Source organism: Oncorhynchus mykiss, chromosome 6, assembly GCF_057628025.1.
Source record: "Oncorhynchus mykiss isolate SJ-2025 chromosome 6, ASM5762802v1, whole genome shotgun sequence".
NCBI lineage: Eukaryota > Metazoa > Chordata > Actinopteri > Salmoniformes > Salmonidae > Oncorhynchus > Oncorhynchus mykiss.
Genome location: NC_143027.1, coordinates 56,979,322 through 57,120,014, shown reverse-complemented (window position 1 = coordinate 57,120,014; position 140,693 = coordinate 56,979,322). Strand labels below are relative to the sequence as shown.

General features: G+C 42.5%; 1 protein-coding gene and 1 long non-coding RNA gene across 4 annotated transcripts; one reads left to right on the top strand and one right to left on the bottom strand.

Moving 5' to 3' along the window:
- Positions 1-23,269: 23,269 nt before the first annotated feature.
- Positions 23,270-129,310, bottom strand: LOC110526195 (activating molecule in BECN1-regulated autophagy protein 1A). 3 transcript variants are annotated; one of them, XM_021606946.3, is made up of 19 exons: positions 128,831-129,310; positions 127,968-128,165; positions 127,803-127,861; positions 127,508-127,691; positions 125,469-125,641; positions 125,256-125,322; positions 123,657-125,173; positions 118,551-118,637; positions 107,983-108,165; positions 104,227-104,307; positions 103,432-103,535; positions 85,754-85,864; positions 67,914-68,102; positions 64,230-64,384; positions 57,775-57,914; positions 42,597-42,707; positions 42,082-42,278; positions 32,722-32,856; positions 23,270-30,606 (listed from the first exon to the last, which is right to left on the bottom strand). In XM_021606946.3, the coding sequence occupies exons 2-19, from the start codon at positions 128,097-128,099 to the stop codon at positions 29,972-29,974; spliced, it is 4,260 nt and encodes a 1,419-aa protein (XP_021462621.3). In that variant the 5' UTR covers positions 128,100-128,165; positions 128,831-129,310; the 3' UTR covers positions 23,270-29,971. The 3 variants fall into 3 exon arrangements, with proteins under 3 accessions (XP_021462621.3, XP_021462623.3, XP_090094478.1); XM_021606948.3 differs by having other exon boundaries at positions 123,657-125,170; positions 128,831-129,078; XM_090238352.1 differs by lacking the exons at positions 23,270-30,606; positions 32,722-32,856; positions 42,082-42,278; ... (6 more) ...; positions 104,227-104,307; positions 107,983-108,165 and adding an exon at positions 117,524-118,187.
- Positions 129,311-131,171: 1,861 nt separating this feature from the next.
- On the top strand, positions 131,172-133,895 carry LOC110526194 (uncharacterized). The gene is made up of 3 exons (XR_002473900.3): positions 131,172-131,978; positions 132,062-132,223; positions 132,382-133,895. It is a non-coding gene; the product is annotated as an uncharacterized LOC110526194 (long non-coding RNA).
- Positions 133,896-140,693: the final 6,798 nt, after the last annotated feature.

Here is a 140,693-nt window from a genome sequence, read left to right as displayed (position 1 = left end):
ACAGAGAGATAAGCACTGTGATGACAGGCGAGAATTTAGGGATATCACAGACAGCAGCGTTCTGAATGATTGGATAAATTGACTCAGTGATTTCAAGAGAAATGATACTGTAAACATATGTGCTTTCTCTAACGAACTGTTCTTGATGTTGAAAATGAAATGTTGATGCCGGTTCAGGATCTTTTTTCCCGTCCCAGAAATAACTGAGCAAATTGTACCGGAGTACATTCAAACACCAAAGAAATCCCAGTAGCTTGAAAGAAGGAACAAAATGAACCAGTACGTCAACAACTTAAAATACCTTGCACTGACAAAGTGTGAGCCATTTTTTAAATATTTTCTTTTACATTTTTACCCCTTTTTTCTCCCCAATTTCATGGTATCCAATTGTTGTAGTAGCTACTATCTTGTCTCATCGCTACAACTCCCGTATGGGCTCGGGAGAGACGAAGGTTGAATGTCATGCGTCCTCCGATACACAACCCAACCAGCCGCACTGCTTCTTAACACAGCGCGGCATCCAACCCAGAAGCCAGCCGCACCAATGTGTTGGAGGCTACACCGTGCACCTGGCAACCTTGGTTAGCGCGCACTGCGCCCAGCCCGCCACAGGAGTCGCTGGTGCGCGATGAGACAAGGACATCCCTACCGACCAAGCCCTCCCTAACCCGGACGATGCTAGGCCAATTGTGCGTCGCCCCACGAACCTCCCGGTCGCGGCCGGTTACGACAGAGCCTGGGCGCGAACCCAGGGACTCTAATGGCACAGCTGGCGCTGCAGTACAGCGCCCTTAACCACTGCGCCACCCGGGAGGCCGAGCCATTTATTTTTGAAGAATTAGTTTTCTTGCCAATGGTTGTAGTAAAGTACTGTAAAATAATAGTACCTTAAAAGCATTAGGGGCATCATCTATAACTAAAATACTGAGATAAACTAAATATCGTCAAATCAGTGCTATTCGCGTCCATCGGTATGAATGAAGGGTAGTAAAAAATAAAAAGAACCCTGTCAAAGTCCTTGATATGAAGACATGAGTGCCTTGACATTTCCTTACAAAAAAAAAATCAGCTGGTGTCAGTGTGAAAAGGTAAAAAACACTTCTCTGAAAGGTCTATGAAGCCATAACCACACTCCATAAAGCACGATATTTACTGAACATTTTGATGGTGTTGCAGAAAAGGCCACCAGTATTTCAGCGCCCTTTATAACCTATAACTTTATATATCTGCCCTTTAGGTCTTATATCTCTACCTTTTACCACTTTCTCACCCTCACAATCCCTTTCTCACCTCCCATGTGTCCTGCACTTAGAAAAAAGGCTTCAAATATGACAGAAGAAGAACCCTTTATGGTTCTAGGGGTAGCACCTGTTTTCTAGTAAGTACTGTATGTAGGTGTACTGTATATGAAGTACAAACAAATAATTATAATTACCAGCAATTATATATATGGTGTCAAAAGGTTTTAGTTCAGTTTCATTTAAATGAGAATGACGTTATCAAGGACTTCTTGTTGAGTTGACCTTTACGTGTTGTATGTGGGACTTTGTAACAGTGGGTATCATAAGTATTGGATTTCGTTGGATTTTGTTGTGTCACAAAGTGTGATTAAAAGTAATAAAAAACCTTGATTAGATTCAAAAAATTCCTTTTTAGATATGTATTCACCCCCCTGTGTCAATACATGTTAGAAACACCTTTGGCAGTGATTACAGCTGTCAGTCTTCTTGGGTTAGTCTCTAACCCACATATTTTCTAACTATCTGTCTAATAGAATTCAGTGCACTCAATTTGATGGGCTTATGTTTATTTTTATTTTTTTTATTTCACCTTTATTTAACCAGGTAGGCAAGTTGAGAACAAGTTCTCATTTACAATTGCGACCTGGCCAAGATAAAGCAAAGCAGTTCGACACATACAACGACACAGAGTTACACATGGAGTAAAACAAACATACAGTCAATAATACAGTATAAACAAGTCTATATACGATGTGAGCAAATGAGGTGAGATAAGGGAGGTAAAGGCAAAAAGGCCATGGTGGCAAAGTATATACAATATAGCAAGTAAAACACTGGAATGGTAGATTTGCAATGGGAGAATGTGCAAAGTAGAAATAAAAATAATGGGGTGCAAAGGAGCAAAATAAATAAATAAATAAAATACAGTAGGGAAAGAGGTAGTTGTTTGGGCTAAATTATAGGTGGGCTATGTACAGGTGCAGTAATCTGTGAGCTGCTCTGACAGTTGGTGCTTAAAGCTAGTGAGGGAGATAAGTGTTTCCAGTTTCAGAGATTTTTGTAGTTCGTTCCAGTCATTGGCAGCAGAGAACTGGAAGGAGAGGCGGCCAAAGAAAGAATTGGTTTTGGGGGTGACTAGAGAGATATACCTGCTGGAGCGTGTGCTACAGGTGGGAGATGCAATGGTGACCAGCGAGCTGAGATAAGGGGGGACTTTACCTAGCAGGGTCTTGTAGATGACATGGAGCCAGTGGGTTTGGCGACGAGTATGAAGCGAGGGCCAGCCAACGAGAGCGTACAGGTCACAATGGTGGGTAGTATATGGGGCTTTGGTGACAAAACGGATTGCACTGTGATAGACTGCATCCAATTTGTTGAGTAGGGTATTGGAGGCCATTTTGTAAATGACATCGCCAAAGTCGAGGATTGGTAGGATGGTCAGTTTTACAAGGGTATGTTTGGCAGCATGAGTGAAGGATGCTTTGTTGCGAAATAGGAAGCCAATTCTAGATTTAACTTTGGATTGGAGATGTTTGATATGGGTCTGGAAGGAGAGTTTACAGTCTAACCAGACACCTAAGTATTTGTAGTTGTCCACGTATTCTAAGTCAGAGCCGTCCAGAGTAGTAATGTTGGACAGGCGGGTAGGTACAGGTAGCGATCGGTTGAAGAGCATGCATTTAGTTTTACTTGTATTTAAGAGCAATTGGAGGCCACGGAAGGAGAGTTGTATGGCATTGAAGCTTGTCTGGAGGGTTGTTAACACAGTGTCCAAAGAAGGGCCAGAAGTATACAGAATGGTGTCGTCTGCGTAGAGGTGGATCAGATCCACACCAGCAGCAAGAGCGACCTCATTAATGTATACAGAGAAGAGAGTCGGTCCAAGAATTGAACCCTGTGGCACCCCCATAGAGACTGCCAGAGGTCCGGACAGCAGACCCTCCGATTTGACACACTGAACTCTATCAGAGAAGTAGTTGGTGAACCAGGCGAGGCAATCATTTGAGAAACCAAGGCTGTCGAGTCTGCCGATGAGGATGTGGTGATTGACAGAGTTGAAAGCCTTGGCCAGATCAATGAATACGGCTGCACAGTAATGTTTCTTATCGATGGTGGTTAAGATATCATTTAGGACCTTGAGCGTGGCTGAGGTGCACCCATGACCAGCTCTGAAACCAGATTGCATAGCAGAGAAGGTATGGTGAGATTCGAAATGGTCGGTAATCTGTTTGTTGACTTGGCTTTCGAAGACCATAGAAAGGCATGGTAGGATAGATATAGGTCTGTAGCAGTTTGGGTCAAGAGTGTCACCCCCTTTGAAGAGGGGGATGACCGCAGCTGCTTTCCAATCTTTGGGAATCTCAGACGACACGAAAGAGAGGTTGAACAGGCTAGTAATAGGGGTGGCAACAATTTTGGCAGATAATTTTAGAAAGAAAGGGTCCAGATTGTCTAGCCCGGCTGATTTGTAGGGGTCCAGATTTTGCAGCTCATTCAGAACATCAGCTGAGCAGATTTGGGAGAAGGATAAATGGGGAAGGCTTGGGCGAGTTGTTGTGGGGGGTGCAGTGCTGTTGACCGGGGTAGGAGTAGCCAGGTGGAAAGCATGGCCAGCCGTAGAAAAATGCTTATTGAAATTCTCAATTATGGTGGATTTATCAGTGGTGACAGTGTTTCCTATCTTCAGTGCAGTGGGCAGCTGGGAGGAGGTGTTATTATTCTCCATGGACTTTACAGTGTCCCAGAACTTTTTTGAGTTAGTGTTGCAGGAAGCAAATTTCTGCTTGAAAAAGCTAGCCTTGGCTTTTCTAACTGCCTGTGTATAATGGTTTCTAGCTTCCCTGAACAGCTGCATATCACGGGGGCTGTTCGATGCTAATGCAGAACGCCATAGGATGTTTTTGTGTTGGTTAAGGGCAGTCAGGTCTGGGGAGAACCATATCTGTTCCTGGTTCTAAATTTCTTGAATGGGGCATGTTTATTTAAGATGGTTAGGAAGGCATTTAAAAAAAATATCCAGGCATCCTCTACTGACGGGATGAGATCAATATCCTTCCAGGATACCCCGGCCAGGTCGATTAGAAAGGCCTGCTCGCTGAAGTGTTTCAGGGAGCGTTTTACAGTGATGAGTGGAGGTCGTTTGACCGCTGACCCATTACGGATGCAGGCAATGAGGCAGTGATCGCTGAGATCTTGGTTGAAAACAGCAGAGGTGTATTTAGAGGGCAAGTTGGTTAGGATGATATCTATGAGGGTGCCCGTGTTTAAGGCTTTGGGGAGGTACCTGGTAGGTTCATTGATAATTTGTGTGAGGTTGAGGGCATCAAGTTTAGATTGTAGGATGGCTGGGGTGTTAAGCATGTTCCAGTTTAGGTCGCCTAGCAGCACAAGCTCTGAAGATAGATGGGGGGCAATCAGTTCACATATGGTGTCCAGAGCACAGCTGGGGGCAGAGGGTGGTCTATAGCAGGCGGCAACGGTGAGAGACTTGTTTTTAGAGAGGTGGATTTTTAAAAGTAGAAGTTCAAATTGTTTGGGTACAGACCTGGATAGTAGGACAGAACTCTGCAGGCTATCTTTGCAGTAGATTGCAACACCGCCCCCTTTGGCAGTTCTATCTTGTCTGAAAATGTTGTAGTTTGGAATTAAAATGTCTGAATTTTTGGTGGTCTTCCTAAGCCAGGATTCAGACACAGCTAGAACATCCGGGTTGGCAGAGTGTGCTAAAGCAGTGAATAGAACAAACTTAGGGAGGAGGCTTCTAATGTTAACATGCATGAAACCAAGGCTATTACGGTTACAGAAGTCGTCAAAAGAGAGCGCCTGGGGAATAGGAGTGGAGCTAGGCACTGCAGGGCCTGGATTCACCTCTACATCGCCAGAGGAACAGAGTAGGAGTAGAATAAGGGTGCGGCTAAAAGCAATAAGAATTGGTCGTTTAGAACGTCTGGAACAGAGAGTAAAAGGAGGTTTCTGGGGGCGATAAAATAGCATCAAGGTATAATGTACAGACAAAGGTAAGGTAGGATGTGAATACAGTGGAGGTAAACATAGGTATTGAGTGATGAAGAGAGAGATATTGTCTCTAGAAACATCATTGAAACCAGGAGATGTCATTGCATGTGTGGGTGGTGGAACTAATAGGTTGGATAAGGTATAATGAGCAGGACTAGAGGCTCTACAGTGAAATAAGCCAATAAACACTAACCAGAACAGCAATGGACAAGGCATATTGACATTAAGGAGAGGCATGCTCAGTCGAGTGATCAAAAGGGTCCAGTGAGTGGAGAGGTTGGTTGGGGCTCACGGCGATTTAGACAGCTAAATCGGTAGCAAGCTAGCATAGGAGCAAGCTAGCATAGAATGGAGGTCTGTTATTAGCCAACTCTTGCGTTCCATCAGTAGATTAGTGGGTTTCCGTGTGGTAGAGGGGATTAATCAAAATCACACAACAACAACAAAAATAAAAACAACAGATATAGTTATAGAGGCCCAAGAAGAAAAATAAATAAATAAATAAAAATAAAATAAAAATTGTCCGATTGTCTATTCAGATAGCAGCCGATAAGATAGCCAACGGCTAGCAGGCCGCAGATGGGCGCCCAGGCAACGTTGCGCCGGAGGAGCCAGCAGGACAATTCCCTCGGGTTGACAACGTCGGCAGTCCAACTGTGAAGGCCCGGTGGGGCTCCGCGTAGGCAGCAAAATGGGTCCGGATAGGTGACTGCAACCCAGGAGTGATTGATGGAACTCTTCAGCTGGCTAGCTCCAGAACAAGTGATGTTAGCTCCGGAATCGACGAAAGCCGATAGTCACACGGATAGCAGCTAGCTAGCTGTGAGATCCAGGTATGGATGTCCAGAGCCAGCGGCCGAAATCCGGTATGTTCCGTTCCGAGCCGCGGTGCGCTGCACCGCGCCGTACAAAACTGGCGATAGATTCTCGAGCCAAAGGACAGCCGATGACCCCAAACCGTGGTTAGCTGAGTACTAACGATTAGCCAGTAAATAAGCTAACTAGCTTCTGAACCAGCTTCAGAGTAGCTTCTGGACCAGCTTCTGGCTAGCTCCCGGCTAGCTTCTGGCTAATTTCTGGCTAGCCTCTCGGAGGATTACAGATCTGAGGTAAATAATACTTTTTTATATAAATATAAATTGGTGAACCGGATTGCAGGAGTGTTTTGAAGATGAGTTTTTGGAAAATTAAAAATGTATGTGAAAAAAAAGTTGTAAATATATCTATATATTTATATACACGACAGGACGAGGACAAAAATACGTCTGAATTGTGCCATCTTGGGAAGAATGAATGTGTGTTAAATTGGCTGTCTGTAATGGTGTGCCCCAGGGCTCTGTACTTGGTCCCCTTTTATTCACTATTTATATAAATAATTTAGACAAAAAAGTGCAAAATGCGTAACTTCATTTTTATGCTGATGATACTGTTATTTATGGTTGTGCCTTATCTCGAACAAAAGCTTTCCAGAACTTGTAAATTGCTTTTATGCTGTTCAACATACCTGTCAATTGAAGCTCATCCTCAATGTTGACAAAACTAAAGTAATTGTGTTTTCTAAAGCAAGAAATAGACCTCTGAACCTTTCACCTATTACAACCTGTCCGGGCAATGACATTGAGGCTGTAACCTCCTATAAATATCTTGGACTTTTAATTGATGACGGCCTCTCTTTAAATTGTATATTCAACAACTTACAAAAAATTGAAGCTGAAGTTGGGATTTTATTTTAGGAATACAGCCTGTTTTTCTTTTGAAGCCAGAAGGAAGCTAGTATCAGCTACATTTATGCCGATACTAGACTATGGTGATATTTTATATATAAATGCTTCCGCTTAGTGTTTGAGATCAATTGACACCCTTTACCAGGGAGCATTGAGATTTATTTTAAACTGCAAAACGCTTATGCACCATTGCACTTTATATACTAGGGATGGCTGGCCTTCTCCAGTTAATTGTAGGCTCAGTCACTGGTATACTTTTATTTACAAAGTCATTTTGGGTTTACTACCATTTTACTTGGGCATATTTATTGTTCAGAAATGTGGTGGGTACTCTCTTCGTTCGCAGGACTTTATCCTGCTAACTGTTCCAAATGTCCAAACTGAATTTGGTAAAAGGGCTTTTATGTACTCTGCGCCATCGGCTTGGAACACCTTACAAAATACCTTTAAACTGGAAGAATGTCACACCCTGATCTGTTTCACCTGTCTGTGCTTGTCTCCACCCCCCTCCAGGTGTCGCCCATCTTCCCCATTATCCCCTGTGTATTTATACCTGTGCTCTCTGTCTGTTGCCAGTTCGTTTTGTTTCGTGAAACCTACCAGCGTTTGTTTTCCTGCTCCTGTCTGTTCTTGCTCCTGTTTACTAGTCCTTGACTGGTGTTGACCGTTCTGCCTGCCCTGACCCTGAGCCTGCCTGCCGTTCTATACCTTGCCCCACCTCACAGGATTATTGACCCCTGCCTGCCCTGACCCTGAGATTGCCTGCCCTGACCTTCTGGACCTTTTTGCACCGCCGTCTCTGGATTACTGACCTCTGCCTTTGATATGTTGTTTGCCTGCCCCTGTAATAGAAATAAATGTTTGTTTCTTCAACACTGTCTGCATCTGGGTCATACCTGAAACCCGATAAAGAATGTGTTCCAATTGTTGTTTTTAAATCATTGATGAAGAATTTTGAGACTGATTCCTTGACCTGTCAATGTTTTTAATTTGCTGTTTTTATGATTTGTTATACTCCTGTGAATTATATGTTTTTTTACTAGATCACCTGTCGTTTTTCATGTTGTCTGTCTGTAATTGTGTCATTTTTCTATTTGACCTTTATTTAACGAGGCAAGTCAGTTAAGAAAAAAATATTATTTTCAATGACGGCCTAGGAACAGTGGGTTAATTGGCTTGTTCAGGAGCAGAATGACAGATTTTTACCTTGTCAGCTCGGAGATTTGATCTTGCAACCTTTCAGTTACTAGTCTAACACACTAACCACTAGGCTACCTGCCATACTGACTTGGTGCTGCCTATCTTGGCCGTTGAAAAAGAGATTTCAAATCTCTGAGGCCTTTCTGGTTAAATAAAGGTTAAATAAAAATAAATGGTGCAATATTTGCCCATTCTTTTTTGAATTCTAATGCTCTGTCAAGGTATTGGGGGTCATTGATACACAGCAATTTTCAAGTCTTGCAATAGATTTTCAGATTTACTCCTCAGCACAAGCTGCACCTAATGATCATGCTGTTTAATCAGCTTATTGATATTCCACACCTGTCAGGTGGATGGATTATCTTGGCAAAGGAGAAACGCTAAATAACAGAGACGTAAACACATTTCTGGACAAAATAAGCTTCTAACCGGCCCAGGATCTACACATCCGGCTTAGTCACCTGCGGGATCATCTGAGACCAACCACCCGGACAGCTGATGAAATTGAGGAGAATAAATAAAGCACTTTTGTGGGTAAAACTCATTCTGATTTGCTGGGCCTGGCTCCCCAGTCATGTGAAATCCATAGTTTAGGGCCTAATTTAATATTTCAATTGACTGATTTCCTTATATGAACTGTAACTCAGTAAAATCATTGAAATTGTTGCATGTTGCATTTAGATTTTTGTTAAGTGTGTTCATATCTGTGCTTGAAATTAAATACTTGAAAGAGGGACCTTACATATGTTGTATGGATGGGGGAAAGACGAAGGGGGAAGTCATTTAAAATGAATGTCAAGCCTTATTATTTCACACAGTGAGCCCATGTAATTTATTATGTGATTTGTTAAGCCAAATTTAATCCTGAACTACAGTAATTTAGGCTTGCCTAAACATAGTGGGATAATCACTTTAAGGGAGAAATTAAGGTTATCTGACACCGAAAGTTTGACTCAGAGACACAATGCTGTTCTGTGAAAGTTGTGTTGTGAAAAACATGCATATATTCACATGATACAATTGCTTCACATCAATATAAGTCTTGGAGTTTGCCACTAAAATGGCTAAACTGCATCATTATGGTCGGTATCCTTCAAAGTTATGACAAAATATTGCATTCCCATATGTCTTATTATATTACAGGCTACAGATTGAGGAGGTTTGACAGAAGCTTGAAGAGGCTAAATGGGATGTTGTCTGTTCTCATTCAATAAATCATTCCTTGAAAAAATTATACCTTCATTTATTAGTGAGGTTAAACACCCAAAATATTTTTCTGAGTCATTTTGCACAGCCTTCTATACTGTATACAGCTAAAGTCGGAAGTGTACATACACCTTAGCCAAATACATTTAAACTCAGTTTTTCACAATTACTGACATTTAATCCTAGCCAAATTCCCTGTTTTAGATTACTGTTAGGCCAGTTAGGATCACCAGTTTATTTTAAGAATGTGAAATGTCAGAATAATAGTAGAGAGAATGATTTATTTCATCTTTTATTTCTTTCATCACATTCCCAGTGGGTCCGAAGTTTACATACACTCAATTAATATTTAGTAGAATTGCCTTTAAATTGTCTAACTTGGGTCAAACGTTTCAGGTAGCCTTCCACAAGCTTCCCAAAAATAAGTTGGGTGAATTTTGGCCCATTCCTCCTGACAGAGCTGGTGTAACTGAGTCAGGTTTGTAGGCCTCCTTGCTCGCACACGCTTTTCAGTTCTGCCCACAAATGTTCTATATGATTGAGGTCAGGGCTTTGTGATGGCCACTCTAATACCTTGACTTTGTTGTCCTTAAGCCATTTTGCCACAACTTTGGAAGTATGCTTGGGGTCATTGTCCATTTGGATGACACATTTGCGACCAAGCTTTAACTTCCTGACTGATGTCTTGAGATGTTGCTTCAAAATATACGCATAATTTTCATTCCTCATGATGCCATCTATTTTGTGAAGTGCACCAGTCCGTCCAACAGCAAAGCACCCCCACAACATGATGCTGCCACCCCTGTGCTTCACGGTTGGGATGGTGTTCTTCGGCTTGCAAGCCTCCCCGTTTTTTCCTCCAAACATAACGATGGTCATTATGTCCAAACAGTTCTATTTTTGTTTCAACAGACCAGAGGACATTTCTCCAAAAAGTATGATCGTTGTCCCCATGTGCAGTTGCAAACCGTAGTATGGCTTTTTTATGGCGGTTTTGGAGCAGTGGCTTCTTCCTTGCTGAGCGGCCTTTCAGGTTATGTTGATGTAGGACGCGTTTTACTGTGGATATAGATACTTTTGTACCTGTTTCCTCCAGCATCTTCACAAGGTCCTTTGCTGTTGTTCTGAGATTGATTTGCACTTTTCACACCAAAATACGTTAATCTCTAGGAGACAGAAAGCATCTCCTTCCTGAGCGGTATGACGGCTGCGTGGTCCATTGGTGTTTATACTTGCGTACTATTGTTTGTACAGATGAACATGGTACCTTCAGGTATTTGGAAATTGCTCACAGACTTGGAGGTCTACAATTTTTTTTCTGACGTCTTGGCTGATTTCTTTTGATTTTCCCATGATGTCGAGCAAATAGGCACCGAGTTTGAAGGTAGGCCTTGAAATACACCCACAGGTACACCTCCAATTGACACAAATTATGTCAATTAGCCTATCCGAAGCTTCTAAAGCCATGCCATCATTTTCTGGAATTTTCCAAGCTGTTTAAAGGCACAGTCAACTTAGTGTATGTAAACTTCTGTTCCACTGGAATTGTGATACAGTGAATTATAAGTGAAATAATCAGTCTGTAAACAATTGTTGGAAAAAGTACTTGTGTCATGCACAAAGTAAATGTCCTAACCGACTTGCCAAAACTATAGTTTTGTGGAGAAAGACATTTGTGGAGTGGTTAAAAAATGAGTTTTAATGACTCCAACCTAAGTGTATGTAAACTTCCGACTTCAACTGTATGTCTGCTAATAGCTGACCATACTGATTGCCATTTCACTCTTCACTGATGCTCACCACCGCCATGGCACCATAACATAAGACAGGTTAGTAGAACTTGATTGGCTCTACACATGTGCTGATGAAATCTGATTTTAATTCCCAATGAATAACCATTAGACATGACTCACTAAAGCAGAATCTGACTGCACACACATCAAAAAGTCATACACAGGATGCAAATCTGTTAATGTCCACTATGTGCGAATGCATTGACATTGGTGAAGATAAATAAATACTAGCTGCGGCAGATACAAGACATTCCTTATGACTTTTTGCAAGGTCCTTTGCGGACTGGTTTTCATTAGACCATGCCTCTGATGCATTACGTTGTTATTTGGAATGCAAAAAAAAACCATTAAAAAACACGCAGCTTAATAGGATTGAGACGGTCTTCAAGTTCCGTGTCCTGTGCCTCGCAGCTTTAAATCCTCTCATCCTTCCCATAAGCATACACAGGTACACACACAAATACACACACACACAGAGGGAATTTATTCTCTCCTCCATGTAAGCACATGGCTTATACATTATGGTTTCTGGCTGATAATACTAAAATATTTTGTAAATGTATCGTGATAAAACATAAGCTAATCAACCCAAGTGGAATTTCTACATTACTACATGTTCTGCAATATTACATAGCCCTATGACAACTAAATAGAACATCTGATAAAATCAGGTTATCCGGAAAATCCAAAAATGGCCTGGATTGTTCATTAAAGAGCCTTTGAAAGCAGGTTAAAGATAATTAATTATGTATTGATTAAAGCATCATAATTATGTCAGAATTCCACTGATGGAGGTTGACCGCATGGGGTGTTATGGATGAAGACGAACACCCCGGTGTTAAGCCTGTAAGGAATTGGCGTAAAGATTTCTAAGGTAATTCACCCAGATATGAGAGAACCATGGCTCAGTTATCTCAGCATGGGGAGATTTCCTGCATCAGGACACAGGTCAACAAATACATAAAGATACCACATGGATCAAGGTGGAAACTATGTGAGATGAGCTAGTTAATGTAGCCTGGAGGTCAGTGCCTTTTGTTCATCCATTCTTCAACTACCACTCACCCCTCTGCCTCAGTCCATTTTCTTTCTCTACCTCCCTCTCCTCCTCCACTCCTCTCTGTGAACCTGCCCTAGAGCTGTCCTGTCATAGGCTATGTGGGTGAGTGGCAGTGTGGTAGACATGCTACATCTACCCAATAAAATCAATTTGCAGGTTTATATCTTTGTGTAAATGTTGGAGTAACATCTCTTTAATGCTCAGTTACTGACAAAGGATAGCTAGTCATATTTCAATGCATATTAAATGGGCTTAATCTTTATTCCCACCTTTAGAATTTTATTTATTCATGTTCCTCCTTTCGCAATCCCTTGCAACATAGTGATGTGCCACAACACTGTCATTTTCCTATTCTCTCGTGTTCCACCCAATGTTATATCAAATGCACCTTTCATGAGAGAAGGTCCCCTACTCCCCAGACATTGTGAGACCCACCCACCTGCTCTGTTACACTTCAGTACACAGCAGTAGAGGCTCCTCAGAGGAGGAAGGGGAGGACCAATCTCCTCAGTGAAATGTAATTAAAAAAGAAAATAGTGAAACATTAAAAAAGTCATTCTTTTCAGATAAAACTATAATAAATATATTCACATGTCACCAAATAATTGTTTGTCACTGTTTTGCAATGAAGGTCTACAGTAATTTCAACAGCACTGTCTGGGGTAGCACCATGGTGTAGCTAGAGGACAGCTAGCTTCCGTCCTCCTCTGACTACATTGACTTCAATACAAAACTGAGGAGGCTCGTAGGCCTCACCCCCTTCCATAGCAATACATGGTAATGCAGTATGAATTGACATGTTGTCCATCCAATCATATAATTAGGATCAGAGAAATAACTTATGTTGTGCCACAGAGCATTATGGGGGTTCTATGTGTTGAGAACCTTGGTGACATTGTTGGATAGAGATTAAGAGTGAAGTATGGTAGTTGAGAATTTTTTAGGGATATTATTAAATTCAAATTTGTTTTTTTCAAATTACAGGGGACAGAGGAGGTATATTATAAATAGTTTTATTGGTTTTATAACTTTATTTGTGTCCAGTTAGTGCAATGTACTTAAATTTGCCTTGCTAACTTCAGTAGCAAGCTAGCTACCAGCGCGAGTGTGCAGTTCTCTCAGCCAGAATGGTAGAATCAAATTAAATCAAATGTTATTGGTCACATACCCATGGTTAGCAGATGTTAATGCGAGTGTTGCGAAATGCTTGTGCTTCTAGTTCCGACCGTGAACATCTAACAAGTAGTCTAACAATTTCACAACTACTACCTAATATACACAAGTGTAAAGGAATGAATAAGAATATGTACATATAAATATATGGATGAGCAATGGTCGAACGGCAGAAGATGAGTAATGTAGGGTATGTAAACATTATATAAAGTGGCATTGTTTAAAGTGACTAGTGATACATGTATTACATCCAATTTTTTATTATTAAAGTGGCTAGAGATTTGAGTCAGTGTGCTGGCAGCAGCCACTCAATGTTAGTAATGGCTGTTTAACAGTCTGATGGCCTTGAGATAGAAGCTGTTTTTCAGTCTCTCGGTCCCTGCTTTGATGCACCTGTACTGACCTCGTCTTTTGGATGATAGTGGGGTGAACAGGCAGTGGCTCGGGTGGTTGTTGTCCTTGATGATCTTTTTGGCCTTCCTGTGACATCGGGTGGTGTAGGTGTCCTGGAGGGCAGGTAGTTTGCACCAGGTGATGCGTTGTGCAGACCTCACTACCCTCAGGAGAGGCTTACGGTTGTGGGCGGAGCATTTGCCATACCAGGCGGTGATACAGCCCGACAGGATGCTCTCGATTGTGCATCTGCAAAAGTTTGTGAGTGTTTTTGGTGACAAGCCAAATTTCTTCAGCCTCCTGAGGTTGAAGAGGAGCTGTTGCGCCTTCTTCACCACGCTGTCTGTGTGAGTGGACCATTTCAGTTTGTCTGTGATGTGTACGCCGAGGAACTTAAAACTTTCCACCTTCTCCACTACTGTCCCGTCGATTTGGATAGGGGGGTGCTCCCTCTGCTGTTTCCTGAAGTCCATGATCATCTCCTTTGTTTTGTTGCGGGTACTATGGTGTTAAATGCTGAGCTGTAATCGATGAACAGCATTCTTACATAGGTATTCCTCTTGTCCAAATGAGTTAGGGCAGTGTGCAGTGTGATTGCGAATGCATCGTCTGTGGACCTATTGGGGCGGTAAGCAAATTGTTGTTGGTCTAGGGTGTCAGGTAGGGTGGAGGTGATATGATCTTTGACTAGTCTCTCAAAGCACTTCATGATGATGAAAGTGAGTGCTACTGAGTGAAAGTCGTTTAGCTCAGTTACCTTAGCTTTCTTGGGAACAGGAACAATGGTGGCCCTCTTGAAGCATGTGGGAACAGCAGACTGGCATAGAGATTGATTGAATATGTCCATAAACACACCAGCCAGCTGGTCTGCACATGCTCTTAGGATGCGGCTAGGGATGCCGTCTGGGCCAGCAGCCTTGCGAGGGTTAACACGTTTAAAAGTTTTACTCGCAGGTTTTGGTAGCAGGCCGTGTCGGTGGCACTGTATTAGCCTCAAAGCGAGCAAAGAAGTTGTTTAGTTTGTCTGGGAGCAAGACATCGGTGTACGCGAGGGGGTTGCCACATACATCTCGTGTCTGAGCCATTGAATTGCGACTCTACTTTGCTTGTTTGATTGCCTTGTGGAGGGAATAGCTACACTGTTTGTATTCGGTCATGTTTCCGGTCGCCTTACCATGAATAAAAGCAGTGGTTCGCGCTTTCAGTTCTGCGCGAATGCTGCCATCAATCCACGGTTTCTGGTTGGGGAAGGTTTTAATGGTCACAGTGGGTACAACATCACCACTGCACTTGCTAATAAACTCGCCCACCGAATCAGCGTATACATCAATGTTGTTGTCTGAGGCTATCCGGAACATATCCCAGTCCACGTGATCGAAGCAATCTTGAAGCGTGGAATCAGATTGGTTGGGACAGTGTTGAACAGACCTGAACATGGGCGTTTCCTGTTTTAGTTTCTGTCTATAGGCTGGGAGCAACAAAATGGAGTCGTGGTCAGATTTGCCGAAAGGAGGGCGAGGGAGGGCTTTGTATCCGTCGCAGAAGTTAGAGTAGCAATGATCTGAATTTTGCCAGCCCAGCATTCGATATGCTGATGAAATTTAGGGAGCCTTAATTTCAGATTAGCCTTGTTAAAATCCCCAGCTACAATAAATGCAGACTCAGGATATGTGGTTTCCAGTTTACATAGAGTCCAATGAAGTTCTTTCAGGGCCATGGAGGTGTCTGCTTGGGGGGGATAAACACGGCTGTGATTATAATTGAAGAGAATTCTCTTGGTAGATAATGCGGTCGGCATTGGATTGCAAGGAATTCTAGGTCAGGTGAACAAAAGGACTTGAGTTCCTGTATGTTGTTATGATCACACCACAACTCGTTAATCATAAGGCAAACCCCCCGCCCTTCTTCTTACCAGAGAGATTTGTTTCTGTCGGTGCGATGCATGAAGAAACCGGGTGGCTGTACCGACTCTGATAACATATCCCGAGTAAGCCATGCTTCCGTGAAACAGAGAATGTTACAATCTCTGATGTCTCTCTAGAAGGCAACCGGAAGACCGCTCCGTCTGCCCCTTCTGCGGCGCCGTTGTTTTGGGTCGCCTACTGGGATCCGATCCGTTGTCCTGGGTGGTGGTCCAAACATAGGATCCGCTTCAAGAAAGTCGTATTCTTGGTCGTAATGTTGGTAAATTGACGTTGCTCTTATATCCAATAGTTCTTCCTGGCTATATGTAAGAAGACTTAAGATTTCCTGGGATAACGGTGTAAGAAATAATACATTAAAAAAACTAAATACTGCATAGTTTCCTAAGGCGACAGGTGTACGTAGAATGGCCAATGTTGCCGAAAATGTTGTAGACTTTTTGTTGAAGAATCCCTTTCATTCTCCGGGGTACACGGGAAAGATGCAAATTAAAAGCGAGGGTCGACCTCTGCCTGAGATCAGTTTAATCAAGAAGGATGAAAAGGCAAGGGCGTTCAATACCAACTGGTATCAAAAGTATAGCTGGTTAACATGGAGCATTTCATCAAGCCACCTTAATTGCTGGCCTTGCCTGCTTTTTTGGAAAGTCTGAGGTTTGTTCGAAAGGTGGGTACAGTGACCAGAAGAACATCGACCATTCAGCTAAACGGCAAAACAAAAGCAAGGAGCATATAAATGCCCACATCAGATTCAAGCTTCTGGGAAAAAGCTGCATCGATTATGACAAAGGTCTGCATATTCAAGCTGCGCAACACAACGATAAAGTAAGAAGAAACAGGGATGTTCTCAAGCGGCTTATCAACACCACTGCGTTTTTGTGCATGCAAAGATTTGCATTTAGAGGACACGACGAGAGGGAAAGTTCCGCCAAGAAGGGCAACTATAATGAGCTTGCAGAGGTAACTGCACGTTACGATGCTTTACTTGCTGAACATATACAACTTTAGACTTTCGAAAACAATTTCCAATGATCTGATCGCTTCCATCGCATCATCCATTAGAAGTTAGATTAAAGAGAGAGGTTGACGCAGTGGATTTTTTCACGTGAACTCAAGTATGCTTTCCACTTTCCTCTGGAATTTATTTAGCAAAGATGGTAACACAATCACTCCGGACAGACACAAGCAAAAACTCATGACATAAATGTTGCAGCAGCCTAGGCCACACCTAAACATTAGAAATCTGACATTTCTGTATGCAGTGTACGGGATAAAAATGAGACTATTTTTCAGTCTGAACAACTGTGAACTAATAAGTAACTAATAACTAATAAGAGCAGCTGTATACAACCTATGCGCCCTGGTCAGGGTCAACTAATTGGTAACGTTATGTATTTATAGTCCATTTGTGTGTCAGGAGAGAATGTGAATGCTTATATTTAAAAAATCATCTGGCTATGCTGCCTATACGTTTTTAATCCAAAATGATTAACTGGAATTAATCAATAAACATAATAGTGATGAGAGATGTGAGTACATTTTAATAAGGCCTACAGTTGCATATGCCTGCATGATACAAACATGCATAAAGGAAGCTCAGCCCTTTGACTTCTACTGTCTATCAGTTGTTGTCTATGTGTCTGGGTAGAGGAAATCCCACTGCTAATCTAGTCTAAATATCATATATATGAACAAATATAAGGTAGCTGCAGTTTGACAGGGTTTTCATCCCCCCAGGGCCAGGAAACCATGTGACCTGATTAGGAAGAACTGGTCCCATCATAGCCCATATAAAACCTTTTTACAACTGATTAATCACGGTCATACCTTATAAGGTCCACAGTTTTCCTAGTTAGGTTAACATATAAGAAAAAACTCTAGGCCCCAGGGTGTAAAAATTGCACCACGGCTCTGGGACCAATGGTGCCACCAGTTTGCTTGCAGTTATCGTCAGGTATGTGGGTGATCAGGGTTTATTCAGGAACGTTTCTTGGGATACTTTGATGTGTCAAGTGGGCGAGATGCGCAGTCTGTTTGACTATATGAATTTTGAGAAGTCTGAGTTTAACTTCATAGAGAAACTCTTCCAAACCTATGATGGTGCAGCTGTAATGGAATGTATCTACTATTTGTGTTTACAGCTAAGTCACCTCCTGTTCCCTGATTAAGAGGTGATGACTACTCCACTCCACTTCCACTGTCAACTTTCTCATGACATGAACTGAAGCCACATCTCATGTGCCTACTCATCGACTGGCACATTGAATGTTTTCCCTCCACTCACTGTGAGTACCCCTATAAATAATCTCTCATTACTGTATGTACAGTTGAAGTCGGAAGTTTACATACACTTAGGTTGGAGTCATTAAAACTCGTTCTTCAACCACTCAAATTTAACAAACTATAGTTTTGGCAAGTCGGTTAAGACATTTACTTTGTGCATGACAAGTAATATGTCCAACAATTGTTTACAGACAGATTATTTCACTTATAATTCACTGTATCACAATTCCAGTGGGTCAGAAGTTTACATACACTAGGTTGACCGTGCCTTTAAACAGCTTGGAATGTTCCAGAAAATGATGTCATGGCTTTAGAAGCTTCTGATAGGCTAATTGACATAATTTGAGTCAATTGGAGGTGTACCTGTGGGGGAATTTCAAGGCCTACCTTCACACTCAGTGCCTATTTACTCAACATCATGGGAAAATCAAAATAAATCAGCCAAGACGTCAGAAAGAAAATTGTAGACCTCCACAAGTCTGGTTCATCCTTGGGAGCAATTTCCAAACGCCTGAAGGTACCATATTCATCTGTACAAACAATAGTACGCAAGTATAAACACCATGGGACCACTCAGCCGTTATACCGCTCAGGAAGGAGATGCGTTCTGTCTCCTAGAGATGAACGTACTTTGGTGCGAAAAGTACAAATCAATCTCAGAACAACAGCAAAGGACCTTGTGAAGATGCTGGAGGAAACAGGTAAAAATATCTATATCCACAGTAAAACGAGTCCTATATCAACATAACCTGAAAGGCCCCTCAGCAAGGAAGAAGCCACTGCTCCAAAACCGCCATAAAAAAGCCAGACTACGGTTTGCAACTGCACATGGGGACAAAGATTGTGAGAAATGTCCTCTGGTCTGATTAAACAAAAATGGAACTCTTTGGCCATAATGACCATCGTTATGTTTGGAGGAAATAGGGGGAGACTTGCAAGCCGAAGAACACCATCGCAACCGTGAAGCACGGCTGTGGCAGCATCATGTTGTGGGGGTGCTTTGCTGCAAGAGGGACTGGTGCACTTCACAACATAAGATGGCATCATGAGGGAGGGAATTATGTGGATATATTGAAGCAACATATCAAGACATCAGTCAGGAAGTTAAAGCTTGGTCGCAAATGGGTCATCCAAATGGACAATGACCCCAAGCATACTTCCAAAGTTGTGGCAAAATGCCTTAAGGACAACAAAGTCAAGGTATTGGAGTAGCCATCACAAAGCCCTGACCTCAATCATATAGAAAACTTGTGGGCAGAACTGAAAAGCGTGTGTGAGCAAGGAGGCCAACAAATCTGACTCAGTTACACCAGCTCTGTCAGGAGGAATGGGCCAAAATTCACCCAACTTATTGTGGGAAGCTTGTGGAAGGATACCCGAAACGTTGGAACAAAGTTAAACAATTTAAATGCAATGCTACCAAATACTAATTGAGTGTATGTAAACTTCGGACCCACTGGGAATGTGATGAAAGAAATAAAAGCTGAAATAAATCACTCTCTACTATTATTCTGACATTTCACTTTCTTAAAATAAAGCGGTGATCCTAACTGACCAAAGACGGAATTTTGTCTAGGATTAAATGTCAGTAATTGTGAAAAACTGAGGTTAAATGTATTTAGCTAAGGTTTATGTAAACTTCCGACTTCAACTGTAGTCAATCACATTCACAAACACAATCACATTATTACACAATCATTTCACTCCTTGCATGTACTAACTCATTCTTATCTCTTTTGGCTACCAGTGTTGTGTTATTGTTTTTTTTGTTTTCCCAGTCAAATCCTGTCCTGCACTGGTCAAACCTCTGAACACCTCAACTCATGCCTCATACCCTCACTCAAGCCCTGCTGTGATCCCTTTCCAACTGTGTAAGTAGCCTTCTCATTCCCCATAATATTGTACTGTAAATGTCTTTATGAAACGCTTTAGGTTAAAATAGTCTTTGATGATTTTTGGAACACACTTTGTCATCTCCATGCAATCCGCGCCTATACCGTGGGTCGCCCATCCTCTTCAATTTTGCATGCTCTATCCTTGTTATTGTTGCACAATAACCTTCATTTCTTCAGCACCAATGTATTACAGTGATTATGATTTGTGTTTTGTGTTCTTTTATTTCATAAAGTAATTCATACCACAATAAAACACACTTATTAAATCAAAATCACAACGTGAAGCTAGAGGGAATATTGACTAATTTAACAAAGCAGATAAACTTGAATGCATAGGAGAGAGATAATAAGATAATGGACCTCTACTCTCAACAGACCATTAACAATTAATCTCACCAAAAACCTCAGTGTTCTGTGATAGTTCATGTATTCGTAAGATAACAATGATTCAGCAGATCAGTATGAGAGGGTTTTACTGTATCATATTTTACTGCTCCTTGTGGTGTGAGGACAATGAAAATGGAAATATTAATTTCCACAAAGTTTGCTGCCTCAGTGTCTTTAGATATTTTTGTCAGATGTTACTATGGAATAGTGAAGTATAATTACAAGCATTTCATAAGTGTAAAAGGCTTTTATTGACAATTACATCAGCATGACAGAGTGATCTCCAGCCTTGTCCTCGTCAACACTCACACCTGTGTTAACGAGAGAATCACTGACATGTCAGCTGGTCCTTTTGTGGCAGGGCTGAAATGCAGTGGACATTTTTTTTTGGGGGGGGGGGGGGGGGATTCAGTTAATTTCATCTGACCAATCTTCATAACATTCTGGAGTATATGCAAATTGCCATCATACAAACTGAGGCAGCAGACTTTGTGAAAATGAATGTGTCATTCTCAAAACTTTTGGCCACGACTGTAGTTTTAGTAGACATTTAGCGGTGCAGCTTTTACAGCATTTTTTTCTTCTTCCAGCAACAACATAGCTGCACCGAAGCCAGCTGGTGTGTGTGTGTTTGTTTCTAGGACAAACTCCACACCCATTTAAAAGTCCTAAAGCGGATTTCTGTCTTCATGTTTACTCTGATAAAAAAAAGTGCCCCAATTTAACCAGAAGCGGAGTATTTAGGAGCTGGGACGGTGCTGATATTTTTTTGCATCAAGCTTTTTTTGTTGTTGCAACAGTTAATTCATTATGAGGGGATCCGAGTCTAAAAGACAGTCAAGCACTTTGTGGTCTCCATAGTCTTCCTGTGAAATTTGTACATTGGCCTAATTCGTTATTTGCACGTGTTACTTGAGCATGTGGTGATGCACGATTATATGCATGAACTTGTTAAAGATAAGTCACACACATCGATTACTAAAGTAGTGCAAGTACCTGGTGTCTTTACAGACACGCAAAGTGAAGAGTTCACCCGAACGTCCCCAGGCCCCACTTATGGAGTGGTGGAGTATGGGTAATGGCTTTCTTTTTCCATACCACCTCTGAGGACACCCGTCATCCATCCTGCTACCCTCTCTCCTGAACGGTAGGTGCACTCCTAGAACTGCCTCTCACCAAATTGGATTAATTAAAAGCATTGCTTTGAAGTGACAGGGCCTCTAACACTGAAGTGCCAGACTCTTATTCACAGGAGACACGGCAGGGGGGCGGAGGGGCATGCAGAAATAATGGGAGTGGAGAGACCATGGATGGGGTGATGAGAGGGAGGAAAGAGAGCATCTGTAGAACAGAGTGGGGGGAGGTGGGAAGGAAGAGGGCGAGGGAGGGGGAAAAAAACTTGGCTGGAGAGAGCAACAGGGAGAGGCAAACAAAAGAAGAGAGGAAATAAAAGTGGGAGGCCTTTTCTCTCTTCCTCTCCTAAAAACATCTTACTTTGTGGCAGTATTTCCCCAGAGCACCTGACATACAATTAAACACATCGACTCCCCCACTGAAGCCTCTCCTCGTCAAGAACATGAGCAGCCACTGCAGATTGGCCTCCTGGGAGAACATTTTGGGGCTGGAAGGTGGCTACTGCAACAAGAGTGCTGTAACTTAAGCTCTAGCATCCAATTAGTTCCGCCACCTATCGGACTGAATATTCTGATGATTGCACTGGGTCAGAGGCTAGTGTGTGTAGGTGCTTAAGAGGGAGTATCCCATTCACAGAGGAGCATACTGTAGTTATGTAAGTTCTCTGTTCTGTGCCTACTCCACCTCAGCAACATTGACAGGGGCAAAGGGAGGGATTGTATGGGCAATCAGACTGGCCCTGTAGCCAACCACTTGCTCAGCTGTGCCAGGTCCTAGGTCACTCCCAGCAGCACTCTCTAGTGTAATTTATGAAGTTAAGTGCAATGCTTTCATCAATTTCCCAGTTTTAATTTCTATCCATCTACACTGTTATGTAATTATCTCAGTTAATATAGAGGCACGACTTTGTTGGTTTGTTTTCCCTCTACCTCTTTGCACCGGTCTGAATCTTCATCTCTAGTATAAACACATACACCGTCAGTTGATCAGGTGGACCAACACTAGATAAAGCTCAACCTCTTTAAACCCCCAGGGCATCCATGTGTCAGATCATTGTGGGACATTTTGGTCAGATCTGATACAGCAGAGCAGCGAGGAATCCAATGATTCGGTTGATTTTACATCTCCCCTGAGTAGTTATCAAGAAAATATGAATAATTCAGCAGATTAGAAATGGTTATCATTTTTTTTTTTTTAACAAATAAGGATGCAGTTTCATGATAAAAAAAAATGTATTCTCAAGAAGCAAATGATTCTGGAAGACATGAAAACCCCCAAGCGGAAAACAATCCTAATATTTGTTCATTTTGATTGCTCTCGTTATTTTTGCTCAAGGCCTGGCTTTGCTGGCCAAAAGTGAGTATTTCTGTAGGAGGGGATGTGGGTTGTTTACCAGAACCATTTGCCATGAATAAACCCACAAAGATGTGATAAAAATAAAAGGGAGCAAGCAAAAATATCCATAGAAAGATCATTATTTCCATCCAATGTTACCACTGGGTCCAAGCTCTCAAGAGCAGGAGGTCAGTCTTGAAGATCCTGTGCACAGTATTCTGTACTGTGAACATGACTGCCCCCAATGACATTGTATTGTTCAAATTACTGAATACAAAATGTTCCAGGATTATAAAGAGCTGGCAGGATATGTTGCTGTTATGCAATCAATTAATGCATTATTTATAAGACAAATTCTTATCATACTGTAAAATAGCAAGAGGGAGAGACTGACAAGGTTTCAAACCAGTCATAACAGCTCACCATGTAAAATAACCACTTCTTACCAGCACAGTGGAAGAAAAATGTATGATATCGTCTTTCACCCTTGAGAGAATAAAAAAAAAATGTTTCAGGTTTTACATTTGTATTTTTATTTGTTTATGATCAACATATATTTTCTAGGATCTTTGGTGTTCTCACAGCACTTAGTTGCACATCGACTACTGTAACATACTGCATTTTAACCTTTAAAGTAGATAGAAAACCCTTCAAATCACAATCTCCTACAACAACAAAAACAGGTCCACTGAAGACACTTCCTTGTTGAGTTCACGTACACTCAGCAGATCACATACTGATACATGTGAGAAAAAGACACTATGGTGAGTCAGTGACAACAGAACAAATACACTCGTGACCTTTAGGATTTTCCATAAAGTAATTGTTTAGGAAACTCATTTTATAAAACACATTTGACTTACAAATATATAAAAAAATTAAATAAACAGATTTGATCCAAATTTCAATCATACCCAGAAGGTCACAGACATGTTTTATTCTGAAGCACAAATATGTGATTATCACCTGTACGAAAATATTGCAGTGTAATGTCTTTACAATGATTTTGAGATGATCTGTGAACAGTTGTGCAGTTTGATTATCGTTGTGTGGTCAGTGTAAAGCAGTATAACTAAATCTGTTGAGTATGTCATGTGATTACATATTGCCCTTAAATTGCACAGAAAATAAAAACCCTGGAAGTCTCAAAAACGTCATTGGCTGTGGAAAGTGATCGGTAGAAAAACTGGAGAACTGTGTGTGGAGATTTCTACTGTATAAACTGTAGTTACACTATTTAACTGTGGTCTTGATTTAATTCATACACAAGCTGCTGATTATTGTATGTTGGAGAACCGAGTAATAAAAAGCACAGATAGAAGGTGAAAGATGAAACCGATGAGCTTATCGAACACAATGCTGTATGAGGATCAAGGTGGCCAAATCCAATGCTGCCGTTTTGCTCACTGTTTTTCTCCCACTTTAAAACCCAGCAGGACTGGAACCCACAGGGATCAGCATTCAGCTCTACTGCTCAATTTCTCTTCATCTCACCCAACAGTCACCACGAAGCCACTAAGCTCCTGCCTTCTGTTTAAAAACCCATCCTTTCCATTATCCTCCTGACCAACAGGACACTAGAATGCAGTCAATCATATCCTCTTCAAATACAACAGAAAACAGTAAATTCCACAAGTTCAAAAACCAAAAACAACAAAAACATGAAATGAGAGTGCTCAAAAAGAAATCAAAGGGGAAACAAAAGAAAAAATTGTGTCAGCTGCCTGCTCCAGTTTCCAAAGGGGAGGGGGATCTTTTCAGGAGCAGAGAGTCTGACAGATCTGGGTTAGTCTGAACCATTCTGATGCCTGATGGGTCTCTTGGTTTGTCTGTTGCAAACACTGTATCCCCTTCCACCCCTTCTACTCCTACCCAGATCACTCGGATATCCCAAGTCCAAGTGCCGTAAATAAGCCTCGGGCCTTCTGCTCTTTCCAAGGGTCGACAGTTAGAAGTGGTTGTAAACTGATTATTTTTTTGTAGAAATTCAGAAGGATATTGTGTCTCATAGATCAAACGCTAACATTAAACACATTCAGGCTCAAACAACAAGCATATATTTGTCCAAATCTAATTTCACTCAGACTCTGACGCTATGAGGGATAATCTAGATTTTACCATAACCTTACAGGAGTCATTACAAGCCATAATGGGACCCCTTAATTGAGGACAAATTAAAATGAAGATCGGCATTGTAGAAGTGAATGGTCAGTCATACAGTATAGGAAAACACTGGGAAGATATAACAATTTCACAATAGGATAAACAATGAACAACAAAATATATTTATACTTTTGACAATGAAAAATTCTGAAGATGTTTGTAGTAAGATCAGCATATGAACCGACAAATGGTGCATTGATCTCCTAGAAGTGATCTGAACAACAGTGACGGACAGTTACTGCGGCAAGGATCACATGACTATTGCAACTGGTGAGTTTATATGAAAAGATATGATCAACCTTACGTTATGGCTTAAATTGGCATATCTTCCTCTAGAACCATTATCTTTAAAACATAAATAAACTCAACAGACTCAATCACAATATACTTTTGAGAGAGCGATAAGCACTGCCAGTTGGCTGGACCAACAGTGGCTGAGAGACAAAAACCTGTTCGTAATGCAATAACTTTTCACATCGAAAGATCAAAAAAGTAACCCACTCACCATGGAGCTGCAGTAAGCTGTTCCAAATTCATTAATTCAACACAGTTTATTTCACTGTCAAAACCCACCACCTTGCTAGGAAAAACAATAAATAAAATGTACATTTTTTTAAAATGCAGATTACTGCTGATTGGCAAACCAATTTTAAAAAGGACTAAGACCTGACAAAGCTGTTTGAAGGACAAAGTCCATTCAACCTAGAGAGCTTTGCCCCTGTGGTGACTCAGAATGCTATACGCATCATCACCCCTGTGCACCTCCAACTGCCTCTCTGTCACAACAACAACAACCCTCAAGGCACCGGGGCAGCTAGTGGGAGGCAAACTGGCCATTTTAAAGAGAGCCTTCTGGATGTACAACACATTATGTAGTATCTCCTTTTTTCGAATTCCAGTTAGCCTTAGATGACTGGGCTCAACATACCACAGTGGATCCAGAGAAGGAATCCTACTGTATAAAAGACAACCGTCACAAGTCATGGGGTGACAGTTTGACAGCGTAGAAGAGTTACACCATTGTCAAAATGCTTCACTTCAAATACTTGGCACAGCATGTGGGTGTTTTCAAGACAAGTTTGGGAAGTTATGAGGCTGCGGATCTAGGGCTCATGATCTAAATGCCGGTAGCATATGTGTACTGTACCCTGTTATTATTAAATCAACCTTTTAAATACATAAGCAATCATGATGAATGTTAGTTTTCCTTTATGGAACAGATGAACCATTGTTGCACACACATCCAACTGCATACTGAACACCTGATACAGGCATTACACTGGGGAGGAAAGGGTAATGGTATTATCTGGCAACTCCCTGGTAGCAAAATCTTGTAATGCTACTCGGTTTGGCTTAATATCCGATAAATCTTGAATATCGGCAATATTTGCCATCAACGATATGGTTGAGATATTGTGACACGCTAGACCAGTGGTTCCCAAACTTTTTTATAGTCCCGTACCCCTTCAAACATTCAACCTCCAGCTGCATAGCCCCTCTAGCACCAGGGTCAGCGCACTCTCAAATGTTGTGTTTTACCATCATTGTAAGCCTGCCACACACACTACACAATACATTTATTAAACATAAGAATGAGTGTGAGTTTGTGTCACAACCCGGCTCGTGGGAAGTGACAAAAAGCTCTTATTAGGACCAGGGCACAAATAATAATCAAAAATGTTGCTCTTTATTTAGCCATCTTACATATAAAACCATATTTGTTCATCAAAAAGTGTGAAGAACTCTCCACAGGTTAATGAGAAGGGTGTGCTTGAAAGGATGCCCATAACTCTGCAATGTTGGATTGTATTGGAGAGAGTCTCAATCTTAAATCATTTTCCACACACAGTCTGTGCCTGTATTTAGTTTTCATGCTAGTGAGGGCCGAGAATCCACTCTCACATAGGTACGTGGTTGCAAAGGGCACCAGTGTTTTAACAGCGCGATTTGCCAAGGCAAGAAACTCTGAGCACAGCCCTATCCAGAAATCTGGCAGTGACTTCTGATTAAATAACATTTTTACAGAACCACTTGTTGCAATTTCGATGAGGCTCTCTTGTTCAGATATCGGTAAGTGGACTGAAGGCAGGGCATGTAAGGGATAACGAATCCAGTTGTTTGTATCGTCCGTTTCGGGAAAGTACCTGCGTAATTGCGCACCCAGCTCACTAGGTGCTTCGCTATATCACATTTGACATTGTCCGTAAGCTTGAGTTCATTTGCACACAAAAAATCATACAATGATGGAAACACTTGTGAATTTTCCTTGTTAATGCAGACAGAAAAAAGCTCAAACTTTTTAATCATAGCCTCCATTTTGTCCTGCACAATGAATATAGTTGCGGAGAGTCCCTGTAATCCTAGATTCAGATCATTCAGGTGATAAAAAACATCACTCAGATAGGCCAGTCGTGTGAGAAACTCGTCATCATGCAAACGTTCAGACAAGTGAAAATTATGGTCAGTAAAGAAAAATGTACGCTCGTCTCTGAATTCAAAAGAAAACCTTGATAACCCGCTCACCTCTGTATGTTGACATGGTCGCTGCCCATATCATTGCATAATGCAGAAAATACACGAGAGTTCAGGGGCCTTGCTTTAACAAAGTTAACCATTTTCACTGTGGTGTCCAAAACGTCTTTCAAAACAGTCAGGCATTCCCTTGGCAGTAAGAGACTACCGGTGGATGCTGCAGTGTACCCAAGTGGCGTCGGGAGCAACTGCTTGCACGCGCGTTACCACTCCACTATGTCTACCTGTCATGGCTTTTGCTACATGAGTACAGATACCAACACATCTTGACCACTAAAGTACATTTGATGTCACAAAGCTGCCCAGTACTTTAAACATATCCTCTCATGTTGTCCTGGTTTCCAGTGGTTTGCAGAAGAGGATGTCTTCCTTAATTGACCCCCATAAACGTAACGGACATATACCAGGAGCTGTGCCAGGCCCGCCATTTCTGTTGACTCATCCAGTTGTAACGCATATAATTCACTGGCTTGTATGCGAAGCAGTAATTGCTTCAAAACAATGCCATGTCACAGATGCGTTGTGAAACATTGTTTGATGAAGTCATTGTCAGTATAGTTTTTTTGGGCCTTTTCCCCCAGCATTGTACCAGCCATATCTGCGGCAGCAGGAAGAATTAAGTCCTCCACAATAGTATGGTGCTTGCCTGTCCTAGCCACTCGGTAGCTCACAATATAAGATGCTTCTAGACCCTTCTTATTAATGTACCTGTTGCTTTTATACATGTCTTACTACTTGAACGTCGTCTTGATTCTCGCTCGAAAAACTCCTGTGGCTTATTTTTCAAATGGTCATGTTTCGTTTCTAAATCTATGCGCAAGAGTGAAGGTTTCCCGCGAGAGAGTAACGGTTAATGTGATTGGATGTTAAGTATTTGACTAGGCTATCTGCATTTGACATTGTGTTGTCATTTCGCTCAACACTAGATGGTTTAATTGTATTTGAAAGTGAAACGAGGCTACTCAAGTGAGAGAAAAAAACCTCACCTAAATGTATAGCCCCGTTGGAAAATATAAACGTACCGTTTGAAAATGTGAGAATTTTTTTTTTTTAAATAAAAAAACGATTAGGGGGCCTCCTGGGTGGCGCAGTGGTTAAGGGCGCTGTACTGCAGCGCTAGCTGTGCCATCAGAGACTCTGGGTTCGCGCCCAGGCTCTGTCGTAACCGTCCGCGACCGGGAGGTCCGTGGGGCGACGTACAATTGGCCTAGCGTCGTCCGTGTTAGGGAGGGCTTGGCCGGTAGGGATGTCCTTGTCTCATCGCGCACCAGCAAATTCTGTGGCTGGCCGGGCGCGGTGTGCCCTAACCAAGGTTGCCAGGTGCACTGTGTTTCCTCCGACAAATTGGTGGGGATGGATTCCGGGTTGGATGCGCGCTGTGCTAAGAAGCAGTGCGGCTTGGTTGGGTTGTGTATTGGAGGACGTATGACTTTCAACCTTCGTCTCTCCCGAGCCCGTACGGGAGTTGTAGCGATGAGACAAGATAGTAGCTACTAAAAACAATTGGATACCACGAAATTGGGGAGAAAAAGGGGTAATTAAAAAAAAACAATTAGGTGTTCTCCTGACGGCATTGTGCGCTATTTGAACTTTCCAAATCAAAACCGGGCAGTTTATCAGTCAGGCAGTATCAAAGTCTTCAAAATAAGTCTAAATGAGAAGGTGATTATGATATCATAAATAAGCAAAAAAATAATACGTCTGGAATTATTTTGTCATGAACAGAGCACGGCGATAATAATGAACATCGCTCATATTTGGAATAGCATGTTGTGGATGTGGTCTCCCTAAATTCTACTCTGTAATGTAATGCTGCTCTCCTATGTAGTACAAGATATTCATAGTTATCTTGGGTCAACTACATCTTTGCAAACCACTAATCCACCATGACGACTAGAATGAAACGTTTTGTAACTACCACGGGTGACATAGAACATCCTCTCTCACACACACAATAAATGTAACTTATAGACAGAATCATCCAGTTTCACAATCAAATTGTACCAATGTGATTGGTTAATAAAATGTGCTTCTACTATACCAGCATCTTGCTAATAGTGAGCAAGGGGCAGAGTCCTAACACGTTTTCAAGAACGTTGCAATTTGATCATGGAATTTGGTCCCAGGTGGCATTCGACAACCACCGATCTGAACCCTGATTGTAAAAGATTCATTCAGGTCCACCTCTCTCCAATGGAATGGCCAAACTGTAGCTTTGGATTCTTGCTCTCAATTAGGCAATGACAAACAAGTCTGAAAGTGGTCAGGGAACGCAAAGGAACACCACATCCAAGAAAGAGACCGAGCCTAATCCTAGGTTGAAGGTAGGTCTCATCCAGCCTACTATTGGATAGAAAACTGAACAGGCAATGGAGGAGTGGGATGAAGTTTTAAGTGCCTAATTTCAATGTCGGGATTCGAAAGCCTCCAGAAAAACCAGTAGTCAATGTAATAAGGCTAGACGGAGGAGAGTCTTCTAGGTAGAGATCAGATGGGTATGGAAAGCACATGACCATCTATCGACTGTAGGGGTCTCCATGGTAACTGGCGCTGAAGTTGTTGTCAAGAGGGGAGACAACAGGGGACAGGGTTGAAGAAGAGGAGGAGGAAGCAGAGGGCAAGTGTAGATCTAGATCATCGACAAGTCCCACACCCTCAAACGCATCGTCTGTGTCCATAGGGGTCCCATCGGCCCCCTCCTCCACCCCAATGGGCCCCTGAGGGCTGAGATGAGAAGAGACTGTGATGTACTGGGAGGGGAGAGGTGCTACTGTTCGGCTATGGGCCCCAGAGGGCTCTAACAGGAAACCTGAGCTCTCGCCCAGCTGCATGCTGTGGTGGGTCAGAATACGAGAGGTGGGCTCTGTGAACGACAGAGTGCCGCGGTGGGACGGAGAGAAGGATGTCCAACCACCTCCATCAAGACCCTGACCCCTGCCCTGAGTGTCTCTGCCCCCATCCTGAGCCTCTGTCCCAGTCTGGGAGCCGCGGTGGATGCGGTGGCTAACAATGATGTTGTTACCGAAGCTACCCATGGAGGCCATGGTGGTGCTCTGCTCCCTCTGGACCACGGCCGTCATACCACCCTCGGCGATCAGCCTTCGAAGCCGAGAAACGGCATCCTCCCCACTGCCCTGCTCTTGAGATTCCCCTGGGGAGAGGAGGAAAAGACAAGGAGAGCTTTGTAAAACATACAGTAGGAACAGTTTCAATAGGTTGTAGTTGGTCACTTGGTTCCATTCACTTCCTCAATGTTGGATTTACTTTGCAATGTTCTACTTGCTCAACATGTTGTTTGCACCTAACTACAATACACACATGAAAAACAAAAACTATTTCCACTTCTACACAGATGCATGTCCTCTGCTTGGCGGTTGAGAAACTCACTCCATAAATGTAACCAGACAGTATAAACTATTTGAGGGAAGGTGGAAGTGGCAAGCATGACGTGATCGAAGTGGGCCTCTTCTCTGCGATTTGACACGGCACGGTGATATCTGCGTTAGCCGTAGCGCTAGCCCTAATGAAGCCCACATTACCTGACAGGGGAAGAATATAGTTACTTACAAGGCTGGCTAAATGTCTTAAGTGTCCAACTAGCCTGGATTAAGCCAGTCCTAAAACAGCATTACCAGTCTGCTCTAGCATCCAGCTCCTGCTATAATACCACATACTGTAATCATATTACCCAGGCAGTTGCTGTTGGTGTAGAGTTCAACTTATCCCAATCACCTACTGAAAGGAAATCAAATACTATTTTACGAGCCTAAAAAAATATATTAAGCAACATCTCGGAGGAAGTGCAGCCAAATATACCTTTGAAACTAGACAGCTGTGTACTGTAACATCAGTGAAGTATGAACATGGGGCAACTCAGTGTTACATCTACCTGTCAAGTACACCTGCTTATTTGGCTTTGCCACAACATGATTGGCTGTTTATACCCATACATAGATTTTTTATATTCCTCTAACAGGCAAAATAAGATGTATATGAAGGTTACTGAGGGAACGTCAACAGCCTAAATGTTTTGCAATCGCACTTAATGTGATGCGGAGAATGAAAATGAGAGAGTCAGGAGGCGGTCCTCTAGCGATGCATGGAGAAGCCAGACTGACAGATCAGAGTGCTGTGTGTTATCCGTCAGTCACGAACTCTCCTGGGACTCCGCAAAGAAATTCATAATGTCATTTGTGTTAAAAACAAAGCCACAGAGGGGGGAAAAAAACAAGGGCAGTACTGTAAAGGTGGAAACACGGCAACTTAAGCATCTAAAACTTCGGGCATTCGGGATATGAACATAGTACTTTAAAAAAACAAAAACATTATTGTACTTATGGCTGTCCCTTCTACTGAAAACAAGAGGTAACTGCATCTGTTTGTCAGGCACTTAAATAGTTGGAGAACGAAATGTGTCAATTTGGAGGAGTAAAAACAGGCTGTATGTATGTTGTTCTTCATTTGAATTGGGCTCCAAGCAACCATAAAAGTTTATGAACAACGGTATTATACCGTTAATCAGCAGAATACCACTGGGTGTGCCAGCAGGACAGTGGCCCTGGCAGTTATATTATTCTTATGGATGAGGCTACTACTGTACATTGGAAAAACATTCAAAAAGAGCTACTGCTTACTATGTACAATATCATAATCACCACCTTTATTTTTCACACCATGTTTGCTGGCAACAGTCACATCCACTCCACAGTTTATGGCTACTGTATTCAATACACAAATTACGATAACTTGTGGTCTATAGACCACAAATTATCATACACGTGTGTGCGCACGTCGACAACTAGGCTGTAATAATCCCAGCCATAATAATGCTCTGCTGCCCCTACAAGGGAGAGGCCATTAATGAAGGGGGGAATATGAGGAAGGAGGCCTCCCCCCCCATTTCCTCCAACCCAGAGATAAGGAGACAGTGACTACTGATCATCTCCTCAGACGAGGACCAAACTCATTTATCACAGTCAACCACTCCCGTGGACTGAATGGTCTTGCTAATGATGGTGGTGGTGGAATGGTGTTGTGATCATAGATATAGAACTGAGAAGACCTCATGATGCGGGTTTTCTTTGGCTCACCTGGAGCTATATTATGTCTCCTATTTGTCAGCTATTTTGCTCTCAGGCAAAGGTTGTCTTGACTTTTAACACTATTTTGTGGCATATAAATGATCCCACAAAAATGCCAGTCAAATTGAGATGAGTCTATTTCCACTGAGAATCAGGTGTGGAGGAGGACGACCGGATGAGTTTACCTGGGTTAGCCAAGGTGGTGCTGGCCTCTGTGAAGGCCTCGGCTGACTCGCCATCATCCTGCAGTGTGTGCGGGGGCGTCTCAGGCACCATATCTGTGCTGCTGCCTGGATGAAGGTCCCTTATGTGTCCACCGACTTGGAGAGGAAGAAAATAAAACACAGCACGTGTTGAGACCTTGTTCGCCGGGAGAGAAGATGCATCTACTTCAATTTTATATACACTTCTCAAAAAAATAAAGGGAACACTTAAACAACACAATGTAACTCCAAGTCAATCAGAATTCTGTGAAATCAAACTGTTCACTTAGGAAGCAACACTGATTGACAATACATTTCACATGCTGTTGTGCAAATGGAATAGACAACAGGTGGAAATTATAGGCAATTAGCAAGACACCCCCAATAAAGGAGTGGTTCTGCAGGTGGTGACCACAGACCACTTCTCAGTTCCTATGCTTCCTGGCTGATGTTTTGGTCACTTTTAAATGCTGGCGGTGCTTTCACTCTAGTGGTAGCATGAGACGGAGTCTACAACCCACACAAGTGGCTCAGGAAGTGCAGCTCATCCAGGATGGCACATCAATGCGAGCTGTGGCAAGAAGGTTTGCTGTGTCTGTCAGCGTAGTGTCCAGAGCATGGAGGCGCTACCAGGGTACAGGCCAGTACATCAGGAGACGTGGAGGAGGCCGTAGGAGGGCAACAACCCAGCAGCAGGAACGCTACTTCCGCCTTTGTGCAAGGAGGAGCAGGAGGAGCACTGCCACAGCCCTGCAAAATGACCTCCAGCAGGCCACAATGTGCATGTGTCTGCTCAAACAGTCAGAAACAGACTCTATGAGCGTGGTATGAGGGCCCGACGTCCACAGGTGGGGGTTGTGCTTACAGCCCCTGGCACCCAGCCACTGGCATCCAGTGCTCTTCACAGATGAAAGCAGGTTCACACTGAGCACGTGACAGACGTGACAGAGTCTGGAGACGCCGTGGAGAACGTTCTGTTGCCTGCAACATCCTCCAGCATGACCGGATTGGCGGTGGGTCAGTCATGGTGTGGGGTGACATTTCTTTGGGGGGCCGCACAGCCCTCCATGTGCTCGTCAGAGGTAGCCTGACTGCCATTAGGTACCGAGATGAGATCCTCAGACCCCTTGTGAGACAATATGCTGGTGTGGTTGGCCCTGGGTTCCTCCTAATGCAAGACAATGCTAGACCTCATGTGGCTGGAGTGTGTCAGCAGTTCCTGCAAGAGGAAGGCATTGATGCTATGGACTGGCCCGCCCGTTCCCCAGACCTGAATCCAATTGAGCACATCTGGGACATCATGTCTCGCACCATCCACCACGCCACGTTGCACCACAGACTGTCCAGGAGTTGGTGGATGCTTTAGTCCAGGTCTGGGAGGAGATCCCTCAGGAGACCATCCGCCACCTCATCAGGAGCATGCCCAGGCATTGTAGGGAGGTCATACAGGCACGTGGAGGCCACACACACTACTGAGACTCATTTTGGCTTGTTGTAAGGACATTACATCAAAGTTGGATCAGCCTGTAGTGTGGTTTTCCACTTTAATTTTGAGTGTGACTCCAAATCCAGACCTCCATGGGTTGATAAATTTGATTTTCATTTTTGTGTGATTTTGTTGTCAGCACATTCAACTATGTAAAGAAAAAAGTATTTAATAAGAATATTTCATTCATTCAGATCTAGGATGTGTTATTTTAGTGTTCCCTTTATTTTTTTGAGCAGTGTACTTCAGAAAACATGCGTGACTTGGTGACACCAACAGAATCTTATGTTCATTATGTAAGAGTAAAACTACATCCAGTCAGATTACAACTGTTGACCCAGGTAAACACTCAAACTCATTAAAATCCTCCAAATACAAGCTCATTGTGAATTAAGGGAATTCTTCAAGGTGATCTGTACCAAAAAAAACATACCTCAAAGAGATACTGGAGATCGGTACTGAGTGTAGTACTCGGTACAATTATATATTTGTAGAAATATAGATTTACTCTGAGTAAATAGAATTTAGGAGAAACCTGTTCTATGTTGAACCATATCCCTCAAACATGCTTCCTAAAGAAATGCTTAGCCTCAGTGAGGGGGAGAGGAATCGGATTAGTGCAGTATTTTGTTGCTCCATCTGCGAGGTGGAGAGATGAAAGCCTGCATTGGGTGGCTGCCCGTCTCCCGGTGAGGAGAGTGGGCGAGGAGTGTGTAAAATAAAACGCTACAACGTCCATCACATGTAAAATTGGACTAGTAAAATGTATTCTCACACCACCAAAATAATGGATATCTGATTGTGACATCAAAAGGTGAATATTGGCATGACTATTTTCACCTCTAGATCCAATCAAACCAGAGACTGACAAGGCTAGGGGATTATACTGAAACTCGTATGGCATCAGGGAATTGGATATAAGACCTGTCAGTGGGTGGCATTCTATCTGACTGTTTGACACCACAAGGCCAGAGGCTGTGAGAGTAGCACTCTCTGTGTCAGTCACCTGTCCACCTGCACACTGAACTGCAGAACCTTTTTAGAGTGGAGGTTTTCCCACATATATCTCCACCCATATATCTTAATGACGCTTCCTCTTAATAAGTAGATGACAGACAAGCCTTGGTTGGTTAACCACAAAGAAATAAACCATGTACATTACAAAAACTGTACGGGGAAGTTTCAGATCTAAGATGATTCTCATTCAAACCATAAAAATGTAAAATTCCTAACCCCACACATGTATAACCTGTGTAATTATTACAAGCTTTTCTATAAACAAAGTTTCCAGTCATTAAACTGGAGGGGTTTCTTGAGGACCCTGATAGTAAATGCTAAGTCCTGGGCGTCCTCTATTGCTACTGTTGATTAGTCAAATATCTAGTCTATTCTCCATATCCCCATCGAACAGCGGGAGGCTCCATTTAAATCATCTTTACGTGGAGTAAGAGAGCGTCTCCTTTATTGCTCTGCCCTGTGTCATCTCCCAAGCGTGGCCCATAAATACCGAAGGTGTTGAGGGAAAGTCGCCTCCGCAACGACACGGCCTCTATAGGTACATCAGGAGGACAAGCGCTGAGCATTTCCTATAGTGTCTCTGGCTCTCCTCTCTCTCTCCCCGGGGGATCAATTATAACTTGGCCTAATAACGCAACTCAGGTGCTTTAGCTTTATCACTGTCCTGCCAGATTGAGGGCGGCTGATTTACATGACCCCAGCTGGACATTAGGGCTCTCCGAGGTGTGTCGCTGCCTTAATGAAAGCATGTGGGAAGTGTCACCTTGTATTTAACACTCTCTTCTACACAAAACGTAGGGTGTCTGGCTGGCTGGAGGGGACTCAACTCAAACAGAAGATTGGCTAAAGTCACTTTGCCAGGTGGGTGGGTGTAACAGAGGTGCTGGTTGGATTCTTTTTTGGGGATCCTTCAATACAGCGGGCTTTCGGGAATACGCTAAATCAGAATTACTTAACTAAAATGACACATTAGGCCTTACACAAAAGTGAAAGTAAGACACTAGGCAAGAGTCATGCCAAGTGTTCTTTGAGCCAGGTGTTATTTGAAGTACAAAGGCTCGACTGCCAAGGCATAAATACTGTAGGTGTGTAGTGACTCTATAATCATAACATGCGATCATCTTCTCACAACAGTGCTGCTAATCCATTTCAAATGAACACGTCGAGCAATGCTTGAATACAACTTGCTGAACAAGAGTTGGGCCTGAGGAGTGTGCCGTTACGAATTCAATGCGATGTGCGGAGGCGCGTCCCCAATGCCTGCTCTCTCTCTCCCAACGGCAACACTCCATCAGCCATGCGCTGGAGAGGGCGGCTGAAGAGTCACTTAAGGCATCACAGCCATGGAGATGCCGATTAGTCAAACCAGCCAGCCCACAGTATGAGGATGGATGATTCAGATCCGAATGATACGTAAATATAAACTTCCCTTTGCACCAGGCTCATTGTATAACAGCGCAAATGCAATTGCAAAGTTGTCCATTTGTTGGGGACTATTTATGATGTAATGATTTTGACCTAGTTATTTTCCACCCACAGCAATATTATTATGATGAATAAATTCAGGTTTTAATCATTAAAAGCCTTTTCTATGTGATGAGTAATATTAGGCATCCTGATAGTGGTGTTTTGTACCGCCATCATTTTAGGGGAAAATAGGCAAATACACAACTTGCATACAATACGTCCATCTACCATTCTGAAAACTGCTTGGATAATAAACTCAGCAAAAAAGAAACGTCCCTTTTTCAGGACCCTGTCTTTCAAAGATAATTCAGAAAAATCCAAATAACTTCACAGATCTTCATTGTAAAGGGTTTCAACACTGTTTCATATGCTTGTTCAATAAACCATAAACAATTAATGAACATGCACCTGTGGAACGGTTGTTAAGACACTAACAGCTTACAGACGGTAGGCAATTAAGGTCACAGTTATGAAAACTTAGGACACTAAAGAGGCCTTTCTACTGACTCTGAAAAACACCAAAAGAAAGATGCCCAGGGTCCCTGATCATCTACGTGAACGTGCCTTAAGCATGCTGCAAGGAGGCATGAGGACTGCAGATGTCTGTACTGTGAGATGCCTAAGACAGTGCTACAGGGAGACAGGACGGACAGCTGATCATCCTCGTAGTGGCAGACCACGTGTAACAACAACTGCACAGGATCAGTACAGCCGAACATCACACCTGCGGGACAGGTACAGGATGGCAATAACAACTGACCGAGTTACACCAGGAACGAACAGTCCTTCCATCAGTGCTCAGACTGTCCGCGAGAGGCTGGACTGAGGGCTTGTAGGTCTGTTGTAAGGCAGGTCCTCACCAGACATCAACGCCAACAACATCGCCTATGGGCACAAAAACCAAACGCCGCTGGACCAGACAGGACTGGCAAAAAGTACTCTTCACTGACGAGTCGCGGTTCCGCCTCCAAATCGGATTCGAATGTATCATTGATGGAATGAGCGTTACACCCAGGCCTGTACTCTGGAGCGGGATCGATTTGGAGGCGGAGGGTCAGTCATGGTCTGGGGCAGTGTGTCAAAGCAATCATCGGAGTGAGCTTGTTGTCATTGCAGGCAATCTCTGTGCGTTACAGGGAAGACATCCTCCTCCCTCATGTGGTACCCTTCCTGCAGGCTCATCCTGACATGAAAATTCCACCAGCCATACTGCTCGTTCTGTGCGTGATTTCCTGCAAGACAGGAATGTCAGTGTTCTGCCATGGCCAGCGAAGAGCCCGGATCTCAATCCCATTGAGCACGTCTGGGACCTGTTGGATCGGAGGGTGAGGGCTAGGGCCATTCCCCCCAGAAATGTATAGGAACTTGCAGGTGCCTTGGTGGAAGAGTGGGGTAACATCTCACAGCAAGAAATGGCAAATCTGGTGCGGTCCATGAGGAGATGCACTGCTGTACTTAATGCAGCTGGTGGCCACACCAGATACTGACTGTTACTTTTTATTTTGACCCCCCCCCCCCCCCTTTGTTCAGGGACACATTATTCAATTTCTGTTAGTCACATGTCTGTGGAACTTATTTCAGTTTATGTCTCAGTTGTTGAATCTTATGTTCATACAAATATTTACACATGTTACATTTGCTGAAAATAAAACAGTTGACAGTGAGCGGACGTTTCTTTTTTTGCTGAATTTATATATCAGATAATATTAGATATTATGAAACCTAACTTCAGGTTTGAGTAAGGAAGTAGATCTCTTAGTGTTTCACCTTCTTCAGTGTTTCTTATATATATTTGGGCTTCCGAGTGGCGCAGCGGTCTAAGGCACTGCATGCAACTCAGTGCAAGAGGTCAGTCCCTGGTTCGAATCCAGGCTGTATCACATCCGGCCGTGATTGGGAGTCCAATAGGGCGGCACACAATTGGCCCACCGTCGTCAAGGTTTGGCTGGGGGTAGGCCGTCATTGTAAATAAGAATTCTTAACTGACATGCCTAGTTAAACAAAAGGTTAAATAAAGGTAAAAAAATATTAAAGTCTTCAAGAAATAGGCACATTTTCACTGGAGAAATGTGGAGTCTGAGCAGTCAACTTTTGAAGGGCGGCGGGTTGGAGTCAAAGCAATCAACCTTTATTACCATCTAACTCCTGGACACCTGTCAGAGAATCCTCTCATAGCTCAACCTGTATGACGAGGACCATGGCAGAATGAACACACACACACACGGTCAGTGAGGTCAAGTGAGGTACAGTTAGTACACTCCTACATACAGCACAGTGTCTCTCTATCCCCTTGCTATGCTATATAATCATTATCCCAGCCATTGGTACATTAACAACAACAATAGGGGAGTAGAAACAGAGATAAATGGTAAGTGCTGGATCCGATTGGATGAAAGGTGAAAGGGCCTTGATTGCAAAGGCTGGGCATGAGAGCCCGTTTTCGATTTCTCGCCAGGTGTTTATTGTTTCAATCATTCATTTGTAATTAGTATAATGGAGTTGTGCTAATGCTCTCGCAACATAATGTATTGTGTACAACATTCCAGCTGAGCCAAAATGGACTCTGGTGCTCTGTTTGTGGATATTGACTTCTATGAAATTGAGTCTAAACCCCTTTAGATAGAACCTTATAAAGCCCAGAGACACAAAAGTGTACTATGCAGGTCTTATTTTCTCTGATAGCACTCACGTTCCCAGATGTGCCACTGGGAAACATGAAGATACAGTAATGAAAATTATATTTCAGTGCCCCAAGAGACGGGTTTTGGACGAGACCCAATATCACAACATCTATTTCTGTGATCTGTTACTAAGACAGTTAATGCAGAGATGGGGGGTAATTGGTATTGCTATATTACCACTGGGACAACAGACAAGTAATGATCCACTTCACCTGACTTAGGAACCAAGGGCAATTAAGAGGTTGGTGTCTTAAAAAGGGCAATTTCACCTCTTTTTTTTTCTTTACTTCACATTGATTATCTCCACCACCACCCCATCATGTGTGAAAATGCAGCGTTTCTGTTTTGTAGTAAAGAGAGGAAGTATACGTATTTCCAATGACATCATTGATGTGCATCATGTGAATTTAACCAATTATGAGAAGGCGTTGCCTACTAATTGGTCGATGATGTCATTGGAAACACACCATCTTCCTCTATCTTTTTTGACCCCAAAATATAGAAACGCCACTTTCACATACAGTGTGTTGATGTTGGGGTGGTGCTGGAGATTATGAATATGAAGTTGAAAAATTGTGAAATGTACCTCTAACTAAATGTACCTCTAACTAGCTCTGTATGGAATGAGGTCAAGGAGGTTGTTCACTGATTGCAATTAGTCTTAAATGCCAAATGAAAAGGATTCCATAAAAAGTTTATTAAATTATGACGCTACTAATTTGCCAGGTTGTATTTCCTGACAGCAACAAGGAACAAATTCCCCATTAATGAAAAAAAAACAGCCATTGTAGAAGTACTGTTGTGTTGTGCAGTAAAATGGAACCCGATTTCCACGGTTCACTCGCTCAATTAATGAAAGTATCATCCTGAAAATTTGTCAATTACTCATTTGTGAAAGTCCTTACAATATGCCTGAGGGGAGCCTTGGGCTCTCTGCATATTGTGTTTAGAATATTAAATTGTTCTGGGATTAATTTGATGGCGATTTAACCAGACTTACCCGTTAAGACATTACATAGTTGAACAGCTCAGTATTATGAAAACGATGTACACTGCCTTCGGAAAGTATTCAGACCCCTTTACTTTTTCCACATTTTATTAGGTTACAGCCTTATTCTAAACATTTTCCTCAATCCACCCACCCACAATACCCCATAATGACAAAGCAAAAATAGGTTTTTAGATTTTTTTGCTAATTCATTTAAAATAAAAAACTGAAATATCACATTTACATAAGTATTCAGACACATTATTCAGTACTTTGTTAAAGCACCTTTGGCAGCGATTACAGCCTCGAGACCTCTTGGTTATGACGCTACAAGCTTGGCACACCACATCTTCTCTGCAGATCCTCTCAAGCTCTGTCAGGTTGGATGGGGAGCGTCGCTGCACAGCTATTTCCAGAGATGTCTGATGGGGATCAAGTTTGGGCTCTGGCTGGGCCACTCAAGGACATTCAGAGACTTGTCACGAAGTCACTCCTGCGTTGTCTTGGCTGTGCGCTTAGGGTCGTAGACCTGTAGGAAGTTGAACCTCACCCGAGTCTGAGGTCCTGTGCACTCTGGAGCAAGTTTTCATCATGGATCTCTCTGTACTTTGCTCCGTTCATCTTTGCCTCAAATCTGACTAGTCTCCCAGTCCCTGCCGCTGAAACACATCCCCACAGCATGACGCTTGCCACCACCATACTTCACAGTAGAGATGGTGCCAGGATTCCTCCAGACGTGATGCTTGGCATTCAGGCCAAAGAGTTCAATCTTGGTTTCATTAGACCAGAGAATGTTGTTTCTCATGGTCTGAGAGTCTTTAGGTGCCTTTTGGCAAACTCCAAGCGGGCTGTCATGTGCCTTTTACTGAGGGGTGGCTTCCGTCTGGCCACTCTACCATAAAGGCCTGATTGGTGGAGTGCTGCAGAGATGGTTGTCCTTCTGGAAGGTTCTCCCATCTCCAAAGAAGAACTCTAGAGCGCTGTCTGAGTGACCATCGGGTTCTTGGTCACCTCCCTGACCAAGGCCCTACTCCCCCAATTGCTCAGTTTGGCCAGGTGACCAGCTCTTTTGAAGAGTCTTTGTGGTTCCAAACTTCTTCCATTTAAGAATGATGGAGGCCACTGTGTTTTTGGGGACCTTCAACGCTGCATACATTTTTTTGGTACCCTTCCCCAGATTTATGCCTAGATACAATCCTGTCTCGGAGCTCTACTCCTTCAACCTCTTGGTTTGGTTTTTGCTCTGACATGCACTGCCAACCATTCGACCTGATATAGACAGGTGTGGACCTTTCTAAATCATGTCCAATCAATTGAATTTACCACAGGTGGACTCCAAGTTGTAGAAACATCTCAAGGATGATCAATGGAAAAAGGGTGCACCTGAGCTCAATTTCACATCTCATAGCAAAGAGTCTGAATACTTACGTAAATAAAGTATTTCTGTTTTTTCTATTTGTATAAATTAGCAAAACATTTGAAAAGCCTGTTTTGACTTCTTCATTATGGAGTAATAATGTGTGTAGATTGCTAAGGATTTTTATTTATTTAATCCATTTTAGAGTAAGTCTGTAAAGTAACAAAATGTGTATAAAGTCAAAGGGTCTGAATACTTTCCAAAGGTATTGTAGATCTAGTAGAGAGGGTAAATACTGGAGGGATTGGGGGGAGAGCGAGATGGGTATAGATATAGGTAGATGTACTGTTTGTTGCTTGGGAGGCCCGGGAGGTACTGGGAACCTGTGGCTCTTGATCAGTCTGTGTTTCGGCATTCTGAAGACGTAGGACGGGTGTCTGTGTGCCTTGTGAGGTCACAACGGGGGTAGGATGACGGGGCTGGAGACCGATGGCGTTCATAAGTCTCATGTCCCTTTCAGACCTCAAGGGGGCCCTGCTGCTCCTGCAAAACACAGCCACGTGGCACATGTTGATAAAGGCCACATGGATGTAAGTGTGTGTGTATGAGACTAGCGTTGTCATTGCATTTTGTTGAAAATAAAGGTATTGTTGTGAGCAAAAGGGGAGAGTCCAATGTCAACACACAGAACTAGCGTGTAAACACAGTTCAGAGAATGCCTGCTAGACAGAAGACTTTCATATCGCCATTGAAGAAAAAAATTAAATCTACTTGCACATCCCCCTTCTCTGAAAGCCACATATGCCTAACTAGTGTTCTCACACACACCATCCTCAAAGGCCTGCCCCAGCCAATTCTCACCCTGGTCGCTCTCCATCGCGGCTCCCACCGGTACCACTGCCTCGATTGTTGTTGACAGCAAATATGGGCTCACTGTGCTCAGCGGGGCCGTCTCCGTCTGACTGGGCATCTCTAGAGGGGAGAGATGAAGTAGAGAGAGAGGGAGAGAAAGAAACAAAGAGAAGGAAAGAGAGAGGGACCTTGTACAATGAGTCATTACTGTCATGTTGTTGCTCATGTTTCAATGTTAAATCAGAGAACTAAAAACGTTAAGTTACAATGTTCCACTCGTCATGTCAGACCTATACAGCAGGATATGCTAAAGCTTTCAAACCAAGTATTTCAGTATTTCAAACCAATCAAAAAAGGATGTACAGTACAAGCAGATTCCTCACAATGGTCCCCAGCATTAAGATGACAAATCTGTAGTCCCTCATGTTGACTGAGGGAGGTTGTCAGACCTGGATGCATCCACAATTCTGATTTAATCTGATAAAAAAAAATCAATTCAGGGCATGCACTCCAGCTATCTTCGGGGTAGAGCATAAATACAATTGAAATAATTGCAGTGGAACAGTTGAGATCGTTTTCATAATACTGCTCTGGTCTGAGAATCTTACCAATAAGTGTCTGTTCAATTGGTGTTGAACCATAAAATAACCTGAAGACCTTCAAATTCATCTCGAAAACATTCCTGTCCAGCAGGATTGGATTAAATCTTATGAAGCAGAGACAGAATGGCACTGGAGTTCCATGGTTGCCATGGCACCTAGAGGTAGCCTTGGTATATTAATCCTGCAAAATGAACCATCATTATTTGTTAAGTGTTTAAGCGCATTGTTTTTAACAAATCAAATCAAAATGTTATTAGACACATGCGCCGAATAAAACAGGTGTAGACCTTAGTGACATGCTTACTTACGAGCGCCTAACCAACAATGAGGTTTAAAAAAAATATGGATAAGAAGAGATAAAAGTAACAAGTAATTAAAGAGAAGCATTTCGTTTTTTTTGATAGCTTATCAAGTATAGAACATAAGAACCTCGTTTTTTTTTATTTATCATCAACGTTAAATTAGTTAACATATTTGGCTAGAACCTGCATAAGTTTGGATTCAAATACCAGCCTAACTAGATCTTTCTAGATCCTCATCTTCTCGACCGAAGGCTGGATGAAAAGATTCTGAAATGGCAGCAACCTTCATTTACTATACAGAAGAAATCCTCAGAAGAACAGCCTCTTTCAATACGGGCTCCTACGGACAACATGGTGAGGACGACGAGGCGGTGGGAGACTAATTAACAAACTAAAGTCTATTGTATGCACTCACAATGAGAGTATCGGAGTTAGGTGATAAAGGGCCATTTCTGCAGGCTGACCCTCAGGCAAACTACATCACCCACTCCCAAAGCCAATACAGTCCATACATACAGAGGGCAGAGGACCAACCAAAATGCAATGAAAGTGTTTCCACCAATGTTTTCAGACGTCATGCACTCTACAATCTTCAATCCTTAACAAGTCGCCTCTTTTGTGTGACGATCTCTGACAATGATTTTGACATAATCTGCATCACTGAAAAATGGCACAAAGAGGGGGGGACTTTCACTATGTAAATGCTTCAGCGCCGCCTGGATATAAATACATTGAAAAGGCACACAGCCACGGCCGTGGTGGAGACCGTACTGTTTTATAAAGAGTGCTTTATTTAAAACCCACAGACTGTTGCTGATTTCAGTCTGAGTGCCTTGCTTTTAAATGTAAACAACCAAATCCTCTCACTTGTTATCCTTGTTTACAGCCCCCAATCCCCTCCAGACAAGCACAGTTTTTTTTTTAAATTCCTGAGTTCTGTGAACTATTAACCTCTGTATGCTCCACCCTCTCCAACACTATCATTTTGGGTGACTTTAAAATCCATGTTGACTCACCCAAGTGCTCTATGGCGGCTGACTTCCTCAACTTGCAGTCTAAATCATGTGCAACATGTAAATGTTCCCCACCCACAACCGTCAACACACAATACATTATCACTGGAGATGTCCCTGCCTCTGACTTGGGATGTCCTCGAACTTGGTATATCTGACCACAAGTCTGTGACACGGTCTGAATGCTCCCACTCTGCTCCAGTGCCCAATGGGGGCCATTCAATTCTGCAATTTAAGGAAACTTAACACATCCAGCCCACTTTTGAGTCTGATGCAAGTTCGCGTCCCTCGACGACATGGTCAACCTGTACAACAGCACTCTGAGTAATACCCTGAACATCATTGCTCCCGTAACTTTCCAACACTCTTCACCCTGGTTCACTGATGAACTGCGCAGAACGAAGCCTCATGACCTTAAGCTTGAGAAACGTTGGGAGGAAGGACGGCTTCACGACCCATCTACTGGCCTACAAAGACCACCAAAGCAAGCTATTTTGCTGCCCTAAAAGCAGCACGATCAGCCTTCTACGCCACCATGATTGACAACAACCTGTCAACCATGATCGACCCCTCCTGTCTCAGCCTCCAGTATTTATGCTGCAGTAGTTTATGTGTCGGGGGGCTGGGGTCAGTTTGTTATATCTGGAGTACTTCTCCTGTCCTATCCGGTGTCCTGTGTGAATTTAAGTGTGCTCTCTCTAATTCTCTCTTTCGGAGGACCAGAGCCCTAGGACCATGCCTCAGGACTACCTGACATGATGACTCCTTGCTGTCCCCAGTCCACCTGGCCGTGCTGCTGCTCCAGTTTCAACTGTTCTGCCTTATTATTATTATTCGACCATGCTGGTCATTTATGAACATTTGAACATCTTGGCCACGTTCTGTTATAATCTCCACCCGGCACAGCCAGAAGAAGACTGGCCACCCCACATAGCCTGGTTCCTTTCTAGGGAGTTTTTCCTAGCCACCGTGCTTCTACACCTGCATTGCTTGCTGTTTGGGGTTTTAGGCTGGGTTTCTGTACAGCACTTTGAGATATCAGCTGATGTACGAAGGGCTATATAAATACATTTGATTTGATTTGAACAACGAGGCTAACCTCAGAATCCTGTTCTCAACCATCAACCACCTTAAAACGCATGCCCTCCTGCAGCCTTATCTGAACAGTGCAATCAGAATGTTTAATATGGGCCTTAAAAACACATTTCTACAGACTGTCTTTCTTATAGTCCTAACCTGGAAAGTCCTTTTAGCACCTAGCCTACTACTGCTATTTCCTGCCTTGATTCTAAATGTATATTTTTATTGTATTTTTAAAATGGATTATCTTTGCCTACGTAGATCTATGTGATAACACAGTAATGAAAAGCACTACATGTGTTATTACTACTATAAACTCGATTGAAAGACATTCTCCGGCTCTTTTGTATAATTGCTATCCAGTAGTTCTGAAAGTAGCGCTCACGAGCCAAAAGTGGTTGCGAAAATGGCGGATATTGCACTCTCTTGCTTTGAATCTTGCTAGCTGACACTCAAATGGCGAGGGGCTGAAGCTCATTGGCTAGAACTCGAATTGCTAAGGGGCTGGCCCACGTAGGGGAAAATGTAGGGAAAAGGGCACAGCACAGTTTCCAGAAAAACAGTCGCTTTCAAACAAATTGGGATTGTGTGGCTAATTTAGGTAAAACAGTAGTTCTGCTCATAGGTTATGCATGTATGAACTACACATTGTCACATTCAGCCCTAAACAAGAGGTTTAAAAAAATACTTAGTCGTCGCCAAAGTTGCAGAACATGTCTTTAAGTCACACCCACATAGTAATGTGGCCTGAGTGTTGGGAGAATGCAAGCTGCTCCATAAACCAAGGTTACATCGAATAGCTAGAGATAGTCAAGCAGTTGGTTTCTGTGAAGACAGCACCATTCAAATGTGTCCATCAGCTACATCTTAGAAGGAAATGAGGAAAATAGTTTCCATGTTCCATTAATCCCCAGCATCAGTGGACAGGCAGCAGAGTCAGCGAATCAGCAGCCTGTGAGAGACACTGATAAATCATGTACACTTAACGACCCTTCCGCTACAACCGTTTATCAAAATAAGTGTGATACAGGGAAATGAGATACTTGATAAGAAACTGAGCAATGGCACTCTTTTTGGGGTAGTTACCATGGATTTAGGAAAACTGCTGGCAGGCATTAAACTGGGAAGATATTAATTTCAATAGCACAAAAGTGGATATCTTATAAGGACTGTTCTCACGCCGGTGGGTAGATAAACAGTATGTGTATATTTCCAAAGACCATATTCTGGTGTGTAAGCCAGTGCAGTTGATGGACTGGTGTGCTGAAAGGAAAAATGGATGAGAGAGAGAGAGAGAAAGAGGGGATATTTTTTTTTCACTCACTCCCTCAGGCAAAAATAATATAATCTGAGAGACAAATTGAATGCATGACACTTAAATCGCTGGAACGGCGGACCCTGACATGCTACTGCTTTCAAATCCTGTCAGATTGTCTGCTTTACCTTGGCTCTTTACAGTAAGCACACCAGGCAGAAGAAGAGACCTGCTGAAATCCACAAAGGAGGAAGACAATCCATGTCTTCTCTCATTTGCATGAATCCGACACCGATGCTTCTTCAGCGTGGCTGATGGCAGGGAGTACGTCTTGCAACCAGAGGGTTGCTGGCATCAATACTTCAGGTGCCACCTACCATTGATGTGCCCTTGAGCAAGGAACTTAAAGCCCCTAAACTGCTCATCGGGCACTGCGGCTGCCCTCTGCTCCAGCCTCTCCAACCTAAAGTGTGTTTGTGTGTACGTGTAAATCCAGGGGGTGTTATAATTGAGCTCGGCAAATATCACCAGGAAGATTAAACAGACACATGCATAAGTTATGCATCTGTTATTTTGACTCAAACCTGTGTCTGAGACAGAAATTGGGTATGGGAACTGCTTGCTTATTCATCACTGTCTTGGATAATATGTAGCAGATGAAGTTCATTAGCAAGTACAGTACCACATCCAGCTGTAGTGAGTGCAGATTTGCTAGAAACTCCTTAACACACTTAGAACAACACTAAGAACTGGAATAGAGACAGTTTGGACAAAGATGTTTGGGACTAGAATGCGCCAGAGCTGAAGCATCAACTGTTTTGCCAAAGGTCTTAAAATGCCTCCATAAAAGGGATAATGAGAGCAGTCTCTGGGTGACCGGCCAGTTCTCCTACAGCTGTTCCAAACTCCGGCGGGCACAGAACCACTCCACCTCATTACAGTTAGAGGCTTTTATGGGATATCAATGTGTGTGTGTGATGATGATGATGGATGATGATAGACATACAGTACTAGAGAGAGAGAAGGTGCTGGATATCATGAGTGTGCATCTGGTTTACAAGTCCCTACATTTTCTGCTTCAAATGTAAGAAATCCACTGTGTAAAGTGAGAAGCAGGAGCGGGATAATCAATTTGAGGATAGATTTCCTCAGGTACCTGTACATGTGAAACCCTGGTTCCAGTCAGATAACCAATCAAAGTCCGCAGTTAACCTGACATAGACCCTGTACTAACTAGCAAGGAATTGCTCGCTTTGAGGCATGTAACATTGAAACATGCATGAGAGCATCAACTGGTCCGGATGATTGTGTGTTCACGCTCACTGCAGCCGATGTAAGACCTTTAAACAGGTCAACATTCACAAGGCCGCTGGGGCAGACGGATTACCAGGACGTGTACTCCGAGCATGCACTGACCAACTGGCAAGTGTCTTCACTGACATTTTAAACCTCTCCCTGTCTGGGTCTGTAATACCAACATGTTTCAAGCAGACCACCATAGACCCTGTGCCCAAGAACACTAAGGTAACCTGCCTAAATGACTACCGACCAGAAGCACTCACGTCTGTAGCCATGAAATGCTTTGAAAGGCCGGTCATGGCTCACATCACCACCATCATCATCCCTGGAAACATTAGACCCATTCCAATTTGCATACCGCACCAACAGATCTACAGATGATGCAATCTCTATTGCACTCCACGCTGCCCTTTCCACCTGGACAAAAGGAACACCTATGTGAGAATGCTATTCATTGACTACAGCTCAGCATTCAACACCATAGTGCCCTCAAAGCTCATCACTAAGCTAAGGACCCTGGGACTCAAGACCTCCCTCTGCAACTGCATCCTAGACTTCCTGACGGGCTGCCGCCAGGTGGTAAGGGTAGGTAACAACACATCCTCCACTCTGATCCTCAACACGGGGGCCCCTCAGGGCTGCGTGCTCAGTCCCGTCCTGTACTCCCTGTTCACTCATGACTGCACGGCCAGGCACAACTCAAACACATTCATTAAGTTTGCCAATGACACAACAGTGATCAACGACAATGATGAGACAGCCTATAGGGAGGAGGTCAGAGACCTGACCGTGTGGTGCAAGGACAACAACCTCTCAACGTGATCAAGACAAAGGAGATGATTGTGGACTACAGGAATAGGAGGACCGAGCACGCCCCCACTCTCATTGACGGGGCTGTAGTGGAACAGGTTGAGAGCTTCAAGTTCTTTGGTCTCCACATCACCAACAAACTAACATGATCCAAACACATCAAGACAGTCGAGAAGAGGGCACGACAAAACCCATTCCCCCTCAGGAGACTGAAAAGATTTGGCATGGGTCCTCAGATTCTCAAAAGGTTCTACGGCTGCACCATCAAGAGCATCTGACTGGTTGCATCACTGCCTGGTATGGCAACTGCTCGGACTCTGACCGCAAGGCACTACAGAGGGTAGTGCGTAAGGCCCAGTACATCACCGGGGCCAAGCTTCCTGCCATCCAGGACCTTTATACCAGGCGGTGTCAGAGTATGGTCCTAAAAATTGTCAAAGACTCCAGCCACCCTAGTCATAGACTGTTCTCTCTGCTACTGCACAGCGAGCAGTACCGGAGCGTCAAGTCTAGGTCCAAGAGGCTTCTAAAACAGCTTCTACCCCCAAGCCATAAGACTCCTGAACAGCTAATCAAATGGCTACCTAGACTATGTGCACCCCCCACACTGCTGCTACTCTGTTATTATCTATGCATAGCCACTTTAATAACCCTACCTGCATGTACAGTGCCTTGCGAAAGTATTCGGCCCCTTTGAACTTTGCGACCTTTTGCCACATTTCAGGCTTCAAACATAAAGATATAAAACTGTATTTTTTTGTGAAGAATCAACAACAAGTGGGACACAATCATGAAGTGGAACGATATTTAAAACTTTTTTAACAAATCAAAAACTGAAAAATTGGGCGTGCAAAATTATTCAGCCCCTTTACTTTCAGTGCAGCAAACTCTCTCCAGAAGTTCAGTGAGGATCTCTGAATGATCTAATGTTGACCTAAATGACTAATGATGATAAATACAATCCACCTGTGTGTAATCAAGTCTCCGTATAAATGCACCTGCACTGTGATAGTCTCAGAGGTCCGTTAAAAGCGCAGAGAGCATCATGAAGAACAAGGAACACACCAGGCAGGTCCGAGATACTGTTGTGAAGAAGTTTAAAGCCGGATTTGGATACAAAAAGATTTCCCAAGCTTTAAACATCCCAAGGAGCACTGTGCAAGCGATAATATTGAAATGGAAGGAGTATCAGACCACTGCAAATCTACCAAGACCTGGCCGTCCCTCTAAACTTTCAGCTCATACAAGGAGAAGACTGATCAGAGATGCAGCCAAGAGGCCCATGATCACTCTGGATGAACTGCAGAGATCTACAGCTGAGGTGGGAGACTCTGTCCATAGGACAACAATCAGTCGTATATTGCACAAATCTGGCCTTTATGGAAGAGTGGCAAGAAGAAAGCCATTTCTTAAAGATATCCATAAAAAGTGTTGTTTAAAGTTTGCCACAAGCCACCTGGGAGACACACCAAACATGTGGAAGAAGGTGCTCTGGTCAGATGAAACCAAAATGTAACTTTTGGCAACAATGCAAAATGTTATGTTTGGCGTAAAAGCAACACAGCTCATCACCCTGAACACACCATTCCCGCTGTCAAACATGGTGGTGGCAGCATCATGTTTTGGGCCTGCTTTTCTTCAGCAGGGACAGGGAAGATGGTTAAAATTGATGGGAAGATGGATGGAGCCAAATACAGGACCATTCTGGAAGAAAACCTGATGGAGTCTGCAAAAGACCTGAGACTGGGACGGAGATTTGTCTTCCAACAAGACAATGATCCAAAACATAAAGCAAAATCTACAATGGAATGGTCCAAAAATAAACATATCCAGGTGTTCACTGCTGTTCACAAATGCTCTCCATCCAACCTCACTCAGCTCGAGCTGTTTTGCAAGGAGGAATGGGAAAAAATTTCAGTCTCTCGATGTGCAAAACGGATAGAGACATACCCCAAGCGACTTACAGCTGTAATCGCAGCAAAAGGTGGCGCTACAAAGTATTAACTTAAGGGGGCTGAATAATTTTGCACGCCCAATTTTTCAGTTTTTGATTTGTTAAAAAAGTTTGAAATATCCAATAAATGTTGTTCCACTTCATGATTGTGTCCCACTTGTTGTTGATTCTTCACAAAAAAAATACAGTTTTATATCTTTATGTTTGAAGCCTGAAATGTGGCAAAAGGTCGCAAAGTTCAAGGGGGCCGAATACTTTCGCAAGGCACTGTACATAATTACCTCAACACCGGTGCCCCCCGGGTGCCCCCCGCACATTGACCCATTGACTCTGAACCGGCACCCCCTGTATATAGCCCCACTATTGTTATTTACTGCTTGTAGTATCCTTAGAGGCTTCTTAGATTGATGACTAATGAGACGTAAGTACGGTTTAGTATTTAATTGTAACTTAGAATTACATTCTCTAATGCACCTGGCTTAAGCTACCTGAAGCTTTCTTAATCACAGTTATATAGGCAGACATCAGAAATAGCTATGGATAGCGGGAAGCAAACCCTGTCTCGAGTCAATACTGCCATCTATTGGTAAACATAAATATCCCAGGTTACTACATTCCCCCCCTTTAAAGCTAATAACCCAACTTAATTCCTTTCTGAGCTATTTTCTTTTTTACACTTTTTCAAACATCTGATCTGAAAAAGTCTGGCGGACGTCTCTCTCTAATAGAGCATCTCAGAGGTGGCGTAGCTGGTGCCACCAGATCTTCACCCCTTGATGGTGAAACAAAGTCCTTTTGTGGAGACTTCACAGGAGGAGGTCGTCCCGGACTGCTGGTCTCAGGAAGTTAAGCATTGTTGGTCTCAGGTGGTTTGTCCAACTGCAACTCTGGGGAACGTTCCAATGTCCTGTCCTGTTCGTTTAAGAATTGATTCAGATCCCAGGATGGAACTGGAATTCGAGCTCGGATCTGATCCACGTGTCTCCTTAGTCTTTGTCTACTTCCGATGATCACAGTATAGGATACTGGTCCTGAGAAATCCTCAATGTTAGCTAGAATCCACAAGGAACATTTTTCCTAGGGAAGGTCCAGCGTAGTCCACATGTAGTCGTGTCAACGGTTTTCCCGTCCATTCCCATGGATGTAATGGCGCGGTGGGGTGCGGGATGACTTCCTGTTACTCTGACATTCTGGACACTGGCTAACCTCATTTTCCACATCGTGTTCCATCTTTGGCCACCAGACGTATGACCTCGCTAGGCCTTTCATTCTTGACATACCTGGATGTGACTGATGCAACAACTTCAGTAGCATACCCCACGCTTGTGGTGGGATAACTACTCTTGAACCCCACAGAACACATCCATCTAGAACACTCAATACCAAGTGGGGAGTGTAGTAAGGCGTGATCTGAGGCTCTGTCACTGTAGAACATCCTTTCAGGATAAATTCATGCACTTGTGATTACGTCACATCCTTTGAAGTCCATTGTCTGATTTGTGCTGTGTTCAACGGTGCATCATCCAACACATTGATCATCAAAACCTGGTCATTTTCTTCTTCCTGAATTATGATTTCTGGAACGGGCAGCCTACTCAGAGCATCAGCATTCCCATGGTATCTACCTGGTTTGTAAATTATTCTGTACTCTTAGGCCCTGAGCAACACAGCCCAACGTTGAACTCTTGGAGAGACCATTTGTGGTACTGGCTTTTGTTCATGGAACAGAGAGATCAGAGGCTTATGGTCGGTCACAATAGTGAATGTCCTCCCGTATAAACACTTGTGGAATCTCTGTATTCCGAATATGACAGCCAGTCCTTCCTTGTCCAACAGAGTACTTTTTTCTCCGCTGGTGACAATGTTCTTGACATGAACCCAATAGGTTTCTCTGCACCATTCTCCATCCGGTGTGATAGCACTGCACCCACACCATAAGATGAGGCATCACAAGATAAGATGAGATCTATGTCTGCTGAGAAGTGCACTAGCACTTCAGCTGATTGCAGTAACACCTTTGACTTTACAAAAGCTTCTTCCTGTCTTTTTGACCATTTCCAGGCCACGCCCTTCCTTAACAGTTGATGTAGAGGAGCTAAGAGGGTAGAGAGGTTCGGGAGGAAGCGATTATAAATAATCATTCAGTAAGCCTAGATAGGCTTTCAGCTCTGTAACATTTGTCGGAGCTGGAGCTTCCACAACAGCCCTCACTTTAGCTTTGACAGTGTGTAACCCATTGGCATCCACCTTGTGACCCAGGTACTGCACTTCCTCAGCTAACAGTGTACACTTGCTCCTCTACAGCCGGAGATCGGCGTTCTCCATCCTCCTCAAAACTTCCTCTAAGTTTGAGATGTTCCTCCTTCGTGAGTCCCATGACAAGAATGTCATCGAAGTAAACCCCTACCTTGGGTATCCCCTGCAGAATTCCCCCCATTGTTCTTTGGAAATTTATAGGTAAACATCCCTCTGTGGGTGTTTATGGTCAGGTATTTCTGTGAAGCTTTATCCATTAGCACTTGCTGATATGCGTGACTCACGTCCAGTTTTGTGAACTGTTGCCCTCCGGTTAACGTTGAAAGCAAATCCTCCACTTTGGGTCTGGGGTACTTCTCCAGAGAGGAAACTCTATTTACAGTCAGTTTATAGTCACCGCATAATCTGATTGAACCATCTGGTTTTAGTATAGGAACAACTGGTGCTGCCCACTCAGAAAACTTGACAGGTATAATTATATCATCTGCTAAGAGTCTGTCAATTTCCACATCCACTTTAGGCTTCATGGCATATGGAACTGATCTTGGCCTATAGAATCTGGGAGTAGCATCAGCAGCAACATGAATGGTAGCTTGGACCCCTTTTAATGTCCCTAGCTCTTCTTTGAAAACACACTCATGCTTTGAAAGCACCTGCTGTAGTGTCAATGTCTCTGTGGTGACATGTTTGATTTCATCCCAGTTCAAATGTATTTCCTCCAACCACCCTCTTCCTAGTAAGCTGGGGCCAGTACCTTCCCCTACTAAGAGAGGCAGACTTGTCTTTTGTCCTTGATATCCACTTGAACATCAGCAACTCCAAATCACAGCGATCTTCTCCCCTGTGTACGTTTTGAGTTTAATGGGGGTGTCACTCAGTTGAGGCACTTCAACATTTTTCCACTTCATAGAGAATTGAGACCTGTTCATCAGCGTGACACGACATCCTGTGTCGAGTTCAAACGGTACCTTCAATCCATTTATTCCCATTTCCACAACGAAAGGCTTCGCCTTCTTCATATTCGCCCCCCTGTACACTGAGAATGCTTGCTCTGCGTCTGCGCACTCACTTTCACTTTCTATCACGTGATTAGAGCGGTGGCAAGAGCGTCTGGAGGTATTCGGTTTTCTGTCTGTTCTCTTTTCTGCAGCCCGTGACTTATATTTTTTTATTGCGGCACGCCCTCACAATGTGGCCTATTATCCCCCATGCATAACACTTTTCATGTTTGAATTTACAGTCAAACGCTGCGGGTTTGCCTTCGCAACGATAATTCTCTATTGGCTTTCCGTTATTTAAAATTCAACGTGCTCAGAGCGGCTCTCTTTTATTGTATGGCACGCAGTTGCGCCCCTTGCCTGTAAATCCAGTGCATTTCTATTCGCAGACTCCATGGCCTGGGCCAGTTTGAGTGCATTCTCAAACATGAGATTAGGCTCTGATAACAAGTGTATTTGAATCCTGTCATCGTTAATCCCACACACCAGCCGATCGCTTAGCATTTGCGATAATGTATTCCCATAGCTACAGTCCAATGCTAGTTCTCAACTCAGCCACATATTTCCCCACTGATTCGATAGGTTTTCTCATGCGTGAATCAAACTTGAATCTTTGTACTATCTCACTGGGTTTGAAGTGATTTTTTAATAGCTCGACTGAATCTATGAATGACTTTTCTCCTGGTTTATCTGGACTCAACAGGTCTCTCATTAAGCTGTACATCTGTGCACCGACAACGCTTATGAGTATGGATCAGTTATTTCATTAGCAGCAAATACCAGGTTACTACACTGCTGCTCCTTAATTCTTTGTTTTTCTTATCCCTTACTTGTTTTTTTGTTGGTGTTTTTGTGAAAACGACATTGTTGGTAAAGGGCTTGTAAGTAAGCATTTCACTGTAAGGTCTACACCTGTTGTATTCGGCGCATGTGGCAAATACAATTTGATTTGATTTATTTTGATTTGATTTGATTTATAATTCCTACCTGTACCATTAGAGTATTTGGCACGTGAAAAGCTTACATTTTAGACCCCCAGCACACTAGCTGTGAATCTGAAAGGAAGTTCAAGTATACAATCCAAGAAAAGCTGCCAAGAGCAGAATACATGGTGGGAGTTGGGTCAAAATTTCAGGAGATAGATAAAGAAATAATATCGACAGTATTAGGACCAAGAGGGGGAAAGTTATTATTTTATGAGACTATTTCCCAAACAAGGCCACTATCTCTCGCTGTCCTGATCTCATTTCAGTTTCATCAGCAACAACACGTCCCTGCTCCGAAGCAAAGCTGCTTATAGCACAGCATGCTTGATTTAAAAAAAAGTTACATTGCATTATTTTTCATGCTGTTATTCTATATAATAAAACAGAAAGGCTGCAACAGCCAGGCTTGCAAAATTGAATTAAGGGGCTGAAAAATCAATCCCACGATAGAAAACAACCACAACAAGTGGTACCCAAATCCCCGAAACCAGGACAATGGAAGACAACGGAATGTGAGATATTTTGGTATGGGATGACCACTAAACTTGAGAAATCAGACAGCCAGAGACGGTGAGACATCTGGGTAACAGCCGAGTTTGACAGGCTGCTGTTAGAATGCCGCTCGATTAGGCTTTCATGGGTTGATTAGGCTACCCAACTGGTCCCAGTGCCTTCTGTCGCTAAAGAGGTCACTTTGACCACACAATGACCAACAGAACTCCGCTAGACCATACTCCACTTGTGGGGCAAGCGACCACTTTTCCACTCAAATGGTATTTGGTCAAGGTAAAAAGGTGGCTATCAGTACAAACCTGTAGACTGTAGTTGAAACACATATTTAATGGTCATCCTCAAAGAAAGGGTAGACTGAATGACTAATCCCCTAAACAGTTGATCACCCAAAATGGCTGATGATCATTGTTTGATTCAAATGTCAAACTGAACGCAGTTAGCCACCATCGATCGGCTGTTTTGGCTAGGAGGGAAATCACCAGTAAAACTGAAATGTGGATAAAGAAAGTTCACTTCCGAGTTAAACAAGCAGCCTTAAATAGGATTTTCATCCAAGCAGAACATGTAATATTGTAGGAAAAGAAAAAACAAAATTGATTGAAGAAGATTTCAGGGTTCTCGTCAATACGTACAGAGCGAGGAAGCTGCCTCTTCACCTCAGAAGCCTGCCTGTGGGCAAATCAGAAAACATTTTTCTCACGCTGCCAACACATGTGAGAGATGCCAGATATTCAAATGCAGCTTAAAATGCAGCTTTCTGCAGGAAAGAAGCCATGTGCATCGTTGCTGTTGGTAGTGCTGCTATATGAGGTCCGGCCATTTACAAGGTCCTTCTATAGACCCGTGTAGACATGTTTGATCATGTAATTTACACAACGCAGGCAATTAAAAGAGACCAGAGAACACAAACACATCCTGGGGTTCTGGTCTTTATTTCCCTCTTTAATGATCCCTGCTCAACAGTGTAGTAGGAGATGAGCCACTGATTGCAGCACAACTGTTTCTACCATTAGTAAACACAGAGGGATATAATAGGCTTTCCCCAATAGGGATGTGGAGTCTATGCTGCAGTGGTATACTGTACAGTATGTCCATGGGGAGCACTGTGTGTGTTCATCCTCTTGTGATGTTTGTTTGGTTATTATGCACCTGTGGTGCTGTATGTAGGAACGCTATTCATGTATTTGTTAGACCACAATTAGGGCTTCACGATACAGATGCGGTTTTAAGTGTCTCTTGCATGTACAGTGACTCTCTGGGTAAAAGTACGATTATGGTCGGATCATACAAATGACTGACATAAATTAGAGACAATTTGGCTGTTGATTAATTGCAATGTCTTTAGGTACGTTTAAAAATTCCCACATTTCCCTCTTCAAAATCACATAACATAATTTGTCTAGATTTAACTATCACTGTTAGTAAGGTTTGTAATTTTTTGGTCATAATGCGCATTTTACTGGTGTTGGATAACTTGGTTCTAGTTTTTGTTCTTTGAAGTAACAATGCAGGCCCGGGGGCTAGGGAGAACAAATCATCCTTCCTCTGTAACACGAGACAATTTATTTCAGAAAGCCAGACATAACAGAGAAAAACATAACTGAAAAACTTTTTGAACTTGAGCGAGAACACGCTCCTCTGACTTGACTTAGCTGATGACAGCTGGCTGAATAAGTCAGTGGGCGCTCCATCGATCCAACTCTTCCTGCCCTGCCTGCCGTGGGTGGGTGGGAGCTGCTGCCTGCCTTCCCGAATGCCAAAGGCTTTAAAGCCATGAGCACTGGGACCCTCTTAAGGGCCATTAGGTAACCACACAAATGAGGGGATTCTTGTCCTCAACAGAAACAGATATCTAAAGTGGGGATAGAATACACACTAATTGGCTATTAGTTTTTCACTGTTTCCGTACAAATGTAAAACAAATACCTGACATATAGAGAAAGGTGCTTAGGGAGAAATCTAGCCACAGGCCACTCCTGATTTAAACATACTGTGGTAGTGAGAGAAGAGGTAGTGAGGACAAACTTAGGTCTCTAAGCCAGGGGCAGATTGCACTGTGCGAGAGGGAAGGCAAAAAAGAGAGAAACAGAGGTATATAGAGTGCATAGTGCAGACTTACACAGGTCTGCAGATGACTAGGTCTCCCTTGTTGGTACCGTATGCAAGCCCCAAGCCAGGTTCTGGGAGCCAGCGGGCCGAGTTGATGCTGACGTGTCTCCGCTGATCAGAAGCCATGGGGTACACCACATCAAACATTCTCTAGGGGGGGAATGGGGACATACGGAAATAAATAGATTACAGACAGAGCAAAGAGTACCACTTTTGTCCCGATATGATACAACCTAACAACAAAAATACTAAAATTTTTTTTTTTGCATTAGTCTTCTAATGAGCTTTATCTTTCACGTTAGATTAGCATGTTATAGCTTATTCATTAATTTCATGTTAATATATTGGTTATCAATTAACCTGAGAATTCAGAACCTGAGACATAATCCGGTACTAGTGCGGGAATAGTAGAACAATGTTAGAACTTTAGTCTGTCTGCTGAAATGCTGATTAGAGTTGTTGAGTCGAGCAGCTCCCTGTCTTAACGGTTGGCTGTTCCCTCAATGAATCAAGTTCAGAAGAGACGTTGTTGGGAGTGCCCATTTAAGAGCAGTCACCTTGGCTTGTCACGCCACTTCTCAATATGACTGGCCAAAACTGCTGCTATGACAGCCATATCAGGTGACTGACACGGGTACTACTGTCTGCCTCCTACCTTGTGAAGCGAAGACGAATGACCACATTTACCCGTCTGTCTACATCTGCATACATTTTACACCACTCCGAGACAAAATACGGAGAAATAACAAAGGAGGAGGGTAAAAGCTGTTTGCTTCATCTCCAAACGTAGGAGCAAGACAGCATAATTGGGGATCTGCATAAGAGCTGTCAGCTCAGAGAGCCTTATTGGACAGTCTATGCTGCCATAACTTGTGCGGTGTGTCAGATGTGCTCGCAGAGAATGCAAAATGTTCAACTTACAAATTGAGAACACATCTAACACATTCCCCGTTTGCTACAGTGGGGCAAAAAAGTATTTAGTCAGCCACCAATTGTGCAAGTTCTCCCACTTAAAAAGATGAGAGGCATGAGTGAAAACCTCCATCTGAAGAACACTATCCCAATCGTGAAGCACAGGAGTGGCAGCATCATATTGTGGGGGTGCTTTGCTGCAGGAGGGACTGGTGCACTTCACAAAATAGATGTGGCAAAATGGCTTAAGGACAACAAAGTCAAGGTATTGGAAGTGGCCATCACAAAGCCCTGACCTCAATCCTATAGAACATTTGTGGGCAGAACTGAAGAAGCGTGTGCTAGCAAAGAGGCCTACAAACCTGACTCAGTTACATCAGCTCTGTCAGGAGGAATGGCCCAAAATTCACCCATCTTAATGTGGGAAGCTTGTGGAAGGATACCCAAAACGTTTGTCCTAAGTTAAACAATTTAAAAGCAATGCTACCAAATACTAATTGTGTGTATGTAAACTTCTGACCAACTGGGAATGTGATGAAAGAAATAAAAGCTGAAATAAATAATTCTCTCTACTATTATTCTGACATTTCACATTCTTAAAATAAACTGGTGATCCTAACTGACCTAAGACAGGGAACTTTTACTAGGATTAAATGTCAGGAATTGTGAAAAACTGAGTTTAAATGTATTTGGCTAAGGTATATGTAAACTTCCGACTTCAACTGTATATTTGCCATATATTTTTAACTGAGCCGCTTCACAAAAGTTATACATGTTACAGACAAAGAATATTTTACATTTGCTATCTTGTTGTTATTAGTCCCACCCTTCAGCTCCATTCAACCCCTCCCATCTATCTCTTTACACCATCCATATTGAATTTTTCAACTGTACAGTGATGCTTCACAAAAGTTCTGAACCTTTCTATTCTCATATTTTCAACAGACTGTAAATTAAAGATAAATATTTCTGCTAAAAGTATTATATTATTTTTCAAATCACCCAGTATTGCCATCTGCAGCGTTAGCTCTAGGTAAATGTTGCAATTTTTCAGCCATTCCTGGATCTGTGAACAAAAACAAGCTACATATGGACAGTCCCAAAATAAATAATCTAATGATTCTGCCTCTTCGCAGCATAATCTGCAGGGCTGGGAAGGTTAAATCCCAGCCCTGTTAAATACACTGCCTTCATAAAATATTCAGACCGCTTGACTTTTTCCTCATTTTGTTAAGTTACAGCCTTATTTTAAAATGGATAAAATATTAGCAATCTACACACAACACTCCCATAATGACAAAGCAATTATGCTATTTTTTAAAATTTCTTATTAACATAAGTATTCATACCCTTTGCTATGAGACTCGAAATTGAGCTCAGGTGCATCTGGTTTCCATTGACCATCCTTGAAATGTTTCTACAACTTGGAGTGGTAAATTCATTGATTGGACATGATTTGGAAAGGTACACCCAGCTATCTAAGGTCCCCACAGTTGACAGGTTATGTCAGCTCAAAACCAAGACATGAGGTCGAAGGAATTATCCACAGAGCTCCGCGACAAGATTGTGTTGAGGCACAAATCTGAGGAATGGTACAAAAACATTTCTTCAGCATTGTAGGTCCCCAAGAACACAGTGGCCTCATTTTTAAATGGAAGAAGTTTGGACCCACCAAGACTCTTCCTAGAGCTGGCCGCCCGGCCAAACTGAGCAATCGGGGGAGAAGGGCTTTGGTCAGGGAGGTGACCAAGAACCCAATGGTCACTGACAGAGCTCTAGAGTTCCTCTGTGGAGATGGGAGAACCTTCCAGAAGGACATCATTCTCTGCAGCACTCCATCAATCAGGCTTTTATGGTAGATGCTAAGCCGTCTGGCGGAAAAAGGCAAGGGGTCTGAATACATTCCAAAGGCACTGTACATAACATTCTATTGGTTGCAAGAATTTAGTTAAATTGAAAAATTCAAAGTTTTGAATTCAGCGTTGTTTTGCGTATCAGTTCACAAACCATGTGCCATGGAATCAGTACATCGAAAATCTCTTCCCAACTATTTTGCAATCTATATGGCACAGGTGTCAATTGTTTGGTCCTTAAATGAAACTGGTATATTTATCACAATTTTCTTCAACCAATTTTGGTCTTTAATGCAGGGGCAACAGATATTATTTTTTTTGCTCATATAAAAAAATAAACGGTCGCTAGGTGTAGGTAAGACCATAAGCAAATAGGTAAACTGTGATATGACTAAAGAGTTAAATCAGGGTGATTGTCCCACAAATAGACATGTATTTTCCTTTCCATGGTAGCAAGATCTTATCTACTTTCTATTAAAATTCATTGGAGTGAGAATTTCTTTCTTATGGGAGTATGTCCACATCCCCATCAGACAATTGTATTGGTAAACTACACGGTAATGTAAAAGTTGAATTTTTTTGTGATCCATTACGTAATAAAGTACACATCATAATTTGGTTTTAATCAAGAGAAGTTAGAAAAAAGTATCTAGATCCTCTATGAGGCTGTGGAGGGATCCAAATTGTGAAGAGAAAAAAAAAACAATCAGCGACACATGTTTTTAAGCCCTGAATTTCTAACCCCTCAATATTATTGTTGGATCTGATTTAAACAGCTAACATTTTGATTGCAATAATAAATAGATATGCCGATAGTGGACAACCTTATTTCACTCCTCTTGGCAGTTTAAAACTTTCTGAGAAGTAGCCATTATTTACTTTTTACACATAGGGTTAGTATACATAACTTTAACTCATTTCATTAGAGATTTCCCGAAATTGAAATATTCCAAGCATTTATATATAAACTCCAGTTGTACATTATCAAAGGTCTTTTCAAAGTAAGCTATGATTAACAGGCCTGGTTTCCCAGATTTTTCATAGTGTTATATTGTTTCCAGGACTGATTAGGATGAATAATTTCCGGCAATACCTTTTAATTCTACGCATTAAGCATTTTGCTAGAACACTGAAGTGTAAGGGGCCTCCAATATTTCAAATGGACTGGATCTTTAATATTTACAACTTGGATCCTATTTCAGTAATAATGAAATCTGACCTTGTGTGTCTGATAATCTATCATTCATATCGTAGTGGTTAAAGCATGCTAATAACGGTCCTCTGAGTATATCAAAAAAAGGTTACTTCCACTGGTATGCCATTCAGCCCAGACTTTTTTCCCGGACTTAGAGGCTTAAATAGCATCAATACGTTCTTCCTCTGTAATTTGGCCTTCACATGAGTCTTTCTGTACAGATGTTGATTTTACATTATTAATTGAAAGAAAAATCCACACAATTAGTTAATGGAGATGAAAACTGAAATGAAAACATATGCTTAAAGTACTTTACTTCCTCTTTCAAAATATTGTTTGGTGAATCATGGGTGACTCAGTCATTTGTAACAAGTTTCAGTAAATTATTTTTGGTAGCATTTCTATGTTGAAAAAAACATAGCTGCATTTTTTGCCATATTGCATCCAGTTTGCTTTTTTTTTTTATAATATATTTTCTTGAATAAGTTCCTCCATTTCTTTTTGTTTATCCTCTAACTTATTGTGACCCTCTATGGTACAGTTTTTTTTTGCTATCTATCTGTGCTGTTAGTCCTTCCATTTCCTTTGTTAATATGGACTCTTTTGACCTAAATTGCTTTTGTTTTATAGATGAGTACTGAATTGCATGGCCTCTAAAAGGCACATTTAAAAGTGTCCCATTCAATAATGGGATCTGCTGTACCTATGTTATGATGGGGAAAAGTCCATTATAAATGATTCTGTCCTAAAACCAGTTATCATCCAATAGGCTTTGATTAAATTTACAATATGTGCCTATGTGGAAATTCTGTAAGAGTAATACACATTTCAATTATGTGATGGTCCTAGCCAAGTTATTAACGAGAGCCAAAACTCTTTGAGCAAAACACCTTTTAATTCCATGTCAAATCAGACATGGGCTTTTATGCACCATGTGGCAGCTTTAAAAACAAAAACATTCCCAATTTGTTCTATTAGATTTTGGCTAATTACGGCTCTCTTCAGACTATGTAACTGTTCAGTTAGAAAACTTATGTCACAACAATTTCACCACTGGCAATGTGAGAAGTTTGGAGTTAGAAAAGCCACTGGTGCTGCACCCCCCCCCCCCCCCCCAAAAAAAAGTTAAAACGTCATCTCAATTATCATGTAGCCTAGTTTGCCAGGGCTGCATGGCATCTTCAAAAATGGGGTGGGACGGAGAACAGTCTCACTAACAGCAAGAGGCAGTGGGAGAGACAGAAAGACAACATCAAAGTGGCACCCTGATGTTGTTTACTCAGCCAAGTCATTAGAGGCTGCCCAGGCAGTGGGTCCTGCTTCCTGCTTTCATCAGGCCCTCTGAGGGCTGGATCTGGGGTGGCCATGGGACACTGGGCTGTGTTCTGGGTCACTGGGATGTCACAGATGGAACCCTGGCTCCAAGCCCTGCATCATAAACACTTTACCCCTCATCCTTCACACACCACCTACCACATCCCCTGCTACATTCTGATACATGTCCAGCCAAAACAGAGTCACATACTGAGCCACCAAACACAGAACACTTTCAAAGAGTCTTCATTACTATTTAAGTGTGGACCATTGTGAGACTGTGTAAACGGTGTGGTGCATTCTCTAAACAGTAATCATGACTATAAAAAACACAAATGAAAAGGGAGAATGAAATGTTTCACAGTGCTGTTGATCTTAGATCATCAAGACCATCAGCAGACAAGTTCCTCTGAAAGAGGAAAGGGAAAACACTGTACTGTGGTCTGCCAAAGGGCCATGAGAGATCATGGGGTAGATTAAAGACTAAATGAAATGTGCATAACCATGATTCTACTTGGGGTCTAGCCAAAGAAGTTTCTCCATTACACAAGATCACTTTGTACAGCTGGAATATAAAAGGCTAGAGTCAGCACCTGGAGGCATGTGAAAAATACTCTCATTGATTGTAAGCCCATTTTCTATTCCAATCTTGTTGGAGCAAAAACATTCTAAAGCAGATCAATAAAGATATTTGGTACCTTCAGAATCCAGTTAAAGTAGAGTCAACGCAGGCTCTGCCATCGCTGGTTTGTTTGTTTGGGGTTGCTAATCTGGCTGGCCATTGTGAGAGGGCTGGAGCTGCGAGGGTATTATTGAGCTACTGTGCTGTATTGAATTGTAATGTCTGTGTCTCACGTTCCTCCTCAGTTGGTTAGACAATGGGGTGAAAATCTATTGTTCGTCCCCAAAAATGACGGCGTTAAAGTAGCTATTTATAAAGAGTCGTACTCTTTGCCAGCCAGAAGTAGCTTATCATTTACAATCTCCTTTACCTCCAGATGTGGGTGGTTTCATTTTGTTACTGTCACCCTGCGGATGCTCACCGGTGATTTGGGTCTAGGTTCTTGCTGGCATTTTCAAGTTCAATTCAAATAAAGCTGAATCAAGATGCATTGATGAAAGCACAAATAAATGGCATAATACTGTTGTTGTTCCGTGAAATTCCAAAGGATTAACGTTGGCCAAACTCACCCTCATGGAAGTCTCTCCACCATGGGGCTGCTGCAGGCGTAACACTTGCGCTACCATGTGGTCTGTAGTGTGATGGAGCAGGATCCTGCGGGAGGCCAAGCCCACCATCACGTAGTGGCCCATCGGGGACAGGCTGACAGAGATGGCATTAGGACCTAGACAAAGAACAGATGGTTAGGCTACTTATGTTGAGCATGGATGTGTTTGGCATATAAACTTAAAGCAACTATTGAACACCTTTGTCATGGTTTTACACGAGGGCCTAAAAACAGTATTTAAAAGTCTGACTGAAACACTCTATACTGTAAATTGCTTTATAGATAATTGGGATTGCATTCTGAATGTCTCTGACTCAGCAGCTATAAATAACAGACAACAGGAACCATTAAATTAAACTTTCCTGCCTTCTCTGATGCCTTAGATTGATACTGTACAAGCAGGTTAATGCAAGTCAGTAGAATTTCCTAACAAACCAGTTAAGTATTTCTTAATTAATGGTTTTTGATGACAGTTGAATGTTTGTTCCCACTTGAGAAACATACAGTAAAACAAACTCTCTCATTAAAGGCAACCATTTGGAAACCAATGCTATTATCCAGTTAGGAATCTGGAGTATATCCAAAATGGAGTCTCCCTCAGTTGAATGCAGCCTGCACCGGTTAATCTAAAAGCTATATTTGTGTACTTGATTAAGCTATTGCCTAGTCTTAAATGACTGGTAAGTGTTTGTACTGCTCGTGAGAGTAGCTGAACTGTAAATTACAGCTACTTTGGGCCCAGACCTGCTCAAAATAATTTGTTTTGTATTTATGGCTAAGCTAAATAAGTAGGCCTCCCACATTCCCATATCTACTTACCACCCAAAAAGTGTTGCCTAGATTAAAGCTTTAATTTAGGGGCGGCAGGGTAGCCTAGTGGTTAGAGCGTTGGACTAGTAACCGGAAGGTTGCAAGTTCAAACCCCCGAGCTGACAAGGTACAAATCTGTCGTTCTGCCCCTGAACAGGCAGTTCACCCACTAGGCCATCATTGAAAATAAGAATTTGTTCTTAACTGACTTGCCTAGTTAAATAAAGGTAAAATAAAAATAAAAAAATTAGCCTTTATTAATATAATACTTAATTTAATATAATAATACTTACAATACACAGACTTTATATTTCATCTTCAAACACGCATATGTACATTTTACTCGGCTCCCGAGTGGCGCAGTAGTCTAAGGCACTGCATCTCAGTGCTAGAGGTTCGATTCCAGGCTGTATCACAACCGGCCGTGATTGGGCGGCGCACAATTGGCCCAGCGTTGGTCAGGGCCGTCATTGTAAATAAGAATTTGTTCTTAACTGACTTGCCTATTTAAATAAAAAAAAACTATAAAATGTGAATAGTCATAGGATGAGAGCTGATTAAAATGATATACAATGTTATGCTAGTAACTGCTTTTATTATGAGAACTATAAACCTGCCCCATACATTCCATTACAATGATGTAAAATCCAATGTTGGGCCTGTTGAGGCCAATTATTTTACTTTTACTATTATAGTAACAGACCAATCTGCTATGGCCCCATAGTAAGAATACATCTTCATTTAGAGTAACTACGTGTAATGGTTTGCTGCTCTCATCATCAGGTGAAAACGTATTGGCATTCCTATGGAATTTTAAATGTACGAGTCAAGTTTCTGGTCCTCTGTTTTATGTAAACAGTTAATAGTATATAGTTGTAATCAGCTCACATCCATAACTATTCACATGTACTGTTCATATCCATTTTACATGTTTGAAGATGAAATATTGCCATTATTGACCATAATATCTTCCCAAATCAGCAATTCAGACAGGTTTTTGGGCAAATTCTTGCCAGAATTAGGTGAGTAATTTAACATGTTCATATAGATGGCTCACGAGGTTGTGTATTCTACATCACTATGAACATGTGAAGACATTTTTGGGCTTACTACAATTATATTTCATATAGGTAAGGTCATGTGAAATTATCCAAGAAGATCCCATTGAGTTGTTTGGCGGCCATATTGTAAAAAGGCTTCTATGGAGTTAATGCAGGAATTCTGTGATGGCCCAGTATCTACAAAACTTTTTAAAACCCTGTTTTTTCTTGCTGTGTGTGCAATTTGGTGCCCCGATCACCAAAGTTACAATCCAAAAAACATAGCGGCCCTATTACTAGGGATGAGCACGGTTATTTGAATACTCCAAAATCCAAACGGCCGTTAGTATTTGATTACTTGCGAGAGTATTCATTTGAGAGAAAAAAACATACGCCTATTTTAATTAAAGGCTTTGTCTAAAATGCAATTATAAATGTGACATTGCAACATACAAGGACAGACCTTGACATTAAACATTTTTATAAAACAAAAGTTAGTTTTTTTTATGTCCACCCCATAAAAATAAATATCCGGTAGTCCAGGCTACACACTTTTTTAACTTACTGTTGTCAATCAAAGCAGCAGTCATCGGCTCCATGTGCAGAAAGTGAAGTGGGAGATTTCTAATCAACGCAAAATGGAATTACTATTACAGAATGAAGTTGGCTAAATGAGGAGGAGTAGGCTACAATGATCAGCCAACAGGTAGGCTGTTTAAAATAGAGTTGTTGTAGACAAGGACGAGGATCACAGCAAAATAGCATCAATTATCATTGCTAGCTTGCTCGCTAGCTGGCTAGTGTAGCTAGCTAGCTTCTTTAAATAGATTTGATGAAGTCAAGACATACACATCCAGATGAGATGATAGACAACCTATCACAGCAACAAGTTTGTCTAATTTGTGCGAGTCGGTTTGGCTACTTTCTTCCTCTCTGTGTCAGACACACCAGCCCCTGCTCCTCTCCCGCCCTCCCCCACCATTCTGTGCTGAAACAATAAGCAGAGCGCACCACTTCTCCAGAGTCACGCGAGCAAGTCCCCATTGAACATTTTTTTTATTGTATTTTTTTTTTTTTATAAATAACGTCATTAAAACATGTATATTATACAAATAGTGACAATTTCAAATGCCAATTCCTATCCATTACATATAATTTTATGGCTAAACTTCCAACATTCTGATGTCAGTGGCATATGGACAATAGTTGTAGCTGGTGCTTTCGAAGTTGGTTATATTATATAATGTAATTGCATGACATTTTAAAACCACCTGTCAAACAAAGTTTCCTTTTTAAATCCATTATACAAGTAATTCTGACATGTACCCTAAAAAGGTCAAAGTTCTGTTGACCCGAACATTCTGAAAATGTTTCTGATAGACAGCGGTGAATCTAAGCTTTCCAATGATTAAAGGGTATAAGTTACTAATTATGTGTTGTATACTGACTGTCATGGGGTAAAATCCCTATGGGAAAAATGAATGGGATGGAGGGGTTAAAGAGTAACAACACACAGAAAGTTACTGCTAACACCCCATTTTCCAACTCCAGGGACACAGACCTTCAAAACATCACTATGAGACAGCCCACGTGAGCCTGACGGCCCAAATTCAGGGGCCTGGCTCATGGACCACCATGTTACTTCAGAGCAGGGGTGTCAAACTCATTCCATGAAGGGCCTAATGTCTGCTGGTTTTGTTTTTTCCCTTTCAATTTCAATCAAGTACACGGGAGGAGCGACACTCGGCCCTCCGTAGAATGAGTTTGACACGTGCTTTAGAGAGACAATGACTCACCGAATCTCTTGGAGTAGAGCATCTCTCCCAGGTTGTGAGGCGCCAGAGAGTAGATAGCCAGGATGCCCTCATCTGGGAAGCCCCGCTGGCTGCTGGGTATGAACACGGCCAGGAGCTGCCCGTCTGCAGAGATGTCACAGCTGGCGTCATTGTAGATCTTGCAGTTCTGCACCAGCACATTGACAGAGGCTGCAGTGGCAGGAGGAGAGGCACTGATGTGATATGACCATTCAGTTTCACACATGTCCTACAGTGTACATGTCTGGTGCACATCAGCTATACAAAGAGCCCACATTGGAAAAAGGTGAATGTCTCAGAAGCTTGGAGGGAGTACGCAAGGAGAAGAAAAGTTCACATTATCATTCAGTCATATTTTTTCCCCCCTAAGCTAGTCCACATTGCATTGACATAGTAAATTGATACATTTACAGATCTAGCATGTCTCAGACAGCTGCACCGGCAAAGGAAAAAAAAAGATAAAGTAGCTTCCAATAAACTACCAGACAGCATTGCAAAAAAAACAAATGCTAATTTCAGTCTGTTCAAAATATTTACCAAAAGTTTTTTTTTTGTGTGTGTCTTTTGAATACTTATTTTGGCATTGATCTTAATGTTACATTCCAACACCCGGCATAATCCCTTCCTGTCTCCCTAGAGGAATATACAATCCAAAACATGATTAAGTCATTTCTCAAAGCAGGCTGAGAGCAGCGGCTATATTAACACCGAACTCTCCTCCAAGTGTTGAGACACTGTAAGAAGGGAAATAATACTGGTAATGACTATACTGACAACTTGATGTATTGATGGAAATAGGCTAAATAAAATGCATTCCGTTTTTAGAGGGGAAACTATCAACAAGTGCATTGGCAATGTCATTGTATTGATATTGTATTATCCATTCAACAACTAAAAGGCTTTTCTAAAAGAGAAGGGTCCCAATTATGAGTATAAAAGTGTTAGTGTTTCTTATATAAAGAAAGAGCACCCTTATGGCAAAGCTGTGTCAAAGTGAACAAATGGGTCACATACAGCAGGCAGAAGAGCGATATCGTCAGTTAGCTGCAAGCAGACAATGCTCCAGTTCCTCTAGCTGGTCATTCCCTGCGTACATCTTGGTTGAGGGAGCAGTTCTCCTTCCAATAACCTAGCCCAAGGATGTCTGTCATGGAACCAATACCAGTGGGTCTACTTGAGTCCAGTGAGGACCATGGTGATGGCTGAGGGGTGGACACTGCATAGTGTATATGGCCCATACAAGGGGTGATCACAGCTGATTGTAGGGAAGATTTAAGGTGGGCCATGTTAATTAAGTAAAGCAGTGAAGTAGTAGCAATGTAGGGCCGGGGCCCAGACGGCAGACCCGGTGTTTTCCTCTCAGCTTTATGAGCTCAATCCGTCAAGCAAAGCTAAATGGACAGAGTAGGCGTGAAGCAGCGACTTGTGTAAGTCTATTTGTGCTTTCACAAACAAATACACTTAACTTGCACAGGGTACACAATGTGCAATGTATGAGTAATTGAGAGAGTTGAGCACAGTTGTCGATTCAAATGTTGAGAAAGTTCACTAGCCTCCAGATAACATTTGTCTACACGGTTCCAGATTTCAGTTATCGCCTGTGGCTCCGTATAAATTAAAACATGTAGACTACATTTAAAAAACACTTTAAAAATACTACCAAAAAGCAGTACAATTCTCATGACTTACACTGTCCAAGCATGAAAATGTATTAACAACAACAATATCAACAACAGCTAAAGTGGAGTAACCATATTACTGTAGCAAGAAACCATTATTACTTACTATTAAGTAGCCTAATTAAAATGAATGGCTGGCCTTTCTGACAAACAACAATCTAAAGCAACAATAATCAAAATGTTGTGTGTTGCGTAAGATTTATTTATTTGTCTCATACACAGAATGTGGGATAAGTGGATGATTGTCAAAATTAAAAGGGATATTTTATATTGTCAATACGCTTTCACATTCAAATGCTAAACTAATACATTTATTTACTGCGAAATTAAACCTCAAAGCCTCTCAGCAATAAAATTGGCCCAGCTTCCTGCCATCGCTGCCAACATACTGTGATTTGCATTTTAAGAGAACAGTCCTATGGCAAACATCCATAGGACGGATGGCTTTGTCAGGTGATGGAACTATGGACATTCTTTCTTAAACTGTTCTCGGCTTCGTGAATATTATAGCTGACCTGAGTTTTTTAAAAGGCACTCCGTTGTGCCATATCATGTCATCGATCAAATCGACATCAATCGTCCGGCATGGCCATACAATTTCAACCACTCATTACTCAACTCCCAGACTGGTAAAATCACATTTCCGTTGAGGACAGAGGATGCCCCTCTGCCAGCTTCCTCTTGCTCCCTTCGCCCTCTCTCCAAACATGATCTGGCAGTTTGTGTCACACTACAAATTAGCTTTCCCCTTCAGCCACTCTCAGGCGAGATATTCTGCCAGTAATGGTGCAAAGCTCTGACTAAGTCGGGATGAGAGGAGAGCAATATTTGTGCCCCCACCCTTATGTTTCCTAATCTAGGACAGGTCTGGGAGGAGAAGATGGGAGCTTCCTGGCCATTCAGTTGAGTTTTTGGAGGATGCTGACTTGTGATCTCTACTCCCCCAGCAGGCATATGGGTTGGATTTGCGAAAGACAGCAGACAATGTGTGTCGCAGAACAAATAAGTCTAGGCAAGCAAGGTCAAAAAGTACCAGACAGATTTCAACTGAAAACAACAAAGTTATAACACTGCATGAAAAGCATGTCTGGTACCAACTTTGTGATAGAAATGGCAGGGGAATAAAATACGTCACTTTCACTGTAACAGTGAAGAGAGGTGCCACCTTTTCCATCCCAAATTTCATTAATAGGGGAAAATAACTAAATCAGCGGATGGGCAATGTAATCGCTCCTTGGACATTCACTATCCCACTTCCTCCATGCCCCAACCACTCTACAAGACATCTGAGGACACATTGGTTTTACACTTTTTGTAAGAATATGGCTAGCTTTCCATGAGTGCAAGAGTCTTGATGTGAACGCACTGTTCCAAAAACCAATTGATTTAGCAAGAGAATAGAGAGCGGGGCCTTTGAAAATGTTCCACTTTATCGGCATGGTTCCACACTTAATGCAATCTGCTTGTAACCACCAATTACTCTGCAAGGGTGAAAATACATCACGCAATCTTAGCATCTGAACTAGGTCTGTGACGATAGCAGTATCTCAATATTTTTTGGGTGGCAAAAATGAAAACACAAACGACACCAAACTCTTTGGTCCTTTAAAAACCTGCTGTATGTAAAATATTGTGTGCTAATAGCTTGGAAAACTGAATATCAACATTAGGGCTTTTTTCCTAAAGAAGTTTAATCCGCTTAGTATCTTGGCAAGGAAAACAACACTAATGAGTGTCACGATACTGGTATAGTCCCGGCAGGATTTCCATTAGCCGGTAAATGTCGGCTTTTGGCCGATAAAATAAATGAAAAGTCGATAAATAAAATTGTTGCCGGACAAATTGTCTGGAAGAAAAAAATAATACATTGCAAAATAATGTTTTTTTCCATTGATGGAAATACTAGTCGATGTTCTCCAACTTCAAAGGTAAATATACTTCATAGGCTAATAAATCCACAAGCTGCTTGGAAATCAGTGTCGGGTGTGTGTGTTTCTATTTTTACTTCCGCAAAAGACGTGAGGTTCTCATAAGGGACTTCAGCTAAGTGTATCCAGACTGGGCAAAATTGGCAAAGTATTGTATTGATTATCCCCGTGTTCAGTGTGCCCGCCGAGAGGGGATTCCTTCTTCAAAACAGAGTAAAGACGGCTTCAAGATCACGCCTTCTTGAGGACAAAGTAACGAGGCTGATATGCATCACAAGCTGCTGCAAGGAGAAGGACATCTTTGATTTCCCAACAGCAACGGCTCACTTTGAGCAGGCCAAGGTCTGCCGCAAACGCAGGTAAATTAGAGGCAAATGATTGTGTACGTCATGCACAGTCCTAGCAGTTCAGCTGCCGCCCAAGACAAGATCAACATACGCCGCCTCTGTGTCATGAATAGTACAAAGATTCGGAATAGATTGATAGACTCGAGGAATTGTATGTATCATGCGCAATTGGTGCATTTCAGTTTAGCTTATTCAGTAGCACTTGGAAAAGAAACATTGTCGCCAAGTACTCACATTGAAGAATTACAATGTTGCAATCACTAGGCAGACAACTGCCTATAGCAGGAAACAGAGTTGTTATCACTAAACCACGTATATCACACATGACATGAATCACGATCCCACGATAGCTCAAATTACAATAAAACATTTATTAACATCATTCAGTAGAATGATAAAAAGAGAGATATAATTTAAGCTTTGGAAACAAGTGCTTTCATAAATGCATGGCACGGGACTCATTTCACAAGAGCATTGTAAAATAAGATTTTTCTCAATGAACCAACCTTAACGAATATAGTTTATTTACATATCGAGTGGGGCAGTGGTCTAATGCACTGCATCTCAGTGCTAGAGGCGTCACCACAGACCCTGGTTCGATCCCGGGCTGTATCACACACAATTGGCCCAGCGTCGTCTAGGTTAGGGGAGGGTTTGGCCGGGGTAGGCCGTCATCATAAGAATTTGTTCTTAACTGACTTGCCTAGACAAATAAGTAAAATAAAATTGGATTGTACAACATCAGTTTTATAAATTGATAATTTTGTGACCACCTAGAGTGTCCTCTTTCCACTGCTGTGGTGCTGAATCGCAGCGGGAATGGGGAGAGCAAAGCCTGGTCACGGCGAGAACGAGTCCAGCTTTTGTCAAATTAATGTCAAACGTTCAATTGTTTTGCATGTTATACTGAACAAAAATATAAACGCAACATGCAAGAATTACAAAGATCTTACTGAGTTACAGTTCAAATAAAGAAATCAGTAAATTTACAAATTAATTAGGCTCTAATCTATGGATTTCACATGGCTGGGAATACAGATATGCATCCGTTTGTCACAGACCCAGAAAATCTGTCAGCATCTGGTGACCACCATTTGCTTCATGCAGCACTACACATCTCCTTTGTATAGAGTTGATCAGGCTGTAGATTGTGGCCTGTGGAATGTTGTCCCTTTCCTCTTCAACGTCTGTGTGAAGTTGCTGGATATTGGCGGGAACTGGAACACGCTGTTGTACACGTCAATCCAGATCATCTCAAACATGCTCAATGGGTGACACGTCTGGTGAGTATTCAGGCCATGGAAGAACTGGGACATTTTCAGCTTCCAGGAATTGTGTACAGAACCTTGGGACATGGGGCAGTGCATTATCATGCTGAAACATGAGGATGGCAGCTGATGAATGGCACAAAAACGGACCTCAGGATCCTATCACGGGATCTTTGTGCATTCAAATTACCATGATAAAATGCAATTGTGTTTGTTGTCCGTAGCTTATACCTGCCCATACCATAACCCCTATGCTACCATGGGGCACACTGTTCAGAACTTAGCAAACCGCTCGCCCACACGACACCATACACATGGTCTGCAGTTGTGAGGCCGGATGGATGCACTTCAAAATAATCTAAAACAATGTTGAAGCGGATTATGGTAGAGAAATTAACATTCAATTCTCTGGCAACAGTTATGGTGGTCATTCCTGCAGTCAGCATGCCAATTGCACGCTCCCTCAAACTTGATACATCTGTGGCATTGTGTTGTGTGACAAAACTGCACATTTTATTGTCCCCAGCACAAGGTGCAACTGTTTAATGAGCATGCTGTTTAATCAACTTCTTGATATACGACACCCGTCACGTGGATGGATTATATTGGCAAAGGAGAAACACTCACTAACAGGGATTTAAACAAATTTGTGCACAAAATTTGAGTGGAAATATAATTTTTGTGCTTATGTAACGTTCCTGGGATTTCTTATTTCAGCTCAAGAAACATGGGGCCAACACTTTACATATTGTGCTTATATTTTTGTTGAGTGTAGATAATCCTAACCCTAAACCTTTTCCTAACCGTAACCTAATTTTCCAGGTTAAATTCTCCTAACCAGCAACGAAAAGTCAAATCTGATGTTTATTTGACAAAAGCTGGATCGCTTCTAGCCATGACCGGCTGGCCCTGGTGTTCATAGACAGCCATTTTTTTGTTATTTATTGGGCCTGGATTGTATTAGAGGTCTAGATTGTATTTGAAAACAGCTGTTTTTTGTTATTTATTAAAAATGTTCATACAAATAGCCTATATGAAATATAATTCGCAAATTATATTAAACAAATATATTTTGAAGATGTGTTTTATTACTGTGTAGGTGACTAGTTCTTCTAGGCCAAATGTTTTTTAAATTTTCTATAAAACATTTTCTAAACGTAACCTTTCTTTAACTAGGCAAGTCAGTTAAGAACAAATTCTTATTTACAATGACGGCATACACCGGAAAACCTGTTCAATGCTGGGCCAATTGTGCGGCGCCCTATGGGTCTCCCAATCACGGCCGGTTATGTATGATACAGCCTGGATTTGAACCAGGGTGTCCGTAATGACACCTCTAGCACTGAGATGCTGTGCCTTAAGACTGCTGCGCCACTCGGGAGCCTGATAAAGTATACATTATATTCAATTATGATTTGCAGCAGGGATGCAGATGCAACAGGCAATGTTTTGATTTTCAATAAAAACTTGTCTTGTTGGTATAAGAACATCATTATACTTTATTTTGTTACAATTTAACAGGCTAATTTCTATTCTGTTCAAATTAATTACAATAATCCACATGCGATTTGGAGAACAGTGGGTGGAAACACTAATGCATTACACACCCAATGCATATGGATGTCAGGTAAATTAAAATCTTGCCGATCACGTTGTCCAGCGCCAGATTTTCCTGACGGAAACCCTGATGTGCATGCCAATGCATCACACACAAATAACCCCTGCTGCTGCAGATGTACTAGTGGGTTGGTCGAGAACCAATAGCCTAACAAAGCACTTAAAACTATTACACACCTGCCAACCCTGTATCATGCCAGTAGTACCAGAAAGACATGGCAAATTGGAGATGTCGCACGAGCCGAATTGGGGGTTTCTTGCCCCGCACGTTTGCTGTTTGTGAGTCTGATGGCTTTTTAGACACGGTTCATAATTAACACTCAAAGCAAAATCATTTTGAAAACACAAAAACAAATGATCGCATCGACAGAGATCGCAAACTGGCTACACAAAGCTTAAATTGGCTACCGCAAAGGGAATCTGAACACTGTTAGCTAGAAGAATATGGTGTTTTAGCCTACCTAAAGGTGCATATTGTATTTCTTTGCAGGGCATACATAATTTCAGATCAGGCCCTATTCATTTCTGCGTACTTTTAACTCGGATCTCGTACCTGCGTAAATGGACAGAGTATTGCGTAGTTGATACGCAAAATGCGTGCATGTTGGCAGGTCTGCTACTGGTTGCCCAAGTAGATAAAGATCTAGGATAGGATTATGACTAAATAATGCAGCAACGCCTGGAGAAAAAATGGCGCTGGAGGGAATGGCTGCAGTCATATCGGCTCTTAACCAAACAGGCTATTTTGTTATTTTTTTCCACGTTGTTCATGACTTGTTTTGTACATAATTTTGCTGCTACCGTCTTATGACCGAAAAGAGTTTCTGGACATCAGAACTGAGATTACTCACCTCAAATTGGACGAGGAGTTGTTCTTCATTGAGTCGGACGCGAGGGATATACTACAGACACCCGACCAGGCCAAAAACCCCGTGATTCGCTGGAAAAGGAAACGTAAGTTTCGTGGAAAGAGATGAGGATGCCTTATGAGGATCAAGCGACAAGTGGCTAATCTGCCCTTGCCTTCCATCCTGCTAGCTAACGTTCATTCGCTGGAAAATAAATGGGACGAACTGAAAGCATGTATATCCTACAAACGGGACATTAAAAACTGTAATGTCTTATGTTTCACCAAGTTGTGGCTGACCGACGACATTAACATATAGCTGGTGGGTTATACACTGTCGGCAGGATAGAACAGCAGCCTCTGGTAAGACACGGGGCGGGGGCCAATGCATATATGTAAACAATAGCTGGTGCACAATATCTAAGGAAGTCTCGAGGTTTTGCTCATCTGAGGTAAAGTATCTCATGATAAGCTGTAGACCACACTATCTACCTAGAGAGTTTCTGTATTTTTCGTAGCTGTTTACATACCACCACAGACCAATGCTGGCACTAAAACTGCACATAGGGAGCTGTATTCTGGCAAAAGCAAACAGGAAAACATTCATCCAGAGGTGGCGCTCCTAGTGGCTGGGGACTTTAAAGCAGGGAAACTTCAATCAGTTTTACCTAATTTCTATCAGCATGTTAAATGTGCATCCAGAGAGGAAAACATTTTTTAGACCACCTTTACTCCACACAGAGACGCATACAAAACTCTCACCCTCCATTTGGCAAATCTGACTATAACTCTATCCTCTTGATTCCTGCTTACAAGCTAAAATTAAAGCAGGAAGCACCAGTGACTCAATCTATATAAAAAAAGTGGTCAGAAGCTAAACTACAGGACTGGTTTGCTAGCAGACTCAGTGACCGTCCGCCCGTACATACCCCAACCAGAAGCTATGGATTACAGGCAACATTCGCACTGAGTTAAAAGGGTAGAGGTGACGCTTTCAAGGAGCGGGACTCTAACCCAGAAGCTTATAAGAAATCCCACAATGCCCTCCAACGAACCATCAAACAAGCAAAGTGTCAATACAGGAATAAGATTGAATCAAACTACACCGGCTCTGACGCTCGTCAGATGTGGCAGGGCTTGCAAACTATTAGACTACAAAGGGAAGCACAGCCGAGAGCTGCCCAGTGACACGAGCATACCAGACAAGCTAAATGACTTCTATGCTCGCTTCGAGGCAAGTAACACTGAAACATGCATGAGAGCATCAGCTGTTCCTGACGACTGTGTGATCACGCTCTCCGCAGCCGATGTGAGTAAGACATTTACACAGGTCAACATTCACAAGGCTGCAGGGCCAGACGGATTACCAGGATGTGTACTCTGAGCATGCACTGACCAACTGGAAAGTGTCTTCACTGACATTTTCAAACTCTCCCTGTCTGAGTCTGTAATACCAACATGTTTCAAGCAGACCACCATAGTCCCGGTGCCGAAGAACACTAAGATAACCTGCCTAAATGACTACCGACCTGTAGCACTCACGTCTGTAGCTATGAAGTGCTTTAAAATGTTGGTCATGCCTCACACCACCATTACCCCAGAAACCCTAGACCCCCTCCAATTTGCATACCACCCTAACAGATCCACAGATGATGCAATCCCTATACTGCATTCCACACAGCCATTTCACACCTGGACAAAAGGAACAACTATGTGAGAATGCTATTCATTGATTACAGCTCAGCATTCAACACCATAGTGCCCTCAAAGCTCATCACTAAGCTAAGGACCCTGGAACTACCTCTGCAACTGGAACCTAGACTTCCTGACCAGTGACTCCAGGTGTTAAGGGTAGGTAATAACACATCCTCCACACTGATCCTCAACATGGGGCCCCTCAGGGGTGCGTGCTCAGTCCCCTCCTGTAATCTCTGTTTACTCATGACTGCAAGGCCAGGCACGACTCCAACACCATCATTAAGTTTGCCAATGACAGTGGTAGGCCTGATCACCGACAACGATGAGACAGCCTATAGGGAGGAGGTCAGAGACCTGACCGTGTGGTGCAAGGACAACAACCTCTCCCTCAATGTGATCAAGACAAAGGATTGTGGACTACAGGAAAAGGAGGACCGAGCACGCCCCCCATTCTCATCGACAGGGCTGTAATGGAGCAGCAAACTAACATGGTCCAATTACACCAAGACAGTCGTGAAGAGGGCACGACAAAACCTATACCCCTCAGGAGACTGAAAAGATTTGGCATCCTGACTGGTTGCATCACTGCCTGGTATAGCAACTGCTTGGGCCAAGCTTCCTGCCATCCAGGACCTTTATACCAGGCTGTGTCAGAGGAAGGCCCTAAAAATTGTCAAGGACTCCAGCCACCCTAGTCATAGACTGTTCTCTCTGCTACTGCACGGCAAGCGGTACTGTAGCGCCAAGTCTCGGACCAAGAGTCTTCTAAACAGCTTATACCCCCAAGCCATAAGAGTCCTGAACAGCTAATAAATGGCTACAAAGACAATTTGCCCACCCCCCACGCTGATACTACTCTGTTATTATCTATGCATAGTCACTTTAATAACTCTACCTGCATGTACATAATTACCTGTACATAATTACCTCGACACCAGCACATTGACTCTGTACCGGTACCCCCTGTATATAGCCCCGCTATTGTTATTTACTGCTGCTCCTTAATTACTTGTTATTCTCATTTATACTTTTTTTGTGTTAGTGTGTTTTCTTAAAACTTCATTGTTGGTTAACGGCTTGTAAGCAAGCATTTCACTGTAAGGTCTACACCGGTTGTATTCGGCACATGTGACAAATAAGATTATGGTAGAGTTAAGTTCAAATACAAAGGATTTTAAATTGAAACATCCCACACTGTTTTTAATTGCACAGCTTTCTCTTTGCAATAAGCCTCGCTGAATATGTGCATTAGCATATCAGTCAGTCTGCGTTTGGCATGAACTTCAAGATCACGATGGGGAGAGTCATTTGCATTGTTTGCGATTGTATTTCAGACCCTCTGCTTTTAATCATTGCTGAGAAGCTCTACTTCACTCCACACACCCACCCACCCCGGATAACGCATCTCTTCCTCTTTCCTAAACAGCTGTTACAGTTCATTGTTAAAGGCACCACCCACATCAATTATATATGAGCAGCATTCCGGAGAGGGCCCATAGCCAAGTCTGTCTGTGGAGCTTAGTGGAGAGCTAGACACATCACACTGTTCACAACTTACTCTCACAGAGAGGAGGAACATCTGCTGTGCTAGCGTTCTGAAATGAAGTTTGTATCAGGAGGCAAAGTTATTATTATTTTTAAATGATTTACATTCATTCCAGAGATTTACCTTGTGTTTTTTCCATCAGACCCATTCACTTTTGCCACTTTGTGGTTACATTACAGCCTTATTCTAAAATGTATTTTAAAAATAAAATAAATCCTCAATCTAAACAAACTACCCCATAATGGCAGAGCAGGTTTAGACATTTTTTCTAATACATAAAAAAAACTGAAATCTCACATTTACACAAGTATTCAGACCCTTTACTCAGTACTTTGTTGAATACCTTTGGCAGTGATTACAGCCTCAAGTCTTCTTGGGTATGACGCTATAAGCTTGGCACACCGGTGTTTGGGGAGTTTCTCTCACTGTTATCTGTCAATCTCTCAAGCTCTGTCAGGTTGGATTGGGTGCGTCGCTGCACAGCTATTTTCAGGTCTCTCCAGAGATCGGTTCAAGTTCGGGCTCCAGCTGGGCCTCTCAAGAACACTCAGAGACTTATCTCGAAGCCATTCCTGCATTGCCTTGGCTGTGTGCTTAGGGTCACTGCAAGGTGAACGGACACCGGTTCGTCCTCAGTCCCCTCCTATTTTCCCACAACTGCGTTGCCTCTCAGTTTCAATTCCATCATGAAGTTCGCTGACGACAACAGTAGTAGGCCTGATTACCAACAACGACGAGAAGGCCGACAGGAAGGTGGTAGGCACCTGAAGACTTGGTGCCAGGTAAAGAACCTCTCCCTCAACACCAGCAAAACAAACGAGCTGACTGTGGACTTCAGGAGGACACAGGCTGGACATGCCCCCATCTTCATCAATGAGGCTGCAGTGGAGAAAGTCAATAACTTCAAATTTCTTGGTGTACACATCTCAGAGAAGCTGAAATGGTCTAACGAGACGGACACCGTGGTGAAGAAGGCACGACAGCGACTCTTCAACCTCAGGATGCTGAGGGTCCCCGAGGGTTCTCACAGTGTTCTACAGGAGCACCATCGAGAGTATACTTTCGGGCTGCATCACTGCCGTGGACCGCAGGGCGCTTCAGAGGGTGATACGTGCAGCCAAAAGCACCATTGGGTGCACACCGCCTGCCCTACAGGAACCCTATAACACCAGGTGTCACAAGAAGGCCAAGAAGATCATTAGGGACCCCAGCCACCCTCTGTTCTCCCCGCTTCAAATCACTCAGACGCAGGCAGTACTGAAGCATCATGGCAAATACCGGAAAACTGGCAAATAGTTTCTACCCTCAGACCATCAGGCTGCAGAATAGCTAGCACTAGTCAGCTACCCAATCCCAACACGCCCTCAATGATCATGCTGCACCCCCTACGGTCATCCCCCCACCCCCTCCAATCTTTACACTGCTTCCACTTCAATGGACATTTATTTATCCATCACTCCTACAAATGTTATGATGTATATAGCACTATTTCTATTGTTGTTTTTTTATTACCATTTTCATTATTTTATTTCACTTAGTCCTGCATGTTGGAGCTCGGACCCTAATATTTTCAATGTACCCTGTAATCACACCTGCAACCCTATACATGTGACTACTTAACACTCTGAATCTGACAAATCATTCATATCTGGGTTGGTTGGCGCCGCAGTAGCCTCCAGTATTCATGCTGCAGTAGTTTGTGTGTCGGGGGGCTAGGGTCAGTTTGTTATATCTGGAGTACTTCTCCTGTCTTATCTGGTGTCCTGTGTGAATTTAAGTATGCTCTCTCTTTCCTTTTTTTTTCTCTCTCTCTCAGAGGACCTGAGCCCTAGGACCATGACTCCTTGCTGTCCCCAGTCCACCTGGCCGTGCTGCTGCTCCAGTTTCAACTGTTCTGCCTGCGGCTATGGAACCCTGACCTGTTCACCGGACATGCTACCTGTCCCAGACCTGCTGTTTTCAACTCTCTAGAGACAGCAGGAGTGGTAGAGATACTCTTAATGATCGGCTATGAAAAGCCAACTGACATTTACTCCTGAAGTGCTGACTTGCTGCACCCTCGACAACTACTGTGATTATTATTATTTATATGAACATTTGAACATCTTGGCCTTGTTCTGTTATAATCTCCACCCGGCACAGCCAGAAGAGGACTGGCCACCCCTCATAGCCTGGTTCCTCTCTACGTTTCTTCCTAGGTTTTTGGCTTTTCTAGGGAGTTTTTCCGAGCCACCGTGCTTCTACACCTGCATTGCTTGCCGTTTGGGGTTTTAGGCTGGGTTTCTGTACAGCACTTTGAGATATCAAATTTGATTTGATATAAAGACTCAATAACAGGCTTAGCAGGCTCAAAATGCTCAAACAAAAACACCAGATATTGATTAACGAGCATAGAACCCAAAAGTGTTTACTTTGTCAATTCAAATCATTGGAAAATGGAGATAAGAGTTGCAAGCCCTCCGACATCACTATACAAACCCACACAGCAGAGCTAAAAATCACGTTGTTTAGAGTAGGTGAGTCACATCTCACCAACCTGAGGTACATTGCTGGGCAAAAAATAAATAATGCCTAGGGCAGGGATTTTATTTGGTTTTCTGAGTAAAACATTATATAATATTTGTTTTGGTTTTATTAGGACATAAAAACAGTAAGAACACCAGCAAAAAAGCTCCAAGTAATTTAATTTAGGAAATTTATTCCAAAGTAATTCCACACGAGAGATCCAGTGCGTTCGGAAAGTATTCAGACCCCTTGACTTTTTCCACATTTTGTTATGTTACAGCCTTATTCTAAAACGGATTACATCGTCCCCCCCAAATGACAACGCAAAAACAGTTTTTTTGCAAATGTATATATACAGTGGGGCAAAAAAGTATTTAGTCAGCCACCAATTGTGCAAGTTCTCCCACTTAAAAAGATGAGGCCTGTAATTTTCATCATAGGTACACTTCAACTATGACAGACAAAATGAGAAAAAAAATCCAGAAAATCACATTGTAGGATTTTTTAATTAATTTATTTGCAAATTATGGTGGAAAATAAGTATTTGGTCAATAACAAAAGTTTATCTCAATACTTTGTTATATACCCTTTGTTGGCAATGACAGAGGTCAAACATTTTCTGTAAGTCTTCACAAGGTTTTCACACACTGTTGCTGGTATTGTGGCCCATTCCTCCATGCAGATCTCCTCTAGAGCAGTGATGTTTTGGGGCTGTTGCTGGGCAACACGGATTTTCAACTCCCTCCAAAGATTTTCTATGGGGTTAAGATCTGGAGACTGGCTAGGCCACTCCAGGACCTTGAAATGCTTCTTACGAAGCCACTCCTTCCTTGCCCAGGCGGTGTGTTTGGGATCATTGTCATGCTGAAAGACCCAGCCACGTTTCATCTTCAATGCCCATGCTGATGGAAGGTTTTCACTCAAAATCTCACGATACATGGCCCCATTCATTCTTTCATTTACACGGATCAGTCGTCCTGGTCCCTATGCAGAAAAACAGCCCCAAAGCATGATGTTTCCACCCCCATGCTTCACAGTAGGTATGGTGTTCTTTGGATGCAACTCAGCATTCTTTGTCCTACAAACACGACGAGTTGAGTTTTTACCAAAAAGTTCTAATTTGGTTTCATCTGACCATATGACATTCTCCCAATCTTCTTCTGGATCATCCAAATGCTCTTTAGCAAACTTCAAACGGGCCTGGACATGTACTGGCTTAAGCAGGAGGACACGTCTGGCACTGCAGGATTTGAGTCCCTGGCGGCGTAGTGTGTTACTGATGGTAGGCTTTGTTACTTTGGTCCCAGCTCTCTGCAGGTCATTCACTAGGTCCTCCCGTGTGGTTCTGGGATTTCTGCTCACCGTTCTTGTGATCATTTTGACCCCACGGGGTGAGATCTTGCGTGGAGCCCCAGATCGAGGGAGATTATCAGTGGTCTTGTATGTCTTCCATTTCCTAATAATTGCTCCCACAGTTGATTTCTTCAAACCAAGCTGCTTACCTATTGCAGATTCAGTCTTCCCAGCCTGATGAAGGTCTACAATTTTGTTTCTGGTGTCCTTTGACAGCTCTTTGGTCTTGGCCATAGTGGAGTTTGGAGTGTGACTGTTTGAGGTTGTGGACAGGTGTCTTTTATACCGATAACAAGTTCAAACAGGTGCCATTAATACAGGTAACGAGTGGAGGACAGAGGAGCCTCTTATTAAAGAAGAAGTTACAGGTCTGTGAGAGCCAGAAATCTTGCTGGTTTGCAGGTGACCAAATACTTATTTTCCACCATAATTTGCAAATAAATTCATAAAAAATCCTACGATGTGATTTTCTGGATTTTTTTTCTCATTTTGTCTGTCATAGTTGAAGTGTACCTATGATGAAAATTACAGGCCTCCCTCATCTTTTTAAGTGGGAGAAATTGCACAATTGGTGTCTGACTAAATACTCCCCCCCCCCCCCCCCCCTGTATATAAAAAAAAGAAATAAGAAAAAAAGTACCAAAGTAATCATACCCTTTAATTTGTTGAAGCACATTTGGCAGCGATTACACCTGTATTTGGTGAGTTCCTCCCACGCTCTGTCAGGTTGGATGGGGAGCGTTGTCGCACAGCTATTTTCAGTTCCCTCCAGAGATGTTCGATCAGGTTCAAGTCCGGGCTCTGGCTGGGCCACTCAAGCACATTAATTCAAAGACTTGCCTTCAGAAGGTATTCACACTCCTTGACTTTTTCCAGTTTGTTGTGTTACAGCCTGAATTTAAAAATGTATTACATTTATAGTTACTGGCCTTTGTCACAATACCCCATAATATCAAAGTAGAATTATGTTCTTTAACATTTTTACAAAAAAATGTGTTTGTTGAAAAATGAAAAGCTGACATGTCTTGAGTCAATAAGTATTCAACCCCTTTGTTATGGCAAGCCTAAATAAACCGCTCAGGGATTTCACCATGAGACCAATGGTGACATTAAAACAGTTCGAGAGTTAATGGCTGTGATAGGAGAAAACTGAGGATGGATCAACAACATTGTAGTTACTCTACAACACTAACCTAATTGACAGAGCGAAGTAAGAAGCCTGTGCAGAATAAAAATATTTCAAAACATGCATCCTGTTTGCCACAAGGCACTTAAGTAATACTGTAAAAAAATGTGGCAAAGCAATTAACTTTTTATCATGAATACTAAATGTTATGTTTGGGGCATATCCAATACAACACATTACAGAGTACCACTCACTTCAATCATAGTGGTGGCTGTTATGGGTATGCTTGTCATCATTAAGGACAAGGGGAGTTTTTCAGGATAAGAAAGAAATGGAGTGGAGCTAAGCAAAGGCAAAATCCTTGAAGAAACACTGCTACATTCTTCTTTCCACCAGACACTGGGAGATAAATCCACCTTTCAGCAGAACAATAACCTAAAACACAAGGCCAAATCTACACTGGAGTTGCTTACCAAGAATACAGTGAAAGTTCCTGAGTGGCCTAGTTACAGTTTTGACTTAAATCTGCTTGAAAATCTATGACAAGATCTAAAAATGGTTGTCTAGCAATGACCAATAAGCAAATTTGACAGAGCTTGAAGAAAACAAATGGGAAAATGTTGCACAATTTGAGATTTACCCAGAAAGACCCCCAGCTGTAATCGCTGCCAAAATGTGCTTCAGCAAAGTATTGACTCAGTGGTTTGAATACTTATGTACATTCGATATCTGTATTTAATTTTCAATACATTTGCAAACATTTCTAAAAAATACGTTTTCACTTTGTTATTATGGGGTATTATGTGTAGATGGGTGATAAAAATATATATTTAATCAATTTTGAATTCAGGCTGTAACAAAATGTGGAATAAGTGAAGGGGTATGAATACTGTCTGAAGGCACTGTATATGTGATCGTTGTAAGCAAGGTTTGAAATTATTATTACTATTTATTCAAATATAATATCTGTTTGTGCTTCTTGTGGTCAATTTTCAGTCTACTAATTATTTGTAATTAAGTTCTGGCCCTCTGACTCTCAACAACAAAAAAACATCCCGCGGCAACATTTTGTTGATCCCTGGTCTAGAGAATACCATAGGCTTCTGCTTCCTTTATTCTGGAGTGAGTTTTACCCCCAAAATAACCATATTTTGACATTGCTCAAGTTTGGACGACTAGCATGGGGACCCAACACTCAAAAGTTACTGACCTTCAGGTACGCACAGAAATGTGAAATCCTCTATAAAAGTCATGGCGTAGTTTGAGGATAATGTCCTTCCCCAATGTCTATTGTAGGTGCTGGGTATAATGATGTACTGAACCGCTAGGTGTACATTACAGTAACAGTCACTGGACCAAATTATTTTAGTTAAATAGACACTATTACATATCATATTACAACCTCTATAAGAACAGTTTGTCAAACACAGTATATGTTTAAAGAAAACTAAACCCAGAAAAAGTGCTTGGTTGGGCACTGAATGGATTAGAGCAGAATAACCCAGTGGGTTTTATATTTAGAGGTGGTGCTCTAAGCAGCGGGGCTCTGTTCTCTGTCCTGTGACCTGGCGTCAGGAATAACTTGGCCTGAAGCAGAGTAACAACCAGACCACGACACTATGTGAGCCTGATGATAAACAGAGCCACTGAATCTCAAAATACTAAAGTAGAATGCACTCAGCATGGTCCTGCAGGGAGACTACTGTGAAATGAACCGGACCATTAAGACCAGCGGCAGGCAAGATAGAGAGAGAGAAGGCATCCTAGAATAGTGCTAGGCTTGGATCTGAAACAATCCCCACAGAGGAATGAAAGATGGAAAAAGGCAGGGCAGATCTGTATGAGTAGGCCTAAGTTTCTCGTCCCATCCCAACAAATCGATAAGTTCAACAATGTTGGTCCACTCACAGTTGCTGATTTCAGGTAGGTCAAACTTGGTGAAGTCCCACCACTGGAGGCGGTAGGTGGTGTTGGCGATGTTACTGGCCACAGCTGACTGACCGTCACCGATAACCGCACCTAGGAGAAGAGAACAGAGAAGGTCATCATGTAGCTTTATCCCGCTGAGCAAAAACAAAAAAGTGACTGCACGAGTCACTTAATTTCTATAATATGTACTTAGGTTATGGGGGGGGGAGTGTTATCTATTATACAGTTTTGTAATTCAGTCAAGCCTTTGTTGAGCGGTCATCCAAAATGAGGGATAACAGCAGTGGTCCAGGCCCATGCTTTTTCCTGTCTGCCCAGTCATTCTCAGTAAACGCTGTTTTTTAAAATATTTTTTAAGTCCATTATGTTGACACTTTCCTGGAGTGTTATGTTAATAGTGTAGTAGATTTAAAATGGTTATTTCATCAAACTTCAAATTATTAGAATAGTACACAACGCAGAACAGAACAACCAGGTTGAGGGTCAGTGGCCAAAGCTTGCGACAGGAATATTCCAAGTTCAGACAGAAGGGAGTCAGATCGCTATGATCGCCAGGAACTTTACTTTTGGTGTCTATTTTTAATTGTTGCGCTACTGGTGCTGCCTGTTGATGTTAGGTAGGCAGCTACAGTAGCGGAATGATAACATCTTCGGGTTTTGTTTCATTAAATATATTTTACTTCATCTGGGTGCTTGTGTCACCTACTAACACCCTGGTACTACCCGTAGCTCCCGTTCTCCTCAGTCCGAGAAAACACAGAGAGAAAGGTACGGTGTGTTGTTTTTGTACATGAGTTGTTGTATTTTGGTACTGTCAACACTGAAAGCACCTAGCGATGTATTGGGACAGTATATGTGTTTTACCTTTCTTCATGCTCCTGTGTAGAACAACTTGTCAGATGGTGCATTGGAGACTGATGTGTTCCTGTCCTGTCTTTTCACAATACTATTGCAGGTATGGTTCTATTGTCTAAGAATTAAGATTATACATTCTTTGTATTAAGGACTGGTTATTATTTTATAGTATACATTATGGCTTTATGTATGAGTGTGATTGTGTCAGTCCGAGATAACACTGAGAGAAAGAACAACTTGTCAGATGGTGCATTGGAGACTGATGTGCTCCTGTCCTGTCTTTTCACAATACTATTGCAGATCAACATAAAAGCCTAAAAGACAGCCGTGGTGTCGCTCTTCATTTCTTAGTTCTCCTGTGGTACATAAGAACCTCGCTACAATAGGACGCACATAAACGTGGCTGATGATAATGGAATCCTGACCAGGTGCACTTATGTCAGTGTGGGACTAATGGCAAATCAAAAGGGTGCTGGTGAAAAGCTATTGTAGACTAAAAGCATTTAATAATCATCAAAAAAGGGTAATGGCGTCTGTACGCTGTTATACCAAAACGGGCAATCTCGTACAAATACTATTCATAAGATTGTCTAAACCTAAGATGCAAAGAACTGCTCTAAAATGCTGTAAAATGTATGATAAATGCATTAATAATACTGCAATATCGCCAATTGCAAGGTCCTAATGAATTATAGGCCTAAATCATATATGCAAACGCATTTACTGGTTCTAATTTGATTTCAGAACAAACTTCCATCAGTCAGTACATAGTAAAATGTCTGAAGTAACTGACCCAGAGGCAGCAACATCAATAGAAACTGCCCTTATGCTACGTTAAAATGCCACAAATTATTACACAATTGACACATTTTCTGTCTGTGGCAGAATGTGTGCAAGTCACTCCCCAAGTCAAAGTCTAGGCCACTTACAAACTGCAACTGTCTGCAACCGCAATCATTTTTTCACAGTTAATTTGAAATGGAGATAAAGGCCTCAGGCTTGTGAGACAAAAACAAATTGCTGTATTGACTTGACTGCAAAATAAACTAATGATAAAGACCAGAGACAATGGCTGTTTATACTGAGTGTTTATTCTACTTTCAAGGTGTTCAAAAAGCAAAGTAGATTAAAAACCGATCGAGTTTGCCATAATTAGCTACGCTTACATGACACAATTTTATCAAAAAATTACTGAAACTGCAGTGTGAGGGATTAAGTGCTTAATGTTTTTATCTGCTGCGCCATGGTAATGGGCTAAACCTCTTTCAAGGCTGCACTTTCCCTTCTTACAGGAATACATCAAGTTTGCTGAGCAACTAACATTTTCACGAAAGTGAAAGAAATTACCCTCTTCGTAATGTGGCAAACTTAGCTTGGTTAGCTTAAATGTTACAATTTGTACTTACACACAGTTGCAATTTGCCTATACGGTATGTGGTCAACAATGCAGCCATACAGAACTACAGCTGTCTGCCATCTGCTCTTATTTAAGTCATTAAGAGACCATCATTTATAACGTCACTAAAGTGTTGGAGCAAGTTACATGTAGAGGGGCACTTGTTCCATTCATTTCTGACAGACCCACCATGGCTCATGTCAGAGGGGGGAGAAGGGGCCTAGACTCACGCAGGCTTTGTACATAGTCAGGTGCATACAGTGGGGCAAAAAAGTATTTAGTCAGCCACCAATTGTGCAAGTTCTCCCACTTAAAAAGATGAGGCCTGTAATTTTCATCATAGGTACACTTCAACTATGACAGATAAAATGAGAAAAAAAATCCAGAAAATCACATTGTATGGATTTTTAATGAATTTATTTGCAATTAAAAGGGCCCCTACTGCACATTAAATTTGATTATGTTTCATCTGGGAAGTTATCTGCCCTTATGCTCTATTCACCCCATTTCGTTTTATATTTAAAAAAAATCTAATTAGCCACCGTCTTACTGTATTTCCATGCATCATTGTCTACAATGCACAAAAACCTCATGGCAGAATTATCTACAACGGATGATTGCTAGATTGAGGAAAATACATATATAACGAACTACCTATTCTCAGAGGAAGAGGGGAGCTATAACTAAAAGATACCATCTGTAGTGCACTGGCTACACTTGACTGATTGAAAGAAAGTGGATCTTAAAGAGTGGATTTCACATGTACTAGGCCTATACACCAGAAATATAATGCATGGTCGAACAACCCTAACATGTTTTATGACAAATCTTAGTTACATTTGAAAGCAGATGGCACTCAATAAGCTAAACATTTCTAATAATTTCAGGGTTTAGAAACTCTGATAAATCCTCTTTGGAAAATCACACTTAGAATCATACGTGGCAAACATTACAAACTACAGTATCTAGACGAGCACCGTAGTTAGCTAGTTAATGACTAACAGCAGTTGAAGCCCAGACTGTTAAGACAAGGGACGGCGGATTATGTATTTTTGTAAATATCAGCTGGTACACGACAACTAAGGAAGTCTCGAGCTATTTCTCACCTGAGGTAGAGTACATCATGAAAAGCTATAGACCACACTATTTACCTAGAGAGTTTTCATCTGTATTTTTCATAGCTGTTTACATACCACCACAGACTGAGGCTGGCACTAAAACCAAACATAAGGGGCTATATTCCGCCAAAAGCAAACGCTCATCCAGAGGTGGCGCTCCTAGTGGCCGGTGACTTTAATACAGGGAAACTTCAGTCAGTTTGACCTAATTTCTATCAGCATGTTAAATGTGCAACCAGAGGGAAAACATTCTAGACCACCTTTACTCCACACAGAGACACGTTCAAAGCTCTCCCTTCCCCTCAATTTGGCAAATCTGACCATAACTCTATCCTCCTGATTCCTGCTTACAAGCAAAAATTAAAGCAGGAAGCACCAGTGACTAGATCAATAAAAAAGTAGTCAGATGGAGCAGATGCTAAGCAACAGGACTGTTTTGCTAGCACAGACAGGAATATGTTCCGGGATTCCTCCGATGGCATTGAGGAGAACACCACATCAGTCATTGGCTTCACCAATAATTGCATCGATGACGTCGTCCCCACAGCGATCGTATGTACATACCCCAACCAGAAGCCATGGATTACAGGCAACATCTGCACTAAGCTAAAAGGGTAGAGCTGACGCTTTCAAGGAGCGGGACACTAACCCGGAGGCTTATGAGAAATTCCGCTATGCCCTACAACGAACCATCAAACAGGCAAAAAGCATCAGTACAGGACTAAGATAGGATCGAACTACCCCGGCTCCGACGCTCGTCGGATGTGGCAGGGCTTGCAAACCATTACAGACTACAAAAGGGAAGCACAGCCAAGAGCTGCCCAGTGACACAAGTCTACCAGGCGAGCTAAACTAACTCTATACTTGCTTTGAGGCAAATAACACTGAAACACGCATGAGAGCACCAGCTGGTTCCGGAAGACTGTGTGATCACGCTCTCCGCAGCCAATGTGAGTAAGACCTTTACACAGGTCAACATTCACAAGGCTGCAGGGCCAGACGGATTACCAGGACGTGTACTGCGAGCATGCGCTGACCAACTGGCAAGTGTCTTCACTGACATTTTCAACCTCTCCCTGTCTGAGTCTGTAATACCAACATGTTTCAAGCAGACCACCACAGTGCCTGTGCCCAAGAACCTAAATGACTATCGAACCGCAGCACTCACGTCTGTAGCCATGAAGTGCTTTGAAAGGCTGGTCATGGCTCACAACACCATTATCCCAGAAACCGTAGACCCACTCCAATTTGCATACCGCACCAACAGATCCACAGATAGTGCCCTCAAAGCTAATCAATAAGCTAAAGGACCCTGGGACTAAACACTTCCCTCTGCAACTGGATCCTGGATTTCCTGACGGCCGCCCCCAGGTGGTACGAATAGGTAACAACACATCTGCCAAGCTGATCCTCAACACAGGGGCCAATCAGGGGCACATGCTCAGTCCACTCCTGTACTCCCTGTTCACTCATGACTGCAAGGCCAGGCACGCCTCCAACACCATCATTAAGTTTGCCGATGACACAACAGTGGTAGGCCTGATCACCGACAATGACGAGACAGCCTATAGGGAGGTCGTCAGTGACCTGACCTTGCGGTGCCAGGACAACAACCTCTCCCTCAACGTGATCAAGACAAAGGATTGATGATTGTGGACTACAGGAAAGGGTGGACCAAGCACACCCCCATTCTCGTCGACAGGGTAGCAGCCGAGCAGGTTGAAAGCTTCAAGTTCCAACAAACTAACATGGTCCAAGAACACAAAGACAGTTGTGAAGAGGGCACAACAAAACCTATTCCCCCTTAGGAGACTGAAAAGATTTGGCATGGGTCCTCAGATCCTCAAAGCTTCTCCAGCTGCACCATTGAGAGCATCCTGACTGGTTGCATCACTGCCTGGTATAGCAACTGCTCGGCCTCCGAACGCAAGGCATTACACAAGAGGCTTGTGGTCGGAGGCCCAGTACATCACTTGGGCCAAGCTTCCTGCCATCCAGAACCTCAATACCAGGCGGTGTCAGAGGAAGGCCTTAAAAATTGTCAGACTCCAGTCACCCTAGTCATAGACTGTTCTCTCTGCTACCACACGGCAAGCAGTACCGGAGCGTCAAGTCTAGGTCCAAGAGGCTTCTAAACAGCTTCTACCCCCAAGCCATAAGACTCCTGAACAGCTAATCAAATGGCTACACAGACTATTGCATTGCCCCCCCTTCCCCCTTTTTGACCGCTGCTACTCTGTTGTTATCATCTATGCATAGTCACTTTAATAACTCTACCTACATGTACTTATTACCTCAACAAACCAGTGCCCCCGCACATTGACTCTGTACCGGTACCCCCCCTGTATATAGTCTCGCTATTGTTCTTTTATTGCTGCTCTTTAATTACTTGTTAGTTTTTATTTCTTAGACTTTTCCGTATATATTTTTTTAAACTGAATTGTTGTTTAGGGTCTCGTAAGTAAGCATTTCAATGTACACCTGTTGTATTCGCCGCATGTGACTAATACAATTTGATTTGATACTAAAAAAGCCTCGACCATTTTCACACCATCATCAGATAAAAAGTTAATGATTACTAGGGAATGAAACTGGAGGGGGAGATGGATTGGAGAGTTGAACTGGATCGAAAGTAAGTGTCAGTGTGGGAAGAAGAGTAGCAAGCAGTACGCATGGAGGTGGTATGGGGACAACGGACAAAGGGATGGAGAGAGCATAAGTGGCATTATTTGATGCATATTAATCATAGACTGCATTTTATTCCCCCTGGTCTCGCAGTCCATATATAAAACCAGATACATTTTCACAGTTCACCCTTTTATAGGTAGAGGGGTCAGAACTAAGTGGAGTCACTGGTTCTAACCCCATGGCCATGCAGACTATACCACTGTCACATGGCACCATGGATGAGAGAGAGGACCCTAATTCTCTCACATGGGACCTCGGTTCATAATAGTACCACATGGTGGGTTTGGAGATTGACGACAACTCACGGACTTACTGCACTCATACATGAAAAGAAAGTGGAATGATATACAGTTGAAGTCGGAAGTTTACATACACCTAAGCAAAATACATTTACACTCAGTTTTTCCACAATTACTGACATTTAATCCAGTAAAAATTCCCTGTGTTAGGTCAGTTAGGATCACCACTTTATTTTAAGAACGTGAAATGTCAGAATAATAGTAGAGAAAATGATTTATTTCAGCTTTTATTTCTTTCATCACATTCCCAGTGGGTCAGATGTTTACATGTACTCAATTAGTATTTGGTAGTATTGCCTTTAAATTGTTTAACTTGGGTCAAACGTTTAGGGTAGCCTTCCACAAGCTTCCCACAATAAGTTCGGTGAATGTTGGCCCATTCCTCCTGACATAGCTGGTGTAACAGTCAGGTTTGTAGGCTTCCTTGCTTACACACGCTTTTTTCAGTTCTTCCCACACATTTTCTATATGATTGAGGTCAGGACTTTGTGATGTCCACTCCCAATACCTTGACTTTGTTGTCCTTAAGCCATTTTGCCACAACTTTGGAAGTATGCTTGGATCAATGTCCATTTGCAAGTCCATTTGTCCATTTGGAGGTCCATTTGTCCATTTGCGACCAAGCTTTAACTTCCTCGCTGATGTCTTGAGATGTTGCTTCAATATATCCACATAATTTTCCTTCATCATGATGCCATCTATTTTGTCAAGTGCACCAGTCCCCCCTGCAGGAAAGCACCCCCACAATATGATGCAGCCTCCCCCGTCCTTCACGGTTGGGATGGCGTTCTTCGGCTGCCAAGCCTGCCCCTTTTCCCTCCAAACATAACGATGGTCATTATGGCCAAACAGTTCTATTTTTGTTTCATCAGACAGGAGGACATTTCTCCAAAAAGTATGATCTTTGATCTATGCACTTTTCGCACCAAAGTATATTCATCGCTAGGAGACAGAACGCGTCTCCTTCCTGAGCGGTATGACGGCTGCATGGTTCCATGCCGTTTATACTTGTGTACTACTGTTTGTACAGATGAAGGTGGTACCTTCAGGTATTTGGAAATTGCTCCCAAGGATGAACCAGACTTGGGGAGGTCTACAAGTTTTAACCGAGATCTTTGCTGATTTCCCAATGAGTAGATGCCCTCACCGACTTGCCAAAACTATAGTTTGTTAACAAGAAATTTGTGGAATAGTTGAAAAAGTCGTTTTAATGACTCCGACCTAAATGTATGTAAACTTCAGAATTCAACTGTAGCTACAGTCTATTAGACCAGAGGGAGAAGACCCTGTTAGTCACACTATAATACACAAAAGATCAGCCATATGAGGATCAAGCACCCTGGGTTATATTGAGTCATGCGTACGCAACCACTGGCCTTATGAGTCTCTGTAAATTCAGAGAAAAACTAGTACATGAACGCATTTTCGAAAACACACATTTTATTACGTCCTATTAGGAGAGTAAGATCAGACTAGCCAGAATAAGGACAGTAATTTTCCAACATCACTTAGAAATGTCTCTGCTGGGGTTGTTTGCACTTTAAAAAGGAGAGGGAGGCACAAGTCTCTTGTTGCTTTTTCCCCACAGCTATTTTTATACCAGTTGGGGTCTGAATGGCTACTACTGTTGGTATTTGGTTCATAGGGAGGTCTGAAATAATGGACCCACATGGGTTGACCTCCCATAAACCAGATAAACTCTACTGCACATCTTGTTCTGTACATGAAAATGACATTTCTCCAGCAAGCTTGCTTGCTAGATGCTTATGGCTTTCTTTGTCAGGATACAGCTAGTGGTGTTTGTTTATGGCTGAGCTACAATTGTTCAGTAAGTGATTCAAGCTATGCAGTGTGAGTGCATTTGTTCAAGGCAGAGAAAAAAGGGACCATACACGAAAATAAACTCAATCACAGTGGGTCCACTAACACATGAAAAACATAACGTAGTGCTGTAGCAGTATGGAAGCACGTCAAGTGGAGCTAGAGTTTGAGGTGTGACAACTGCCCAACAGAGTAATCACTATCTTATCAAAGTAGCAATAAATCACAAAATATTTGGTTGCTGTGGTTACATCCACAGTGCATTGGGGCATGACTGATGAAATGTAGAGACGAGGCAAAGATGATTTGTTGAATATAAAATCCTTCAAATAATGTTTAAAGGCTGAAAACAGGATTAAAACACTCCAAATAAAACCAGGGAATATTTATGACAGCCCTAATACAAGAGCAATGCTAATCTCATTTGCCACACTATGAAATAATGTAAGGAATGCAACAAGATATGGCATTATAGAAATGGAATCAGACCGACAGTCAGTCTCTGTTCTGACAGTTTAAACGGTTTAAATTTTGCCAGTAGAAAAGTCAATCACTTCAAACTTCAACCACATACCTTTAGTCGGCCATTCCTGACAGAATCCAAAAGCAAGCAAAATGTTACAATAGTCAAAACGAGCCTAATGTGGTTTAGATCTGTGTGCGCGTGTGCATGATTTGAGTCAGTGTGAACATGTGTCTGAAAGAGTAGCTCCACCACAAACTATTAGGTCTATACCCATTATTCATCCTCAAAGTCCATATAGGCTGTAACTGGCCTTTAGCACAGCCTGCAAAGAGATGTGCTTTCGGGCTCATCCAAGTACACATTTTGAAGGTACCATAAACAGCAGAACGATGAATGAATTATGCAGAGGCCATAAAAACTTTTCAGCTGAAGAGCAGTAGCTTTTAGAGTCCGGTGTCCAACTACTGCTTGAGCGTTCTTAAATTTTGTGAGACTCCGCCAAGTAAAGGTTTGACTGAGCCAGCATTACCTGTGTTTTGCAAATCAACAAACCATTCGTCTACTAAAAAAAAGGGATTATCTGCCACTCACCACACTGCCAGTGTGCTTTACACAAAAGTGGAAGTGAGCCTAAAGCATAGCAGAGTGACTACCAATGCCTTCCTGAAACCCATTTTTAATATCGAAGAGAGGAGATCGTCTCTGTAGAGTGAATTTTTCAAAAGGGATCGTGTATGGCTACTTTATCTCTGAACAATAACTTAATATAATACTGTAGACACACTCTATTCTAACCACTGGGCCTCTGACGACACTTAGCACTTACTTACTTCAGAAAAAAATACTTCATGGAGTAAGTAGGTACTTTTTAAAAATCATTTGGTGAGGAGAAAGCTGCTGCCAGCTGTCCGACACAGCTCTCAGGAAAAGTATTACAAAATCCAAATGCATATCCTTTGGGAATTTCCAGGCAAGATTTTCAAGAGCCCATAACAGTATGAGGGAGCACTGGTGTGTCCTGCAATAGACCCTGACTCAGCTCATCCTGAATTATCCCCATAAAATGTCACTCCTAGGAGGGTTGAGAAACATCTTCAAGTAATGGCACCATCACTGGCTCCACAGCTCAACACTACTCCTAGACAACATGCACAATACACCATAGCCTCTAAAGCAGGGGTATTCAACCCGGGGGTTCACAGACCCATAGGTACGGCAGGGGGTTCAATAAAAAAAGAATACACAAACAACAACTAAAAAGCATGTATTTTAATGTTATGAATATTGTTAGCAACAACAAAATAAACATTTTGAATTACATACCTCCAGTAGAAAAGGGAATATAATTTCTAAATGATGTAAACTTTATTTCTCAACTCCTAATATTGAGCAAATTACACTCATTGGAGCCAAATACACAAACTGGAGTATCTGACATTTTGTTTTGAAAAAGCACCTTGCGAGTTCCAGTCGCGGAAAGTGCCACTGGTAAGCTTTCTTGACTGCTGCTATTTGTGAAAGTGTTTGGAGTTATGTTTCTATCTAATAGGCTATGTTAGAGTCCACACTTCCTACTCCATTTATAATATGGGGAGGTCAGAATAAAAAAAACAATGTATCAAAACTATTAATTAAAAAATATTGATTACTGGCCTTCGAATGGCGCAGTGGTCTAAGGCATCGCATCACAGTGCTAGAGGAGTTACTACAGAACCGGGTTCATTTCCGGGCTGTGATACAACCGGCCGTGGCACAGCTTAGGACGGTGCACAATTGGCCCAGCGTCGTCCGGGTTAGTGGACGGTTTGGCCGGTGGGGCCTTACTTGGCTCATCGCACCCTAGCGACTCCTTGTGGCAGGCCGGGTGCCTGCAGGCTGAGTTGAGTTGAACTTGGTTGCGAGTTGAACTGTGTTTCCACCGGCACATTTGTGCGGCTGGCTTCCGGGTTAAGCTGACGGGTGTTAAGGAGCGCGGTTAGGCGGGTCATGTTTCGAAGGACGCATGACTTCACCTTTGCCTCTCCCGAGCCCGTTGGGGAGTTTCAAAGATAAGATAAGATGGGGAGAAAAAAAAGTGGGGCAAAATACAAACAACAAAAATGTATAATAATGTTGATTACTTCTCCTTGCTATTCACCTGATAAGAAAAGACGAGAACATTTGTTTTGCGTTAACATATGATGGGGGTCCCTTGGTCGCCAGGTTTACCAAGGCATGTGTCCCTGGGCAAGAAAAGGTTGAAGACCCCCTGCTCTAATGTCTTGCATTATTGCATCCTGATGAAACATTGAGAATAAATGATAGACTAATAACGTCCTAGATATTTTAGGGTTATTTTAGGAGGGTACAACATCTTGTGCAGGCCCTGTGCACATAGAATTCAGCTGGGTACACTTCCTGGGATATGACACACTGCACAACAGAAAATCTGTTGCCCGTCTGGCAATGGAGAAATTAGTCCAAAAGCAGGACATTTCCTAAATCCCCAATGTATTGAGCTTAATGCTGACAGCTGGAAACTTCCACTTTTCTATGGTGAGTGCACATAAGCATTCAGTGGTGACAACCGGGTAGCAGACAGCAGGCCGTCAGTATCCAGTCAGCATTTAGGCTAGTAACAGCCCGATCTGCAGTCTGATCACAGAAAAGAACATTCAGATATTCTAACATTGTTATCATCCTGTTACATAACCCTCCCTGACCGTAGTCAGAACATCATTATCAGACCACCACTGCAACTTCAGCAAAACCGAAGAGCATTGACAAGAGAACAATAACATTTTTAATGGGAAACAAGACAACAGAGAGGAACCCGAATGCATTAACACTTTCTATATCCGCTGAAAGTTACCCAAACAGGAAACGTAAAAGAGAGGAGGTAAATAGCAGGAGTGGGGATGCAATCAGCCATACTGGAAATCTCTGCTCAACACCATGACAATCCACTCCACTCTTATAAGAGGGGGTTCAACAGTTACACCTATTAAAATGACAGGCATGATGTTGGCAGGCTCTCCCAAACTAAAACCACTACACTGCTCTGTCTGAGTGTCCATCAACCACAGCGTCAAACGCCTCCAAGAGAGCTCCCATAATGGAAATAAAAAAGGTAGTCGCCCTTCCATCTATAAAGCGAGACTACTGCATTACGGAGTCAGGACCCGCTAAGATATTCTAACGCAGCCACTCAAGCACTCAGTAACCCCAGCCGGGACGCTTTGATTCAAAACGCATCTTTGTTATTGTGAAGAGCAAATACATGTGAAAAATGCAAATGACAAAAACTCAATTTTATATGAACATTTAAACAGTATGGTTTACTCTTCGCTAATGCATTTCAACAGGAAAAACTTCTAATCGGAGGCTCAGTTTTCCCATTGGGCTTTGGGGGATAGCCTACGCACACATATTTTTGGAGGGCTAACAAAGTGCAGGGAATGCATATTCAACAGCTTTCCCAATACAATGTACATGGGGATGACGGTTAGACTTATCTTGGTTTGACAGAGCATGAGCCAACTGGGTGATGGTGTACTTCGAAAAGGGATGGGCAACTTAGGATGGTGGTGGTGGTGGGTGTCGGCACAAACAAATATCAACTCCTGATGAGGGGCCATAATTGCACAGCTAAAGAAAATAACTTGAGCAGAGAAACAATTGAAGCAATGATCGGGAAGAGGTGTTGGAAATGAGGAGGCGGTACACTGTACACACATCAGTTTGGGACTTGCTCGTGTACATAAGCTACATCTCAAAATATGCCCTCTGTTACTTTTGCCAGGAAGCTATCAAAGAAAAACCCGAAGTGCTCTTTAACATGTATAATGCGGTTCTCAACCCTCCCACCTGTTATCAGCATGGGAGCTGCTACTGCAAATTCCAAGGTACATGAGAATAAATTATGACTTATTCAAAGGGTTAACATTCAAAAGGAGGGAATTGTTTTCTGCTACACATCAGCAAGAAGTGTCTCCTTACAGAAGGGAAGCTCAAGAGATTTACTTTGGAGGAGAGGTGGATTTAGGACGGAGGGACTGAAAAGAAAAAGAGCGTAGGGATAAGCTGGAAAGACAACAGTGGAGGGTTGGAGGAGAGGGAAGAGGGGTGAAGCAGACACAGGGTGGGGGGTGAAGAGAAGGCAAACCGAGTGAGAAAGAGACTGATCACAGACCCGAAGGGGAATGAGGTTATAGGGGACTGAAGCAGGGCAAAGTGACAAGAGAGTGACAAGCCCCTCTATGCACAGTATGTCAGAGAGCTGGAGTGTCACATAATAAAATACACCTGGCATATCCTCTCTCCACTTGGCTGCACATGTGATTTCCCTGAAGTTCATATTTTTATGTTTGGCGGCAGTCAATAGACAAAGCCCAAGTTGGGGAAGAGGAACATCGGGCCCCTTGCTGTTCAACTTCTGGGAAAGAGCCAACATGACCAACGGAATGTCTTAGAGCTAGCTGCCTTAATGAATTAAGACTTCCTGTCTCACTGATACAACATGCCTCCAGATACTCTCACTGCCAAATCTGAACACGCACTTCGAGACTGATCCTATAATATTGAATTATAACAGTATGGAATAAAGCACAAACCATTATATACAGTGCCTTGCGAAAGTATTCGGCCCCCTTGAACTTTACGACCTTTTGCCACATTTCAGGCTTCAAACATAAAGATATAAAACTGTATTTTTTTGTGAAGAATCAACAACAAGTGGGACACAATCATGAAGTGGAACGACATTTATTGGATATTTCAAACTTTTTTAACAAATCAAAAACTGAAAAATTGGGCGTGCAAAATTATTCAGCCCCCTTAAGTTAATACTTTGTAGCGCCACCTTTTGCTGCGATTACAGCTGTAAGTCGCTTGGGGTATGTCTCTATCAGTTTTGCACATCGAGAGACTGAAATGTTTTCCCATTCCTCCTTGCAAAACAGCTCGAGCTCAGTGAGGTTGGATGGAGAGCATTTGTGAACAGCAGTTTTCAGTTCTTTCCACAGATTCTCGATTGGATTCAGGTCTGGACTTTGACTTGGCCATTCTAACACCTGGATATGTTTATTTTTGAACCATTCCATTGTAGATGTTGCTTTATGTTTTGGATCATTGTCTTGTTGGAAGACAAACCTCCGTCCCAGTCTCAGGTCTTTTGCAGACTCCATCAGGTTTTCTTCCAGAATGGTCCTGTATTTGGCTCCATCCATCTTCCCATCAATTTTAACCATCTTCCCTGTCCCTGCTGAAGAAAAGCAGACCCAAACCATGATGCTGCCACCACCATGTTTGACAGTGGGGATGGTGTGTTCAGCTGTGTTGCTTTTATGCCAAACATAACGTTTTGCATTGTTGCCAAAAAGTTCAATTTTGGTTTCATCTGACCAGAGCACCTTCTTCCACATGTTTGGTGTGTCTCCCAGGTGGCTTGTGGCAAACTTTAAACAACACTTTTTATGGATATCTTTAAGAAATGGCTTTCTTCTTGCCACTCTTCCATAAAGGCCAGATTTGTGCAATATACGACTGATTGTTGTCCTATGAACAGTCTCCCACCTCAGCTGTAGATCTCTGCAGTTCATCCAGAGTGATCATGGGCCTCTTGGCTGCATCTCTGATCAGTCTTCTCCTTGTATGAGCTGAAAGGTTAGAGGGACGGCCAGGTCTTGGTAGATTTGCAGTGGTCTGATACTCCTTCCATTTCAATATTATCGCTTGCACAGTGCTCCTTGGGATGTTTAAAGCTTGGGAAATCTTTTTGTATCCAAATCCGGCTTTAAACTTCTTCACAACAGTATCTCGGACCTGCCTGGTGTGTTCCTTGTTCTTCATGATGCTCTCTGCGCTTTTAACGGACCTCTGAGACTATCACAGTGCAGGTGCATTTATACGGAGACTTGATTACACACAGGTGGATTGTATTTATCATCATTAGTCATTTAGGTCAACATTGGATCATTCAGAGATCCTCACTGAACTTCTGGAGAGAGTTTGCTGCACTGAAAGTAAAGGGGCTGAATAATTTTGCACGCCCAATTTTTCAGTTTTTGATTTGTTAAAAAAGTTTGAAATATCCAATAAATGTCATTCCACTTCATGATTGTGTCCCACTTGTTGTTGATTCTTCACAAAAAAATACAGTTTTATACCTTTATGTTTGAAGCCTGAAATGTGGCAAAAGGTCGCAAAGTTCAAGGGGGCCGAATACTTTCTCAAGGCACTGTATTGCATCATACACATGCCAGTGGTTTGACCTCTGAGTAATGTGCACTACATTTAACCAATTTTGAGAATACAAGCTCTGGGCTAAATCCACTGCCCTTTGCTGATGACACTGTGCCTTTAATTTCATAAAATATAAGAGCAGCCAATAAATTGCCATCGCTAGCCAGCTACTACCCGGCTACACAACCCTGCACCTTAGAAGCTGCTGATATAGCTCCTGCTATATATATATATATATAAAAAAAAATTAAATCAGTTGTCACTTTAATAATGTTAACATACTGCTTTACTCATATGTATATGCTGTATTCTATTCGACTGTATTTTAGTGAATGCGACTCCGACATTGCTCATCCTGATATTTATACATTTCTTAATTCCATTCTTTTATGTTTAGATGTGTGTGTATAGTTGTGAATCTTTAGATACTACTGCACTGTTGGAGCTAGGAACACAAGCAATTCGCTTCACCCACAATAACATCTTCTAAATATTAGTATGTGACCAATAAAATGTGATTTAGATTATGGTCACAGGCCGTTACAAACTCAGCCACAAAACATTTAACAAGATCTCACATTTTCAAAGTTTCACAGGACTATAAGCTGTGGCCTGCGAGCAATAAATGGATGAAAATAATACATTTATCGAAAAGGGAAGAACTTTCACAGAGAAAGACGTCAAAAAAAGAAAAGAGAAAAAAAAGAGGCATGTGTACATGCAGTGTACAGATGTGAAGTATTGTGTGCTATGCATTAAAAGCTGTAAGGCTGAGGGCCTTTACATAAGGGTGTCATCAGTTCCAGCAATATCGATGTTGCATGCATATCTGTGATGCCCCGACCAACATGTCAATGGGGAAAATCTGACACATCTGCCACCAGCCCAGTCAAAGGAGAAAACGCCAGAGGGTGACAAGAGAGGTAGAGCAGAACTAAAAGCAGCTTCTCTTATAGTATGCGTCGCAATACAATACTTGCCACTTCGAAAATATGGCGCTAATAAGATTTTCGAAAGGAAGTTGGACATAGACAGGAGATGGTAGAGACCAACGATGTATGATTTACTGGTACAATGAAAATAGTGGGGAAATGAGCCAAAATATTCTGTACAACCATTGTCTGTGTTTCTATCAGATCATTTCCATTTTGTGTGCTGACTGAACCTGTAACCCTCTCTGTCCACTCCATTACAGTCCTTCTCCACGGTCCTTCTCCACTGGGATTGGTAATTGCAGTGGGTTCACACTCATGGTTACAGACTGAGCAGATAATATCACCCTGTCTGTTCCCTTCTCTCCTGACCTTTGGGGTGACAATGACATGTCATCGCAGGTCACCTTCTCCATTTACAGATGATCTTTCTGCTCAGACACTGATTGGCCACCAAGATGGGAAGGGACATAGTTGAGAGGCTAAACCGGGTCTAGACTGTCTCTTAAACTCTGAATGACATGTCCACTGTACCTCGTGTCTTTATGCAAGTTTAAATTAAAATGCACTTTTTGGATCACAAAAATGTAAAACTGTGAACCCCTAAAAGACAAAACCCTGTCATTGAAAAAAAGATAACTGCCAGTTATATAAATGTGAACCAGCATTATTTATTTTTGGAATGATTAAAGATTTGCATTTCTCTCTCTTACATAAAAGGCACATATACAAGTATATGGTTACTACTGTCCTCTGCTGGTGAAAATTATAAATATGAATATATAAAAATACCAGTTCTCAATTTTCACTACATTTACACATCATCCAAAAACAGAAAGACTAGGCCATCTATGAACGGAGCTATGCTGAATGGCTGTGAAAGGTCATTTAAAGTCAAACACCCCATACGCCGCTGTGGCATTTCAAGAGCAACATTACAAACCATCATCAACACAGGTGTCACAGTAATCAGCGTAGGAAGCAAATGGAGGGCTGGGCGGAGAACATCTCTCCTGACTCAATAGGCATGAAACCTTGGTGTTATTTCTCCGTTTATTAATTCGACGACACACACACACACACAAACGGAGACACTTTTCATGCAAGTTGAAAGGAAACACTAATTGTAAAACATTTTATATTCGTAGGTTTCAGCAGTGGGCAAGACACGCACAATGACAGTGATACAGTACAATGAGAAACAACACCGTAAACAACACGGAAGCCAGAGCAGCACTCTCATTTCTCGCAGTGACTATCGGTCCTTGTCGGACAATGGAAGCAAAGGGTGAGTGGGACTATTTGGCTTGGTTTGTTTGACATGAGCTGTGAAGGTGCGCTACCTTTGGATATGAGGAGTCAGAAACCATTAAGAATGCAAAAGCACGCTTGAGACGCGACTTCAGAGAACCTCACATTTTTTTACACATGAATCATGTCAGGGGAAAAAAATAGTTTGGTAAGTTTGCTCTTTGGGGCTGGTGTGGGCGTTCCAGCATGTTTGCAAGAGTGTGGGCGGCAGGGGAAAGAGGTTCTGAAGCACTCTCTTTGACGAATTCATTACCTGCAACGTCCACATCAATACCACTGGAGCATGTGGATTGTGCTCCAAAAGCGTGGGTGGAGAGCACAGGGCAGTCATTACGCAGAGGCCCTCTTCGCAAACACTTACCTGTGCTGCTGCACTAATACTCATGAGTGGCTGAACTGCTCATCCATCTGAAAATGGTACATTGTGTGGGCAACCAGGTCCTAAAGCACCCACGTGATCTGAAATATTATAGGAATTGCCAGCTCTGCTTGCAGCCTAGATACCAAAACAGAAAACGAGACAAAAACACGAGGGATAACTCTGCCTACCTGCTAGGACCCTGTTGACGGAGGAATGGGTAGCCAGGCCAGGCTGGCCCCTCTCGTGGTGGAAAATCCCAGCATATGGCAGGTACTCAGGCAGTAGGAACCTCCTTGAACAAACAGAGAAGCATCAAGTCGTATAGAATCACACAACTGAGAGTTTACTCACCCCATAACGAAGACGACATAAGAAAATTGGAGACCATCCATGTCGCGTAATAGGGGACTAAAATATTGGAATAAAAAGCATAGGCAAGTCTTTATAATAGCCTTAACGGACTCTACATTGGTGCACAAATTGATGATTGTGCTGTATGATTATGCTAATGCTCATCACTGGCTTTGGGTAGACAAATTCTAAATCAAACGCATGAAAAAAGTTTGAGAATATGTAAAACATTTCCTATATCCAAATCTTGGGACACAGAGTCCCATTATGTCATTGGCAGCTCATACTATTGGCCAAAAAAACAAAAAAAACAGCCATTGGAATATGAAGAGCCAATAAGTGTCATGTATTCAGAGTACCAGGAGGACAACTGATGAGTTTGAATAGATTGACTATTTCTTGTTTTCCCGTATCTTTCTTTTTTTAGTTAAGTATTTACAGTATTTATTATATGCTGTGTGAAGCTGTTTTTTTTATTGTAGGGATGGCTGTTTTTGTTTGTTTTCTCTGCATTGTGTGTTATTCCATCAGGGAAACCAGTGGAATCGCTTTAATGTGTTATCCCTTGGGTTGTACTCCGTGCATCTTTTTCCTAATAGAATCAATCAATTAATCATATCAGGGCCACCCACCGGGGAACAAATCTGCCAAGCGAGGGGGCAGACATACGAGCGTTGCGTGGAGCTCTGTGTCTGGCACGATCCCCGTTATCCCTGTGAAGAGAGAGAGAGAGGGAGATAACAGACAAACATATACAAGAAGTACTTCAAATTAAAAGCCTCAGCTTAACTGAGAGACCGTAGCTGGGCTCACTATATAGTGCAGGCTCACTTAAAAGTTTGATGTTAGCCTAACTTATTAGTGGCTTGAGACCCAGACAAAGGGGAGAAAGTTGCAGTACTGCTTGTGATTATCCAGCAGCCTCAAAAACCAAGCAGCCAAACAAACTTCAGAGAATATTTACAAAAGTTTGAAATACTGCAATGCATAAAGGTGGTCATTTATGGTAAAGATGGTTATTTATGGCTCCAATGTTTCTATTTACTGCTCGTAAGTAGGCCCCTTTTTACAACATCGTAACACTCTAGTCCGGACACATTCAAGAAGGAGGAAAAACAAAGCCTGAGGAGACACTGTATAGAATCAGGACGGTATGTAATCTAGCGGTGAAGAGCGTTGGGCCAGTAACCGAAAGGTAGCTTGTTCAGATCCCTGTGCAGACTAGGTGAAAAATCTGTCGATGTGCCCTTGAACAAGGCACTTAACCCTAATTGCTCCTGTTAGTCGCTCTGGGTAAGAGCACCTGCTAAAAATGTAAATATCTAAACTTGCAAAGGAAGACTGTGGTTCCTGTAATTTATTCACTGACCCCAGGAGGAACTAAATATGCATCATATTTCCATCAGAGAGTTATCAGCTGAGAGGACACGGCCTATTTCTGATCCACTGGACGTTTCATATTCAGAATTTGCTTTACACGTCCTGAAAACTGTGACAATGTGAAGGATGTGAGAGAGAGGAAATCGGACGAACGTGGAGCCTCTGAAAGTATTCTAAATCGGAAAGCAGGCGGAAAGAGAGATGCTTTCATAAATATACATTTCAATAACTGATATGAAATATGCCAACACTCTTATACCCTCCGCAATTAATTTCTAAGTCGGGCAGTCAGGTTGGCGTAATAATTCATAAACCAAATCGGTGAGGTCATATTCTGGCTTTGAAGATGCCCCATCTCAAATCAGTCATCCAGAACTGCATTTTAATACCGGCAAAATGTTGTTTGCTTCGACTGCAATGATACTCTGTGGCCGACTGGCCGTATAACTTCATTCCATGTATGAAGCTCAAGTCGAAAGTAAAACTATTTTGCTAGCCATGTCCAGCAAATAAGGAACCAGTTTATTTGTCTAGGAAGACTTCAAACTTGCAAACAGACTAAAAAACAAAATGGGGACAAGACGCACCCATAAGTAAGTTGAAGAAATGTCCAGCCTCATTCTTCGCAAGTGTAGGAAACTAACTCATTTAGATTAAGGCACAATTCATTTGGGAAAGGAGATGAGAAGGAGAGCTAATATGTGGTCAAGTGTCAGCTGCTTTCTGTGGAAAGTGGCAACAGCATCATTGGTGGTGTCATTATTAAACTGATGTTCTCTTCTCTCTCTCTCTCTGATTAGCATGTTACAAAACAAGGTGAGCGTTTGGAAGAGAATTAGGCCACAGCTCTAAAATTATTTCTTCAGTACACCCCTTTAAAATACCAAATACTGTCACTCTGCAGTTCAAGGGGAGCATAATCCCGATTCATCTATAGTCGGAGTCTGCTGCTGTATATGTTTTCACAGGACTGTAATCTAGGTTTACTTTCACTGTTTGCTGGTTCCATTACAATGAGTGAATTCTTACATCATTCCAAAAGCGCCATAGGGTTTTGCTGGCTATAAGGGCATGTCTTTTCACTGTGCAACTGGCACATCATGACCAGTTTAAAGAAAAAGTGAAAATCTGTTCTCAGTTATTCTGCACGTTAAAATATATGATTTTGTGAAAATCAAACAAAAACACCTATCAAGTGTGTATTGTGTTAAGAATGAATTGGTCTTTTTTTAATTTTTATTATTTCATCACGCGTAGCATCCTGCTCCAGAATAACACAGCTCAGACAAAGTGTTGGTCCCACTAACCTTTTCAGTTGGTGGCACCAGCCCAATGATTTGGTCGCACCAACACTTTGTGTAATGCAATAGAAAATAATCATAAATCTTAAATCTAAGTCATTTGCGGTGCTTTATTGAGGAAAATAGACTGTTGAGATGGTGTGATTAAAAACTAAGTTTTTTTCAAACATGTCCAAGCAGGAAGGCATGATTCAAGTAATTATGTGCAAACCAGTTCGTCATTCAAATTTGAGCTGACAATTAGGCTATTGTTGCTATATTTTAGTTTCACAATAGGGCTCCAGACTTCCCCAAATGTTTTGAGATCCATTTGCCTACATGATTGTGTGTACTAGCTAATAGGCTAATTCACTTAGGGCTAATTCACCACCTGAGGAAGTGGAAATCAAAACGCATTAGCTAGATCGCTAACTGTAAATATTGCTCATAGTTAGCTGTGCAATTGATCAACCTAACTGTAAATTGAATGCCCTAAAAACTTTCCAGTGGTACTAGCACAGAACGCAAAACGGCCAACGTGCACAAGGCTCCACATCTCAAAGACATACAGTACCACAAAATGTGTTTTTTAAAACGGTGCCAATCACTCATTATTGAAAGTTGAGAAACGTCATACCCCCAGAAATCTGAGACCTCCCTCTCTTCAACTAACAACAGCGTTGTGTCTGTGATGCATAGAGCCATCCCCCATACTGTTAATTACACTCACTATGGCAGCAAAGTTCTGATCCACGCCAATCATCTAAAACAATTAGTAAGCAGAAGCGTAAATCTGGAATTGGAGATAAGGGCAAGTCGTCTTGTTAGAATTCCCTAAATCCCACCAGGTTCAATAATGAACGAGAGGGTGGCAGCACATGTCTAATCTTGTCGGAAGAAAATAGACACTGTCTCGCACTGATGTGGAGCTGACGCCACACAATGCAATGACCCAGTTATAACTAGCAAAATGGTGATTGGACCGTTTACATGCTCGAGGAAAATGTCCTTGCTGGTTTGACGTAACTGAATCCAACCCAAAGGACAATAAAAGGCATTCTAAAATAGTTGATAGAGCGACGAATAACTTAGTTGTTCATTTTGACAAACAGATCTTATCATTATAAAATAGTTTGTCGTCAAATGCTGGAGAGGAAATAGCGCCAGGGGAATTCCTTTGACCTCATTTGGCCAAAGATGCTACAGTGCAACATCTGCAGAGGCCTGAGAAGACTGATGACCTCAAGCAACACCATCCCCCTGCACCTGCATTCATAGTCAGGCCAGAGGCATTTAACATTTACATATTGAAGGGGGAAAGAAAAAAAAACGAATCAATTTGAAAAATACATCACAAATTCAACCTTCGAGTGTCACACATTAGGCATTCGATACGCAAGTTATTGTGGTAGGAGTGTTTTTCAGCTGTTTGCTTTGTCAGTCATTATGCACTCCAGATCATACCGAGGGTGTGTGGAGGCATAATGCAGGGAATTAATTTCTCTCAACCATTGGCAATGGTGGCACTAACTTCACAGCCAAATCCACTGACAGAGAAATCACAGCATTCTGCTATGTTATGGTTTCATGCAAATTGTTCCATGAATAAATCCCAAAGCTCTCAACAACTGTAGGATGTTTTATCATAATGTGTCCTGTAAATGTCTTCATAAACAATAGTCACGGGATACAAAAGGCATTGGATGTTGTAGGTAGATGACGACTCACTCAAACTCCTCAAAGTCCACCTCGTTGTTCTCAACGGAGGGGGAGGGGTTGCTTCCTGGGCTATCCGAGGTGGATGAGAGAGGCCGCAGTCGGCTCTGGTAGCGCAGTGATCGTTGGCGAATGCTGTCACGCCGAGATAAGTACTGAATCATCCGCTGGGCATAATATGCCGCAGGGGACAACCTGTGAACACAGCAAGGACACACAACTAAAATCAATGGTGATCAGATAACTCAGGAGCAATAGACCACAATGGAAATAAGTCTGACTTTGTGCTATCCCAGTCACATTCTTTTTGTATGTATTGTGTAGATATGTATTTTTTTGAACTGACAAATAAAAACAAGCAAAGCAGGCAGAAAGCAGTGCTAATACCAGAAAAACCTCAACAAACCCAAGACCATGTATAGTTAGAGCCCACATATGGTAAAAATGGAGCAGGCTTCTTTAAAAAAAAAAACGAAGTAAACGTCCCTGTCTTCCATGCTTCAACTCTGATGGCCATAATTACAGTGTGGTTCAATAAACCGCCTCTAACGTTATTTTAGGAATTTAGCAGTACGTCCAACCAGCCTCACAACCAACAGTGGTGTAAAGTACTTAAGCATTTTTACTTAAGTAGTATCTGTACTTCACTATTTACATTTTTGAATACTTTTACTTCACTACATTCCTAATTTTCTTTAAGAACTTTTTATTCCATATATTTTCCCTGTACTTGTACACATTTTGAATGTTAAGAGGACAGGAAAATGGTCTAATTCACACACTTCTCAAGAGAACCACCCTTGTCATCCCTACTGCCTCTGATCTGGCGGACTCAATAAGCACATGCTTCGTCTGTAAATTATATGTTAGTGTTGGACCATGACCCTAACTAACTGTACATTTTTTTTAAAGAAAATTATTTGCTGGTTTACTTATTAAGATTTTTTTTATTATTAACAATATTACTTTTGATACTTAAGTATATTTAAAAGCAAAAACTTTGACTTTTACTCAAGTAGTATTTTACTGGGTTACTTTAATTCAAGTCATTTTATATTAAGGCATTTTTACTTTTACTCAAGTATGACAAATGGGAAATTTTCCACCACTGGTAACCATGCCAGCCCAGGACATCCACATCAGGCTTCTTCACCTGTGGGATCGTTACCCGGACAGCTGATGAAAGTGTGGGTTTGCACAACCGAAGAATGTCTGCACAAACTCTTAGAAACAATCTCAGGGAAGCTCATCTGCGTGCTCGTCGTCCTCACCAGGGTCTTGACCTGACTGCAGTTTGGCGTCATAACCGACTTCAGTGGGCAAATGTTCACCTTTGATGGCCAGTGGCACGCTGGTGTGTGCTCTTCACGGGTGAATCCTGGTTTCAACTGTACCAGGCAGATGGCAGGCAGAGTGTATGGTGTTGTGCGGATGAGCGGTTTACCGATGTCAACGCTGGGAACAGAGTGCCCCATAGTGGCGGTGGGGTTACGGTATGGCCAAGCACAATCTACAGACAACAAACATCCTTGCATTTTAAATAGATGGCAATTTCAATGCACAAAGATACCATGATGAGATCCTGAGGCCCAGTGGCTTAAATGGTGCATCTGGAGACAAAACCTCTCTCATCGTCACTCAATGCCTAGGCTTACCTCCACTGTACTCACATCCTACCATACCCGTGTCTGTACATTATGCCATAAATTTATTCTTACGCATCCAGAAACCTGCTCCTTTTACACTATGTTCCAAACACAATAGACGACCAGTTATTTTAGGTCTTCCTCTGGTGATGTAGAAGTTAACCCATGCCCTGCAGCCCCCAGCATCACTCCCATTCCCAAGGCACTCTCATTTGATGACTTCTGTAACCATAAAAGCCTTGGTTTCATGCATGTTATCATTAGAAGCCTCCTCCCTAAGTTTGTTTTAGTCACTGCTTTATCACTCTCAGCCAACCCGGATGTTCTAGCCGTATCTGAATCCTGGCTTAGGAAGGCCACCAAAAATCCAGAATTTTCCATCCCCAACTATAACATTTTCCAACAAGATAGAACTGCCAAAAGGGGAGGAGTTGCAATCTACTGCAGAGATGGCCTGCAGTGTTCTGTCATACTATCCAGGTCTGTGCCCAAACAATTCGAGCTTCTACTTTCAAAAATCCACCTTTCCAGAAATACAGTGAGGCAAAAAAGTATTTAGTCAGCCACCAATTGTGCATGTTCTCCCACTTAAAAAGATGAGAGAGGCCTGTAATTTTCATCATAGGTACACTTCAACTATGACAGACAAAATTAGAAAATAAATTCCAGAAAATCACATTGTAGGATTTTTAATGAATTTATTTGCAAATTATGGTGGAAAATAAGTATTTGGTCAATAACAAAAGTTTTTCTCAATACTTTGTTATATACCCTTTGTTGGCAATGACAGAGGTCGAACGTTTTCTGTAAGTCTTCACAAGTTTTTCACACACTGTTGCTGGTATTTTGGCCCATTCTTCCATGCAGATCTCCTCTAGAGCAGTGATGTTTAGGGGCTGTTGCTGGGCAACACAGACTTTCAACTCCCTTCAAAACATTTCTATGGGGTTGAGATCTGGAGACTGGCTAGGCCACTCCAGGACCTTGAAATGCTTCTTACGAAGCCACTCCTTCGTTGCCCGGGCAGTGTGTTTGGGGTCATTGTCATGCTGAAAGACCCAGCCACGTTTCATTTTCAATGCCCTTGCTGATGGAAGGAGGTTTTCACTCAAAATCTCACGATACATGGCCCCATTCATTCTTTCCTTTACACGGATCAGTCGTCCTGGTCCCTTTGCAGAAAAACAGCCCCAAAGCATGATGTTTCCACCCCCACGCTTCACAGTAGGTATGGTGTTCTTTGGATGCAACTCAGCATTCTATGTCCTACAAACACGACGAGTTGAGTTTTTACCAAAGAGTTCTATTTTGGTTTCATCTGACCATATGACATTCTCCCAATCTTCTTCTGGATCATCCAAATGCTCTCAAGCAAACTTCAAACGGGCCTGGACATGTACTGGCTTAAGCAGGGGGACACGTCTGGCACTGCAGGATTTGAATCGCTGGCGGCGTAGTGTGTTACTGATGGTAGGCTTTGTTACGTTGGTTCCAGCTCACTGCAGGTCATTCACTAGGTCTCCCCGTGTGGTTCTGGGATTTTCGCTCATCGTTCTCGTGATCATTTTGACCCCACGGGGTGAGATCTTGCATGGAGCCCCAGATCGACGGAGATTGGTCTTGTATGTCTTCCATTTCCTAATAATTGCTCCCACAGTTGATTTCTTCAAACCAAGCTGCTTAACTATTGCAGATTCAGTCTTCCCAGCCTGGTTTAGGTCTACAATTTTGTTTCTGGTGTCCTTTGACAGCTCTTTGGTCTTGGCCATAGTGGAGTTTGGAATGTGACTGTTTGAGGTTGTGGATTTTTTTTTCTCATTTTGTCTGTCATAGTTGAAGTGTACCTATGATGAAAATGACAGGCCTCTCATCTTTTTAAGTGGGAGAACTTGCACAATTGGTGGCTAACTAAATACTTTTTTGCCCCACTGTAAGTCTCTCACCGTTGCCTCTTGTTATAGACCCCCCTCAGCCCTGGACACAATATGTGAATGAATTACCCCCCATCTATCTCCAGAGTTCGTACTGTTAGGTGACCTAAACTGGGACATGCTTAACACCCCGGCCGTCCTACAATCTAAACTAGATGCCCTCAATCTCACACAAATGATCAAGGAACCTACCAGGTACAACCCTAAATCTGTAACTATGGGCACCCTCTTAGATATCATCCTGACCAACTTGCCCTCTAAATACACCTCTGCTGTCTTCAACCAGGATCTCAGCGATCACTGCCTCATTGCCTGCGTCCGTAATGTGTCCGCGGTCAAACGACCACCAAGCAAGCCTTTCTAATTGACCTGGCCTGGGTATGCTGGAAGGTTGTTGACCTCATCCCATCAGTAGAGAATGCCTGGTTGCTCTTCAGAAGTGCTTTCTTCTCCATCTTAAATAAGCACGCCCCATTGCAAAAAATGTAAAACTAAGAACAGATATAGCCCTTGGTTCACCCCAGACTTGAACAGCACAAAAACATCTCATGTCAGTTTGCATTAGCATCGCATAGCCTCCACGATATGCAACTTTTCAGGGAAGTCAGGAACCAATAAACTCAGTCAGTTAGGAAAGCAAAGGCTAGCTTTTTCAAACAGAAATTTGTTTCCTGTAGCACTAATTCCAAAAAGTTTGGGACACTAAAGCGGAGAATAAGAGCACCTCCTCCCAACTGCCCACTGCACTGAGTATAGGAAACACTCTCACCACCGATAAATCTACGATAATCAATCATTTCAATAAGCATTTTTCCACAGCTGGCCATGCTTTCCACCTGGCTACCCCTGCCCTGGACAACAGCTCTGCACCCCCAGCAGCAACTTGCCCAATTCACCCCCACCCCCCCTTCCCCCAAATCCAGACAGCTGATGTTCTGAAAGAACTGCTAAATCTGGATCCCTACAAATCAACTGGGATAGACAATCTGGACCCTCTCTTTCCAAAATTATCCGCTGAAATGGTTGCAACTCCTATTACTAGCCTATTCAACCTCTTTTTTTTATCGTCTGAGATCCCCAAAGATTGGAAAGCTGCCGCGGTCATCCCCCTCTTCAAAGAGGGAGACACTCTAGACCCAAACTGTTATAGACCTATATCCATCCTGACCTGCCTTTCTAAAATCTTCGAAAGCCAAGTTAATAAACAGATCACCGACCATTTTGAATCCCACCGTACCTTCTCCACTATGCAATCTGGTTTCCGAGCTGGTCATGGGTGCACCTCAGCCACGCTCAAGGTCCTAAACGATATCATAACCACCATCGATAAAAGACAGTACTGTGCAGCCGTCTCATCAACCTGATCAAGGCTTTCAACTCAATCATAGCAATCTTATCGGCAGACTCAATAGTCTTCGCTTCTCAAATGACTGCCTCGCCTGGTTCACCAGATACTTCTCAGAGTTCAGTGTGTCAGATCGATGGGCCTGTTCTCCGCACCTCTGACAGTCTCTACAGGGGTGCCACAGGGTTCAATTCTCGGGTCGACTCGTTTCTCTGTAAATATATATCTCAATAATGTCGCTCTTGCTGCTGGTGATTCTCTGATCCACATCTACGCAGACGACACCATTCTGTATACATCTGGCCCTTCTTTGGACACTGTGCTAACAAACCTCCAAACGAGCGTCAAAGCCATGCAACACCCCTTCTGTGGCCTCTAAATTGCTTTTAAATGCTAGTAAAACTAAGTGCATGCTCTTCAACCGATTGCTGCCTGCACCCGCCCACCCGACTAGCATCACTACTCTGGACGGTTCAGACTTAGAATATGTGGACAACTACAAATACCTAGGTGTCTGGTTAGACTGTAAACTCTCCTTCCAGACTCACATTAAGCATCTCCAATCCAAAACTAAATCTAGAATCGGCTTCCTATTTCGCAACAAAGCCTCCTTCACTCATGCTGCCAAACATACCCTCGTAAAACTGACTATCCTACCGATCCTTGACTTTGGCGATGTCATTTACAAAATAGACTCCAACCCTCTACTCAGAAAACTGGATGTAGTCTATCACAGTGCCATCCGTTTTATCACCAAAGCTCCATATACCTCATTTGGCCGCCTTTCCTTCCAGTTCTCTGCTGCCTGTGACTGGAACGAATTGCAAAAATCGCTGAAATTGGAGACTTTTATTTCCCTCACCAACTTTAAACATCTGCTATCTGAGCAGCTAACCGATCGCTGCAGCTGTACATAGACCATCAGTAAATAGCCCACCCAATTTACCTACCTCATCCCCATACTGTTTTTATTTATTTACTTTTCTGCTCTTTTGCAAACCAGTATGTCTACTTGCACATGTTCATCTGATCATTTATCACTCCAGTGTTAATCTGCTAAATTGTAATTATTTGCCTACCTCCTCACACCTTTTGCACACAATGTATATAGACTCTCTTTTTTTTCTACTGTGTTATTGACTTGTTTATAGTTTACTCCATGTGGAACTCTGTTGTTGTCTGTTCACACTGCTATGCTTTATCTTGGCCAGGTCGCAGTTGTAAATGAGAACTTGTTCTCAACTAGCCTACCTGGTTAAATAAAGGTGAAATAAAAAATTAAATAAATATACTACCCACCACTGCGACCTGTATGCGCTTGTTGGCTGGCCATCGCTACATATCCGTCGCCAAACCCACTGGCTCAAGGTCATCTATAAGTCTTTGCTAGATAAAGCCCCACCTTATCTCAGCTTACTGGTCACAATAGCAACACCCACCCGTAGCACACGTTCCAGCAGGTATATCGCACTGGTCTTCCCCAAAGCCAACACCTACTCTACTTTGGCCGCCTTTCCTTCCAGTTCACTGCTGCCAATGACTGGAACAAATTGCAAAAATCTCTGAAGCTGGAGACTCATAGCTCCCTCACTAACTTTAAGTATCAGCTGTCAGAGCAGCTTACCGATCACTGTACCTGTATACAGCCAATCTGTAAATAGCACTCCCGACTACCTCATCCCCATATTATTACTTACCCTCTTGCACCCCAGTAGCTCTACTTGCACATCTATTACTCCAGTATTAATGCTAAAATGTAATTATTTTCACCTCTAGGGCCTATTTCTTGCCTACCTCCTTACATTTGCACACATTGTACATTGATTTTTCTGTTTCTTTTGTGTTCTTGACTGTACATTTGTTTATGTGTAACTCGGTGTTGTTGTTTTTGTCGCACTGCTTTGCTTTATCTTGGCCAATGTCACAGTTGTAAATGAGAACTTGTTCTCAACTGGCCGCCATCACCTCATGTTTCAACATGATAATGCACGATCCCATGTCACAAGGATCTCTGCAAAATTCCTGGAAGCTGAAAATGTCCCAGTTCTTCCATGGCCTGTTAGGGGTGCTCTGCACTGACGCGTGCAACAGCGTGTTCCAGTTCCCGACAATATCCAGCAACTTCGCACAGCCATTGAAGAGGAGTGGGACAACATTCCACAATCAACAACTTAATGCGAAGGAGATGTCGCGCTGCGTGAGGTTACACCAGATACTGAATGGTTTTCTGATCAACTCCCCCTTTTTTTCTTTTAAAATGTATCTGTGACCAACAGATGCATATATATCACAGTCATGTGTAATCCATAGATTAGGGCCTAATGAATTTACTTCAATTGACTGATTGAAAGACTCAGTAAAAATGTAGTAGACATTTTTGTAAAGTGTAAATGCTAACCTATCAATTGTCTTCATCGGGCTTCGCTAAGCTGGGAACATTGTGTAGAAATTGTTTGGGAATCTGAAAAGCTTGTATGGTATATCTACAGCCTAGTCAGAGTACCCAAATCAAGGAAAATTGATGCTGTTAAATAAATAATAGCCTAAACTGGAAAGTTGTGGGCTAGGGCCACAGACTACAGTATTTAGATTTAATCCAAAATGTTGGTTTGAGTAAACATAGTTCAAGAGTCAGAAGAGGTGAATGAAGAGATATCGCTAAATCAGTAAAGTAAATATGTTCGTTTTTGCTGCCGACAGCAGACAAGGTGGTCTGGGACAGTCAATGTTGACACTCCACAAATATAAATAGATGACTTAACTCGCAGAAGATTAGGGTTTTTCAAAACCAATACCCATCCATGCAATTATCACTAGTCAAGTTGTGTGCAGACCTCAGTCTAGCTTTCCCAATGATTGTACTGTATTACCAGGGCTCAAGGAGCATGCAATACTTCGGTATTAAGATGATTTTTCTTCAAGTTATAGTGTAGCCTGCTATGCAATCTCTGATTCATGTCACAAATGAGTTTATCTGCCTGGATAATTATTTGAATAGGTGGAAAAACCTGAGTAACATTAATCAAAGTTATTGCATGACACTCAGAGGGTCAGTAATTGGATTACAATTCAAAATACTGGATTGGAAATGAAAACGAGGACAGGGAAATAAATCAACACCTGGCAAGTATTAAAAGTGATACTAAATTGACTCTACAAATGAGTTTGTCAGATCTGGCATCAATTCCACTGAAGCGTTATGAATTTGATGTGACAGGGGACAAACATGTTCAAAATGGCCAAAATAAAGGAGGCAGGTTCCATTACAGGGCAGCATCTTTTGATATCTTAGAAACTAAAATCATAAATCTCTACTCTGGAGTTCAGAATGCAATGGGAGGAGAAGGTAACAGGGTACATAGTGTTATTTTTTATGGAGTTCCCAATACTCCAGGAGGTGAACAGCAGTGGCCATGAATATCTGGGTCTGCCCACGAGGAAACACTATCAAAGACACTGTCAAGCGCTGAAACAGGTTACCAGCAGAGAATATCTGAGTTTGGACACTACCTACTCTTAATGTAGTTCTGTCCTGGATGCAAGCCATACTGGCAAATTACAAATGACAAGGCACCTACTACAAAGCCCCACTAGCTTTCTCACAATGTTCAATGGAAATGATTTGTGTAATTCCCTAGAAAAGGCTTTCTAGGAACTGGCCATAAAAAGGACCCATTTTCACCTCAGATACTTCAGCGGTCTCAATGCATTGTATTGAGTGGTTGACAGCATGTAAGAAAATGTTCATGGCCAGAACACATGGGAAATGTTTTCATGTGGGAACTATTTGTAACGGTTACTCTTGCAGATAGGCCTAGCCTACTTCTTACTCTTGAATGTTTGAGGATATTCAAATGGAAGAGGAACTAGATTTGGATTTTCAAAATAGAAAACCTTTAACGGATCCTTATATTCAGTCTGAATATGCCTTTTGGAAAATTCTGATTGAAGACCTCTTAACCGAGGAATGTGGTTGTTTTTTTATGATTGTGTTTTTGAAGGTTCTGTACTTTCTATGCGCCTATGCTGACTTGATTATGTAAGCGTTAGTCATGCATGGCTCCCTTGTAAAAGACACGTTGGTCTTAATGGAACTCCACCCTGACTAAATAAAGTTGAAATAAATACATGTGAGAGAGAATAACGAGGTGAGAGGGAAGTGTCGGCGCTATCCTCGCCACTAGAAAGGCGTTTAAGATCAAAGGTCAAAGCAAATGACGACAGAGAGTGAGTAGTCAATTGTCAAGTGTCCACTCTCTACAAAAATTGGCTGTACTGATCATTATGTCCCCACTCTGGGTCACACATTGATTTTCTATAAAGCACCTTGGTTCCTAAGCAGAGCAGCGCTGTCCCTAGATGAATGTGGTTTTACTGAGAGGACTAGGCCCTACTATCCACCCCACAAGGCACCACCTTGGAGGTCAGCTGGCATTCAATCCCAGACACTAAATTCAGAACCTCCAGGTTCATAGGAGACCCGGTGTAATGAATCACTCTTCAGCAAGGCAGTATCGGTGGGACACAGATAGATGTTGATAACGTCCCCACTTTGCTCAAAAGGTCTAAGAAACATCACAACTTGTGTAGGGCTGCAATGAATAAAAATGTATTACCATGAAAAGACCATGTCCTAGTTCCATTTATATTTAACGACGACCAGTAACAATTCCATTTATAGCAGTGATAAAACATTTCAAAAGAACAGCATGCATTAGAATAAGTTCATATTTGCTACACGGTTGGCCTTCTGGCAGATGTTAAAGGGAAATTACCTTTGACAAATACTTCATGTAAGCATCATATGCTTGAAGCTAAACTGTCTAGTTTGTCTTACAGTATATAATGCTATGACATACTGTTGCCTGAGAACCACACAGAGACAAGTGTGCACAGGTTAGTTAAATGTTAGTTCTCCCAAAATGTTGTTGTCGTCACGCCTCCTTTGAAGATCTGAAGAATTTTGTAGTAGCTGAAACGGTTTGAATGGTCCGCTGGCTTCCAGTAGCTACATTTTTATTGGACGTTACATTCCAAGAACCCTCCCCACATGACTGTTGAGGGAGTGCTGCGTCTTAAGCGCCACCCAAGCAAGGTCTTGGATTGGTTTGACGTGTTGTGAGGCATCAGATTTAGACCAAGTCTCCACCCCTTTTAAGATCATTTAGGCCAGACTTCAGGATTAGGGAAACCTGGTTCTCTACGAGGCAAGTGAAATGATGTTGATAGTGGGACCATTTTCCATTTGTTTGCTGGCTTGTCTGCACCTGTTAGAGCACTACACCGAGGCCCGACCTGAAAATGTGTCATATTTCCTTTGCATCAATATTTGCCATAAAATGGTGCTCTATTGTTTTTAGAATTGTCAATGCTCCCTGACGGTGTCCCTTATGTTCAGTGATTGTTAGACAGAAGACAAAATGAAGAGACTGTATAAATTTAGGTCCAATATCATTTCTGCAGTTTCAATTTCTTTTTACTCAAACCACCTGAGGGCAAATCGACTATGTTTGACACCCCCATTTATCGAAGTGCCAAATTATTGTTGGTCCTTGTAGTGTGTGCTACATGCTAATCTAGTATGCTTGGAACTTTTTTGTATTCTCATAAATAACGTATTACAAGTAAGACATCAATAGCACTGACCACAAGACTCACCTGGCAGGATCTGGATAAATAGGATGGTCCCGGGAGCCAGATATGTCATATCGAGACTGCGACATATGAGATGACTCCAAAAGCCTCCTATGCAAGAGAAACGGAGCAAAACGGATGGTTAGATCTTCATGTCCACTAATGAAAACACCACAAACAAAGTTGTTGCACCTGTTGTTTAATAATCAGCTCAAATATTTTCCATATTCATTATCGCCAACTAGTCTAAACCGCTTTCCAGTGGGAAAAAAGGAACTGACGCAACCAAACAATGTTTCTCTCCTCTCTCATTACTTTTCAGAGGTATAATTAAGAGAATGAATACCTCCACAATTTAAAAAAACACACACACACACACACCATAGAGAGCCTACATATCAGGTGCTTCCTCAATGGATACGAATGTCTCCTAGCTCTTCTTTATAACCAACCGCCTGTGTTCAGGGACAGCTGATTTGGGTGATAGATTTAGAATGGGAGTCAATGCACTACAGCTGAACAGCCCGATCAACTCTGCTTGATAATGGCAATAAAACATGAACCTTTATCAAGACCCAGTATTCCCACACTAGGGATGTTGCAAAGACCATGAACAATGCCAACATTTCAATACACCACTTGCATTCAGCAGTCCAGTTCTTATTTTTCAGTTTTGAGTTTGGATAAAACTGGATGTATCATAGAGAAAGATTGGCTTTAGGTTGTTATTCAGGCCATTAAAGCTGAAACGTTTGAAATAGAGTGATTATAGAAAAGCTCAGGGACATGTGAGTGGCAACGGAGACACGACGTGACAATTTCAAATCTTGAATTTTACATTTTAGTGCCCCATAAGACAAAGATTGACTCCAAATATGGAAAGGTAGCAATCATTTATTCAGATTTAGAATGCAAAGTTTAAAAAAAAAATATATATATATATATATTTATTTATTGTTGGATTCAAAACGTGTTCTAAAATAGCACATATGCGGTGCAGACTATTTCAAGTGATTGGCTGGAGAGCAAGCCCGACATTGTCGACATTAAAACAAGTCTGTAAATGATTGTGTGGTTGACATGTTAATGAGACAGAACATGCAGTTCCCACCCTCCTGCCATAATCCTTACCCCAAAGTCACAAAACAGCGTGCTCATTACGGTGAGGGATAGAATAGCCAAAATTACTGGAATCACTCAAAGCATTCCCTTCCTTGAGATTCACATTTATTTACATCCTCGCCAGCTTGCTCATTGGAGGATAGTCTTTTATAACCACCATTTTAGTCATTAAAAAAAGTCTCATTAAATTCCTAAGGGACATTCATTTGCCCATTATCGGCAGCACATCAAGTAAAAAGAATTATAGTGATGTGAAATGTCACAGCCCTGTGTAACAACCCATTAAATTAGTCCAGTCTTTTACTGAGCCGGGACTTGAATGCCATTCCTATACAGAGGATGGTGAGGCAACTACAATAACAATGGTCTTTATACTTTAGTGGTTTTGAGGAACGTTTGGTATGCAAAAAAAAGCACTACATTTTCAATTGTTAGATTATAACCTCAACCGCTCTAGTCTTTTGGGCTCAAAACAAGTCAGAAAATGTCTAAGAATACAGTAGCCAACACCTCACAGAAAAAGCAATTACTGCAATAAATACAGCCTAATATAAGCCTAGGCCTGTTCATTTTGTTAAATCACTTTTAATCTGCTATATCAATGCCTTGCCCAAAGAAGGTTAACTTCAGAATGTGGACATGAGAAAGAACCCATTGTGCCCATGTAGGCTCAACAACACAAAGTAGCCTAAAGATCAAATATCATTAATATAGTCACATAAAACCTTGAACATATTCCATCTAGGGTGACCTGAAGCTGTGAGTCGATGAGATAGACTAGAATCTAAAAGAGACGTGAACATAACAGAGAACCAAACTTCAGTTTGGTCATTTGCTTTCCAGACGCTTCTTGACGGCCTACAGATTAAACCCAATGCTTTGGCCTCGTGTCAGACAAAGTAGAGCAGCACCCTCAGGGTGCTGGAGAGCTCTCCACACAACAAGCCCCAGCATTAGGCTAGATAATGAGGGGTTGAGCAGGAAGGGCAACTTCACATTGTTAAAGTTCACAACACTGCCCTTGAAACAGAGGCTAATTGCAACCTTCCAGGGCACGGGGGATGGATTGGGATTGAAGCGAGAAGGAAAATGAGAGGGGAGAAAAAAAACATTACTGTGTGTGTTTTCAATGACTGTAGCTAAATGTTATGCAAATATTAAGATATCAAATATTTCACTTTTTCCATTTCACTGTTTCCTAAAATAGGCATTACTTTCTTGCCTGGCTACCCAAAATCCTTGCTCCAGCCAAACGCCACACCCAAGGATGTTAGTTTCTTCTCCGCAATGAGTCTGGATCCGAGTACCTTCCAGACGATTTGTTGAATGGAAATCCATTATAGACCATCTGATTGGTTCCAGAAACTGATGGGTTGGGCCAGAGCACACATGGGTAAAGTGGCATTTCGAAAATGCGTCAATGTCTTTAACACTCTTCATTGCCATCAATGAAGATGAAACCAGTCTCCGACTGAATTATGTTGCGAACAATAGAGCAGCGGAAGAATTCAGTTTGTGTCGTGTTTTGCAGAGCCCATCATATCCTCATAGTTTGTGCAACTACAAATACAATGGCTTGTTCATTAAATAGCTTTTATAAGTGTTCACAGCAAATACCTATGCTAATTCCCAAACCAATCCTAATAGCCTAGGTCTAACTACTCCTATTCTAGAAAGTTGTCAATGGTAGTTGCCACAGGAGAGGTAGAGTTGTCTTGGCAATCATCTCTAAATATTTAGTCAGTAGCATACTGCCACCAAGTGGAAAACTGAAGCAACACAGAGACAATCCTGCTTCTACAGGTCTATTACAAATTAGCTTGTGTCCACCATTTGATTGGAACGATGGGAAGTCGATCCCCGGCCAAGTCACACCAAAGACTCTAAAAATGAGACCCGATGCATCCCTGCTTGGAACTCAGCATTAACAAGATTGAGGGTAATGCTGCATTCAACACAACTTTGACATTTCCAACTTGGAAACTTTTAGAAAGATGAGGTCCGAGCTTCCCACTTGTTAAGTATCACAATCAGCCAAAAGAAAGCTCCACGCAAAAAAAACACTGTATGAAAAGCGACACATTGTCGACCTTGTAGTTTTGAAAAAAAGCCTTTTGTAGGCTTTTTGAATGGTATTCAACTTGCAAAAACGTAACACAATGGCTTTCAGTGTAATAACTTCACAAAAAATATCTTGCAAAAGTAAATTTCATACACACAGTACCAGGCAAAAGTTTGAACACACCTACTCATGAATGTATTTTTACTATTTTCTACATTGTAGAATAATAGTGAAGACATCAAAACTATGAAATAACACATATGGAATCATGTAGTAACCAAAAAAAAAGGTGTTGAACAAATCAAAACATGTTATATTTGAGATTCTTCAAAGTAGCCACCCTTTGCCTTGATAACAGCTTTGCACACTCTTGGCATTCTCTCAACCAGCTTCATGAGGTAGTCACCTGGAATGCGTTTCAATTAACAGGTGTGCCTTGTTAAAAGTGAATTTGTGGGATTTATTTCCTTCTATGAGCCAATCAATTGTGTTGTGGGGGTGGTAGGGTTGGTATGCAGAAAATAGCCCTATTTGGTAAAAGACCAAGTCCATATTATGGCAAGAACAGCTCAAATAAGCAAAGAGAAACAACAGTCCATTGTTACTTTAAGACATGAGGGTCAGTCAATCTGGAAAATGTCAAGAACTTTGAAAGTTTCTTCAAGTGCAGTCGCAAAAACCATCAAGCGCTATGATTGAGGAAAGCACTACTAAAGGACACCAAAAATAAGACACTCGCTTGTGCCAAGAAACACAAGCAATGGACATTCGACTGGTGGAAATCTGTCCTTTGGTCTGATGAGTGTAAATTTGAGATTTTTGGTTCCAACCGCCATGTCATTATGAGACGCAGAGAAGGTAAAGGGAAGATCTTGGCATGTGTGGTTCCCACTGTGAAGCATGGAGGTGGTGGTGTGATGGTGCTTTGCTGGTGACAGTGTCAGTGTATTTTTTTTACATTTTATTCAAGGCACACTTAACCAGCATGGCTACCACAGCATTCAGCAGCAATACACCAACCCATCTGGTTTGCGCTTAGTGGGACTATCATTTGTTTTTCAACAGGATAATGACCCAACACACCTCCAGGCTGTGTAAGGGTTATTTGACGAAGAAGGAGAGTGATGAGTGCTACATCAGATGACCTGGCCTCCTCATTCACCCAACCTCAACCAAATTGAGATGGTTTGGGATGAGTTGGACCCCAGAGTAAAGGAAAAGCAGCCAACAAGTGCTCAGTATATGTGGGAACTCCTTGAAGACTGTTGGAAAAGCATTCCAGGTGAAGCTGGTTGAGAGAATGCCAAGCGTGCGCAAAGCTGTCATCAAGGCAAAGGGTGGCTACATTGAAGAATCTAAAATACATTTTTATTTGTTTAACACTTTTTTGGCTACTACACGATTCCATGTGTGTCATTTCATAGTTTTGATGTATTCACTATTATTCTACAATGTAGAAAATAGTACAAATAAAGAAATAGACTTGAATGAGAAGGCGTGTCCAAAATTACCCTGATGACTACACAAGTTTGGAAAACACCTTTTATCAACAAAAAATAAAAATGCATTTAAAAAGGAGGGGGAAATATTACCATATTAAGGGATATATTTTTTTAATAAAAAAAAAAAAATCTGTGATACTGATGTGAGCTGCACAGTTGAATGAGCACAAAAGCATAACATGCAAAGTCTGCCTGTATGATTAGACTAATGACAAGCATGGGGTGACTTGGGATGATGTGCACGTCTTGTGGTAGGGCAGACTTGGAAGCTTATAAGATGTGTTGAATGTTGCATCTGGTACTGCCTCAAAGTCAGAGTTCAGCCACCAGGCCAGTCATGCTACTTCCAGCATATTGGAAAAATCTATGCATCAATTATGTTTTTCATTTAACAAATTGCACAAAAAAATCGATAACACGGAACTTAACACCTGATTCTCTCACCTTCTCAGGTAATCATCATCGTGATTTTCGTCAGGCATTTCTTGGTTTAAGGCCTCTTGTGGTACATTCGCCGCTGGACTTGGACTGACAGGCGGTCGGTAAACTCTCTCCCACTGGCCTGTCTCCTGGTTATATACCAACCCCACCGCCTGTTCTCTCTGTGAGCTAGAGGATCCCCGGTGAGTGAAGGCTGTGTCCCCTCCAGGTTCATCAGCACTGGGCTGTGACTGTAATAACTGTCTCCTGTCAGAGGACTGGGGAACATGTAGCACCGTCGGCCTCATTGTGTGAAAGGCAGGGTTGGGGTTTGGGGGCTGCCATGAGGTGCTCCCCTCCTCTTGTGATGGGGTCTGGCCAGTGCGTTCCCAGCGCTGTGTACCTTGGTTAAACGTGAACAGGTTGTGGCAGACCCTGCAGCGGTTCATATGGCCGCGGGAGGGACCAGAACCACCATCACTGCTGTTGGGGGGCTGATAATGGGGGGTGACAGGCCGCTCACACTCTATGTTATTATTGAGCATCTCCCGTGTCTGTTGCTCTTGGCTGCTCTCTCCACCAGTACCACCTGACTGCTCCATTTCCTGCATGCGATCATACTCCATGAAGTAGCGATTCAAGTTGCACTGCAGCACGTTACGGATCGAGGTGGGGCTGTTGCTCCCTCCCTCCCCAAGAGAGTGGTGTCCACTACTAGTGCTGGGTCCATCTACAGAGCTGTTTCCACTGGTGTGAGGGCTCACTACTGCTGGGGGCAAGCTTCCTCCCTCTGTGGTAGAGGTGTAGACAGGCGACTGAAAGGAGCCCTCCTGCTGCCTCAGCACAGACAGCAGGTTGACAGAGGATGCACTAGTCCTGGGTGGAGCTACCCCAACACCCCCACTATGCTCAGGCCGCATGTTGAGCATGCTGCCCATCCAGTCTGCTCCTGCCAGTCGCCCAGAGCACTCCAGGCCTGGCTGCTGGTGGCCCTGGTTGGTTATAAGGCCTGGGATGCTGCGCTGGCCAGGGCCTGAAGATGGAGTGCGTAAAGAGTGTCCTCTAGCACTGCCGTACACACTGCTGAAGGCAGAGGGACGGTGTGAGGAGCGAGGCTCAGAGGGCTGCCGGGGCTCAGTGCGAGCAGAGGAGAAGGTGGAGGCATGAGACTGGGCCTCCAGGCTCTCAGGGTCAGAGGGGTCCTCTCCAGATGGTGAAGGGGCTCGGGTGGCAGAGCACCGACTGCAGAAGCAAACCATACCAAGGTGTTGCACACAACCCTGGTAGGGGGGTCGGGAGCGATTCCGCAGGGCAGAATAATGTCCAGAGGGAAGACTAGGGGAGTCAGCAGCACTATTGGCAGCGGGTGCAGGAGGATGCTGTTCCTCAGACTGTGAGCCAGAGTTCCTCGATGACAGGATGTGCAGGAAGTTGTGGAGAATGGGTGTACGGCGGACCGGTTGGGACTGTAGGAAGGATCGATGGCGAAAGTGTGGCATCTCCACGCTATCCATGGGGACCTCCGAGTCATCATCACTCTGCTGAAAAGCACACAACAGGAACACAATGTTCTTGATATGATGCAACTGACCTTAAATAATGTAAAGTATTAAACAGTCTCACCTGTTGGTTAGAGGGATTCACTATAGCGGTCAACAGGTAATGACCCAGTGGGTCAAACCTCACCAGTCTGCAACAGAGCATTTGCATGTGTCATTAGCTACGTTTTGCTTCGACTCGGTTTCCAAATTCAGATATTGCAGCAAAGTTTCAACAAGTCAAGTAATCGAACACTGTGGAAATGATAGGGAGATCAAGGTGGAGCTTTTGTCAGACCTGACTCTCTCGGTCTCACTGGCAGTCTTGACCAGGGCAAATGGCTCCCTCCTACTCCAGTCCCAGAAGTGAACCTCATTGTTTGTTGCTATGAGAAGGAGCTGGGCAGTAGGGTGAAAGGCCAGGGAGGCAATGGCCACATTGCTCTCAGTGAACCAGCTCTCACTGCCACCCTGGGCATCAGAGGGGCCACACAATGTTCAAAAGAAGAAGATTAGTGTCAATATTATGCACATGCACAAAAACCCAGAATGTCATCCAACTATTTTTAAGAGAATGCACGGAAATCGATTGGTAAGGAATAAAACTTGTGATGCAAGAGAGGACACACACACCACCAGCGCCACACCAGCGCCACACACAGAGATAGTTAGAGATCTCTAGTTGGATATAACCCATTTTTGCATGGACACTGCCATAGAGCCTCACAGTGGAGGTGTCATAGTACCCATAAAACCTAGTAGTCAAACAGGGAAATGGTTCCTAAAGTTTTTCCACCATTAATTTTGACCATAGGGAATTTTAGAAACACTTAAAGGGCTGTGATTCGTGTAGGCTTACCTAGTGTGACATTTTGATAACCGTGTAAACCTCTCTCGGACAGGGTAACTTCTATCAATATATTCTGCTCCATTTATGCTCAGATTCGAAAATGCTAATTAGCATCAAAGGAGACATCATGCAAAACTACAAATCCCTGCAAGCTCCTGCACATTATCTCTAGCGGACATCTTTGCTAACAGGTATTATGACAACTTAAAACTTGCACAAGACAGTTCACAGAATTGTCAATTGAAAGAAATCTTACCAATTTATTCATTACTGGATTTAGCTAACATTAGATAGTTAATCCAGAGATTATTACCTTTGCCTCGATTCGTCAGTCTAGTCCAGATCATCATAACATTTGTAGTTCTTTATGATAGCCACATTAGCATTACATTTTTGTGGGATAAATACAGGCGAATATATTGATACAAGCCACTTTGTCCTTGAGAGATTTACAGTTATCAAAACATCACACCGGGAAAAGCCTAAACAAAACATCCCTTATTTTAAGTGTTTCGAAAATCCCCTATAGGAAAAATTAAATGGTGAAAAAAAAATTGGAACCATTTCCCTGTTTGACCTCTATGTTTTATGAGTATTATGACTCATATTGTGGTACTCTATCAAGGGCTTCCACCATTTTAAAGTAGTCAACTGGATGGGGATTCATAAGGGTTGGGAGGGATCAGCCAATGCTCACAGCATTGGCTTCTTCTTCAAATTGGGTTACCTGGTTTGTAAATGGCTTTAAGCTGTATCACCGCCATCTTGTGGCCACAATAAATGAATGACAAGATTTGGTTCAGGACTCCTGCACTGCAGGTGGCGGTAAAACACCAATATACGCTGTATGCTATCTTCAAACACAAAAAAAATTAAAATAGACTACTTCAAAATTGAGATGGCCTCAATGGTGCTACCCGTGCTCTTACAGGTGCCATAACGGGACAGATAAAATGAGAGATTCTCAATTGGTTTTACTCAACTCATCTGTCCTGCTTTTGAAAAAGTTTAAAGGTAATCGAGGAGCAGCGGTGAGGATAAACAAATGAGCTTGTATGAAATTAGACTCTCCTCTCCATAAGGCAAATTACATTTACAGGGGTGAAATCCCAAAATGAATGTGTAAAGTGATAAAAACAAATACAGCTAGTTGTGGAAGACATTTTGCAGATGAAATAATAAGTGGTGTATCCTTTTTAAATGTGTGCATGCTTTCTCCTTTGAGAAAACAGCTGATTCAAAGGGGGTGTGGTGGATTTTAAAACACTTCTGCACTAGCAATGAGTGGAATACTCTTGTGTATCAAGGAAGTGAGCAAACTCCTCCATTCGCCTACTAATTAATTGACACCGTCCTCAACCACATATCGGTTTCCAGTTCACGGAGGAGTCTAGGAGAATATCCCAAAGATGAGTCGTCTAATTAAGTCTATTGTAGCACATGTAGTCCCCGAGGTTCCTTTGCATGAGAAGATGACAGCCACTCACATGCAGGTCCCAGATGCGAACCTCTCCATCCAGACATCCCGAAGCCACCAAACCAGGGATGGTAGGGTGAAAGGTCAGACACCAAGGAGTGCGGCGATGGCCCACCAGAGAGTGAACACACTTTCCTGTCTTAATCTCGGTGATATAAATGTTGTGGTTGACATGAGTGGAGGCAATTAAGGTCCTATTTAAAGGGAAAACATTAACAGTTAACATACAATCTTCCAGTCTTGGTGTCTTTCTATCTCCTCCAGACAAAAATTTTTTACAACATTTTATTGGATGACATTCTGACCTGTCCGGGCTAAAAGCCAACAGGAAGGTAGAACGAGGGCTGTCCGGCAACTCCACTTTCTGAGGAAAATAAAATAAGAGCACATAAAAAAAGCACCCACTCATGTCAGTTAAACTTGTTACATTGCACGATTTCCATCCATGCCTCACCAAGGATGCTCCTTACCTGACTCTGCCATTTCATCCTCCGGGTCTTCTCCTCAACAAGCTGCTGCAGGAGGCGCTGGGAACCAAGGCCACGGGCCCCACGCTCCCGGGCAGATAAGATCCGCACCGAATTCTTTGGGTAGACAGTCATCTCAAAGATCAGGCCTTCATTCCTCTCCTTCACACTGTTGTTGGTTGGTCTCAGTCACCAAAGGGTCTAAGCAAAAGCCATATGAAAGTGTGTCTGTGGCTAGCTTGTAGTCTACACCTTTACCTTGCATGATGAAATCCAGCTGTTGATGACATAACCATGTTTGTAGCTAACTAGCTAGCTAAAAGAAAAATGTTTATTATTAGTTACCTAATCACTGCAGTTCTCATTTGTTAACAGCCATGAGGTGCTGATGAAAATGTTGCCTTAAGTGGCATGAATAATGAACATATGTTAGTTTTACACAATTATAACGTTAATGGCAAAACAACTGTGGTGGTGTGGGTTCAGGGTGAACAACCGAAATACAGAGAACCACAACGAAAGCAGGCTGTCATGAAACTTAAAAATGCTAGTTAACCCAACAAATGTGGGCCATTATACTGGAGGACGAAGATAGTATCGCAAATAACAGGTTAGTTATTAGTTGAAAAAATCTGACAACGTTTTGTACAGCCAGGCCTGTAACTACCAGTATATTTTTTGGTTAAATCACATTATCTTGTGTTACAATCTGTAGCTACCGGTCTCCCAATTAACTAACTAGCTAGCTAACATGCCAGCGATTGTCCAACTCAAGCAAGAACTGGCGTTGACAACCAACCCCATCAAGACATTGCATTGGCCTAACACAACTAGCTAACGTTAGCGATACTCGACCATGTCCCTACCTTTTCCCACTGCTACGGTTGGAATGTTCTTGTCGACTTAGCAAGTTACATATATTCGACTTTTACTAGCAACTGAAACTATCTCGTATAATTATGGTATATTTTCTCCGATATTTGTATATTGTGTTGACCAACTGTGGTTAACAAGCTAGCAGTGTAGCTAGGCTAGCTATTAGCTATGTTCTCCAAAACATTAGCCAGCTGGCCAGACCACAGCTCACCAGGCATTACTAGTTGAACACAGGAACGAACATAGGTGGGCGACACAAAACCGATAGTTTTTTTTTTGCAGTGCAAGAAATAGCTAGCTTACAAAGGGTCAATATTGCTTTAAAGTAAGCAATGTATTTATAATCTACATGTATCGCTATTTCTATGTTTTACAGAAAACATATACATATACGTTTATGATTATACAACGTAGCGGATTCCAAACCGGGTTTGGGCCATAAAATCCTGGTCCTCATCCAAACGGTTTATACAATAATGGTCCTTATGGTTGTCATATGTGCTAGAATGATTTAGAAAAAAACTTTAATCTCAAAGAGAACACGTTTTCTACTAAAACACTGGACGCTGATCTAGCATAACATTTTAGCTTCTGCACAGTTTGGATTGATTGATTGATTTGATAATTAAAAATACATATAAACAAAGATTTGTAAAAGTGACCGGTATTGCACAATATAGTCGGGGACTTATTTCCATTTTGGTCCCTATTTTTAACATAAATACATAAACAATTACATAGATACAGACAAATTACAGATAGAAATTAAAAAATGCTCAACCTCCAGATGAGTATCAGGGGAGTTAACATTCAATTCTTACAAGATTGTTTGGCTGGTAGTTTATTCTTTAGATGTTTGGGGCTGCTGGTGAACCATGATGTGCATACATGATCAAAGTGACACTGGACTAGCGCACTAGCTAGGTTTCCATCGAATTGATGACAGATTTTCATGCGAATATTGTCAAATCTTCTTAAAAACAATATTTCAGAGTTTCGTTTAGGAAATTTTAGCGCCGGGACAACATGACAGGGAAGATTTTGGCCAAATGAGCCACATTTTCGTTTCGTTAAAAACAGCCTATAACAAATGACAAAACCACTATTCCTTGTGTTTCGATGTGCAGCACACCTTATAGCCTATTTTTTGTTTTTATTCTACTTCCCTAAAACAATTTTCCACCTCACGGTTCAGCTGTCAGAAATTTGAGCACTACATGTATCGGGGCTACGGTGTCCACTATATAATATTAACATTTTAATTAAAAAAATATATATATAGCCTATTTGAAAGAAGAGAAGCGTAGGCCTAACCCCAGAGAGCTAGATAGACAGGTGCTTCTACACCTGCAATGCTTGCTGTTTGGGGTTTTAGGCTGGGTTTCTGTACAGCACTTTGAGATATCAGCTGATGTAGGAAGGGCTATATAAATAAATTTGATTTGATTTGACATAAGCACACACCGACATGCATTTCTTTATGTGAGATGGTTACTACGTCTGGTATACAGATATAGACATTCAAGAGGCTAATTAGTTAATTTTCTATCATAATATTTTCTATAAAGATAAGCAAGAGTAACTCTGGTTGGCCTGAAACAGTCTTCCTCATCTCAAAAACATCTCAAAAACTGTTGGAGCCCCTGGGCTCTCTCAATTCAATTTCAATTTAAGGGCTTTATTGGCATGTGAAACATGTTTACATTGCCAAAGCAAGTGAAATAGATGAACAGAAGTAAAATAAACTAAAAATTAAATAAACAAACATAGGTTGTATTTACAATGGGGTTTGTTCTTCACTGGTTGTCCTTCTCTTGTGGCAACAGGTCACAAATCTTGCTGCTGTGATTGCACACTGTGGTATTTCACACAATAGATATGGGAGTTTATCAAAATTGGATTTGTTTTCAAATTCTTTGTGGGTCTGTGTAATGAGGGAAATATGTGTATCTTGCACATAGTCAAAGATTTCCATGATTTTGGATCAGTCACAGTGGTCAGGTATTCTGCCACTGTGTACTCTCTGTTTAGGGCCAAAAAACATTGTCACGTCTTCTCCCGCTCCCCCTCTCCGGGTGGTTTACTAATCACAGGCTTTGACATCCATCATTACGCACACCTGGCACCATTGTTACGGTCACCTGCGCCTCATCATGAAACACACCTGGACTCCATCACTTCACTGATTACCTCCCCTATATCTGTCACTCCCTTAGTGTTGTTCCCCCAGGCACGATTGGTTATTTGTTTCATATCCAGATGGTATGCTTGGGTTGTATTGTGCAATGGTCACGGCATTATTAAACTCAACACCTGCTTCTTGACTCCCAGTGTCTCTTGTTACAGAATACTTCCTCGACAAATGGAAGCAGCAGGAAATCAAGCCATCTCCCTGATGTTTGACGTACAATAACTACTTTGTCAACACCACGACCAGCTGATGCAACTGGCGACGGCTATGAAAGAGGTTCTTTGTGGTCTTCAACATCTAGAACATACCTGAGAGGATACTAGTGGATGATACTCTACCACCAGTTGAGCCAGCCCATCCAACAGTCTGCCCAAGTCAGTGATGCCTGGGTGGGTGTAGGCTACAGCTATCTGGGAGAGAAGAGGAGCTGGCTTCTTATGAGGGGTTCATGGCAGTGTTCACATCTATCTTCGCTCATCCACCGGAGGGCAGAGGTGATGAGTGCCTACTCCAACTACGGTGGGATGCCAAGACTGCTGCTGAGTACACGCTCACCTTCCAGACAGTAGCAACATTCAGCAGATGGCATGAGCCAGTGCTCTGTAAGCTTTTCAGAAGAGGACTGCAAGAGGAGGTCCAGATGGAACTTGCATGTCGGGATGACAACCTCCTTGGCTGCACTCATTGCGATAGCCATCAGTCTGGTTAACTAACTTTGGGAGCGTCGGTACCATTGCTTCTGTCCTTCCCTCAGTGACCACTCTGTATCAGAGCCTGAACCCTTGGAGGTAAGGGTCACACGCCTCCCTGCGGCATAGTGACGGAAACTGCTGGGGCTCTGTCCCTGTTGTCGTTAAGGGGAGCTTCAGCAGTGTCTGGTACATTTTTACTTGGGATCCACGAGAGCAGAGGGACAGTCATGTGATCTTCCACTTCCTGGGGCAGAGGTGAGTTGTCAATTTTCATAGCTATCTACCAAACTTTTTTTGTCAATCACACTAGTTGGCTGTCTCTCATGTACTGTTTCTAGAGGGCTCCCGAGTGGCGCAGCGGTCTATGGCACTGCATCTGTGCTAGAAATTTCACTACAGACCCTGATTTGAATCCAGGCTGTATCACAACTGGCTGTGATTGGTAGTCCCATAGGGCGGCGCACAATTGGCCCAGCATCGTCTGGGTTTGGCTGGTGTAGGTAATTGAAAATAAGTTTTTGTTCTACACTGACTTGCCTAGTTAAATAAAAATGTATTTTAAAAATACAGTGCTTGTGGATTCCGGTGCCCTGGGGCTCTTTATTGACTACAGTCCCTCTCTGAACGTCACCTCATACCTGCTCTCCTCTGTTTCCAGTTCAAGCCCTTGATGATCGGTGCATCTACTAGGATCTGGGACCACTCAATGTGGAGTCCATCATGAGAACTTTCCCTTCATTAGTGGAGGATTACAATCACGGACTGGGCACCCGACTGCTGGATGACCTGCTTTCCCGTTCCATGTCGGTTGAGTCCTGGGGTTGCCTTTTAGCCCAACATCCTGGAGGTATACAAGGACCTGTGGGAGTTTGTTCCCAACCTGCGCCACTAGTCTCCCTCATCGTCCCTGGGACTATGCCATTGACTTGCTTGCGGACTCTGCGCAGATACATCTATACTGTCTGTGGCTAAGGCCATGGAGGAATACATCCGTGAAGCGATCCAACAAAGTTTCATCCACACGTCCACCTCTCTTGCTAGTGTGGTGGCTCACCAAGTCCCGTTACACTCCCGTTGGTGCCGGCAGCTATCGAACAGCTCCACGGGGCCGCGTTCTTATCAAATTGGATCTCTGCGGAGTGCATACAATCTCATCCGGGAGAGGGATGAATGGAAGACGGCTTTCAGCATGATGTCTGGTCACTCTGATGCCTTCTGGCTTAGCCAATGCGCCGTCAGTGTTCCAGGCATTTGCCAACGAGGTGTTACGGGACATGCTCGGATGCCAGGTGGCTGTCTATATCAACAACATCCTCTTCTACTTGGCTACCTTGGAGGATCACATCGAGTAGTCCTGGAACATCTCCTGGCCAACCAACTATTGTTCAAGGCAGAGCAGTGACAATTTCATCAGGAACTGTCTCTTTTCTAGGCAACCAGAACCGCCCGCAAGGAGTGCCGTTGTCGCTGGATATCCAGGTTTTACTCGTAGTACACCATCTCCAAGAAGTATTGGTGGCCAACCTTGGTGAGGGATGTTATTTGCTATTGTAACGGATGTGAAACGGCTTAGCGGTGCGCGCTAAATAGCGTTTCAATCGGTGACATCACTTGCTCTGAGACCTTGAAGTAGTAGTTCCCCTTGCTCTTCAAGGGCCGCGGCTTTTGTGGAGCGATGGGTAACGATGCTTCGAGGGTGACTGTTGTTGATGTGTGCAGAGGGTCCCTGGTTCGCGCCCGGGTATGGGCGAGGGGACGGTCTAAAGTTATACTGTTACACTATGTCAACTCCTGTTCCATGTAGTGATTTATTACCGATATTTTCCTTGCCAAAAAAACAATACCGATTTTTAAAATTGGGCTTTTTTAAAAGTGTTCTAGTATAGTTAAAACAGATGCAGCGGTCTAAGGCACTGCATCTCAGTGCATGAGGCATCAGTCTCTACAGTCTCTTGTTTGAATCCAGGCTGTATCACATCCCGCCGTGATTGTGACTCCCATAGGGCAACGCACAATTGGCCCAGCATCATTCGGGCTATCATTGTAAGTAAGAATTTGTTCTTAACTGAATTGCCTAGTTAGATAAAGGTTACACACACCACACTAACCAATAAGTTATTTTTCTGGCATTTATGTATGTCCCCCTTGCAAGTAAAACATAATCAAAACCTATTTATTGTACTTACTTGGTGTTTCGTAGAGTCGTTTCATCCTCAAACAGGACTTCTATGGAACTCCGTTTGCGTGTCAAATAACACTTGTTGACCAAAGAACCAATCATCAGGACCTTGACTATGACTGCACGTCACATAATAATTTAACACGTTAATTAGTGTAAATTATCACTCGTATTTCATTTCACAACGATACGCTATGATGCTTGTAAAGTTGTCTCGCGCACCTGCCCTTCCCCAAGCTCGGGCCAGTGCTTGTCGTCAAAGAAAAAGCTAGAAAACTGATGGATGTGTTGAGAAAAAAATTCTTCCCCAAATACACAGCAAAACTACATCTGTTTCAGTAGCTTTAGTTAGCCAAGTGTCATCTAAAATAACCCTAATTTACAAGACAGTTATTTGATTAATGGGTGTCTGACCCATCTGTGAAACTAGCCACAATAAGGCTTAGACACAATAGTGGACTGTGCGGTTAACGTTCAAAATAAGTGTCGCATAATTCTAATATTTGCATCACTGTCAATTACTTACTGTAATGAAACAGGCAGGGAGCAGGCCTCGAACTCTCGACCCTCTAGCTCGAAGTCTAGCGCGCAATCGATTGTGCCCCAAAAGCATACTGCTGAGTCGATATCCGCGCTAGTAAACGCTGGGTCGTTACAATACTTTTATTTTGAAGGGAAACAGCAAATTCCACTTGAGCCGTATCCTTATTGTGGCCAGCTTCACAACCCGATCCGGTCGTGACTCGCTAGCCAGATGAAGCTAGCTAGGTACCAAGCAGTAGCGGACTGAGCCCCAGGAGAATTCCCGGTGGGCTAGTCAACCTCTGGGCCAGTGGGCCGCCTTTAGTAGTAAAATATATAGATTTATTAATCAAGTTGGCAGAAGGTTGAGCGACACTGGCCAACCCTTCCCCCTTTCCCCCAGGCCCGTTGATCTATTCCAAACGAACGTTTATGCAAACCTTAGCCCCCTTTTGTCTCGCTTACATTGACAGCTCGAAAACTAGCTACAATAGAAAACGGAAAAGCAGATTGAAAAATGTGAGGGTGGGGCTGACAAGTTAAGAGACTAAAGAGTCAAAAGTCTTCACTCAAAAGCAAGTGAATGTAAAAAAACGAACCGACTTATTCGGTGGTGGTAGTACTAGTGCCACAGACGCTAACATTGAAGTGCTCGACCGGCCAAGAGGAAGATGCCACAACCCGGTGTGCGGGTGGAAGAGTAGACGGAGAGGACAGCGAAGCCAAATATGGGCACATATCTACCGCTTCGCCTGTTACAAATACATGTTATATCCGAATTAGAGTGGAATGCAAATACTATTGGTCAGCTACTGCTGTGTAAATGTACCAGAAATAATTGAGGTCAAGACGTTCAGTAACCGGGTGTTCAAACCGGATAGCGTAAAGAGCTCAATGTGACGCCTAGCAAAGCTCTGGATGCCTAGATTTCGCGAACATTGATTGCAAATAGTGTACATATTGTAAAACCAATAATGTCCTTACCCTTTCAAATTCATATTTTGTGCTGGAGAATGTGATAACAGTGATTTGCTAACTATGATCCTCATCGCCACCGGTTCCTACCACTTCGCCTCTTTCGAGACAATGCATTGAAACTCATCATCATGCCAAGTCTGGTGTAAATGGCGAGTAAAGTCACACACACAAAAAAAACGTTTTGTTGTCATTCATTCACTTGATATGAAATAGTGGGGCTGCTGCTGTGTTTTTAGTTTTTCAAAGTTGGGCCTTTTATTTCACCTTTTTAACCAGATAGGCTAGTTGAGAACAAGTTCTCGTTTCCAAATGCGACCTGGCCAAGCTAAAGCAAAGCAATTCGACACATACAACAACACAGAGTTACACATGGAATAAACATATTTAAATTTAGTTAATTTATATTTTATTCATATCCAGGTTGATGATGGGTCCGTTTCAGTGGAAGAGGGAGCCATGGAAGGCTAGACCAATTATTTCAAGAGACCAAAGTCAGATGACCATAACATAAAAAAATTCAGTGGTACAGAGGTGGCAGGGTAGCCTAGTGGTTAGAAGTTTGAATCCCTGAGCTGACAAGGTACACATCTGTCATACTGCCCCTGAACACTTAACCCACTGTTCCTAGGTCATCATTGACATTGTTCTTATTAACTGACTTGCCTAGTTAAAACTGTTTTAACTACGGTACCAATCGAAAGTGGCTGTCATACAAAGATAGATATGCCTTACTGTTCAATTTGTATGGCAATTGCGAAGCCTACTGACAGCAGTATTTTTATGAGTGGAATGACCGATTGGAAACATGTTCCCCAAAGGGTAGAAGCGCTTGAAGAGCAACATGCACAGAAATAGTGCTGAGGCATACTTTTTAAGGTCCTCCAAAGCAGACATTCAATGTCTGCTCAGCGACAGGTGTCTGCCCACAAAGAGCAGGTACGCAGGGGAAGGCAGGTGCTGGAACGTGTCGTAGACATAGTGAAAGTCATTGGCAAGATGGGGGCTCTGTTACAGGGGGATGCAGTCTGAGGACACCAGTATCGATCACGGTAATTTCTTGGAGATGATAATGCTGCTGGGAAAGTATGCTGTGTGCTTGAAAGAACATGTCACCAAATGCATTGAGAAAAGCAGGAACCTACATCAGTCTGGGGCAAGAGGGAGAGGTTCTCTAGTCACACTCCATTCAAAAAATACTGTCAACACTCATTCACACAATTCAGAGCAGTATCCAAGAGACCATGTTAAGTGATATTGAGCAAGCTGGAATGTTCTCTGCCCAGATCGACAACTCAGGACACAACTTCTCAAGACCAGTGCTCTGTCATTGAGATATGTGACAGATGTCGTACAAGAGATGCTTGTGGCTGTTGTGAAGTGTGAGGCATCAACTGGACAGTACTTTGGTTGTTGACAGATGTCGTGGATAAACGAAAATTAGACATGAGCAAGTCCATTGGCAATGTTACGGATGGAGCATCCAATATGCAGGGCAGATATGTGCTTCTCTACTCTGTTATCTTCAAAAGTACCTCAATCAAGTGCATGTATGGTGCTATGCGCATGTCCTCAATCTGGTTTTGACACAACTGAAATTGTCTTAAGTGGGTGACTGTTTGTGCTCCTTAATGACATTGCTGTGTTACTCGGTGAATCCTACCGATGGATGTGTGGGAGAAGAGCCAGGACACGCGACCACAGACGCCTATCTCCAATCAGAGAAACATGCTGGTGGACTAAGGATAGTGCTTTGATGAAGGTCTTTGGAAAACCAGACCAGGGTCTCTATGTTGACGTACTCCTCACACTATCAGCCATACAAGGACAGGCCAACATGAAGACAACTGTTAGGGTGAAGGAAAGAGAATTTACTGAGGCTCTTCTCCGGTATGAGACGATACTGACAGCTCAAATATTTCTTAGGGTATTTGAGAACACGTCACCGCTGTCCAAATACCTGCAGACAAGTGGGAGGGACATCCTGTCTGCCCATCGAATGCTTGTGGATACACAGGAAACCCTGAAAGACATGTCAAGAGACTTTGACACCATTAAGGCAGCTCCAGACACATTTTGTTCAGTTTGTAAATAAGAAGATCAAAGAACAGAAGGAGGAGATGGAAGCCGCTCTGCCCCAAAAGGGCCAGAAAGAAGAAAATCCTGTCTGGAGAGATGAAGCTTTGACAGAGGCAGAGTGCCTATAAAGTTCAAGTCCACAATCAAATTGTGGATACAGTCACAGTATCCACAGGTGATTTCTGTCACATGACACTATGCTGACCTAGTCCTTCTGGATCCGAGAAACCTCTCCCAAATAACATCCAATGGTCTTCCAGAGACAGCCCTTCAAGAGCTCAGCAAATGTTTGCTTCAATTTGATAGCCGAGAAGCCTCGCTGTACAGTGGACAAGACGACTGACAAGTTCATGATTAGGGGAATACATGACCAGGACAGTGAATGATGGCCCCAATGGAAATGAATATGAGGTGGAAATGAAGAATAAATGCTGCTCATCCTGCTAAGAATGTCCACTCTGTTACCAGATGCTGAAATGGTGCAACCTGCTGACTGATGCATACCATATCCTTGGCCTTGGATTCAAGTTCCTACTCACCCTCTCAGTTACCCAAGTAGCTTGTGAGTGAAGTTTCTCTACCTTAAAGTATATCAAGAGCAGACTCCGGAGCACTATCTCACAAGAACACCTAGAGGCCTTCATGCTTATGACCACCGAGAATTACATCCTAATGGCCCTGGCTACTGACATGGTGATCGATGGAGTTGCAGAGAAAAGCGAGCTGTTGAGAGAATTGCTCCTCCGATAAGGGAGTTGCGACATGTCTTATAACTTGCTTGCTTACCATTATTTTACTCCTATATTTCTAATGTCTCTTCTTCCTGTCTAATGTTGCTGTCCAGGACTTTGACAGAGTGAAGCCAGCCAGCTGATCCTGAGCAGCAGTTACACCGTTCTATGTCTCAGTGAATATTATAGCATCTCTTTTTTTTACTCAAGGCTTCAGGTGATGTAGATGACTCAAGATGGCTTGTGCTGCTCTCTTACAGGTTACGTTCTATTTTTGGAGAGGTGTTCAACCATTTAATTTTTTTAAGATGTACTCCCTTGACTTAAAGCCAGCCAGCTGACCCTGAGCAGCAGTTAGACCGTTCTATGTCTCAGTGAGTATTGTGGATATTTTGGAATCTCTTTTTCACTCTAGGCTTCATGTGAGGTAGTTCAATCATGACAAATTCAGTGTGTGTTCTGTAGAGGTTTTATAACAATGTGCAGTGTTCTGCAGCCTTTTGAAAGTAGTACTGCAGTAGTGATTAATAGTTGTGATGCAGCTAGGTGGTTGTATTAGGGGCTGGTCGTGTGTGTACGTGCGTGCATTAGCAGTGCGGCTGTGGTGGAGTATACAGGGTTTTGTCATGTACATTATATAGGTATGCACGTCAGATTTGACATCGGTTTTGCACATCGGCGTTAAACTAGACATCGCCGACACTAATGTTGGTGTTTTTAGCTAATATCGGTCTTTCGTGTATCCCTAGTTCCATGTTTGCATTAAACTCACCACCAGCTTCTCGACTCCCAGCATCTCCGTTACAAGCATTTTGATTTTGCTGGGTTTTTTGGGTTGTAAATTCTTTCCAATGTGCCCTTTTGTTTTCTCATGATTTATTTGGATCTAATTGTGCTGCTGTCTTGGGACTCTGTGGGGTCTGTTTGTGAACATAGGACCAGCTTGCTTAGGGGGCTCTTCTGTAGGTGATGACTTTGTTATGCAAGGTCTGGGAGTCGCTTCCTTTTAGGTGGTTGTAGAATTTAACGGCTCTTTTCTGGATTTGGATAATTGTCAAGTATCGGCTTAATTCTGCATGCATTATTTGGTGTTTATGTGTTGTACACTGAGAATAATATTGCAACATTTTTGGTTGGTGAGCAGACCCCAGACCTCGCAACCATAAAGGGAAATGGGTTCTATAGCTGATTCAAGTATTTTTAGCCAGTTCCTAATTGGTATATTGAATTTGATGATCCTTTTGATGGCATAGAATGCCCTTCTTGCCTTGTCTCTCAGATCGTTCACTGCTTTGTGGACGTTACATGTGGCGCTGATCTTTAGGCCAAGGTATGTATCGTTTTTTTTTTTTTGTGTGTGTGTCTGTGTCTCCTAGGGCAACGGTGTCTAGATGGCATCTGTATTCGTGGTCCTGGCAACTGGACCTTTGGAACACCATTGTCTTACTGAGATTTACTGTCAGGTCTGACAGAATCTGTCGTGGAAATACTTCTTAAAAATATCTGACACCAGAGCTTGTGAATTCAAGACTTTATTACCAAGTAACAAGCCGAGCTGGTCCATGGAGCAACTGCCGCTACCAGACTCAGATCACGTTATATACCGTTTCAGTTTGACACAACATACATATTTACTTCTCTTTGTTTTTGATCCACATCTTTTGGTATTCTGACGCCATTGTTTCCTGATCTTACTTCTAGTCTGTCTGCACCCAGCTTTACTTTGGATCTCCTCCCCTTCTTGGTGCATACTTCAGGGAATAGATTATATTGGTGGCGTAACCATAGCAATGATACACAAATAATGCATTCATAATGCATGTCCAAGGACAATCACAGGACTAGGCAACGGCCTCCCTCAAGCACACAATGGCCCAGTCACACAAACACACAATGGCCTCCCCCCAAACTCACATTGATTTTGTTCACCACTCTGAGACGCACAACACATGCACTGGAAAATCCCCCGTATCTGTGCAGAAGATCTAGGTGCTGCTGTAGGCCCTCCTTGGTTGGGGACAGAAGTCTCAAATCATCAGACATTTGACTTCAGATTCTGGTAGGGTGAGGCCGGGTGCTGCAGACGGTACTTGTGCCCTCGCCAATTCATTGATATATGTTGAGGGTGGGGCTTAAGTTGCATCCCTCTCTCTCCCCCCTGGCCCTGTGGGAAGAAGTATTATTATTTTTTTGCCAATTGTAACCGTACACTTGTTTGTCTACAAGGATTTGTGTTTAAGCCCCCAACACCACTTTCCATCCATTTGTATAGCAGACCCTCATGCCAAATTGAGTTGAAATCAACAAATCATGAATACGTGTTCTGATTACGGTAATTTGGTAAATAGCCTATTTGACATTTGCTCAGCAGATTGTTTACGCTGAGGAAATATACAAGTAATGTTAATGCATAGTATTTCCCCAAGATTGATGCATATCCCACAGTAGTTGTGGTCAAATTTGAATCCACTTTTGTGGATTGCT

What these genes read in the sequence shown, in the direction of transcription:
- LOC110526195 (XM_021606946.3), bottom strand. Translation starts at nt 128,099, where the DNA reads ATGACTGTCTACCCAAAGAATTCGGTGCGGATCTTATCTGCCCGGGAG. An exon ending in GATGATGATTACCTGAGAAG is followed by an intron (nt 118,638 to 123,656) that starts GTGAGAGAATCA and finishes TCTCTTGCATAG; the next exon opens with GAGGCTTTTGGAGTCATCTC. An exon ending in ATTTATCCAGATCCTGCCAG is followed by an intron (nt 108,166 to 118,550) that starts GTGAGTCTTGTG and finishes CTGTGTTCACAG; the next exon opens with GTTGTCCCCTGCGGCATATT.